The sequence below is a fragment of the Zootoca vivipara genome, chromosome 1, assembly GCF_963506605.1.
Source record: "Zootoca vivipara chromosome 1, rZooViv1.1, whole genome shotgun sequence".
Classification (NCBI taxonomy): domain Eukaryota; kingdom Metazoa; phylum Chordata; class Lepidosauria; order Squamata; family Lacertidae; genus Zootoca; species Zootoca vivipara.
Window position 1 is genome coordinate 135,598,198 of NC_083276.1, and position 108,933 is coordinate 135,707,130.

Here is a 108,933-nt window from a genome sequence, read left to right on the forward strand (position 1 = left end):
TGGAATGTGTGCAGAGGAGGACAACCCAGATGATCAAGGATCAAAAAACCAAGCCTTATGAGGTGCGGCTGAAGGAGCTGGGTATGTTTAGCCTGGAAAAGTAGAGACTGAGAGGCGTTATGATAGCCATCTTCAAATATCTCAAGGGCTGTCACAACGAAGAGGGAACATTCTTGTTTTCCCATGCTCTTGAGGGTAAGACTCAAGGCAATGGCTTCAAGTCACAAGAAAGGAGATTCCGACTAAGCATTCAGAAAAACTTTCTGTCACTAAGAGCTGATCAGCAATGGAACAGACTCCCATGAGAGGTGGTGGACAAGGGGTCAGTAAGGTTTACCTCGCCTGGGCCGGTTCACTCCAGCGGAGATCCCTCAGTGGGCCGGCTCACACGTGCACCCACAACCTTCGGCTGCCTACCCCTGTGGTGGACTCTCCCTCCTTGGAGGTTTTTAAGCAGTGGTTGGATGGGCATCTATCATAGATGCTTTAGCTGAGATTTCTGCATTGCAGGGGGTTGGACTAGATGATCCTCAGGGTACCTTCCAACTTTAAGATCTATGAGTTGGGAGAGATTGGAAGGTTTTGAGACTGTGAGAAAACTTCTGTTCAGTGATTGCATGATGAGTACTGCACAGTGGTACCTTGGTTCTCAAACTTAATCCGTTCCAGAAGTCTGTTCCAAAACCAAGGTGCGCTTTCCCATAGAAAGTAATGCAAAACGGATTAATCTGTTCCAGACTTTTTTTAAAACAACCCCTAAAACAGCAATTTAACATGAATTTTACTATCTAACGAGACCATTGATCCATAAAATGAAAGCAATAATCAATGTAATAAATAAAACAGTACTGTAGATGAGAAAAGTTAAAATTTTCTTAACTGCATTGATTATAGTCATCGTTTGGATGGGGGGGGCATTTATCCATTTCCACAGTTACACAATCAATCAATCAACCAATCAATAGCTGAACTGGGATCCACACAGTTGCAAAAAACAAATTAACTGAAAAAGCCTCAAAACAAAAAACCGCAAATTAAATAGGAAAAAGAAAACACTAAATATAAGCTCCAAATATCATCTCAGAACACTGCAATCGGAAACTGAAGGCTTGAATTACAATGGGGAAACAAAAATGAACAGCACAACAGGAAACACAGGGGGAGCACAAAACGAAGCACTTCGACTTCCAAATAAAAGTTCGAAAACCGGAACACCTACTTCCGGTTTTGTAGCATTTGTGTTCCAAGTTGTTTGTGAACTAAGCTGTTTGAAAACCAAGGTACCTCTGTACTGTATAAAAAGAAATGTTGCTAGCCTGTCTTTTTTTAGCAGAGCCGAGTATAAGTTGACTGATAGTACACACAGATGTATGTACTGTATGAATGCACGAAGAAATGTAGTACCGCCACCTTAATGTATTAAAGGAATAGCTTTGTTTTTATGGAAAGAGTTTGCATATCAGACCAGTGCACTGCAGATTTTGTGTGCTGAGTTGATTCCTCTGCACAGCTCATGTACTAGCTAAGCAGAGCTACCATTTTCTCAACAGAATGAAAAAAAAAGGGTAACTAAGCATCAACTTCTTCCTAGGAATGTTATAAAGCACTGAGAACACACAAAAATCTGGGGAAAGGAAAGAGAGCTAAAACCTTCATAATTTAATTCTGAAATGTGATGCAAGGCAGAAGACGCTTGGGATTGACTGATAGCCTTGATACACAAGGAGGTGGCAGGTTTAAAAGACTCTCTGAACCACATAACTTCTTCCCTGGAACCAGAGGAGCCATCTTGGGGCCCAGGTGATGGGTGACCCCAGCCTCGGAACCTGACTTCCATTGCCCCCTGAAGTTGGGTTCCGAGGTCCCTCCAGGCCTTGGAGATGCTGTCCAAGGCCTTGCGAGACCTCGAAGGTTGTGTTGTGAGCCCTGCTGAGCACCCACAACAATCTTTTATGGGTGCTCAGGCACCCAGAGCCCCCTATAGTTGGCGCCCCTGCCTGGAACTAGAATAGGTTTCCACTTAATGCTGGCAGTAAATGATGAGGAGCCCATTTCTAATGGCTGGAAATCTATGCTTTTAAAAGCCTGCCTGGAGGGAAAATGAACATGTTTCACTGCCGCCTCCTCCTCCTCCTCCTGCTTCCTAGGATGCCCGTCCAACACCATGCTGCTGCTTGACTGGGCGTATAAGACGACCCCCAACTTTTCCAGTTAAAATATAGAATTTGGGATATACTCGCTGTATAAGAAATACGACCCAGCGTATAAGACGACCCCCGACTTTTGAGAAGATTTTCCTGGGTTAAAAAGTAGTCTTATATGCAGGAATATACAGTAACTGCAGCTATTTCTTCCTAGACTTAACTGCTTGCTTCTTTCAATTGGTGCTCATCTTCTGTTCTTAGAATACTTCAGCCCCTGGCTGGACATCCAGCTGTACACAAATAGACTTGGCTCCTGCTTTTCAGAGCTATAAAGGAGGCTATGATTTCAGCACTCACACCAGTGGAAGACAACTGTTCTTAGCTTCAGCAAAGCACAACAATTTCGTTGGTGGTTTTATTCCAGGTCGTATTTAGGATCATCCTTCCCTTCCCTGATGACTGGCAATGACAATTTCTAGACAGATGTCAGGTTCAAAACCTGCAATGATAAATATGTTGTAGTTCTAGCCATTCCTGGGCAGGACCAGCCCAACCACTGTAGTCCATGTGCTGGTAACCTTGAGGCTGGATTGCTCAATGCGCTCTATCTGGGGCTGGCATTTGGTCTGGTTCGGAAACTCCACCTGCTACAAAATGCTGCAGCCTGACTGCTGATGGGAGATTATGGTTGAGAACATGTGACACCACTGTAGAAACAGCTGCACTGGCTGCCTATCTCCTACTGAGCCAGGTTCAAGGTTCTTTGATTGATTTACAAAGCTCTGAACAACTTGGTTTCCCAGATATCTCAGGGTTCACCTGAACCCGTCTACCCCAGCTCTGTCACAGAGATCAGGGAATTAGGCAAAAGAAAAATCACTAAGTTTTTGCCACCCACTCCTTTTTTTTACCCTGCATCTACATGACATCACCATATTGCTTTTGTCCTGTGTCTCCCTTGTGGCTCTGCTATAGCATTTGTACCCCTCTCTTAAGTAAAAAAAAAAAAGGCTCCAAGAGAGCCTTCCATGAAATCAAATGCAAGAAACTCCCTAATGGCAGGCTTCTATTGTAATAAACAATCTGACAAACAGAAATACAACACACAAGGAAAGGGGGCTCAGGAGATGCTGAGAATGCAGGAAGCTCTGTTCAAACGGTCATAAGCTCCGTTGTTAGGCGGAGAACATGGAATTCCCAGCCTCAGTGCCAAGGTTGTAGGAGAGTCCGTATGGCCTAGTGATGTTAGAACAATGTTAATGCCATGCAACGCTGGGTGTGGTGTGGTGTGGTGTGGTGTGGTGTGGTGTGGTGTGGTGTGGTGTGGTGTGTGTGTGTGTGTGTGTGTGTGTGTTTTCTTTGAAATATAAAGTTTAATACTTCTATTATTTGTATCCTGCTTTGCAGACTCTTGTTGTCTCCTACAGCAGCTGACATTGATTTAAAATCAGGTGAGACAAGTCCTGTCCTCAGGTTTGGTAAGTCCAAAGACAAGACACCCAATGGAAGGGATGTGGAGGAACAAGGCAGAGGAAGAACCCCTTTCCCAAGGCCCAAGGAGAGGCCTGAGATGTCCCCAGGCAAGTCCTGTCCTGCTGGGGCCAAGCTGCCCTTCCCCACCCACAGCTCTTCTTGGACAGAGACGCAGCAACTGACCCTGTAGGCCTTCATGCCCAACTTCAAGGGGGCTGTGGGGCTCAAGGCCCTCTCAGATTCCCCTGGGGGGCTTATCTGGCTCCACAGGCAGCAGCAGGCAGTGGCTGACAAATGTTCCCCACCTGCTGAATTTCTGCCTGCCAGAATAATCATAAATGTGGAATGTGGAAACCAGTCCAAAATAGAAGGAAGGAAGAACACACGCATGAGCATGCAGAGAAATGTGTGTTCATATCAGTCTTTATTTAAGCTAAATGCTGTATTGCCTGCATTTCTTTTTTTAAAAACAACAACATAACCACAGTGCTTAAGTAAAAGAAGTGTCTGACTGCAATCACTAGAATGGCGCATAAGGTTAAATTGAGGCAAGATAGAAGTTCTGTGAGATCACCTGCTTCAGAAGCTGGTTTGTGGTGATCTGTGATGGCACCTCCTCCTCTCCCACCTCTAGGTTCACAGTGTGGGGCAGGGTTTGGCTCTGCACTAACTTGGGAGGTCTTGGCAGGGGCAGGCAGAAGCATGTTCCACCAGCTTGGGCGGTATATCAGGTGTAACCCTATTCACAGATCATTTGAGCACTATACAGAGATTGCTTGATCATTTATCTGTGGCTTTCCATTTTTCCTATGGGAGCTGCTCCTGCATCCCTTGCCGACATGTGCTGGTTATGCAATCCGTTGCACAGCCTTTGGGTTGCATCAGGGCAGGCCACAATGTTGTGTCTTGTCAAGTTCATTTTCAGTCTCCATCTGTTTAAAGAATGTTCATCCACATGGAATATCCTGTGCACCTAGGAATGCTGCTGTCTCATTACAAACTAATTGAGGTCAGGTCTCTGGGTTCATTAAGCACCAATGGCTTTCAAACTGCACGGATGATTAATTATTGCCTGCAAGGGACACAATGAAGAGTATCAGACTGAGTCATGCTTGCAGTTCAATTGAGGGAAGGACGCACAGTGAGGTGCAGCTTGTAGTCAGAGTTTAAGGGGTTCTGCTCCTCTGCCAACTTTTCAATCCTTTTCTTTTTTCCAGATAGGCTCTTCCTATACTGGAAGGAACTCAGCTGCCAAGAAGGATCAATGGTGGAAGCATAAACTGCCTGTGTGGCAGAGACTCAAGCACTATCAGTGGCCCCAGGTGGCCTTGCTATAGCTGGTAGAATGAACGGCATTACCTCAGACTGCAGGTAGAAAATAGTAGTATTCTTTTAATACTCCCCAATTCTCCCTGCAGGTAGAAGGATAGCACATCAGGGGAAAATATTCTACCCAATCCCACCCCCTGCGCTGCTAGTATTCTTTCTGCCACTTCAGTATTCTGTCACCACATCCTCATATCATTGTGTTGCAGGTATAGAATTGTCTGAATATTTGTGCAGAGGTTTTTTTATATAAAGAAAAGCTATAGAAGCTGTAGAAGTCATAGCTCAGTTGGTAGAGCATGAGACGCTTCATCTCAGGGTCATGGGTTTGAGCCACATGTTGTGTACCGGATTCCTGGATAGCAGGGGGTTGGACTAAATGATCCTTGTGGACCTCCCAACTCTACAATACTATGATTCTATGTCAGCCCCCACCTGCAGCCTGAAGTAGTTCCCTCCAAACACATGTTTACCTCCTCAGCAAGCACTTGAGACCTGCACCATCGGATTAAAATACTAGATAATTATCAGTCTCTTGTAGTGCAAAACACATTTGGGGTGCACTGTGTATTGTGCGGTGGTTGCCAAACATGCCCTGATGTCATGGCATGCATTCCCTGCTCCCATTAGCAATGTGGGCCAGGGAGTTAAGGAAGACCATTATATCAGGCCCCATGTCGGTTGTCCTATAAAACGGAGAATTGCAGTTCAGGCCATTGTTCTCCTTGTGAGGCAATGGCTGGGTATGTTATTCACAACCAAGTGTGCAACTAGCTGTCTTATGAAGCTCATACAGTGCAATATTATATTCCGAATTTGATATGAAGGCAAGCAATGCAGGTATCCAGAGCCCCTGAAGGATTTCTTTGTGTAAGTAAACACCATAAAGAGCAGGATGCCTGCAAATAAATAAAGCTCCTACCTGAGCTAGTAAGATTTAGCACAATATTTTGCAAATGTTTTGCTGGTGATGGTTTGCTGCTGAGGCAGAGAGTGATGCAGCTTGATTTTAGAAACCCTACTGACTACTGTGGCTGTAGGCCATAGCAAGGTCCCTGCTTGGCCAGCTGCTGAACACCAGAAGCCCACAAGGGCTCCTTTATCAAGTTCATGAGCTCTCTCAGTCCAGACTCCAAAGTCATTTTGGGAACAGCGTTTTATAGATAATAATTTGTTCCTGTTCTTGTTATTTCATGAGCTCTCTCAGTCCAGACTCCAAAGTCAAGTCATTTTGGGAACAGCATTTTATAGATAATAATTTGTTCCTGTTCTTGTTCTTGTTATTTCAGGAAGTTTTTAATGTTTGACATTTTACTATGTTTCTATATGTGCTGAAAGGCGCCCGGAGTGGCTGGGGAAACCCAGCCAGATGGATGGAGTATAAATAATAAAATGATTATTATTCTCTTGAGAGCAGAGTTTCAGAGCTTTGTTCAGAAACCAGAGAGAGTGTGTTACAGAAATCACCGGGGGGGGGGGGGACATCTTTGAAGTTGTTAAATGTTATAAATATTATGCATAAATGTATCATTTTGACTTGACAGCTCAGGGAAGTTACCTAGCTTAAAAATCATATAAAGTCAACTCCAACCCTATTTTGCCCTTGAAAATAATAGCTGGGCCAAATGCTTCCCTCTGGAATTGCCCAGGTGAAAGACCATCAGGTCCAGTCGTGTCCGACTCTGGGGTTGCGGCACTCATCTCACTCTATAGGCCGAGGGAGCCGGTGTTTGTCCGCAGACAGCTTCCGGGTCATGTGGCCAGCATGACAAAGCTGCTTCTGGCGAACCAGAGCAGCGCACGGAAACACCGTTTACCTTCCTGCCGAAGCGGTCCCTATTTATCTACTTGCACTTTGATGTGCTTTCGAACTGCTAGGTTGGCAGGAGCTGGGACCGAGCAACAGGAGCTCACCCCATCGCGGGGATTCGAACTGCCGACCTTCTGATCAGCAAGCCCTAGACTCTGTGGTTTAACCCACAGCGCCACCTGGGTCCCAGGTGAAAGACTACTGGTATGTAAACCTTATTGTTCTTTCTCTGAGGGTGCTCAAGAAGTTCCTCCTGGTGCTTATCACACATCTTGCTTCTGCCCTGAGCCATTATCTTATGTTAATCTTGTTTACTCTTATGTTAATGTTGTGTAGACCTCCCCTTTTCTGATGGTTTAGCTATGTAACAGTGATGTAGTGATGATGCTTTCGAACTGTATTATGGGATTGAGGTGGGAAGTTTTAAAAGTTCTTCTCACCCAACTCTTGGTGTTCAGTCTTGGCTTGAACCTGCTGCGCAGTAATAAATTTTGCTATTTTGCTCCGGTTGGTGGCTGGACTCCTTCATTTCATTCCGCAGTGGACCGTCGGCTCGTGGACGAGCTGGGTGGCGGTGTAACCTCACACCCGGAATTTTCCTTAACAGAGGGTAAATGTTTCTTAACATTAAAAAGTCAAAATGGGCCAAACTAGAAATGGTGAGGGCAGCCATGTTTGTTGCTTATGGGTCTGCCCCATTCACACATTATGAAAGGAACTGCATGTCCTTTTAAATTACCCTATTTACAATTTGTGTGAGTTCAAAAGTCTAATATTTACCACAAAAAGTGCAAGCTGGTAAGGGGAGCTGAACTCTACAATAATTTTCTGTGTTCCATTATGTGAGGGACAGGGGATATCGCGAAGTCCCTCCCCTCCTGAGTTCAAGCCCATCCCCGAGCACAGGGGAAAGCAGAGAGAGTTCCGATTCCAATGGGGAAGCAGGAAGTCGTGTCCGAGGCTCAGGCAAGGTAGAGGAGCCAGGGTCCCAGGTGGGACAGGAAGGGGCGAATAAGGGGGGAGACCCATCCCCCCAACTCCGGAATTACGCAGAAAGAGGAGGGGAAAGAGGATGGGTCTGCCAAAGCTTTTGTGTTGGAGAAAGACGCGCCAAAAGCCATTCGGAGGTTCTGGAACCGACTGACCACATCACTCCGTGTAAATAGCAATGACTTCAGCACTGTAAATACGCAGCACCAATAAAAGAATAAAATGCAGAGCTGCGTAGCGTCGTTACTCTGAAGTAGCCCACTCCGGCCACTGTGACAGCAACCTCCGAATCCTTTTTGGGGCTACTTTGGAGTTGCCGGGATGAGCGTGTCAGAGGCGGAGAGATGGCGGCAGATCGCGGAGCAAGCCCAGCAAGAACTGCAGCAGCTGTCGCTGCAGGCGCAGGGGGAATTGAAGGCAGCTAAAGAAGAGACTAAGAAGGTCCAGGACGACCGGCTACAACTTGCGGAACAGGTGAGAGCGCTACAGGAAAGAGAGCAGGAATTAAGGGCGGTGGCGGTAGACCTCCAAAACAAGCTGGATGCAGAGAAAAACAAGGCGGGAGGGGCACCCCAAGTCCAAGTGCTGCCAGGAAGGAGAGCCGGGACCCTAGTAAGCAAGTTCAATGGAGACCCGAGGGAATATCAGGGCTTTGAGACTGAGATTGTGTATGCTCTTGAGCTGCACCACGATGAGTTCCCTGATGATGAGCACAGGGTAGCGTTTATTGTGGAGCACCTTACCGGGGCAGCCAGGGAGTGGCTAAGACCGTTAATCGCAACAAAGAATCCTTGCATGAAGAATGTCAAACTATTTCTAGAAGGTTTGAAAACGATGTATTCGTCCGATAGTCATATGGACCAGACTAAGGAGGAACTTCATAATTTACGCCAAGGAAATATGACAGTTCGCGCGTATTGGGCGAAATTCACCATGCTGGTGCACAGATTGGGGTGGGAACTGGAGTCACCCCCAATGCAAGCGGCGTTCTACTTGGGGTTGCATGAGGAGGTGAAGGATGAGCTCTCGAGAGGTCCAAAGCCCAGTAATATGGATCAGCTGAGCAAAGCGGCTCTGGCGGTGGGGGTGAGACAGGAATCCCGGTGGAGCGACAAGCAAGCAACGCGCGCAAAGCGGGCTTGGTTCCCACGGTCGCAGGAGAAGCCACTCCCCCAACAACCCTTTCAAGCCACGCCTGGGGCCAGCCAGGACCAGGAACCCATGCAGATTGATAGCGCGCGCGCGCGGGCTTTTCAAACCCCAGCGGCGCCAAGACGCAAGGAGGGAAGGGGTGGGAATTGCTTTCTCTGCAACTCCTCCCAGCATCTCGTCAGAGACTGCCCACATCGCAGGGAGTGGCAAGGAAAGGCGGGAACGGTTGTGCCCTCCCCCACTGACGCAGCACCACAGCAGGGAAACGGGAAAGCCTGGCTGCAGGAGACAAGGGGCAGCAGCCAGGCACAGTCAGCAGACAACAGCCCCAGCCCACCCACCCGCACAGAGAGGAGCAGAGCCAGCCCACCCCTCCCAGAGCAGGAGTGGTTCTAGAAGTGACGCTCACGCTCCCAAATGGCTATCCCCTGACGGTCCTCGCCCTAATTGACAGTGGGGCGTCAGCGAACTTCTTCTCGAGAAACTTTGCAGAAGAGCACCAGATCCAGCTTCTGCAGCTGGATTTTCCTCTGCACGTGGCGACCATTGACGGCAGAGAGCTGCTGGGAGGGGCCATCACTCATCAACCCCCCCCCCCATGAAAATGACGGTGGGAAGGCACTCAGAGACACTGGCATGCAACGTCACCACCATCTCAGACCCCCCCATCGTCTTGGGCATGAGCTGGCTGGCGCGCCACGACCCCTCCATCAGTTGGCACCAGAGATGCATCACTTTTGGATCGGACTTTTGCCTGGAACATTGCATGCAGCACCAACCAGGGGAGGGGCCTCCGATAGCCACAGTGGCCACCATGCACGTCAAAGGGGGTGAGGCGATACCCAAGCCGTACTGGGACCTGCAGGAGGTCTTCAGCGAAGCGGAGTCCGACCACCTACCCCCACACAGGCCTTTTGACTGCCAGATCAACCTGGTGCCAGGGGCAACTATACCCCCAGCCAAGCTGTACGCCATGTCAGACCAGGAACTGGAGGATCTGCGCGCTTTCATCGACAAGAACCTCAAGCGGGGGTTCATCAGAGAAAGCAAGGCAGCAGGGGGCAGCCCAGTCTTCTGGGTGGACAAGAAAGACACGCAACAGCGCCGTCTTGTGGTGGATTTTAGACGGCTGAATTCAGTGACAGAGCCAGTGGCTTTCCCCATGCCCAGAGTGGACGATCTGTTGACAGCAGCGCGCAGGGCAAGATTTTCACCAAGCTAGACCTGAGGGGGGCGTACAACTTAATCAGGATCCGGGAAGGCGATGAATGGAAAACCACGATGTTCACGCCTCTGGGCTCTTTTGAATATCTGGTGATGCCCTTCGGGTTGCAAGGGGGCTCAGCATGCTTCCAGGCCTTCATGCACCACGTCCTGGGGTCCCTCCTCTTCAGGAAATGCTTGGTCTTCCTGGATGACATCCTTATCTATTCCGATGACCCAGTGCAGCATGTGAAAGATGTCAGGGAGGTGTTGCAGCGCCTGAAGGAGAACCACCTGTATGTGAAGCTGGAGAAGTGCAAGTTTCACACCAAGGAGGTGGACTTCCTGGGCTACAAGCTGTCAGACAAGGGGCTGGCGATGGACAAGGACAAGGTGCAGGCCATCCTGGACTGGCACAGCCCCAGGACGCGCAAAGATGCCCAACGCCTACTAGGCTTCGCCAACTTCTACAGGAAGTTCATCAAGAACTTCTCTCGCGTTACGGCTCCCATCACTGACTGCCTGAGAGGCAAGCAGAAGTTCAGGTGGACACCAGAGGCGCAAGCAGCTTAGAGAACACTTGGAGAGAGCCAAGGAAGCGTACAAGAAGGGGGCAGATCGCCACAGGCGACCGGGGGAGGTCATTAGGGTGGGGGACAAAGTTTGGTTGTCCTCGGAGGGCCTTCCCATCAGAGGGAGGTGCAAAAAGCTGGCGCCCAGAAGGTTGGGCCCCTTCACGGTCACGCAACAGGTCAACCCGGTGGCATACAGGCTGGCACTGCCAGAGGACATGAGGGTGCACCCAGTGTTTCATAGATCGCTGCTGTCGCCGTACAGGGAAAGCAGCAGGCTCCGAGGCAGCGAACAAACCCCTGAGGGAGGAGGGGAGAGAGAAGGCAGGGAGCAACTCAATGAGGCCACGGCCATCCTGGACTCAAGGAGGGGGGTGGGGGGCCTGGAGTACCTCATGGCATGGGAGGATGCTCCACCGTCCCAGAATGAATGGGTCCCAGCCACTCAGATACAGGAGGAATTCCTGGTAGAAGAATTTCACGCCCTCTTTCCCCATAGACCCAAGCCCTGGCACATGGAAAGGGAGGGGGAGGGGGAGGAAGCACGGGAGAGCAGTTCACCATGGCGCTGGGAAGCGGAGTTTGAGGAACCAGAGGATGAGGTATGGGTATCACCGAGATCCACCCAGTCAGAGGAAGGAGCAGATTGGCAGAACATTTTTACCCCTACCAGCTCTGACGCCACGGACTTTTTGGGATTCCCGTCCTCCCAGGCGGAAGGGGGGGGCTCGCAGGACTGGGGGGAGGTGTTCACACCAACGGGCTCGGAAAGCACTGAGTTCTTAGGCTTCCAGTCGTCACCGACACCTGGGGGGGACCTGGGGAGGGGTGAAGGAGAGCTTGGGAGGGGGGTGGATGTGAGGGACAGGGGATATCGCGAAGTCCCTCCCCTCCTGAGTTCAAGCCCATCCCCGAGCACAGGGGAAAGCAGAGAGAGTTCCGATTCCAATGGGGAAGCAGGAAGTCGTGTCTGAGGCTCAGGCAAGGTAGAGGAGCCAGGGTCCCAGGTGGGACAGGAAGGGGCGAATAAGGGGGGGAGACCCATCCCCCCAACTCCGGAATTACGCAGAAAGAGGAGGGGAAAGAGGATGGGTCTGCCAAAGCTTTTGTGTTGGAGAAAGACGCGCCAAAAGCCATTCGGAGGTTCTGGAACCGACTGACCACATCACTCCGTGTAAATAGCAATGACTTCAGCACTGTAAATACGCAGCACCAATAAAAGAATAAAATGCAGAGCTGCGTAGCGTCGTTACTCTGAAGTAGCCCACTCCGGCCACTGTGACACATTAGGACAGACACTTTCCTTCCATCCTAGTGCAAATCAGATGCTAGGCTGCTTGTTCCACATGGTCATTGGCTGAGCTGCTGTTACAAATACATCAGTTGCTCTCAGCAAAAAAATCATGAAAATTCAAGAAGTCTGGCAGGCTGCGGAACGGACATATAAATAGAATTTGTCAGCAGTGCTCCATCCTGGCTGTTTACATTAAATGGCAGGCTTAGGTGTTTTCTTACAGTTATATTGATGCCCGAGTAACCACTACATTTCAAACAGCAGACTTGAAGAGAACATGGCAAAGAGGCATCCCTAAGAAAAAAAGTCTGCTAGCCTAACCCACTTACTTGGGAGTAAGCGCCATTGACCTCTGTAGGACTTACCTCTGAGTAGACATGGTGAGGATTGTGCTGTTCATAATTCAGAGACACTGAGTCCTCCTGAGCAAAAGTTATTTGGACACAATGAACAGTGACATGTTTCTGACATTTACTGCAAACTTTCCTCTTTCCTCAGGCACTTCCTGATCATTAATGCTGGATTCTAAAGCCCTCGATTTCTTGATCATCTGATATTTTCACTTTTTAAAATCAATTTAATTTTTCATCATTATGAACTGCTTCAAGACTTTCTAAATGGTAAGTGGCATACAAATAATTTTAAAGAATCATAAAAGATGGAAACACCCCCTTTCACCCCTCCCTCTCTTCTTCATAATTGTTTAAACCAATTCATAAACCAATAATTTTTACATTGACCACTCATAATGAAACATATGTTGTAGATACGTTTCAACATTTATTATGCTATTTTTGTGATTTACAAGTGACATTAAAAAGTTGGTATACTTATTTGTATACCAGGGACATAATACTTGTTTATAATGTTATACAAATAAGTATACCAAGTTTTAATGGGTTTATAAAACCCACTAAAATAAAATAAAAACAAAAGAATAAAAGATGAAAACAAAACTTTAACCATGAAAACATCCAGGCCAAATGTGGACTGAATTCCTATTTTGGGTATGTCCTCCTAAGACATACCCCAAGACACAACAGCAGCTGCTCATGTATGCTAAAAGACTGAGTGGCTAAAAGAACAGCTGTCTTGAGTCCAAATATGCAGGCAGTTGAGGCTTCACCCAGGGGTGTCTGGGTGGCGCGGGGTGGCAGGGCGCCGGCCCAGTATGGGGGAGCCACGCAGAAACCGTGCTGCACGCTGTACCCGCCCACCAGCCGTGGCAAGAATCGGAGCGGGGCGGGGGTGCCGGAGCGATCTCCGCGCCAGGGCACCCGACGTGCTTGAGATGGCCCTGGTCCAGATGCTGTAAACAAGTATGGGAAGAGGATGTTCAACTTATTTTTTACCTTTCGTTTGGAATGTTTAAATCTATTCTTGGGCAGGAGGCTGGAAAGTAGGAAGAAAAGCAGGCACACAAAGTTCACAAAATGAGGAACCAAAGAGACAATGGGGATGGACTAAATCTCATGTGAGATCTGCTAACAGAAGGATTTTGAGATGCATAGCCGAAAGTTCTGGGACTTCTGGGGAGGCATCATGGCCCTGGTCAGTCATCTCGGTTGACCGAAATAATTGTGGTGATTAACGATAGATACCGTCTGAGGAACAGAGATAACAGGGAATAACTTCCAAATGCCCTGGAAGGATTGCTCCCTGCTGTGGGAGAGAGCCTCTGCCAGTCAGTGTTGATGATACGGTAGAGGGTTAGATTAACAAAAATACTGTCTTAGCAGGCAGCTTCCTGAGTTTCCTAATGCAGGAAGGATCACTCTGCCTCCCTTTGTTTATTTGGAGCATGTTTTCCAGGTGCAATTCTACCCTATGTATATTTATTTACTCAGGTGAAAGTCCTACTACCCTCAGTGAAGCTTACCTTCAGGTAAGAGTGCACAGGATTGCAGCCCTCAAGCAATCAGGAGAGGGAAGTAAAAAAGAAACAGTCCCAGTTTGGGTACAGGCAAGCTGTGAACTAAATGCACGCTTCAGATATATTATTGCAGTAAAAGAGCTGCCCAAGGCCTCATGCTGAAGGCAGCCTAGTTAGCTGAAGAGGCAGCCTAGTTAGCTGGCAACAGCGATTAAATTCTGATTTTTAATAAGTGCAGGCAACAGAAAATTTACTGCAGAACCTTCTATTTATGGAACCTTTCAAATTCTAGCAACAAAGGATGGAACAGTTGTGAATTCAGGGAAGCTGGAATGTAAATGAGAAATTAGCATAACAGAGGACGGATACAGGTCTAACAGAAAGTTCCTGAAAGGAACTGCATGTCCTTTTAAATTACCCTATTTACAATTTGTTTAACTGATTTAAAAAAGACTTGCATGGAAACATAGCCTAAGATAGGTTTTATTTCCTGCCTCAGGTACACTGAGGCATAATGTTAAGGCTACAATCCTATATTTGTGCTTACCTGGGAATTTCTGCCCTTCGTTCCCCACGGGTGGGCGACACCGAGCGGGCCTTACCTGGGCAGGTGCCTCCCACCAGCTCAGGTTGGCCTTTGACCTGTCCCTGGCCAGGTAGGCCAATGGATGGCCGGCTGGGGGTGGGGCTGAGGCAAAAAGAAGAGAGACCTCGCTTGGATTTTTCTCTCAGGCTCACCCACCCACCCTCCCTCAAATTATTACTTTCTTGCCTCCACATAATTTCATCCTAGGTCAGCAGTCATCAAGTTAACAATTTTCCTTACAGACTAATATTTTGCGTTCCAGGTCAGTGGGCACTGCTGCGGTCGCAAGATGGTTGCTGTATTCAGAACCGAGAAGGAATTTTCCCTGCATTGGCAGGTTTCGCCTTCCCCACAGCATTTCGTCACAACTTTGGCGGTTTTAGGTCTTAGCAAGGTATCCTTTAGTGTATCATCAAGGTGGGGGGGGTGCATTCATGCTCCCTTCCCATGCGGAGGCACTTGCAGGGCTGGCCCGTTAAAGGGCAAAAACTGGGAGTCCCTGGCCCTAGAGCGGCGGCATGTAAGTCAACCCCCCCCCCCGAGCCGAGGTTAGTGGAAGGGCATGCTGTGTAAGTTTGTGCTTTACAGTTCCCTCCCACTGCACCTCCTCAGCCTGCATATCCTCAGCCAGACGGGCTGAGGGGGTTACCTGCCAAGGCCATGAGGCTCAATAAAGTTGTGGCCAATTTGAACCCATACCTAGGTCTCTTGTCTCATTCTTTGGGGCAAGGGGTAGGCACCACAGACAGGGTTTAGTGTGTGTGCCCCCTCACCTCACGGATAACTTACCTTTGTTTGAGTGGACATATATAGGATCTTCGCAGGAAGATCAGCTTCTAACAGAAGAGGAGGGGGATATTCGACACCCCCACCCCACCCCGTTTTCAGAGTCTCATGAAGCAGACAGACAGGCAGATTCCGAGAATGCACAGTTGAGACAGGAACTGCCCAGCTTTGAGATACCATAGTAGCAAAGCAACAGGAAGGGGGGAGGCAGCTGGCCGATACATCAACTTTTCGGGGGGGGGGGGCGAGCGAGGAGGTATGAACATGTCAGAGAACAAAAGAGACGCAGGGGAGGCGGGACATCCTGTTGGAAGTCTAAAAAAGATGCCAGCATACAGTAGTCAATTTTTCCCAATTTTTTGGAAACAAAAAAGCTTCAGGTGAAAATGTTATCTCCCCCAAAGGAGTCCCCTGCCAGAGGTTATCTTCAGGTTCTCCCTATGAACGCCACAGGGTGGGGGCAAAATCCCTGCATCAGCCCCTATCCTCTATGGGTAGGCATAGCAGTCCTGGGCTTAGGGCAGGCCAACAGCACATGAGACAGGCACCCCAGGAGGAGAAGCCCACTGAAAGATCTTACATATTGGTGAAAACAACCTGGGGCATGGGTGGAAGTAGGCCTGTGAAGCAGCAGATACAGACGAAATAAAACTGCACTTCCAGCATCCCAGATGTGGACCTCTGCCTTCTTGGACTGTGGTGTCAGATGTGGGCCCATGGAAAATATAAAACCTTTGAGGTTCCCTTCCCTTCCCCTGACATACAGCACAGGGGTATGTTAAAAGATCAAGATTGGAACTGTGATTGTGTGGAGTTGGCATTCTAATAACTCTTAAGATGTGGTAAAGGTTGAGAGGATAAAGTTCAGCAATGCACAGATTACATTGGAAGGTAACCCTGCCCTAAACTTCATTTCAGTATGGAAGTTTCCTTCTCCCACTCTTTGTACTATTGATAGATGGGGTAAGTATGTCACCCAAGGCTAACCTGTTGAGTGCTATCCAGGGTTGCCATATGTCCAGTTTTCTCCAGACATGTATGAAATTCAAAGGGTGAAATCACCTTCTGGGGGATTTTTTTTTAATCGGCAAAATGTCTGGCGTTTTGCAAACAGAACCAGGAAGTGTGTTGAAAGCCCCCCCCCTCCTGGTTTCATTTCATTACTTTTGGCCATTGCATGATTTTAAAGTGGAGGAAAGGCAGGAGGTCTCCCTGGTGAATTGCATCTGGGGCAGGAAAAGATTCTGCAGCTGTTTTGGAGGCAGCGCTTCAGGATGAGTGGTGGGAAATCCCCCCCCGCCGCCGCCTGTTTAGAACAAGGTTCTCCCCTCCCCCTCTCCACTTAATGACGTTTTACAGTGAAGTTTTGCAGTCTCACTTTCAATTATTGTGCTGCTGTTATTGTTGCTGATCTTTCCGGCTCTGGCAGATCAGGGCTTGATACCCCAATTGGCAGGAAGAAGCATTTTTAAGGGGGAGACATCAAGGAGTGCAAGTAGGCCGTAAAGACCTCCCACCCACGTGGCCAATGTTTATGTACCGTAACCGTGAAATAGCAGACCGTTTCACGGGGCGGGGTGTGTGTGTCTGCGCATGAGCTGTACTCTTTTTTTTGCTCTTCAAAATATGGCAACCCCAGCTGCTACCCACATGCACACCAAAGCACGCACACCCAAAGAGCAACTCGTCTTCGCATCAGGCGGAGGGGGAGGGATGCACCGCCCAGCATTCTTGCAGAGCAACCATGGGATGGGTAAAAAAAGGAGAAAATTGGAGTGGGGGCTCAGACTCCGGTAACAGAATAGGAGGGAAAAGAGCCCTTGTGAGCAGAGAAACTACCTGCTCTTTATTATTTTACTGTAGTGCCTGTATTGCAGGGGGTTGGACTAGAAAGATAATGCTTACTGAACTTAACTTGACGTTTTTGGTTAACCCCTTCTCTTTAAATTGATTGCTAGCTGTTAAAAGTTTGAACCTAGTGCAACTTCGCCTGACTCTGCTGCTGCTTGTATTCTCACCCTCCTCTTGTATTCTGCCTTCTGCTAACCTGCATTTGCTGACAATTTCATGCTGCTGCAGACCTGGCACTGTTGCTACGTGATGCTGTTGTTGACATGGTCCTCTCCTCCAGACTGTCATTTTGTGTGTGGAAGGGATTCATAGGCATACTGGAAGTATGCCATTTTGTGCCATTTAAGTGGATGAAAACACTATCTCGCTCTAGTGCAACAAATCTACTTTTTAAAAAATCCCAAGATTTTTTTGCAGTTCAGAAAGTGAGGGTAAATGCGTTGAAAAGTGCAGGATGGCTAATGGGAAAATGAATAAGCCCTGCACAAGCAAATCGGGATGAATGCTCATTGTTCCTGAAAATTTAGCAGGAGAAATGCTCCATACTGGGCATAGCCTAGTATAGTTGTTCTCAAAGGGTTTGGCAGGAGAGGATGGCAAGTGTGGTGGGAAGATTCAAGGGCAATCAATATTATATTTTGGGAATGATCCATGTTCTTATGTCACTGCCTTGTTTTATACTTTCTGGATGTCCAGTAATCTATATTAGATTAACACCCGGAGGTTAACACCCTTGCACCATAACCGCTGAACCGAATTGCATCAAATTAGGGCAAAGCGTATTTTGCCCATCAGGGAGGGATCTGGCGTAAAAAATTTTTTTTTTTCAAAAAACCACACCATTCACACCTAAAATAATGATTAAACACAAAAAGTGGCGCCCAAATTAGACATCACCAGTAGAAGCTCTGAAGACTCCAACAGCATCCAATAGAAAGACAGATCGCACGCTGCTGCCTCCAAAGCTGCGCCACCAGATGACATCACAAAATTCCACAGCAACCAACTGAAAACAGGCCTCTTGCAGCAATAAGGCCCAACATTGCCCAGCAGACCGAATAGGCCACAGCAGACTAGGCCACTTTCCAGACTAGGCCAAGTGGAGGTAGGGGCCTGCCTGGGGGTGGGGTGGGCGAATAGGGGGCAGGGATAGGTAATGGGTCAGAACAGGGTGAGGGAAGACAGAGGGATGAAACCTGCCTTCTCCACAGTATCTCGCCTTGGCTTTGCAGACTTGACCACTTTCCATACTAGGCCAAGTGGAAGTAGGGGCCTGCCTGGGTGGGGGGGTGGCGGAGGGGGTGAATAGCTCATAGGTTGGGACAGGGTGGGCCAAATCACAGGGATGATCCGGGGGATGGGGGGAGGAGGGACAGAACAGGAATGGGGGGGGGAGACACAGGGATGCGCCTATGTAAACATAACACATGAAAAACGGGGACTCTGAAGGTGAGGGGAGTCTGAAGTGGGACCCTGAGGCTCCATTCACCAAACTGAGCCACCGCAACGTGTGGCAGGGCCAACTAGTCATATTATAAAGTAGTTGTGTTCTTTTATAAATCAAGCACTGCTAGTTGTTGTCGTTTTTGTTTTCCAATGTATTTCTTATCAGTAAAAAAATTGATGTGGCACAAGCAAATTTTTATTCTGAAAATGTGGCTCAGAGAAAAAGTTTGAGAACCACTTCATAAGCTTTTGTGTGAGTAAATCAGGATGAATGATTAATAGATTGTCTGGAGGACCCTCGTGTCACTTTGATCCCACTGAACTGAGCTTGTGAAATATGTTGCAGTTGAGCTTGAATGGATTATTTTACTCCTCAAATGTCTTTTCTGTCTTGCTGTCTGCACTGATCTTGCTATTAGTACTCCTCTGTCAACTGGATCTCTCTCTCTCTCTCAAAACTATTAAGAATCTTACTCTTTTGTTTTCTTTTCCTAACGGGTACTGTTAGCCATATTTAAGTCCACTGATTGCAATTCTAATTATGACATACCGGTAGTTGGATATAACCCATTGATTCTGAGAGTATGGATTCCAGTCCATTGACCAGCAAAATTAGGTTTAATTTAGTATGTTTTTATTTTGATACATGTCAAAAAGGGAGAAAAAGATATGGAAGAGGATGGATGTTTGTCAGCAGAAGGGGTAAGAGCTTTATTTTCAAATGTTAAAACTATGAAATCTGAAAAATGCAGTGGAACCTCGGTTTACGAACGCTATCCGTTCCATGGAGGCATTCGTAAACGGAGGCAATCGCTCCCCGAAGGCATGCTTTTGCACGTGTGCGAAGCGCCGATAGAGCGCTTCTGCGCTACGCTGCGCAGATCGCTCTGCACATGCGTGAGCTGCGCAGAAGTGATCTGCGCATCCAACGCCGCAGAACCCATTTGTAAATGGAGGCGTTCATAAACAGAGGTAGTATATTAAAAAGCTGAAACCAAGTGAGGAAATGTTGGGGAAAAAAATAAGAAGTTTAAAAGTTAAGTTCATTAATGGAACTTGTGAGTTTTGTTAATAGTGTTTTATAGAGGTGGTTGTTTTACTGATTATTATTATTCCTTCTTTGCAGGAGGTTGGAATAGATGGCCCTTGGGGTTCCTTCCAACTCTACAATTCTATGATTCTAATTATTCTAAGTGATTTATGTTTTAATTGTGATGTTCTAGTATGTTAGTTATGTATTGTTCATAAGCAGCTTTATGACTGAGTGAAAAGCAGCATTGAAATAAGATTATTTCAAAGTTCTTGCTCTCTATAGTATTTTGCAATTCCCCCCCCCAAAAAAAATTCTCACCAGTTCAGAAACCCCCCCAAGTCTATAGAACGAATGCAAGATCTCTGAAAATTGAAGTGTGGTGGTTTTGCACACAACTGTCAGTTTTCATTTTTTTAAAGTTCCAATTGTAACCATAAGCACAAGATGTGAATTTTATTGGTTTCAAATTATACAGATTGACATGATTATAATCACTGATATTTTATGCTAGCTGCTCATTACACATTACAAGGATTCACAAGCAGTGCAATAAGTTTTTTAAAACAAAAAATAAGGCTCTAATTTTGTGCCCATGTGCTTGAAAGTCCACTGAATGCAGTGGATATTTTATTTCTGAGGAAATATGCATAGAATCAGGCTGCACATTCAGCTTAATAGTCAAATAGATCAAAGTGATATAAAACTAAAAAAATGTACTTGATTGTGTATCTACTCTACAGGATATGAAATTCTGTTCTGGAACACGTATTGCTGTTTCTCTGTGTTGGTTGATTGAATCTCCCTTTGGCTCACTCAGGCTTTTAAGTGCACCTTACCTTTTATAAAAGCACTTCAGGACCATCTTCCTTGTAATTTCCTCTTCTTTGAAATCAGACCCCACATCTTCATTTCTTAATAACTACTAAGATGATGGTCATCTGTTCACACACCCTTATTTCCCTTGCACTTATGTTTTCAGTCTTTGTAGTCCACAACTATGTCATTTCATTTACAGACATGCATGCTATGTTCTTCTCTGCTCAGGGCAAGACAAAATGTTACAGACACCATAACTACAAAGCCATTCCAAATTTTGTAAAGATAGAATTACTGGTTAGTAGGGGGGTGCATTGGCCACAACTGTAGGCTTTTATCTGTACATTTAGAAAGCAGCCTAATTTTTTGAGCTGTTCTGTGTCCTTCCAGTTTGGCTTGTTATTTGGGACTAGATTAGATCCATCAAAAACAAAGCTTATTCCCTTGGATCTCAAATGCCTTGGCTCCCGAACAAATCGTTTCCCAAATGATTGAAACCCGGAAGTGAGTGTTCCGTTTATCGAACGATTTTCGGAAGCCGAACGTCTGGCGCTTCCTGCAGCCAATCAGAAGCTTTGGAAGTTGAACGGACCTCTGGAATGGATTCTGTTTGACTTCCAAGGTACAACTGTAATGGGGAATCTAAAAATGGCTATAGCCCCATCCACATTTTCACAGAATTGAATGAAATTGGCAGGCATGCAGTCGCCTCTTCTAAGGGACTGAAGCATGACAAATTTTGGAATGAGAACGATAGTGAATCTGCCACAAGGGCTGGCATTACCTCTCTCTCTCTCTCTCTCTCTCTCTGTGTGTGTGTGTGTGTGAGAGAGAGAGAGAGAGAGAGAGAGAGAGAGATGGAAAATAACACAAGTCTGGAATGGAGAAAATGGTCACTGGTAGGGGATGTGCTCTGTGCCTCGCAATAGATTTTTGGGATAAAGCCTCTTTTCTCATTGACTTATAGGGAAAGGGGTGGAGGAGAAATAGAATAGGCCACCCCCCGCCATTATTTATTTATTTATTTGATCCTGCCTTTTTCCCTGACAGGGATTCTAGGCAGCTTACATATAAACTAAGGTAAAGGTAAAGGTACCTCTGACCATTAGATCCAGTCATGACCAACTCTGGGGTTGCAACGCTCATCTCGTTTATTGGCCAAGGGAACCAGCGTATAGCTTCCAGGTCATGTGGCCAGCATGACAAAGCCGCTTCTGGTGAACCAGAGCAGCGCACGGAAACGCCGTTTACCTTCCCACTGTAGCGGTACCTATTTATCTACTTGAACTTTGACGTGCTTTCGAACTGGTAGGTTGGCAGGAGCAGGGACCAAGCAACGGGAGCTCACCCCGTCGCGGGGATTCGAACCGCCAACCTTTTGATCAGCAAGCCCTAGGCTCTGTGGTTTAACCCACAGAAGAGTTAAAAACATGGAAAAATAATAATTAAAAAACTATCAAACATTAATAGAATTAAAACACACACACATGTATGTATGTATGTATGTATGTATGTATGTATGTATGTATGTATAAATCTATTTACAGATGTATAAATCTATACAGATAATTACCATAAAAACAGCATGGGACCAGCCCTTTCATTAAAAGCAGTTGGTTCCCAAAAGCCTGTTGGAACAAGAAAGTCTTCACTTGCCGACTGAGAGACAACAAGGAGGGAGCCAGTCTAACTTCTCTAGAAAAGGTTTTTCAAAGTTTGGGAGCAGCCACCACCAAGAAGGACCTTTCTTGTTATCCTAATGGTCATTTTGTCAGGGTGGGATCGGCCTTTGTCCCTCCCTCCCAGTATTTTTGCAGATACAATGGAGATCTCTCAATTTCTTGCATTGAGGAGGGCAAAGATCTGCATGGGAAAGTTGTTAATTTTTCCTGCAAATTGCTGTGACAAAATAATTGACTATGATTAAAAAAAAAAACTAGACCTGTCTGCCATAATAAAAGATCCCCATCTCTCCCCTCTTGAATTCTGGGCTTCACCATCACTCAGCTTTTTTCTCAGAAAACATAATTGTGCGGAGTTTCCGAACCATCTTCAAAGGCAGCCCCACGTTTAACATGTTTCGGCAATCTAACCTGGAGGTTACCAGAGCAGAAGACTACAGAAATTAGGCTGTCCCTGTTCAGATTGTGGCACAGGTTGGGCCTCCCTGTGGCAGCAGTGTCCCGCCATAGTTCCCTGCAGCGGCAGAGGGTGTGCTGTGCTTCCCCTCTGCAGCAGAGGCCTTGCTCAGCCACCCCACAGTACCAGAGGGTCCTGCTGTACCTCCCCGTGGCAGTAGAGGGTGTGCTGGGCTTCCTGCAGCAGCACAGGGTCCTGCCGTACATCCCCGCAGAGGTGCAGGGGGGACCGCGCTTCACCCCAGTTGCAGAGGGCCTTACTGTGCCTCCTCATGGGTGGCCGAGGGTGTGCAGCAAGGGCCTTGATAAGGTTCCCTGCGGTGGCGGTGGGCCTTAAAATGTAAGGAAGTAGCAGATTTAAGGAAAACAATAAACTTCCATATAGTATATTTAATATATTTTCAACTTATTTAACAGTAGTTTATGTGATTTACCAATCAAGTTGCACCTGCTTCCCCACTCAGAGGTCTAAGCGGAATCTGTGCATGCAAAAGCCCCAATGAGTTCAACTAAGCTTACTTCTTCTTTCCTGGGAGTAAACCTCATTGAATTCAGTAGGGCTTGCTTGTGAGCAGACACGCAAAAAACCCTCTTCACACCAATCCCTTGATATGTAAACACCACCAGAAAACAAAAACAAAAAATCTCTCCCCTCTTTTTTCACTGGTGGGGGGTGAGTGTGAGAGAAGAAGGAAGTGCTTTCCAGTTCTTTGCCCAGTTATTTATTTACTTTGCCTTGTTTACTTTGCTGCTGGATTTTTTCTTATTGGTTAGGAGGGAGAGAGCAAACATAGCAGGAGGCAGGGTGCCTGCAAATTATGTGCAAAGTACAGTATCTGTAAAGTATCAGTTCAGCTGAGCTACTCCCTGGGAAGCTGTCATGTTTCCACCTTTTGTTCAACTGTATATTGCCTTTTTGAAACACTTATCACAATGTTATATCAATACAATATATGGTGGCAAAGCCCTATTGCTGACAAAATATTCCAAGACCCCACTCAGAGGTTTCAGGTAAATGTTAAGCAGCATGAGGGATAAAACTGAACCCTGGGGTTCACTGAAGGCTCCACAGAGACGAAGAGTGCTCCCCAAGTATCACCCTCTGGATTGGAGACAACCATCCCAGTATGACTGCTACCACCACACAACAGTGCCTCCCACCCAGAACTTGGATAGCTGCTCCAGAAGAATACCATGGTTGATGGTGACCAAAGCAGTTTCTGTGCCAAAACTGAACACAAAACTCAATTAAAATGGATCTACTGGTAGAAAATCAGTTTCCTCCAAGAGCACCTGGATCTGGTCCACAACCACCAACTCAAGAACCTTACCCAAGGAGAGATTAGCAATTGGCTGGTAATTTACTTAGATTTTCCAAAAAGGCAAGGACCATCCCCTCTCCTAGGGAGACATTAATCACCTTCCTGGCCCAGCCAGCTGCCCCCCTCCCTGCTAGTTTTTATCAGCCAAGAGAAGCAAGGGTCCAGAGCACGGGGTCACGCTGGCTTACCCAAGGACCCTGTCCACACCTTCAATCCTTACTAACTTAAACTCATCTAACATAACATGCCTAGACAGTGCTGTGAACGCCTCTCAAGATTCATCCGCTGTAACTGGAGTCATGGTCCTGGCAGATGCAAATGATTTTATCCTCAAAATGCTTTGCAAAGAAGTCACAGCGAACTACTGTCAGTTCTCTCACCTCCTTTATGCCAGACTGTAACAGGCTCCACACTACCCAGAAAAGCTCTGCTGGATGGCACAATGAGGGTGCAATGGAGGCAGCAAAGTCAGCCTTCTTTACTGCCGCTAGGTAAGCTTGATAAGGAGCCCTCACCAGTTTTCAATTGCCCTGGAGTTTTCTTAGACTTGTGTTCCAACCGTCTCCCATCTTGTTTCCTTGGCCTAAGCTGGGATATACCAGGGAGCCAAAAGAACTCCATGAAGTGGAAGAGGGTGCTCTGGAGCGATTGTGTCAGCAGCCCACATCATTTGGATATTCCAGAGGTGAGCTAGGGATTCGACAGGAGTGCATCATATCAGATGGAAAAAACTCCAGAGCCACCTAGAAACCCATTGGATTCACCAGCCTCTTAAAGGTAAAGGTACCCCTGAGCGTTAGGTCCAGTCACGGACGACTCTGGGGTTGCGGCGCTTATCTCACCCTATAAGCCGAGGGAGCCGGCGTTTGTCTGCAGACGGCTTCCAGGTCATGTGGCCAGCATGACTAAGCCGCTTCTGGCGAACCAGAGCAGCGCACGGAAACTCCGTTTACCTTCCCGCCGGAGCGGTACCTATTTATCTACTTGCACTTTGACGTGCTTGCGAACTGCTAGGTTGGCAGGAGCTGGGACTGAGCAACGGGAGCTCACCCTGTTGCGGGGATTCGGACCGCCAACCTTCTGATTGACAAGCCCTAGGCTCTGTGGTTTAGACCACAGCACCACCCGCGTCCTCATCAGCCTCTTAGGGTGGCCCATTCTCCTAGGTTCCCCACCTGTGTGGAGGGAGAAAGGTGCTGAAAGCCTGAATCTCAACAGGAAGTGATGTGACCATCACAAGGGACTGATGTCAAAATCCCCCTACTTTCAGATCAATCCTTTTGCTGCCCAGTTGAGAAAACAAGGTCCAGAGTATGGCCTGGGTTTTTTGTTTTGCAAAACTAGTATCTGACACCAACACAATATCAAAGAGCATGAATTACTGAGCACCCATTTTAGGATATTTTTTTAAGGAGAAATGTTCCTCCGAGATACATGATTGGATGGTCACTTATTGGACAAATCAGCAGATGGTAAAACTATGGATAACTTTAATCATACCTAAAGAAATGTATTTCCACATTATACATGTTTAACAGGGGAAACAGTCCTTCAGGCTATATTCATGTTACTGATTACAAAGGTGAACGTTCAGTGGCTCTTATCTTTCCTGCTGTTTCAGTATTTTCTTTTTAAGAAAGGGGGAAATGCTTCTCATGAAAACTGCCCTGATTGGGAATAATCTCTTTCATACTTTTCAATAAAATTACACATTGCTTTATAGATTCAGAAGAACATTTTTGAATAATTTCTCAGAGGCCCAACTCTGCACACCAACATCAGTGGCTAGAAAAAGTCATTTACCCAAGTTCTGAGTAGCAGCATTACAAGTTTAAGGAACTATATGTTTTGCAACAGATCTTTAAGATATACTAGGTACAATCCCGCCAAAGGTTAAGTACTTTTAAAGTATCATTGATGGCAAAAGGAAAGTTAAACTTATGTTTACTGTATATTCCTGCGTATAATACTACTTTTTAACCCAGGAAAATCTTCTCAAAAGTCGGGGGTCGTCTTATACGCCGGGTCGTATTTCTTACACGGCGAGTATATCCCAAACTCTATATTTTAACTGGAAAAGTTGGGGGTCGTCTTATACGCCCAGTCGTCTTGTACGCTGGAATATACGGGTAAATATTTCCCATTCAAATCGATGCGACCTAAAAGCATATAACTTTGGCTAGATCGTAACAATTGCACAGCCAAATGTCTTACACTGATAAAATCTATGAAAATTATGGTGCAATTTCAGGGCTTTCATTATCAAAGTTTACTGTACAGTTTTTACCATAATGGCAAATCACAAGCCATTGTAGATTCTTTCATATGGCACAGGTAACTGTTGAGGCAGGAAATGTTTTGCACAACATATGCATGAAACTACACAAACATTTATTCATATTCTGGCTTTAGCGGTAATTTATCACAGTAACCCAAAATACATTTCACTTTTATGTATGAAACCTAAATAAAATTTGATGACTATGGCTCTCTCAATTGATTCCCAGGCCAGTTACAGTATCAGCTGTGATCAACATGTCAGGAAGAAGTAGGCTAAAATAATAAACACACACTGTGTGTGGCATTTGCTTTGAACTAGTTCCTGAGGTACATGCACCCTCCCACCCAAAAGGCATGCTGCAATCTGATATATACATTCTTTGATATAGAGCTAGCTAGCTAAGTGGGCTTTAAAAGCATTCTTCATAAACTATGCCTTTATCCCAGAAGAGTTGGTTTCCAAGAGTGTGATAATGGAATTGCAGCATTAAGTAAGTTGCTCTCATGGATTAGGTGCTAGAGCTTTGGGTAGTTCTCCCAAGTTATTACTTGAAACTTCATGTTACTTTACTATATAATAGTCTGAAATATCAACTTTCCACAGCAAAATCTAAAATTTAAAAAGATAGTTTAAAAAACACTTCCCTTTCATTGCACCTCCGTGTAAAATATTGAGTTTTAAAAATAATACACTGCATTTATATGTAGGCCATAGAATCAGCCTTGGTTTCAGTAAGTGCTTTGCACAATAAATGCAAACTCAAAACACTGTAGGCAAAAAAGGAAGAGAAAGCAGCAATTTTAAAAAGTTAAATATAAGAACTTCAACAGTAGGTATAAACTGGCTTTATGCAATTACCTTTGCTCAAGTGCAGGACTTTTTTTCAGTTCCAGCAAAGGCAAATATTTATGCATCTTAAAAGTTCTATAAAGACCAATTTTATTGCCAATTTTTAAGTGTTCCAGTAAACATACCATTAATTTTTACTAGACATGAATAATTTTTTAAGTGAAAATAATCTTAATAGTGATTTCTTTTATGTTTCAAGCACATCTCAATTCCAGATATACAGTACAATTTCAGAAAAGAAAACATTGTCAAGAGTTAAGCAAACAACCTTTTCTCCAACCAACATACACAATTTTCTTGTTGTATTGACGGTGAACTCACCATTTACATGAAGTATTTTGAAGCTTGTTATCTTCTTCAGAACAACATGGATACAGAACAAGCACATTCCAGGTTTTTTGATGTTTTATCAAGTTACCAATCAACATTGCATTCACAATCCATGGTCCTGCCTTCTCCCTTCATCATCTTGCATAGCGCTTAATGTAATCTTCCACTTTAGATCGGAAATCCTCCTACACCAGTTGGGGGGGGGGAGGAATAGAGAAAGATTTGTCTGCAGAAATATTGGTAACATTATTGCTGAAAGAAAGCATCTTTGCTTGGAAATATATGCATTTCAGCCTCCCAATACATGTAAAGAAATGGAATGATGGTATCAGTCACTACATTGGATTGTGCAGAGATATGAAACTTTAAACATCTGAAGCTTGTGTTTCCATATTTCATGTAGAGTTAGGAGGTTTTTTTTGGAGGGGGGGTGAAGACTGAATGCCCGGGCCCCCGTCTAATTCTTGTAATAGCCAGGTGAGCTTCCTGGTGAGGTGATGGCCTGGGTGATGGGCCACTAAGGAACAGGGGACAAAGGAAGGTGCTCTGTGCAAGATGGCAAATGGGTAGGGCCCCCTCCCTCAACTCATGGGTAGTTAAGGCAAAAGGCCAGAGTTGAGTGATGTGAGCTAGAAGCTAGCTGTAGATTAGGAAGCCAGAGAGAGTGATGTTTGACTTCTGTTTGAATCAAAGGTTGCGGCTATGGGGGAAGCAAGGCCGTCTTGGGATACTGATGCTGTAGGCTCAGGTTGTATATATGTGTAAATAAACCATATACCATTAAGAAACCACAGGCTCCACTGTGTCTCATTCTGAATGAAACACGAACCCTGGGTGTCGCAGACTGGTTTGACGCATACGAATGGTAGTAAGAACCAGCTGGGGAACCCCCAAGGGAAGAAGGCTCAGAGCCCAAGTACTGGTGGTGGGAGAATACTGGGAGGTGTTGAAAGCTGAAGAGTTAACAGGGTTTAGTGAGCAGGGAGAGTCTGTGGCAGAGAGAAGTCCAGAATCAGAACCAGAAGCTGAAGCAGGAGAAGAAGGAGGCCAAGAGGTAGAGAGGAGTCCAGCTGGTGAAGAGGTGTGGTTGTCTGCCCCTCCTGCTACAACAAGTTCCCCTCTCCCTGGTCTCCCAGAAGCAGAAGAGGCATGAAGTGGAAGGAGCAAAAACTGCAGGCACAGTCAGAGATTGCTTGGGAAAAGCCCTGGAGAGGAGGGGACTCAAACAGCTGTGGGAAGGTGGAAACCTTCAGTTTCTGCTACTGAAGATGAGTTGCTCTGCAAATTAGGCTTGGCACTCCTGTGCAGATCCTGTTTTTTCCTAATAAAGAATTAATCCCACTTGCTTTGTGTGACTAACAGCTGGCTTGCTTCTGGTGGTAAGTGCATGGAACCCCTGGAATCTCATACCACACAGAATTAGGTGCTGTGCAAATAGTATGTTCCAGTGGTCTTCAACGGGTCCAGACCCAAGATGCACCAGACTCCCAAATTGTGCTATGGGACCCAATTTCACATATTCATTTTTGATTTATAACTTCAATAGCACTAATAAGACACTTCATTAATATTGAAATGGTAATTCACAAAGTAACATACATGGTGTTACTTTGGCATTACTGTGAAATGAAAATCCGAGATTTTTACATTTTTTCTTAGCCAAAAGGCTGAGAAGCTATTGAAAACCAATGATTGATTGACTGATTTAAAGACTCACCATTTCAATGAGACATCTGAGCAAACGTCATTTCAGATTTCATTCCAGTGAGGGGTGAGAAGCGAAAAGCTAACTCACAGCTCACCTTGTACAACCAAATTGGGGTTTTGTTTTTGTTTAGAGCAGGGGTGTCAAACTCAAATTCATCGGGGGCCGCATCAGTAGTTTGGTCACCCTCAAAGGGCTGGTTGTATCTGTAGGACTATGTGTCCACTCTTTATTATCATAAATTATTGTCACTGCATTCAATTATTACTGTTTTTTGTAATAATGTAAGTAATAACTAGCTCTGAAAGCAGAAACATAGTCAGAATAATGGCAAGTAGATATTCAAATGTACAATTATTGTACAATTTATTGAAAAATGATTTTTGGTAACTGCACTGGGTGGTGGAGGCTCGCTAGGGTTTCATGCAGGAGCTTTGCAGAGCTACTGGTATCTGGAGATGCTGGGGTCCTTCTGCATGCAGGACAGATGTTCTGCTAGTGAGCCACTACCCTTCACCAAAGGGACTGGCTGAGGTTGACTCACTGGAGCTGCTCTCCTGGTTCCAGGGTTTAAGGGCCAGAAGTATAAAGCAGCATCCTATGTTTCTGAGGAGAGGGAGAGGGAGAGGGAGGGGAGGGGAGGGGAGGGGAGAGGAGGGAGGGAGGGAGGAAGGAAGGAAGAAAAGAGGGAGTGGGAGGGAGAGAGGAAGGAAGGAAAGAAAGAGGGGAGAGAAAGAAGAGTAGGAAATAAGGAAGGGAATAAAGAAGGAAAGAAAAAGAAAGAGGGAGAGAAGACAGAAAGGGAGAAAGAAGGAAGGAAGTAGAGAGGGAAAGAAAGAATAAGAATGAGGGAGAGGAAGAAAGATGGGAAGGACGGAAGGAAGAAAGGAAGAAAGTAAGGAAGAAAGAAAGAAAGAAAAGAGGGAGCAGGAGGGAGAGAGGAAGGAAAGAGGGGAGAGAAAGAAGAGTAGGAAAGAAGGAAGGGAATAAAGAAGGAAAGAAAAAGAAAGACGGAGAGAAGACAGAGATAAAGAAGGAAGGAAGGAGAGGGAAAGAAAGAATAAGAACGAGAGAGAGGAAGAAAGAAAGGGAAGGGGGGGTCGCCGCCTTAATTCAACGCCAGAAAAGAGCGCGAAGGGACCTAGGGGCAAAAAGCATTTCCCGTGCAGCGTGAGGCAGCGGGTGTCTGTTTTAGCAGACGTGCGTAAAACCTCAGAGTTGCATGTTCATGAGGCTGAGCCGCGGCAGGAGGAGGAGGAGGTGAGGCAAGAGGCGGCGGCGGCGGCGGCTTGTTGGGTCGGTGCCCGGCAGCACCGTACGGAGAGTGCCGAGCCTCTGGGACGCAGCAGTGCTCTGTAGCACTTTGAATCCTCCTCCTCCTCCACGTGGCGCTGCTGGGTGCTTTGTCTGTGTTTCAGCAGCAGCAGCAGCAGCAGCAGCAGCAGCAGCAGCAGCAGCAGCCGTTTCCAGGCGCCGAGCCGTGGCAGGAGGAGGAGGATTCAAAGTGCTACAGAGCACTGCTGTGTCGCAGAGGCTCGGGACTCTCCGTGCGGCGCTGCCGGGCGCTGACCCGACAAGCTGCCTCTTCCTTCTTCTGCTGTGGCTCGGGGCGCTCCACGCAGCGCTGCTCCGGCCGCCTTTCTACCCCCCCAGGCCCCAGCTGTTTGTTGGCGCTTTGTCGGCGCGGCGCTTCAGCAGCAAGGTCCCGCTGCTGGGTCCCGCTGGCTGGGGCGCTCGGCGGGCCACATGATGAGGTCTGGCGGGCCGGATTTGGCCCGCGGACCTTGAGTTTGACACCCGTGGCTCATGAAGACAGGTGCTACCAAATGGCACAGGGTGAATGATTGCTTTACTTGCCAATTCTAAGTACACTTCACTAACTGATATCCAAAACTTTGGTAATATTAGTTGCTAAAATTTCCCTTTTAAGGTTGTGCCACAACAGAGATCAAGGATTATTTTCTGCAACTCCTTGTCCTAATTCCTGGCGGCTCTGTGTCCACAGCGGATGCTTGTCTTCACTAGATACCTCCCACAAATTAGTTTTTTAGCTTGTGTGGTACAAGGGAAGAATGTTGTGCTGAGTTCTGAGTGGTGGGGTAGATTTTAGCGTGTGGAGGAAGGGATTATTGCTGCTTCTCTTCTGAAGAAGACACTTCCTTCTTCTTCCCACTACCAAGCATACTTCTGCATTATAGTCCCAGTATACTTCCAGTTGTGGAAGAAGTCTAGAAAGCCAGAGAAACAGACCAGAAAGTGAACAGAGCGTCCTTACTCCATAGAAAGCTATAGGAAGGTTGGCCAGAAAAGTCTTTCTTGTAAAAGAAAATTCCATTCCTTTTTCTTCTGCCTGCATCTCTCTCTGTTTGCCTCTCTCCTCCCTTCTGCAGGCAATGGAGGCTGGGTTTCTTCTTCCTCTGCCTGCCTCTGTTGCTTCCCCACTTGTTTTGTAGCTGATGGAACTAGGGTTTCTTCTTCTCCAGCTGTCTCTGCTTCCCCGCTCGTCTTGCAGCTGAGAGAGACAGGCTTCTTAGTACTCTCCTGCCTTAATACCTCCCCCTCCTCTGCTGCAACTGTGCCAGGAAAGCCGTTGCCACCAGTGGAGTCGAGCATGTGTAATTGAATTCGCTCAAGTAAAATGTGTGTGTGATGTGATTACACTGTACTGTGAAGTTACTGAAAGGCCTTAGAGATGTGGAAAGTGAATTACAGAAAAGTCTTTTTTGCTTTTCATCAATTGGCAATTCTTAAGTTCTGCACCTGAATTTCTGGTAGAAAAACAATACAGCAGATACAGCAGAAACCTTCATGAAGATGCTGGTGCTGCTTGTGCATAACTTCCTGAAAAGGTGACTAGTTCTAAGTGAGTGAATCAAAAGCAGGTACTGATTCATACAGCTACTGGACAGATGGTCCCTTTGTGCTCGACTATCAGGTATGTAGTGCAACCTAATTCGTTCATTAGCACTGAGTAACTGTGATTTGTAATGAACTGAATATTCTGCCTTCTTCCCCACCCCAAAAATATTAATTGCCAAAGAGTAGTACACTTTGCATCACACACAAAATACTGAAGCTGAGATCCAACAAGATATACCCTGGGTGTTCCTAGAGACGTAGGCACAAGCCGCGTTTTTCAGGTTGTCTTAAAATAGGAGACCCCCACATTCCCCTTAGTGCCAAAAGCAACATGCCGCACAGCCTGGTATCTCAGTCTGATTCAAGGTATTCATCACAATGATCACAAAAAGTATTAAGAAGGACAAAAGCAAACAAATAAGAGAGGAGGGAAGCTACACTTGAGCCCCAATTTCCCTTCCCCTCTGTTCAGCTATCTGCGGTATTCATATTATACACACAATAGCAGCACCTTCTTCTGAAGTGTTTTTGCTTTCCTGCCATGAGATATGTATTGCTTATGAAGAAACTTATTCATTGGTAAATGCTAGTCTAAGAATTGTTGATACACCCTTAACAAATAATATTCTTTTGTGGCTAAACGCTTCAGTGTGTTGAGCCTAGCCACAGAGGACTGTCTGCTCTCACTAGTCAGTAAGCCTTACTGTTCAGGTTTGCATGGTGGTGGCTAGACAGCAAACCTTTATAGTTGCAGAACTGAATTTGTGGGCCCTCCTTCCTGAACAGTTGAGCAAAGAGGTTTGTTTGTTGTTTTGGAAAAGATGTAAGACACATCTTGCTTGCACTTTTGTTTTCAATATTGTTTTCTATTATGCTGGTTATATTGTTGGTCTGCTAATGGAAATGGCTTTGATTGTCCCAGGAAAGTAATATACAGTGGTACCTTGGTTCTTGAACGGCTTAGTTGTCAAACAAATCGGCTCATGAATGCCGCAAACCTGGAAATAAGTGTTCCGGTTTGCAAACGTTTTTCGGAACTGAGATATTTCAAAACTAAAAATACCAATCTCTTCAGACCTTCATGGGATTTAATATGATATGCGACATCATGGGCTTACATTAACTTTTGAAGTTACTTTTTTTAAAAAAAGTGAAAAAAAAATATGATTAAAAATTTCCCCCAAAAATATCTTTCACCATTTTCCAAAAATCTCTTTCCCCAGCATAGGCCAACAGCATTGTTCTAGAATTGTTTGTGCAATCAAATTCCACCTATGGCCCTTTGGCTCTAACTCATTACTGTTCTTATTGTATGACACAATAAACTTTATATAGTCATATGATTTTGGAGTTCACAGTATAATCACGGTGGCTTGGATAGAAAGACACAAGTTGAATATACTTCTGCTTGTAGGGCGTTCCCTTCCCTCCCCCAATTCTTCCCACCCAATGCACCTTGCTCTTGCCCCCAGTTACTGTGGAGGGTCACCGAACACTGGCACTATTGGGGGGGTGGGGTGGGGAACAGGGGCTTGCAGGCAGAAAGAGAAGACCCAGCACCCTGCACAAACATTAATGCCATATCATTTTGCAGTATAGAAGGTAGATCCAAGATCCTTAGAATAAATTGAATACTGTACTTTTTAAAATGATGCTTGTTAAATATTGATGCACAGAAATCATTCCCTGTCAAAGGCTACAAAACAGATTAGAAAACTGAGCCATATTCTTATAGTACATTGCTATTCACCTTGTCGCGTAAATGATGCTCTGCAGCTTCAATATTCAAAGGATCATCAAAATTCAAGAGATCCTGAAGAGAAAAAACCAGACATTTAAGAAAATGGTTGGCTGTAACTATCACAAAAATGAACTTTGAAACTAACCCTTTCTACCACACGACAAACTGTTTATGATGTGGTATAATGGTTTGATAAAAAAGAGTCAGATGTCTTATATAGAATGTACAAGCTCTTGGACTGAGTCAATGAGATCTTTGTTAACTCCAAATTGAAAATCTAAACATTCAGAGGCTGTTTTACTATTAGGGTGTCTGCAAAGACCTGGTTCAGATGTTACAACCAAGTTAACAGGCTGTGCCTTGGGTTCTTTCCATTCCATTTACACTCATTAATTTCCCCCTCACTTGTTTATTTTAAATACTTTCACTTTCTTACCACTTTCACTAGTGGTTTAAAGTAGCTGGTCACAACAGCAGAAATATATATTTAAAATCCCACAAAGCTGTGCCAGTAGCCTCAGAGAAAAAGCCAAATCACATGAAAGATAAGATCTCTTACCCTCTGAAAGCTCAGTAAACAGGTTTTCAATCTCTTTCAAGATTCTATAGTATTGGAATCATAACTGAGAAGGTTTGGGCGACGGCTGTTGCTGTTCTAATGTTACAAGGTTGGAATGGACAACAAAATTTATTGACCAGATTTCCGGGAATTGTAAAAACAATGGACTAACCACACTAACATTGCCTCCAAAATAGCACTGGAAACCCGATTCAAACAAGTTTCAAACTCTGCTTTGGAGGTGAATTATGGTTTGCAACAACCATTGTTTGCTCAAATCATATACTCTGGCAAACTATGGTTAACATAAACCAGAAAGTGAGGAAAAGAATTGAAGTGTACAAGGGGAGGAAGGAGTGCAATAAGTCCAAAGCCCATTTATTATGACCAAACAAAGATGATCTGTGACACTTAACTGAGCCAAAGAGATTGAATTTAGCGCAGAGCAACAGCTGGATAAGAATTAGATAAATAAATCTGGAACCTAAAGGCAAATCAAAACCCTTAGGGAGGCCTACTGCAATTTTTTACTTTAAGACTTTAAGAATCAGGTTGGTATGCCTTATCACAAACAGCTTATGAACACCCACTCCTCCATTTCAACAAAGGTTCACCATTCAGCAGGTTGCGTGTGCATGTGCACACATGCTGTTATCCAAGAACTGGGTGAGCAATACTTCAGTTCCAAGCAAGCAACCACGTCAACATTATGTCTCCACAAAATGTGTCCATAAATCCATTAACTTGGCACTCAATAAAAACAATGATCAAGTTACCCTATAGGAGAAAACAACACTTCCAATCTAGCTAAAATTAGTTAAAATAAGGCTGCAGTTCTATAAATTTGTACCTGAATGTATTCATTCAGAATAGATATGTATACAAGTGAACTTTAAATCCTATGAAAGCAACAGGACTTAAGTGGTTTCAGTGGGATTTCCACTATTTCCATGAGGCTTAATTCCAAGTGTGTGTAGGATTGCAGTCTCAGATATGACTAATTTTATCTAGTTTTACTAGATAAAAAGGTCCAAAGTTCCAAAATCCTCTCTGCAACAAACACTGCTACTCTTTTGCATGAAGGCTAAAATTTAACCTTGTTCAAATCAAAGCAGCCTGAGAGTTGACAATCTCATGCATTAATTAAGTCACTGTGAGGAGGGGAAAGAAATGATCACTATGGAAACAGAAGATTGTCTGGCAATTATTTTTGCAGTGGTTGGTGCTGAAAGTGGTATAAAATTGCACCTACCATATTCTGCTTTTCTTGCTATCACGGTCACTTATTATGGGTATTTTTTTTTAATCCCCAAAACAAAAATCCCCAAAATGTGGTGTCTTTTAAACAAAAAGGTAAATACATAAAGGTAAAGGGATCCCTGACCATTAGGTCCAGTCGTGACCGACTCTGGGGTTGCGGCGCTCATCTCGCGTTATTGGCCGAGGGAGCCGGCGTACAGCTTCCAGGTCATGTGGCCAGCATGACAAAGCCGCTTCTGGCGAACCAGAACAGCACATGGAAACACTGTTTACCTTCCCGCTGTAGCGGTACCTATTTATCTACTTGCACTTTGACGTGCTTTCGAATTGGTAGGTTGGCAGGAGTTGGGAGCGAGCAATGGGAGCTCACCCCGTCACAGGGTTTCGAACAGCCAACCTTCTGATCGGCAAGCCCTAGGCTATGTGGTTTAACCCACAGCGCCACCCGTGTCCCCTTTTAAAAACATAGCTCAGGCCTAAATTGCACATGCTATATGTGATCAGGTCAACTAATATTTTTATTTTTACATAAAAGTTGCCCAAGGCATCCCAAGTTAATTGGACCAGCAGTCCTGAGGAAAGAGGTCATTGGCCTATAGGCCCTATTCAATCTGAGCAGTATTCAGAACCTGTGATATGAAACAATCTGTTGTTTACACTCTGGGGGGAAAGATGTGGATATTTCTTGAAATATAAATCCTCGTAAAGCACATACACAGCCAATACCAAGAGTTCAGAGTATCCAGATTCTACAGCTTGTCAGGCATTACATTTTCCAATGTCTCATGGTTCTTCTGAGTTTATACTGTAGAATGTCCTTAAATTGGGGCAGGACACACACAATTCAATTAATTCACAAAGTCTGCCTTTGAAGTAGAAGGAAAACTTTGACGTAGAAAAGATGGTCCTGGGTGCATAATTATTTACAAAGGAGCTTTTAAAAAGGATGCTGTTTCAGACTTCTGGTGGAGCACAGCAAGCTAAAGGGAATCCACTGCTAGCTTGTCTGCCATCAGGGATAATTATTTGTTAATAATAGGTGCTCAGAATACCCGAGAAGCCAGCCTCAGAAGTTCTGAAGAGACACTCATTGGTTGTTATGGGGAGGAAGGTTAAACTTCTGGGGAAGGGGCATTTAGAACAAGGAGTTACAGCAGCTCATACACCGAATAATCGCCCTGAAATGAGGGCCTCAGGTTTGCACCTCCATTGTGTTAATTGTTAGTTCCGGAGGTCCAGTCGGATCCCGAGGTTTTTGCAACTTGAAAACCTGCGCACGCAGCGAAACCTGGTCAAATACTTCCGGGTTTGCTGCTTTCGCATCCTGAAGTTTATGTAACCAGAGGGTTACGTAACTGGAGATACTACTGTATCTGCTTCAGATTGCAAATTGGACAACAGAGCAGAAATATAATCTATCTGATGCTGTAATTACATAACTTCAAAGGGGAAAGGCAATTAAGACTTATTCATCCTTCCTTTTACTTTCCAGAAAAATAGCACGAATGTTTGATCACATAAATGTTAATTTAAAGAAGCAACAGAAAAGTACATAGATTCAGATTTATATCTTATCATCTCAGAGGTTTAACACTAGTTATCATAAGGTAACATCCATAGAAGGTAACTGAGAGCCCAATAAAACCACAACATAAACTTAAAATGCCAAATTTACAGGGTCAGCCCAGGATCCTCCGGGACAGAAGATCCCAATGTGGATCATTATTCCCCCCTTCTTTAACAGGGAGGAAGGCGCCATTTTGTAGTTTGGCACCTTAGGTGCCAAAATGCCTGAGAAGAGTACATACTTTCTTGTCAATGTGATTTGCTAGGGGAAGTAGGTTCCTGATGTTTATAAGGACTACAAAGAGTCTTGTAACACTCTGAAGAGAAATAATTTCATTAGGGCATAAGCTTTAGTGCAGTACAGTCTACTTAATCAAGTGCATTCAATGGGACTCTACTTCACTGAAGCTTATGCAATCATAAATAAGATGATGATATTTCAGGCCCTACAACAATTTTGATGCAACAAATTCACACGGTAACTCTTCTAGAAGCTGTAAGCACTATTTTCTTTTGCAAAGGGCAAGTCTTAGAATGATAAGGTCAACTGAAAAAGACCTCAGCCAGTGCACTTGTTACTTACAGTAAATAAAGAATTTAATCCCCAAACAACATCCTGAAAAGAAAAAGAAGTAGATTCAGTCAAAGAATTGATCAACTCAAATGTCTACACATCAGAGAAGCATTCTTATTTATTTTTTTACCAAAGGCAAAATGCAAAGATATTGAATTCTTGCACAAAATGTTCAGTAAATGTTGAACTTTCCATAAAGAATATAAACAAACAAACAAACAAACACTCCCACCCTTATCTAAAGCATTTAATTTCAAGGTATCAGCATTGATTCCAGAGACATGCTCGCCCATTTAAATTCTTTGAAAATTTTAAATGGAACCAAAGGAATAACCATGCTTGATGATTTAAGAGATTTTAAAATATTTTCATTTTAGGAAGAAAAAGAAGTGACTCACATTTTTTTAGGTAAAAAAAAGTGTGTGAACCTTTCTTTGCACTGATTTCAGAATGCATTTTCTTCAATCATGACCCCAACTGAAAGATTTTGAGTTTTATGACCTATTATATTTGGGGTTTTATTCTATTTTCACAAATGTACCTAGATAGATGAATATTATCTAAATTATGGCAATAAAAGTATATTGTGAATGGCTCTTCAGCAAAACTGAATTTGAAACAGATTTTTTTCTGAACTATTTGTAGTTATTAGAGAGCAATACCTAAAGCAGGATATAATACAAGAAATATCAAATCTAAGAATGTTGCATAGAGTACCAGATAAAATCTCCTTGGACCTTACTTGCTTGGTGCCATCTCAAAGAGTCATATTAAGGAACAGCAAGCTCAACAAAATAAAAAAAATTCCTTCCAGTAGCACCTTAGAGACTGTCAGAGGGTCGTTGTGGCTACTCTAGAGTAACTCTGCTTGAGTCCAGTTAGGATGATGGGGGCTGGCTCCCTGTAGGGAGTCACCCTTACAGAGACCAACTAAGTTTGTCATTGGTATGAGCTTTCGTGTGCATGCACACTTCTTCAGATCTGCACACGAAAGCTCATACCAATGACAAACTAAGTTGGTCTCTAAGGTGCTACTGGAAGGAATTTTTTTATTTTGTTTCGACTATGGCAGACCAACACGGCTACCTACCTGTAACAATAAGCTCAACAGTTTGCAAAAATAAACATTTATTTCTACCAAGAAAAATTAAGAGTAATGCCAACAGATTATAAAATGGATATGAAATAAACCTTTCCACAACCTTGGTACTCTACTTGCAGAGCCTGGCATAAGACTATACATTTAACAGGGAGTAGCATGATCTTGGTGGACTTGGTCCTGGAAGCCAGACTCAAGTCCCAATTTAACCATGATCTTAAGGGGAAGCTTTGAGGATATCACTTTGTCAATCTACTTTCATCTTTAAAAATGGAAGCCTTGGTCTGTCAGAAATTTATTCTACAGTACAGTCGTACCTCGTTTTGCGGCCGGGATCTGTTCCAGAGCCCCGGCCGCTAACTGAAAAGGACACAGGGCAAAGCGCTGCATCTGCACACATGCAGAGCAGTTTGTGCTTCTGCGTATGTGCGAGCAGCAAACCCAGAAGTAACCTGTTCCAGTACTTCTGAGTTTGCTGTGGACGTTCACCGTAATGGACGCTAGACAACGTGGATGTTCGCAGAGGTATTATTATACATAAAATACAGATTGTAAATATGGGCTATATTAATGACTGAATTTCTACCATCCACTTGCAGATATGTGCTTGCAACCTGTAGAGGTTTGTCTCACAGCAACCAGAGAGAAGGCCTTTCTAGTTGTTACGCCTTCGCTATGAAATCACCTCCCCTTTGAACTAAGGCACGCACCAACACTAATTTCATTTCACTGCTTCCTAAAAGCTAATTAATATTTTCCTGGTTTTGCTGCCCATTAGTACCAATTTATTGTATTTATTAATTTTATGTCTGCCCTGGCCTATTGACTTTGTTATTCTGAATTGTAATTTTAGTGTATTTTTAATTGTTCACTGTCTTCTGATTTCAAATGAAAAGGGGTATATAAGTACTTTAGATAAATAAAAAAATGGAACTGCAATAAGTAAATAAAGTAATTATCAATTGATGCAACCTCACACTTTAAGACACAATTTTCCAAATGACTTCCTTCGATACCTGTGGGATATCTGAAATTGGTAGTTCATAATTTATATTTTTAATTCATATTTTCACTAGCAAAAACTATGCTAGTTAATTGTTAACCCTTATCTGATTTTTTTTTAAAAAAACTCATTCAAAAAATTCTAAACAATTTTCCTTTGCAGAAACCAAGCTGATTTACATACAAAGTTTCCTTGGATTTACATAAAAGCTACCAAGAAAGTACAAAGGCTCCTATGTAAATTGTTGAGACTAAATACTACAAAGAGATTTATGGCACTTTAAAATCATAGGGCTATTCTGGGGTAAAAGATATGATGTCAGGCAATCTTAAGAATTTATTCTAAGCATGTGCTTGGAAAAAGGAATGTGGAGGGAAGGAGAGAGAATCTATATCCCCTGTCTTCCATTACCGTGATCCATTGATTTATGTAATACAGTCGTACCTCGGGTTACGTTTGCTTCGAGTTATGTACTTTTTGGGTTGCGTATTCCGCAAACCCGGAAGTATTTTTCGCCGCCCGCGCATTCTGCGCAGGTCACGCATGCACAGAAGTGCACTATCGCAGCCGTCCAAGTTACGAAGTGCACCCCGGAACGAATCAGGTACATAACCCAAGGTACCACTGTATTCTCTCTGCTTAGCTCACAGTTGACATTGGAAGCTGCTTAAAGTCTATGGAGCAAAGCCTATGGCAGGGAAAGCAAACCATTTCCAGCATTCCTGTACTGTGGAATAGGCTTTATCCCACTTCCCCCAATACTCCCTTCTGCCCAATACAACCTCTCACATCCACTTCATAGGTGAACAGGGGCATATGCCTCAGAGAAATCAAAACTTTCACAGAACACAAAAATACAGCTGAGCTTAGGTTAAAAAAATAAACAATGAAACCACATTTAGGTCCCATTTATTTATTGGAAGAGGCAAGAAACTAATCTTATTAGAGAGCATGTGCTTAATTCACCATTCAAATCAAGATAACAATTTTTTTCTTAAAAAATTCCCTAAAGATTTACACAAATGTTATAGAAGTTTTCACCTGATCAAGATTATCACATTTATACGTTTAAGATAATACTACCTTTAATGTTCTAGTGGGAGCCCAGCCAGTGCCATCAATTGAATGTTCTCTCAATAAACTGAAATAAAGATGCAAATACATATTATACACTGAATTCCTATGTGCTTTGCTTACTCTAGGATTTAAGGGACAAATTAAATGCCCAGCCAGCTGCCAAGGAATGACAGAAAATTTGATATTAATAGCTGAAAAAGAGTTTGTGTGTATGTGTACCCCTACATATAGGTGACTGCACACAAACGTGGCTAACAGTGTAAGCAGGTGGTCTTGTCCCACCTCATATCACTTGGAGATATATTCTGACTAATCAATCTTTCACCAAGGTTCTCAATTCAATCAGTCCATTTTGCTCCCACAATTTTGTATCAACTGGTTGTGATTGCAATTTGTTTTAATCTGTTTTTAATGTTGCATTTTACATTGCAGTAACCAGCCCTGGGCCTTTGTGGTAAAAGGTGGGTAATGGAGCTAACTAATATAAAACTGTAAGATGTCGTCACGGTGCAGTTCACTTGGCCACAGACAGGTGATGCTACAAACCATAGTGTGACTAAGAGGTGGTGGATGGACAGCCCAAGCAAAGCCTCCAGACTGGGCTACAGCAGCCATCCTGCTCCGCTGTCAACCCTGGGGCTCCTGCCTTCAGGATCCACATCTCCCAACTGGTTGGGCTCTGCTACTGGTCACTTTGGAGAAGAGAAGCAAATATTATCCCCGCCCACCGATTCATTGCAAAAGGAGAGTGCTTGCATTGCCCCAAAGGGCTTTTGTCACAGCTGTGTGTGGAAGTTGGAGAAAGTGATGGGGATGAGTTCCCTGGTCATTTTCTGCCTGCCTTTGTCCTGCTTCAGGCTGTTGTGGGTTTGCAAAACCCCAAAAAAGTTTTTTCTCTTAGCGTTGGAGAAGCAATTGGGATGTTTATTCTGATTGCTTCTTTGCCTAACTGGTAATAATAATATAATAATAATTTATTATTTATACCCCGCCCATCTGGCTGGGTTTCCCCAGCCACTCTGGGCGGCTTCCAACTGAATATTAAAAACAGTACAGCATCAAACATTAAAAACTTCCCTAAACAGGGCCGTCTTCAGTTATTGCCTTGATATCAGATAGGAGGGTGTGCCACTACCGAGAAGGCCCTCTGTCTGGTTCCCTGTAACCTCACTTCTCGCAATGAGGGAACCGTCAGAAGGCCCTCGGTGCTGGATCTCAGTGTCCAGGCTGAATGGTGGGGGTGGAGATGCTCCTTCAGGTATACTGGACCGAGGCCATTTAGGGCTTTAAAGGTCAGTACCAACACTTTGAATTGTGCTCGGAAACGTACTGGGAGCCAGTGTAGATCTTTCAAGACCGGTGTTATGTGGTCCCGGCGGCCACTCCCAGTCACTAGTCTAGCTGCCGCATTCTGGATTAATTGCAGTTTCCGGGTCACCTTCAAAGGTAGCCCCATGTAGAGCGCATTGCAGTAGTCCAAGTGGGAGATAACCAGAGCATGCACCACTCTGGCACTCAGTCTGCAGGCAGGTAGGGTCTCAGCCTGCGTACCAGATGGAGCTGGTAGACAGCCGCCCTGAACACAGAATTAACCTGTGCCTCCATGGACAGCTGTGAGTACAAAATGACTCCCAGGCTGCGCACCTGGTCCTTCAGGGGCACAGTTACCCCATTCAAGACCAGGGAGTCCTCCTGTCCCCCACAAACAGTACTTCTGTCTTGTCAGGATTCAACCTCAATCCGTTAGCCGCCATCCATCCTCCAACCGCCTCCAGGCATTCACACAGGACCTTCACCGCCTTCACTGGTTCTGATTTAAAAGAGAGGTAGAGCTGGGTATCATCCGCATACTGATGAACACCCAGCCCAAACCCCCTGATGATCTCTCCCAGCAGCTTCATATAGATATTAAAAAGCATGGGGGAGAGAACGGAATCCTGAGGCACCCCACAAGTGAGTGCCCAGGGGTCTGAACACTCAGGCCCCAACAGAGATGTTATTTAAGAAGCAGTTTAATGACCGCCTCTTTCAGTGGGTCTGAGAAGGCTCCCTCGTAGAGGGAAGCATTCACTACCCCGCGCAGCCCATCGCCCAGCCCCTCCCGGCTCGCTTTTATTAGCCAGGATGGGCAAGGATCAAGGAGACAGGTGGTCGGTTTCACTCGTCCAAGCAGCCTGTCCACATCCTCGGAGGTAACAGATTGGAATTGATCCCATATAACATGACTAGACAGGGCTCTAGCACTCTCCCGCCCTGGCCCTGCTCCCACGGTGGAGTCTACCTCCTTCCGAATCTGAGCAACTTTATCTGCAAAAAACTTTGCAAAAGCATTGCAGGAGATCTTGGTAGCCTAGACATGCATTTTTAAGGTAGAGAAAGGTGACCAAGCAATGCATTTGGGGAGATCGAGAGAGGAAGGGAGGTTTGTGTTTGTCTGTATGTGGTGAGTGCATGTGTGACCAACAGAAGGTGAGTTGTGGGTGCAAGTCATTTGAATCCCCTCTCTGATTCTTTCTTCATTGTTTGTTTAGTCTGGCTTGCATGTTCTTTTCTTTTCTTCCTCAGTGAGATTCCCTGCTCACTTTCAATCTTGGTAGCAGCAAATGCAATGCAGCTGCTAGCCTAAGCCCAGTCCCACTTATTCTTCTGCTGGGCCTTTTCAGTTGATTGAGACCCATCAACCTTTGCTGGCTGCAATATGGTGTGTATCAGTGTCTCACATGTACATAAAAAAATTCCTTCAGTAGCACCTTAAAGACCAACTAAGTTTTTATTTTGGTATGAGCTTTCGTGTGCATGCCGAGACCACATAACACCGGTCCTGAAAGACCTACATTGGCTCCCAGTACGTTTCCGAGCACAATTCAAAGTGTTGGTATTGACCTTTAAAGCCCTAAACAGCCTTGGTCCAGTATACCTGAAGGAGCGTCTCTACCCCCATCGTTCTGCCCAGACACTGAGGTCCAGCACCGAGGGCCTTCTGGCAGTTCCCTCGCTACGAGAAGCCAAGTTACAGGGAACCAGGCAGAGGGCCTTCTCGGTAGTGGCACCCACCTTGTGGAATGCCCTCCCACCAGAGGTCAAAGAGAACAACAATTACCAGACCTTTAGAAGGCATCTCAAGGCAGCCCTGTTTAGGGAAGCTTTTAATGTTTGATTTCTGTATTTTAATGTTTTGTTGGAAGCCGCCCAAAGTGGCTGGGGGAACCCGGCCAGATGGGCGGGGTATAAATAATAAATTATTATTATTATTATTATTATTATTATTATTATTATTATTATTATTATTATTGGTTAGGGGAGGAAAGTGAAATGGCACCTCTCCTGTGGGATATGCCTATGTGTACATTCAGCTTTCATAGTTAGCAAGATCCAAATAACACAGCATTTAAAGCAGGAATCCCCAAACTTCGGCCCTCCAGATGTTTTGGACTACACTTCCCATCTTCCCCGACCACTGGCCCTGTTAGCTGGGGATCATGGAAGTTGTAGGCCAAAACATCTGGAGGGCCGCAGTTTGGGGATGCCTGATTTAAAGCAAACAAAGCACTTGGCAGAGAGGTGGCTGTGTTAGCCAGGTTGGTTCAGCTACAGACAAACATAAAACAGGCTTCTGTGTGGGTGGTTTGTTTGTTTGTTGTTTTACAAACATTGCTGCCTGGTGTGGAGTTTGAGCAAACTTATGCTGAAGTAATTCCTATTTGGGGAGGAGCCATTTGACAGTGATATGTGCTCTTTCTTTCTCTTCTACCCACATACTCACAAGAAATAGCCATTTAATCTACTGGCATTTAACTCTGACAATAGAATAAGAGAAGTGAGCTATAAAAATTATTTATTACCTTAAACAGATTTCCCCTGTTTCCGTGATGTTGGGATGCCAGATTCTAGTCAAACATTTCACTTTGGGAGGCTGCCAGAAAAATAAAACATAAGATTACAAAGCTGCCCAAGCTGAAGGACAAAACAGATCACATTGCTCTGGACATCCGCTCTCCAGAAATCTGCATTGTGTGCCACCTCACAGCCCACCCACCCCAGTTACTTATCCAGAGAATAGACAACACCCATCCTCAGTTTTGTAGCTGATGTCTTTTCCTATCAAATACTCATATCTTCTAGCAAGGTTTGTGGTGCAGGAATAAGTTCAAAATGAGATGACAACATAATTAATTGCACCAGGTGTGCTTGAGCTGGAACATAGGAAATACCTGAGCTGGCTAGGGATTTGCTGACTGTCAAATTTGGCTGCATGCTAGAAATATGGCTAAGTCAAGAGAATGGTCCAAGAAGGTAAGAGAAAAGATCACCCTTCACAAAGGAGTAGGGTACAAAAAGATAGTGAAGGCACTGAATATTCCTAGAGACACCATTGGAAGCATAGTTCACAAGTTCAAAGTTAAAGGAACAGTGGCCATCACAGTTACCTGACTTGAACCCCATAGAAAATCTCTGGTGGTATTTGCAGCACGCAAACCCCAATATTACTGAACTAGAGGCCATTGCTCGAGGAATGGCCTCAGATTCCTCAGGATCACTGCCAGAAGCTGCTGTCTGGCTATGCATCTCACTTGCAGCAGGTTATAGCAGCAAAAGGTTGCTCTACTACAGGGGTCCCCAGACTTACCGGCGTTTGGGCCGGTTGGCCTCTAGTTCAGTAATGACCTCTTCCGGGTCGGGAGAGGCCCATACGCATGCGCACAAAGGATTTCCGGAAGAGCGCTGCCGCGCTGCGCGCCGTAAGAGCGGGCGGCGGTGGCGGGTGTCGTCGCGGGCCGGATTGGCAGGCCAATTGGGCCGCATCCAGCCCCCGGGCCGTAGTCTGGGGACCCCTGCTCTACTAAATACTAAAGAAGGGGCTGAATAATAGTGAGACTGGAGAAGCCAGTAAAAGTTGCAATTTCAGTTGAATTTGGGGGACCTACTTGAAGCATCCATTGTGTTGAGCGATTTCAATTGCTTTTGTTTGATTTGCTCATTGCAAACAGCTGAAAGTCTTATTTTTTTTTATAATAAACCAAATTGGCAATGGGGGTTAAATAATTTCAATTGCAACTGTAAATCCCCATTGCATAGGGAATATTCACTGCTGTTGGGCTTTACTTGCTGGTTAGCATTCAAGGAGGCAATTTGCAAGTAGCAGAGGCAAAAGTTTAAGTTGCTCTATTGCCAGAGGAAAAGTCAGTACAGTGGTACCTCAGAAGTCAAACGGAATCCGTTCCAGAACTCCATTCAACTTCCAAAACGTTTGGAAACCAAGGCACGGCTTCCAATTGGAAGGCATGTCGGACTTTTGGGTTCCAAAGAACGTTCACAAACTGGAACACTCACTTCCGGGTTTGTGACGTTCGGGAGCCAAAACGTTCGACTTGCAAGGCGCTCAGGATCCAAGGTATGATTGTATAGCTAAACAATTTAGCCATAGGCTCTAGATTAGAAAGATGCAAAGCTTTCAATTTTGAGATCAAGGTGGAGAAGATAAGACTCAACTTGGCATAGTTCTATAATGCACACAAAAGGACAAATGTATCTTGCCAAACATCACAATGTAATTATAAACAGGAAGTTTATGTGGGATCTTTTATTTACTAAACAAGATAAAAAGGGGGGGCAACAGGGGTGCTATGATTAGTAGCAGCATCTTACATTCTACAAAGTCTCCAAAAATGCAGGGTTGGTTTGTTTGTTTTTTAAATTGATCTCTTTATGTTATTATGAAGTGACTCAACACAAACTGTATTTCCCACATTTTGTGAAATTATGCTTTTTATTTGCACATCTATTTTCCTTGGCAACAATAACCATCTAACATTAATCAGTCTGGTTAGATTCTAAAGTCAATCCAATATTTCTATTTTCTCTCTCTTTCATCCTCATGAATCTTTGTATCATATACTTAAACTGATTAAACAAACGGATTCTTTATAAACACTGGAAAATTAAATTATAATATGCAGCTCCAAAATAATCCTTATTGGTAAAAACAGCAGCTAACTCTTTCTGAAATTAATTTCATAGCTCTGCCAATCATATTCTCACATTCAGACTTCAGCTGCTGTTGTGTATTGACTGCAATTACCAGGCTTATTTTTTATCCAGAAAAGGTGTGGGAAACATGAACAAGAATACTCATTTTTCTATAAAAGTTGATTATGTGAGGCAAATAGTACAAGAGCCTGATGATAACATTGTAGCAGCTGCTTTTTATATATTCCTATTCTCAGAAACCTTAAACCACAAACACATATGTGTAAATCCAAGGGAGGCTATTTTTTTTATTTCAGATTTTATTAATAATTTTATTTCTGCTTTCAAAATAATGATTAAAACAAAAACTGTCTAATGATTCACAATGGGCAGAGCTGCTCCCTAATCAATAAGAAGCAGACACTATCTAGTACAGGCACCCCCAAACTCAGCCCTCCAGATGTTTTGGGACTATTATTCCCATCATTCCTGACCACTGGTCCTGTTAGCTAGGGATGATGGGAGTTGTAGTCCCAAAACATCTGGAGGGTCGAGTTTGGGGATACCTGATCTAGTATCTCACGATTCTGACCTTCACATATTTCCAGCATAAGAAGAAATGCTTTGCCTCTACCATTCTCCTTTCAGCACCTCCTGCTCGCTACAGTTACCGGATCTTACATAAAGGATCTGCTATATTAAATAGCTCTTAACGTTCAATTCAGAATGGTATCTTGCATACTCTTCAGAAATAGAACCTTCTCTAAGTTGGGTATAAGTACACTCTATGCAAAATTGTTTTCTCTTGGTAACTGCAGAATTATACCTATATCTGGTGAGATTTAATTAAAGAGAATTGCTTTTCAGTACTGAAAATTTCCCAAGTATCATACAAAACTCATTCACACTTTTACAAATTCCTAATGGATGAAGAATATGAATAACCTGGGAGTTCCAGGTCTACTGCAGGCTATGGTGGACTGCAGGCTATGGTGGATCCTGAGCAACGCGATTGCTGCGAGGAGGCGGGAAGGAAGGCAAAGCACATTCTCTTAAAAGCCCCAAAATAACATTTGGGTTCTGAAGGGTCCAGCGGTGTTGGAGAACACTCTCTAGGAGCCCCCAAAGCTCTGGAGGGAGCTGTGAGAGCGCCAAGACTGAACACACACACACGGCACAATTGAGACCTCACAGCAAAATGCCTCAAGTGCCGCCATTAAAGCAGCAACTTCTCTAAAAAGTAAAAGGAAATTGGACCAATTTGGACAAGATAATTTTTAAAAATATATATTTAATAAGAATTAAATATACCAGGGAGGTAAAGAGGATGCCCCAACCCCCTGGAAGCGGGTATCAATCTTCATGGAATAAAATCTGCAGGGGCTAAGAAAAGAATAAATAAAATATCCGCTAATGATTTTCAAGCATTCCATTGGATGAATCGAATTAACATTGTGATTTTAGCTAATATTGGATGCATAAGTTTAAGACTTTATAGTGCTTTTCCAGCAAGCTTGCCAAACTAGAAATGAATTTTAGACATTGGGGTGATAAGAGAAGAAAGCAGAATGTGAACTTTCTGAATTATTGATCTTAATATTTTAAGAAACCTATTTATTTCCTTTGCTCCTTTTTATGAACTAAAAGAGACAGACATTGAATGTATGGATTTAAAATTTTAAATCAGGACTGGTTTGGAAATATTTTTAGAGCATGTCAAAATTGGACAGTTATTATTATTATTATTTTTTGGGTCTGATAGAGACCAGAAACAATTTGGAGATGGGACAATTATTATTTTTTAAATGAACCTTGTCTGTGTAATTGGTGGGCTTTTTGAAGAAGCTGAAGAAAAGGGAAAAGGAGACTTGGTACAAAAATATCTTAAACTTTCTCTCTCAAGTAGATATTATGAGGGCTTTTTGAAGATGCTGAAGAAAGAGACACACTGTGGAACAATATGGTTTTAGTGAATGGAAAAGGAGATTTTTAAAACTTTCACATGAGCTAAAGAAAGTTTGGATTAAAGGTTGTTGTTTCCCCCCCCTTATATCCTGGGAAATCTTGTGAATATGCTGCAGTAAAGGAGGGAAAACAGGAAATAAGAAACCAAAACAATAGATAAGAGGGAAAGCAGAGTGGGAAAGCAGGGAGAGAACAAGGATAGAAATGACACAGTGTGGCTGGAAAAATACCGGTAATTACAGGGGGTTTTTATTTGGCTTTTAATATTTTTTTAAGTACGTTCTCATAAGGAGAGCTCACCACCTACTGGTATTTTGATATAACTACAAGTATTGATTTTCTTTATATATAGAAATTGAGAGCTGAAGTTTAAAATATTATTTAAACTTATTTAAAACTATTTAGTTATTATTTAAAATAATAAAAATTTATTTTGCATTTTGTACCTTTTTTAAAAAGGGGGAAAAAAACTTTGTTGATAAAATCATGGCTAATACAGCAAAAAAAACCACCATGAGGCCCAACTACAACATCAGGTCAAAGAAAAGGTTCAATTACAGAAGGGGACACAAAGTCTGATGTAATGACAATTTTATTAGAAATGAGGGAAGAAATGAAGGAAGGAATACAGAGACTGGAACAGAAAACAGATAATAACACCGCTGAGGTCGCAAATTTGACAACAGAAATTAAAGAAATGTCACATAAAACTTTAGAATTGGGAAAAAGTGAAAGAATTTAAGCTTTAAACCTCCAATTTGGATGAATTTTCCAAGAAAGTACAAGTAGAGGCAAGAGACAAAAAGGGAGCAAGAAAGGTTGAAGAAAAAGATGTTTAAAACAGCATTTGTTTTTCAAAAAAGCTTTTCTTCTGGGAATTATAGGGGTAGACCTACATAAACATTACAGAAATTTATTCATGTATGAAACTACAGTAGCAAGAATGTTATTTGCCCCAAAATGGAAAGAAGTCCCGATTAAAGAAGAATGGATACAAAAACTTATGGACTATTCAGAAATGGAAAAACTTACTGGAAAAATAAGAAATCAAGATAACAAACCTTTTACAAAAGTATGGAAATTGTTTATTGAATATTTACAAATAAACTGTAAACAGGTAAGAACATTGGCAGGATTATTGTAATAACCCGGTTTCATAAGAATACATGAATAAAAGAATAAGTTAAGTTAATTTAGAATATGCAGGAAATGATAAAAATAAATTTAAGGAATTGCAGAAAGAGAAAGAAGGAAGTCTAGTTTTGAAATGTTAAAATGACCGTAAAACTATTGAAATGTATATAACTGAAACTCATATAATTTTTTTTAAAAAAAGAATATGAATAACGTGGACGATATGGCCATAATCAAGTACAGTGCCATACAGTTAAAACCAACTGCTTTTTGAAGTCTATTGTAAAAGGAAACTCAGTAAGTATTAAACTGTTCTAATTACTTACCACCATATTATAGGCATCAGGAACTTCAATTTCAAACTGAAATGTTCCATTTTGATAATAACCTTCATCTGTTAAAGGAAAAACAGAAGCTTAAAGGAAATATGCAACAGTACAGAAAAGATAGTGATCTAGGGAAGTTACAGGTAAAATCCAATGGTGGCTCTCCCTCCTCTATACAGCACCTCTCATGTGCCTCCCAAACCTACTCCAGTGGGTTGGGGGACACTCTGGAGCAGATGTAGAGGGTCGGGGTTGGGGGAGAGAGAGGAAGGGAAAGCCCTGTTGGTACAAGCAAAAGTCTGCTTGCATGGTGTTGGATGTCACCCTCTGCTCACAATTTTTTTCTTAACAAAGATGGTGAAAGATTGCGGCAACTGGCTTTAGCACCCTATGTTCTTAAGCATCTTTCAGCTAGATGAGGCTTATGGTCAAAGTAGATGTGATCAGCAGAACACAAGGAAAGTCCTGCTAGATCAGGCTCAGGGCCATCCAGTACAACATCCTGATCTCATAGCAGCCAACCAGATGGCTATGGAAAGCCCAAAAGGCAGGGCTGGGGAGGGAGGGAGTTCAAAGGAGGACTAAGGAAAATGCCTCGTCCATGGGGCAGACTAGAGTCAACTGGGATCATAGAACCTTAGAAGAATTGTGTGTTCTGCCTCCAAACTTTCATGACTTGAGATGGGGGAAAGACTAAAGAATTGAGAGATCTACCACCAACAACCACACATCACCAATACAACAGTTATTCTACCAGTGCCATCTAGTGCCTACATCTATGAAGTTCAATAATTCCCAACTTGTCAAAACTTGTCATAATTGTATAATAGTACAATAGTAATGTATATCATCCATGACAAAAGATACCAGATTTTTTGGAAAACAGCTTGCCGTAAGATCAGGAACATTATCTTTTCTTGTAATGTGGTGTAATGGTTAGAGTGTTGGACTATGACCTGGGAGACCAGGGTTTGAATCCCCACCCAACTGTGAAGCTCACTGGGTCACTATCACTTAGCCTAACCTACAGCTCACAGGGTTGTTGTAAGGATAAACTCCCTTGAGCTCTTTGGAAGAAAAGGTGGCATATAAACCATAGAATCATAGAATTGTAGAGTTTGATGGAATTTAAAAAAGAACATTTGCTCTAATTTATTAATTTATTGTTTAACTAAACCGTGTTTCTCCTAAAATAAGACGTGCCTCTAAAATAAGCCATGGCACGATCTTTTACAAGCAAAAAAATATAAGACATCCCCCGAAAATAAGACGTCTTGGGGGGGGTACCTACCAGACCCAGCAGGAGCCGGCAAACGCAGCAGCACGCGCCGCGCCCCAGCCTAGCGGGAGCCCCAGCACAGCGACGCACCGAGCTCCGGCTGAACGGGCCCCAGGACCCGGCAGCGGGCGGTGCGCGAAGCCGCAGGAGCCGGCAGCAGACCCAGCCGCGCCGCGCCGCGTCAAGCCCAGGGACCCAGCAGTGGGCTCAGCGGGCGGCGCGCGAAGCCGCAGCAGCCGGCAGGAGCCGGCAGCAGCCCCAGTCGCGCCGCGCCGCACCGCGTCAAGCCCAGGGACCCAGCAGTGGGCTCAGCGGGCGGCGCGCGAAGCCGCAGCAGCCCCAGTCGCGCCGCGCCGCGTCAAGCCCAGGGCCCCAGCAGTGGGTTCAACGGGCGGCGCGCTGCGCCGCAACAGCCGGCAGGAGCCGGAAGCAGCCCCAGCCGCGCCGCACCGCGTCAAGCCCAGGGACCCAGCAGTGGGCTCAGCGGGCGGCGCGCGAAGCCGCAGCAGCCGGCAGGAGCCGGCAGCAGCCCCAGTCGCGCCGCACCGCGTCAAGCCCAGGGACCCAGCAGTGGGCTCAGCGGGTGGGCTCAGCGGGCGGCGCAAGAAAGCCCCGTACCATACTTACCGGAAACAATGCTGTACCATGCTTAATAAAAAATAAGACATCCCCCGAAAATAAGCCGCAATGTGTTTTTTTTATAGGAAAAATAAATATAAGACGTGTCTTATTTTAGGAGAAACACGGTAAGTTATTTTGATGGTTAACTTACAGCCATACTTGACGTATCTAAGCTATGCAATGCAAAAAAAAAGAACTACACTAATCAAGAATAAAAGCAAGTGGCAAAACAAAAAGGTACCTTTTTTTAAATAAAAAAACCTTATGTTTTAAAATCAAATGTAATAGACTAGGTATTATATACCTACCTAGTCTATTACATTTGATTTTAAAACATAAGTATTTTTAATGGTACCTTTAAATATCTATCCACTTACCCTACATTTCTTTTCCAATAACAAATGTTCACCTTCAGTTTCCCCAAATATGTTCAAAAGAGAAGATTGGTTCTGAAAAGTGTGTGTGCGCATTCACAAACGGATTTGAGTGTTTATAGAACACTCTGCACTTAACATTAACAGTTTCAAAATACATTCTTAAAAAATTACCTGGGTTTACAGTTAGGAGAAAATAATGGAGTTTATTTGGGTCAGGAAAGTTTACTTCACATGTACCTGAAAAACAAAATGTTAAAATCTGAAAATAACCAACTGTGACATTTTTGACAAGCTGTGGACGGGAAGGCAACAAACATAGGAACGAAAGAGAAAGAGGCCTCACAAAGGAATTTATTGTCCAGTTAATATTTACAAAAGATAGCTACAATCTGAGCTGAGTTCATGCATAAATCTATTTATTTATTAAATAAATGTATATCCCACCATTCCTCCCAAAGGAGTCCCAGGCTGCAATATCTGCAGGTATCTGAAAATGATATACATTGGAAAAGAAGAGTTTGTACACTTCTCAGAAAACTTTCTGAACACTATACTTACAAGGTAAATTTACTTCAAGTTCTGCAACTTCTGTTAAAAATGAAATAAAAATGTGAGTCAATGCAACCTTATTTATATAGCCTCTTTCTATGTAGAATACTCAAGGTAATTTTGGTTTACATCTAAACTGACAAAGCAATAAAAGTCACAGCAAAAACAGTATCTTAATATAAAGGATAATACATTATACATGTTACATTATACATGTAAGGTACAATAAACAATAACAAGGCTATAATTAAACAACTGAATTACAACTACACAAAAAGATACATAACTGCTAAATTATAATATTGAAATAAACAACACTACCGTAAGCTTATTCACAATGCAATCCTACATATGTATACGCAGAAGTAAGCCCCAGAGTTCAGTGGGGCTTACTCCCAGGTAAGTAAGTGTAGGACTGGGGTCTAAAGCATTAAATCACCTTAAGACAAAAATACCAAGTTAATCAGAGCAATTTTTTTAAAAAATCAAGAAATAATTTACCTGTATTAATATTCAACTTTATATTTTACAAGAGTCAGTACAGAGCAATGACTTCCATATGGAAACCGTCTAAACAGTTGTTTGTATAAAAGCCAATTACCCAACTGAGCCAAAGGCCAGCAGCAACTTAAACGGTATGACACCCTCTGCAATTCAGACAGTCATTATTACCCAGGTCCCATAAAAATTAATGAAACCAGATGGTCACAATCCCACTGTTTTCAGAGGGGTTTATTGGTGACGATTTTCCCCTGGATTGGACCCTAGGTATAATTTTGCCCATTTTAATTTACAGAACTTCTCAGTTGGGGTTGGAAACTCTGTTAGGGCCAAATGCCAATGTCAGGTGCGTAAGTGGGCAGAGCACCCCATTCTTCCCTCTCCCTCTCTGCCACCCCCTTTCCTTGCTGATCAGCATGAAATTAAGCCAGGGTGACATGCTACAGGTTCTTCCTACCCCTGCTCTAAACGTGTCACTACAATTCTGCTCTTTAAATTGTGTCAAGTGATCCACCTTACCGTTTTATATTGCTTTCAGTTTCAGTTTCCTAAAAGTAGGACAGTGGTACCTTGGTTTACGAACTTAATCTGTTCCAGAACTCCATTCCGGAAGTCCGTTCTTAAACCAAGGTGTGCTTTCCCATAGCAGCGGGGGACTTAATTTGCAAATGGAACACACTCAACAGGAAGTGGAACATGTTCTGCTTCCAAGGCAAAGTTCACATACCAAAACATCTACTTCCGGGTTTGCAGCGTTCTTAATCCAAGTTGTTCATAAACTAAGCTGTTCTTAAACAAAGGTACCACTGTATAAGAGAAGGTCCCAGATCTCAGTTTTTATTTTTTTATCTCATCCTCTATTTGTGTTAGGAGGATTTGCAATTTCAAAAAAATGACAATTTTGGCCTTGCTCAGCCCATAATTGAGATCTTTCAAAACTAAAAATAACAATCTTCAGAACTTCATGGGCTTTAATGTGATATGGCACATGATGGGCTAAATTTTAAAGTTAAGTTACATTATTTAAACATTGAAAATATTTTTTTTAATTACAGCAATAGGATTTTAAATGTCCAAAAAAATGTATTCCCTCCCCCCAAAAAAGAGTGTTTAGGGTTTTTGTGTAGTCCAGCAAACCCAAAATTTTCAATATTCTGGAATTTCAAACTCAAAAACAGGATGAGATAAAATTAATAAAATATATATTTAAACTTAGTTCTGCTCATTGAACAAGTGTACAAAATATTAAGAAAATTGGACATGAGGTTAAAAAAAAGTCATCAAAAATTGGACTACTTGATCTGGAATGACGGTGTATGTTGTAAAGCATATTTTCAAGCCTCAAATAAAGGAAAGCGGTCTGCTTTAAAAAACCTAGTCAACTCAACACAAAACTGACAGCACACTTTAAAGCAGGCATCCCCAACCTTCAGCCCTCCAGATGTTTTGGACTACAATTCCAAGCTAAAGCCAACTATTCTCTGTATCTTTTCCATAATTTGTATTCTCTTCAGCTTATCATTATTCTTGCCGCAGAGCTGATTGTGCTTAAGTGAATGAATCTTAAATTTTACATTCCCACATTTTTATTTCATCTTATTAAAGAAGCCCGGTCTCTCTTGCTCCCTGAGCAATACTAGCAACAACCCCCCTCCCATTATCAATGTAGAAAAATGGATTTAGAATTCCTAGTATTTGGCATATGAACCACACTTATTCAGCCAACTGACCACTTTTCCTGTTCAAGAACACGCAATTATTTGTAAATGCTCACAAATTCACAAGGCACTATTTTAAAGTGAACTACAGCCACAGCTCTTCCTTAATAGGATTCAGATAAGCATTTTAGGTACAGCACTGACAAAAATGCAGTGAGGCAGACGTGCAAACAGCAGCATGCCCTACAGCCACTTGAACACACTCTCATGTGCTATGATATACTATGATGTGGGTCAATCATTAGCCATGGAGAAAAAAAATAGACTTATTACAGCAGTCATAGTCTGGTGTAATTCATCAGAAAAGCCAATTTTCTTTCCAATGCCCTAGAATACCTGGCAGCTGGTTTGAAGCTTCCTCTATGCTTAAAAATATAAATTGGCTGGTTTGACCTGGATGCAATTTCTCATGAGACTCATTCAGTTCATATCTGAGGATGAATTCCATTTCCTTGGAACTTTTGCTGTTAAATAGCTGTTCAGCACAGATTTGATATGCATGTGATACAGTCCTTTCTAGAGATATGAAGACTTATCAAAGTTCAGAAATAAAGTAGTTTCCACCCTGAGGACTTTTTGTTCTTCCTCTGCAGACTGGGGGAAACAGTATTTTATATATAAGGGACACATTTTAAATTCTAACAGTGTAATAAAAAGTCTATTTTAAGCCACAGAGGGCAATTTTGTGCATGTTCAATAAAAAATAAAACAAACCAAGTAACTATTCAAGTTTTATTAGAACATCAGATAATTTAATTCACTCAATTTAAATAGTGCCAGTCAATTCCAAAGCCCAATCCCATGCATGTTTAGTCATATAAACAGGACTTACCTTCTGTGTTCTTTCATCAACATGTTTTGCCACATAGTAATACAGGCATGTACCACAGTCTCTGTCTCCATTCTTCTACACTTTGTAGTCTTTCATTAATCATCTGCCCACCCCAATATGCAACCTATCCTTAGTAATATATGCCATTCTTTCTGAACCAATGCAAAGCATACAGAGAAAACAAGAATGTCAGTGTTTAAGCAGCCAACCGATACCACAATATTGTTAGTTCAGTTGTCCCCCAGCCTGAATAAGAGGACTGGGGCCAAAAGACTGAAGGTGCATGGAGGCTAAATTGTACGTGAGCAAAATGATGTAAGATTGTGCAATCCTATGCAGTTATCTGGAAGTAAACTCTATGGAATACAGTGGTACTTACTCCTAGGTAAACATGTACATGATTGCTTTGCACTAATTGATTATATGATCTGGAAGTTAATGTGGATCCTTAACTTACAGTTTCCATGCTTATTGGTGTGTTCATGAATTTGTATGCATCTTAACTTTTCTCTTTAAAAGGGTTTTTTATGCTCTGTTAACCTCTGCACACGGGACGCGGGTGGCACTGTGGGTTAAACCACAGAGCCTAGGGCTTGCCAATCAGAAGGTCAGCGGTTCGAATCCCCGTGATGGGGTGAGCTCCTGTTGCTCGGTCCCAGCTCCTGCCAACCTACCAGTTCGAAAGCACATCAAAGGGCAAGTAGATAAATAGGTACCACTCAAAGCAGGAAGGTAAACGCCGTTTCCGTGTGCTGCTCTGGTTCGCCAGAAGCGGCTTAGTCATGCTGGCCACATGACCTGGAAGCTGTACGCCGGCTCCCTCGGCCAATAACATGAGATGAGCACCGCAACCCCAGAGTCGGTCACGACTGGACCTAATGGTCAGGGGTCCCTTTACCTTTACCTAACCTCTGCACCTTTAGTTCAATTATCAGACAGTGTATTAAATTTTAGGAGAACAGTGATATTTTATATAGAAAGCAGCATTACCTTTAACAAGTAACTTATCTCTAACAGACACTCTTCGAGTTGAATCAGAACCTGGGTTGGATGAACGGGGCCCCTTGACACCATCATCCCGTTTTAGCTTGCTTGCCAATGTTAGCATTACTGCTATCTTCTGTCTAAAGCATATATGAAATAAAAGTAAATTAGTCTTTTTTAAAAAAACCTTGTTTTATTTTCTTCCAAATTTAAGGTTCAGTTACATGAAAGTATAGTTATCCTTGTATAACCTAAGCACAGCAATAGGCTCAATACCTGTGAAGTACATAATTCTTTACATAAAATTACAGTATCTGTTTTCATTAGTCAGCCTTGCAAACATAGAAATGTGCATTCTGGTAAGTGAGACTATTGCTCCATCAGCCCAGTACTATCTACTTTAGCTGGGACCAGGTGTCCAAGGTTTCAGGCAGGAGGCTTTTCCAATCCGTACACCCAAGACTCTAGTAGAGATTGAACCTGGGGCCTTCTGCAGGCAAAAGCATGTGCTCACTGAACTATGGTCCCTTACCATAATCATTATGGACACTGCTGTCAAAGCAGTCTTCTTATTGGCTAGTAAGAAGTACAAAGGTGTAGCATCTCAAAAAAGAACAGTTAGAACGTTCAAACAACTACCTAATAAGATTACAGAAGAATAAAAGTCAGGATACCTCGGTTTAGGCAGAATGCCGTTAACCCATGGTTAAGCATGAACGCACAGGTACGCAATAAAAAAAAAAGTGTCTGCTTTGCTAGTCCTTGGTCACCCTGCTGCCATGCTACCAAAAGGTAAGCCAAGATTTGCCAGAACACGAGCTCATGGTTTGTTTCGCTCCAGACAAACCACTGGCTGCAGCCAAGGTTTGCTCTTGGCTTACCACTTGTCTGGGGGGGGAGACAACCCATGAGTCCAGGAAAGCTGTTCCAAGACAGAACACTGCTCCCCCCAATAACTACACAATGCACTTACAGAATTCACTGGGATGTGATGTAGTGGCAACTTAAATGTCTTTAAAAAAATAAAAAAGTTTGGCAAATCTAAAGCTAGACCTATTAGATGATCTCCACCACAGTTGCTCTCCACCCATTGCTTTCATGCCCTGCTTGTGGAGCTTCCCAACTAGTTGCAGGCAGAAAACAGGATGCTGTACCGGCATTTGGTCCGATGCAGCTGGGCTCCTTGGGGTGGGCAGACACAGAAGAGAGTCCTTGGAGGAGGATCGGACCACCTAAGCCAGCAGAAATTTCCCAGGGGTGGCCAGCCAGGTGTTCCTCATGATGCCGCCAGCCAGGGCATGAGGAGAACCATCCCACCAACACCATCGTTTACACCCCCAACAGCTAGTCTACGGAGACGCCTCCATGGAGCTGCCCTGCACAGAAATCAAATCACTGGGAGTGGGATGGGGAGAGGCACCCCACCAATCCCCCCGACCCGTTTTCTGAGGCGTCCAAATCCAGCGTCAGATCCTGCGGCAGTGAATCCCGCAGGTTAACCGCGCGCGCCTGCTCTCCGTTTGCACTGCCTTCCTCGGCCCTGACCGAAAAGGTGTGTGTGTGGCCCGGGGGGGGGGGATTGGGAGCCTCGTGCCTGCGGTTTGAGGGAGTCAAGGGCGGCCGGGGTCGGGCCGGTCGCTGAACGGGGCTCTCCTGAGGGAAGGAGGGAGGTCGGCGCTGAGGAAACATCCCGTCGCGGGCGGCGCTGCTCACCTGGAAACGCCGTCGAGCCGCCCGGAGAAGCCAGCGCCGCCAGAAGCACCATCCCCGGCGAGGCTCCCGCTCCTCCGGCAGCTGCGGCGGCGGCGGCGGCGGCAGCAACACCGCCCCCTTCACCCCCCCCCCCTCGGTGAACCGGAAGTGGAAGGAACGGGGGCGGTGCTCCCGGGCTGAATGCTTGACAGCTGCGCAACAATAACTTTATTGAGCCGCAGGGAGCGCAGCGAGGGAAACACACAAGCACCCGCGAGGACAAAAAAAACCCGAGTGTGCGCGTGCGCACTACAAAGGAGCGAGCGGGCTCTTTTAACCCTTCGCTTTGGCTGCCGCCGTTGCCCTCTGGCCCCCAAGCGGCGTTTAGAGCGAGGTTGCAGCAGACCCTCCAACATTTCTCCGGTGGAAATAGGGACGTGCCGTTCTGCAATGATAATGTTACTATTTATACCCCACACATCTGACTGGGTTTCCCCGGACAGTCTGGGCAGCTTCCAACATATATAAAGACATAATAAAACATGGGTCAGGGTAAAACGCGGATCCAGATGATTTTAAACGGATCCTCATGAATTCATATGATTTTTTCATTCAAATAAAAAAACAACACCATGATATTGTAGAGTATGTCTTAGTCTGTAGGCAGCACCAAAAAAATCACGCATCCACTGTTTCGTGCGGCCACAATGACACAAAAACGTGGTTAAAAACCACGGATCCTCATGGATCCTCATGATTTCTGCATTGGGCCACCGCGAACTCACTGTCATATCATATATCATGCCCAGGGGCACAGCCTGCACCACAAAAATCAAGGATCCACAGCTTCCTGGCGACACCGTGGCCCAAAAACGTGGTTTTGAAGCACGGATCCTCACGAATCTTCACCTTTTTGCATGCCCCCCCCCCAAATTCACCCTGAAATCACATATCATGGCCAGGGGTACAGCCTGCACCACAAAAATCAAGGATCCACAGCTTCCTGGCGACACCGTGGCCCAAAAACGTGGTTTTGAAGCACGGATCCTCACGAATCTTCACCTTTTTGCATGCCCCCCCCAAATTCACCCTCAAATCACATATCATGCCCAGGGGTACAGCCTGCACCACAAAAATCAAGGTTCCACAGCTTCCTGGCGACACCGTGGCTCAAAAACGTGGTTTTGAAGCACGGATCCTCACGGATACTAACCTTTTTGCATGCCCCCCCCAAATTCACCCTCAAATCACATATCATGGCCAGGGGTACAGCCTGCACCACAAAAATCAAGGATCCACAGCTTCCTGGCGACACCGTGGCCCAAAAACCTGGCTTTGAAGCACGGATCCTAACGGATCCTCGCGAATCTTCACCTATTTGCATGGAGCCCCCCCAAATTCACCCTCAAATCACATATCATGGCCAGGGGTACAGCCTGCACCACAAAAATCAAGAATCCACAGCGTCCTGGCGACACCGTGGCCCAAAAACGTGGTTTTGAAGCACGGATCCTCGCAAATCTTCACCAATTTGCATGGAGCCCCCCCAAATTCACCCTCAAATCACATATCATGGCCAGGGGTACAGCCTGCACCACAAAAATCAAGGATCCACAGCGTCCTGGCGACACCGGGGCCCAAAAACCTGGCTTTGAAGCACGGATCCTCACGGATCCTCCCGAATCTTCACCTATTTGCATGCAGCCCCCCCAAATTCACCCTCAAATCATATATCATGGCCAGGGGTACAGCCTGCACCACAAAAATCAAGGATCCACAGCGTCCTGGCGACACCGTGGCCCAAAAACCTGGCTTTGAAGCACGGATCCTCGCGAATCTTCACCTTTTTGCATGCAGCCCCCCCAAATTCACCCTCAAATCACATATCATGGCCAGGGGTACAGCCTGCACCACAAAAATCAAGGATCCACAGCTTCCTGGCGACACCGTGGCCCAAAAACGTGGTTTTGAAGCACGGATCCTCACGAATCTTCACCTTTTTGCATGGCCCCCCCCCAAATTCACCCTCAAATCACATATCATGGCCAGGGGTACAGCCTGCACCACAAAAATCAAGGTTCCACAGCTTCCTGGCGACACCGTGGCTCAAAAACGTGGTTTTGAAGCACGGATCCTCACGGATACTAACCTTTTTGCACGCCCCCCCCCAAATTCACCCTCAAATCACATATCATGGCCAAGGGTACAGCCTGCACCACAAAAATCAAGGATCCACAGCTTCCTGGCGACACCGTGGCCCAAAAACGTGGTTTTGAAGCACGGATCCTCACGAATCTTCACCTTGTTGCATGCCCCCCCCCCAAATTCACCCTCAAATCACATATCATGGCCAGGGGTACAGCCTGCACCACAAAAATCAAGGATCCACAGCTTCCTGGCGACACCGTGGCCCAAAAACGTGGCTTTGAAGCACGGATCCTCACGGATCCTCGCGAATCTTCACCTATTTGCATGGAGCCCCCCCAAATTCACCCTCAAATCACATATCATGGCCAGGGGTACAGCCTGCACCACAAAAATCAAGGATCCACAGCTTCCTGGCGACACCGTGGCCCAAAAACGTGGTTGTGAAGCACGGATCCTCACGAATCTTCACCTTTTTGCATGCCCCCCCCAATTCACCCTCAAATCACATATCATGGCCAGGGGTACAGCCTGCACCACAAAAATCAAGGATCCACAGCTTCCTGGCGACACCGTGGCCCAAAAACGTGGTTTTGAAGCACGGATCCTCGCGAATCTTCACCTTTTTGCATGGGCCCCCGCCAAATTCACCCTCAAATCACATATCATGGCCAGGGGTACAGCCTGCACCACAAAAATCAAGGATCAACAACTTCCCGGCAACACCGTGGCCCAAAAACGTGGCTTAGAAGCACGGATCCTCACGGATCCTTGAGAATCTTCACCTATTTGCATGGAGCCCCCCCCCCCCCAATTCACCCTCAAATCACATATCATGCCCAGGGGTACAGCCTGCACCACAAAAATCAAGGATCCACAGCTTCCTGGCGACACCAAGGTTAAAAAACGCAAACGGCAGAAGATGAAAATATTGACAGATTAAGTACCATGTTTCTCACATTTTAAGACACTGCCTTAAATTTATTTTACTGAAGAAAATAAGCCTATGGCTTATTTTTTGGGGTGTCTTATTTTAAAAAATTACCTCCTCTTCCTGCTGCGGCTTGGCGCCCGGAACTTGCTGCTGTTGCTGCTGCAGCTGCACCTCTGGGTGCTTTGTTGGCGCTTCAGCAGGGCACGCTGCTGGGTCCTGGTGGGTCGGGGCTCTAAGTGGTGCACGCTGTGGCTTTTGCCAGGTCCCGCCCCCGGGGTCGGGGCGCGGCGCGTGCTGCAGCTCTTGCCACGTCCCGCCGCCGGGTTGGAGCTCGACAAAGCACGCACTGCTGCCTTTGCAGGCTCCCGCTCCGTCGGGGCTCAGCAAAGCGCTCGCTGCTGCCTTTGCTGGATCCCGCTCCATCGGCTCCCGACCCAGCGGGACCTGGCAAGGGTAGCAGCGCGCACAGCGCCGCGCCCCGACCCAGCAGGAGCCGGCAGAAACAGCAGCACGCGCTTTGCCGGCTCCCACTCAGTCGGGGCTCAGCAAAGCGCGTGCTGCTGCTCTTGCCAGGTCCCGCTGGGTCAGGATTTGGCGTGGGGCACGCTGCGGGTCACGCAGGGTCCTGCTGGGTCGGGGCTCAGCGCGGGGCATGCTGCAGCTTCTGCCGGCTCCCGCTGCATCTGAGCATGCGGCGCACGTTGCGCATCCGCTTCCGACAAGGACTGGCATCTTCCTTTTCCTGTTCCTTACGGAAGCGCCACCTGGACCTGCTCCCAGCACAGTATAGTACCGGTACCCCAGCATGTCTTATTTTGGGGGGATGCCTTATATTTTATTGCCTTGAGAAAATCGCGCCATGGCTTATTTTATAGGCACGTCTTAAAATGTGAGAAACACAGTATGGATGTTGGTGATCTGACACTAAGTAAAAGCGAAACTAAAGAAGTGCCATGGTCATTGGTCACATGTAATGTCTCCGGGAAACCTTGGACCTCAGCAATGAGGAGGCACCGCTGCTAAGACAGTCTTTACTGAGCTGTAGACATGGTTTATTGAAGAATAACACACAGCGACAACATCCACCCGGCAAGGGAGGAAAAGCACAAGACGAGTGAATGGGTGGGGAACAGGTTACCACTAAAATACCTGTATCCCAGTTAATAGGATTCAGGTGCACATAATAAGATTCCACACTTAAAGTCACATACATCACAGTCAGATCACTACCTGGTGCAACTGGACTTCTCCACAACTCTTCCCCTCTCTATGGAGGTGGACCAATTCGGATGGTCCGCCCCCGCCACTTAATGGATCCAAATGGTTTCCAGAGAGTGGTAGGGGATGTTTTATCCCATGTTGATGGCCTTTCAGCCGATTCCCTGGTGGCCCGATGGAATGTAGGGCTATTGACTGTTTGGCTCCGAAGCGCCCTCTCCAATTGCATGGAGCCTGGACAGCCCCGTGGTTCTCCATGGATCTGAGGGCAATGAAACAATCGTTGAGACGGTTAGAGCGCCGGTGGCGGATAACTCATTCTGAAGCTGACCGGACACAGGTTAGAGCTCAATGTCGAGCCTACTAAGTGCCGGTAGCGATGGCGAAGAAGACTTTCTTCACCGCCTCTATTACACCTGCAGAAAACAGCAGCAGGAGACTTTTTCAGGTGGTTCGCAGTTTAGTGGAACCACCTGCTCCATCGGGGCCCAGTACGGGCCCCATGATCTCCTGCACTGGACTGTCTAGTCCACTTGCGTGGGATCAATTCCATTCTGTTACCTCCAAGGATGTGGACAGGCTGCTTGGACGAGTGAAACCAACCACCTGTTTCCTTGATCCTTGCCCATCCTGGCTTATAAAAGCTAGCCGGGAAGGGCTGGGCGATGGGCTTTGCGGGTTGGTGAATGCTTTTCTTTGTGAGGCAGCCTTCCCAGACCCGCTGAAAGAGGCAGTTATTAAACCACTTCTTTAAAAACCATCTTTAGATGCGGCCAATATGGCCAACTATCGCCCAGTCTCAAATCTTCCATTCTTGGGCAAGGTGATTGAGCGAGTGGTTGCTGAACAATTCCAGGCACACCTGGAAGAAGCGGACCATTTGGATCCCTTCCAGTCGGGATTCAGGCCTCATCATGGGACTGAAACTGACTTGGTCGCACTGGTTGATGATCTCCAGCGGGCTGGGGACAAAGCTGAGAGCTGTTTCCTAGTTCTGCTGGATCTCTCAGCGGCTTTTGACACCATCAACCATAACATCCTTCTGGACTGTCTAGAGGGGTTGGGAGCTGGGGGCACTGTCATACAGTGGTTCCGCTCCTTCCTCCTGGGCCGTGTTCAGAGAGTGGTGGTGGGGGATGAGTGTTTGGACCCCTGGGCTCTCACTTGTGGGGTCCCTCAGTGCTCTGTCGTCTCCCCCATGCTTTTTAACATCTACATGCAGCCGCTGGGAGAGATCATCAGGGGGTTTGGGCTGGGTGTTCATCAGTATGCGGATGATACCCAGCTCTACCTCTCTTTCAAATCAGAACCAGTGAAGGCGGTGAAGGTCCTGTGTGAGTGCTTGGAGGCGGTTGGAGGATGGATGGCGGCTAACAGATTGAGGTTGAATCCTGACAACACAGAAGTACTGGTTGTGGGGGACAGGAGTCGGGCAGGTGTGGAGGACTCCCTGGTCCTGAATGGGGTAATCGTTCTGCCCGGACACTGAGGGCCAGTACCGAGGGCCTTCTGGCGGTTCCCTCGTTGCAAGAAGCCAAGTTGCAGGGAACCAGGCAGAGGGCCTTCTCGGTGGTGGCGCCCACCCTGTGGAACGCCCCCCCATCAGATGTCAAAGAGAAAAACAGCTACCAGAAGACATCTGAAGGAGGCCCTGTTTAGGGAGGCTTTTAATGTTTAATTGATTGTTTTATTTCATTTTTCTGTTGGAAGTCGCCTAGAGTGGCTGGGGAAACCCAGCCAGATAGGCGGGGTATAAATAATAAATTATTATTATTATTATTATTATTATTATTATTATTATTATTATTATTATTTTAAGTACAGTGGTACCTCGCAAGACAAATGCCTCGTGCAACAAAAAACTCACAAGACGAAAGCGTTTTGCTTTGCACGAGGGACTCGCAAGACAACGAGGTTTTCTATGAACGCCGCTTCATCTTGCGAAGCGCAGCCATAGAAAGACGAAGCGGCGGCGAGTGGCAAAAAAAGGGAAACCAGCTGTAGCGCAGGAAGAAGGCGAAGATCAGCTGTCAGTGGGTTCTCCTTTGTGTTCCGCTGGTCTCTGCCAGTTGCCGTGAGCGGTGAGGGGCAACCAGCGGAGACCATCATAACGCAAACGGGAACCAGCTGTAGCTCGGCAAGAAGGCTGACAGCTGATCTTCTTTGCCTTTTTTGCCGCGCTACAGCTGTCAAATCACTTATAATGCCCAGGGGCACAGCCAATGTAGGTCTTTCAAGACCGGTGGTCCGTGGTCTCAATGGCCACTCCCAGTCACCAGTTTAGCCAGGGCTGTCTTAAGCATATCCAGCGCTGTAGTGCAAAGATCCCTCCAGCCCCCCACCCCCTCTGTTTCCCAGAGTTGTCGACCCAGCAAGGTCAGGTGGTACCCGGTGCAGATTTTTTTGGTCACACCCCCATTGAAATTATTAAAATAAGGAAAAATAAGATACTTACAGTTGCAAGTGTTATTTTCTTTTTCTTTTTCTTTACATTGTGAGCCTGAGCACTTAAAACCCCCTTTTCCTAAAATCAAGATACATATATTTTTAAGTTCTACTTATTATGAACATGTAAGAAATGGTGCTGAATTTCTAAAGCGACCTCTTTCGGTTTAAGCGCACCTATACATGCCTCTCCCAAAAGCCGTTCCCTTTAAGCTCAGATGTGCAGAGGCTGGTTGTAGCCGTTCAGCACTCTGTCCATGCACAAAGAAACTCTCATTCCTCATTCCTTCACATGTCCCAGGGTCAAACCCTGACACTGAAAAAAATGGTTCTGGCTGAGTCCTGAAGTCACATTAAATCCCAGTTCAAAGCCATGCCATTTGTCCATAGGCGAGCACGTCCATTTTGCCTTCCTCTTGATTATCAGCCAATATTTAGTGTATGAATTGAGTTACCAAAGGACTAACCTGCATGTGGATTTTCAATGATTTGTCAGGAGTTGGTGTCAGTTGAAGGAAAGCTGAACAGAGATGGAGGGGTAGGTATAAATCCCATCCATAGGGCCAGAGCTTGAGAGAGCTGCTGTCCTTTGACGATGGACATGGAAGAAGCCAGGCCATTAGGTGTACAGTGGAACCTCGGTTTACGAATTTTCAGTTTACGAATGCCGCAGACCCATCTGGAACGGATTGATTCACTTTCCATTACTTTTGATGGGAAAGTTCGCTTCAGTTTATGAACAGACTTCCGGAACCAATTGTGTTCATAAACCGAGGTACCACTGTAACTTCTTCCATGAGTATAGCACTCTTCTGGGAAAAGTCTCACGTATCCCAGAAAAAGAAAACTTCCTTCCATAGAACTCTTAAAAGGGCAAGAACACTCTCAAGGACTGACAAGGTAGTCAAGGGATCAAAGAACAGCAAGCAAGAGAAAACCCCACAAGGGCACCCCTTAATAAAATGATGAAATCCACCAAGAACATCCCTGAACTCAGGTATGGGGAACCTCCTCATGTTACTGCACTACAACTCCCATCATCCCGTCATCCCTGGTCACTGGCTCTGCTTGCTCGGTGGGGCTGATGGTAGTTGTGGTTCATCAATGTCTGGCGGGCTAAAGGTTCACCACATTGGTGCTAACAAAATGGTTCCTTGACAGCCAAGTGCCAATGTCACAATAAATAAATGTTGTTATTTTGGTTCGGTGGGTGCCTGACTTCATTATAATGACCAGATTCACACAAACAGTACTGGCCTCCCTTCAAGTACAGCTTTCCTCAACCTCGTTGCCTTCCAGATGTTTGGGATTGCAACTCCCACCATCCCTGAACTTTGGGAAGAAGATGGGAGCTGGAGTCTGGAGGGCACCAAGTTGGGGGAAACTGACATAGGTAATCAAGACTGGTGGACTGCCAGCTCCAAAATTACAGCCTCTGTTGCTGGATAGCTCAGTTGGTAGAGCATGAGACCCTTAATCTCAGGGTCATGGGTTCGAGCCTCAGGTTGGGCAAGATTCCGGGTTGGATTAGATGACTCTAATAGTCCCCTCCAATTCTACAATTTTATGTTTCGAAACAGAGACCACCGTGCCTTCCGACTCATCTCTGCTCAATGGCCCAGTTGGGCAACCCTTGAAAATGGCGGCCCCCATAGGCAAAGTTAGGGAAGTGAAGGATGCGGGCAGGTTGTGCTTTGCACAGTGGATATTTCTCCCCCAAATTTTTCTATATCACATGATTCATTTTCTTGCATACAAGGGCTGTGGGTGGATGGGTATGTCCTCGACACCCAGGCAAACCAATGGCATATGACACTGGCTCTGACAGGCGGGCCCTGACCAGAACATGCTGTGGTCCATAGTCTTGGTTTCCCCAGGCTGGTGGGTGGGTGGGTGGGTGGTTGTCCCTGCCTCGCAGGGGCATTTGGAAAAGTGGAGCCTCACTTTGAGAGAACGGTTTAAAATGAAAATGCTGCAATTGACGTGTCCTTGCGAATCAAGTGGCATTCCGACAGAGCGTTACCAAATAAACCTTTTGCTATTTCACCTTCCAAAGCCTGCCTCGTGTGGAGTTGCTTCTCTGTTTATGGTACTTTCTCTTTAAACAACAGCCTTACTGCGTCTGCCAAAGTTGATTGATCAGGCCTGAGACACGCAGTGCAGGATCTTTTCTTTGCATGAGCGATGTACCAGAATTTTAAAAAAACAGACCAAAAACTATGGTTCCAGGTGCCCCTCCCCGCCTTCGAGGTGGCTTTGTCGGAGGCACGGCAATCTGCACCCCAAGGAGCGTGCAGCGTCGGGCGTCTGGGCTGGGCTGAGCAGGTGGGGGCACAGCCCCTTGACGGAGGCAGCTCCGCCACCACCACCGCCACCGGGAAAGGAGTGAAGCGGGGGAAGCGGACACACGGGTGGTTCCGTGTGCCTCCTCAATGCGCCCCTGCTGGGCAGGCAACATGGCCGAGGGTGCCACTCAGCCCAAGGGGAAAGACGCCCCTGAGTCTAGCTGCCACTGTCGCGGTCACTCTGACCTGCACATCACCCCCGGACGTTTGACGGTCTATTGGTGATGTGCCTACGACAAACAAATACTTTCAGTCACTCACACACCTCAGACCAGGATATCGTAAAATAAAACAAGATAGTTTATTTGAATGTTCTTATGCGTATTGGTTACTGTACAAAGCTTAAACGGTTTCAAATAACAGATGGTTCCTATACCGGCCTAATACCTCTAAATCTGAATTACCGGCCTATTACCTCTAAACGTAACTAATAATATTTATCACTAATCTCATAACATTGTATCCTGTCTGTCTATCTCCCTGTTTAACATCCACCTCAATATTAACCAGCTCTTATCTTCACACCAACTCTAACCTGACTGACTTCAACCAACAACTCCCTTCAACCACCTCACTGACTCCAGGGGTGGGGTTTTTATACTCCCCCAGAGCCCTCCCCCCTGGGTTCTTAGGGTTCTAACAGGGTTAACCCTCTACAGCCTGGCTAATTTTTAAACTGATCGCTACAGCCACATTCTGGATTAGTTGTAGTTTCCGGGTGACCTTCAAAGGTAGCCCCACATAGAGTGCATTGCAGTATTCCAAGCGAGAGATAAGTAGAGCATGCACCACTCTGGTGAGGCAGTCTGCAGGCAGGTAGGGTCTCAGCCTGCGTACCAGATGGAGCTGGTAGACAGCTGCCCTGGACACAGAATTAAACTGAGCCTCCATGGACAGCTGTGGGTCCAAAATGATTCCCAGACTGCGCCCCTGGTCCTTCAGGGGCACAGTTGCCCCATTCAGGACCAGGGAGTCCTCCACACCTGCCTGCCTCCTGTCCCCCCAACACAGTACTTCTGTCTTGTCAGGATTCAACCTCAATCTGTTAGCCACCATCCATCCTCCAACCGCCTCCAAGCACTCACACAGGACCTTCACTGCCTTCACTGGTTCTGATTTGAAAGAGAGGTAGAGCTGGGTATCATCTGCATACTCATGCTCTGGTCAGACCTCACCTGGGGTACTGTGTCCAGTTCTGGGCACCACAGTTCAAGAAGGATACTGACAAGCTGGAACACGTCCAGAGGAGGGCAACCAAAAATGGTCAAAGGCCTGGAAACGATGCCTTATGAGGAACGGCTTAGGGAGCTGGGTATGTTTAGCCTGGAGAAGAGAAGGTTAAGGGGTGATATGATAGCCATGTCCAAATAAATAAAAGGATGTCATATAGGGGAGGGAGAAAGGTTGTTTTCTGCTGCTCTAGAGAAGCGGACATGGAGCAATGGATTCAAACTACAAGAAAGAAGATTCCACCTAAACATTAGGAAGAACTTCCTGACAGTAAGAGCTGTTCGGCAGTGGAATTTGCTGCCAAGGAGTGTGTTGGAGTCTCCTTCTTTGGAGGTCTTTAAGCGGAGGCTTGACAGGCATGTGTCAAGAATGCTTTGATGGTGTTTCCTGCTTGGCAGGAGGTTGGACTGGATGGCCCTTGTGGTCTCTTCCAACTCTATGATTCTATGATGAACACCCAGCCCAAACCCCCTGATGATCTCTCCCAGCAGCTTCATGTAGATGTTGAAAAGCATGGGGGAGAGGCTTTTCGCTGAATCACCACTGATTCCTGTAATGTTCATGATACATGACAGCAGGCGAGAGGACAATCACAGGAGATTTTTTGAAACCTTTCAAAACATTGTCCATTGCTCAATTCAGATAAAGTTGTCATAGTGTCTGACAGAGAAAAAGGAATTTAAAATGCTTTGGAGCATCTTTTGCTCAAGAGCCACAGAGCGGTATGCTGGAATCACATCCGCAGAGACATGTTTTGGTTGAAAAAAACATGGGGCCAGTTCAGAAGATACCAAGCTATACCTTGCTGACTTTTTTGATCTTCTCAGGTCAAATTCTGAGCAAGACTACAGATTCAAATTTGATAAACTCAGTACAAATTGGAGCAAAGCGTTCTTAGACTACTTTAAGGCAGACCTGCACCAAACAATAATAAAGCATGCTGGGGCCTGGATTCTAAAGAGACTGGACATATATAATGAAAAAAGTGGAATTACCACAAATGTCTCTGAGAGTTTTCATGCAGTTCTAAAAAGACTTTGACAATGGAAAGAATTGACGGTGGAAGCAATGGTGTTATCCTTACATGCAATGCAAAAATTTTACTGGAGAGAAACTTTGCGTGGACTGTGTAACACTGGAAACTTTCATTTGCGGTCTCAGTTTTTCAGACACTCAAGATCACCCAGGGCAGTCTCGAGCAGGTCAGGCGCCCTGGCACTGAGTAGCGGAGATCGCTCCGGCGCTCCCGCCCTCGCAGGGCGCAGCATGGTTTCCGCGCAGCTTCGTCGTGCAGCGCCCCACCTACCAGCCCGGCGCCCTGGCACACCACGCCACCGGGAGTCTACCTAGAGCCGGCCCTGAAATAACCAGAAGATACAGTCTTTCCTCATATAGCTTGTGATCCATCACAAATCATGGATAACTTCTGTGGCCTAAGAAAGATGAAAGCTATGAGAAGGCACCATCAGTTTGTCAAATGGTACCATGATCCTTCATGGTAATGAACAATTTAATAGATGTTTGTCCACAGTTTGGTGTATTTGTGGTAAGGGTTAGTAAAGAAAAGCATTATGTTGTCTGCCTTTTCCCCAAAGAGAACTGCTCTTGCCCATCATCCAGGACTTGCTACCATATTATAGCTGCCAAAAAAATCTATTGGCATGCCACCAGAACCAGGGAAGCCTCACCGGTTGCAGCTCACACAGTTGAAGCGAAATAAAAGGCAGAAGAGTAGATCGGGAAGAAAGTTCCTCAGACTGAAGGAAAATATAACAGTAGCTCCAGCATCTGATTCAGTGCAGGCTGCTGAGAAGTTGGACTCCTAAAAAACAGATCACCAACGGACTATGAGACAGGGAAGGTAAATGGTGTTTCCATGTGCTGCTCTGGTTTGCCAGAAGCGGCTTAGTCATCAGGGGCGTAGCCAGGATGAAAATTAGGGGGGCAAGGGGCGGTGCCAAGGGGCAGGGTCTCCCTTGCTGGCTGTGGGGCGGGTGGAGGGAAAGCCAGGTTTCCCTCCACCCGCCCCGGCGATCGCGGAGGGGGAGGAGGGGATCAGAGCAGCCCCATTTCGGGTTGCTCCGACCCCCTCCTCCCCCTCCTCAACCAGCAAGGGCGAGGGGGCGCCAGGATCAGCCCGAAATCGGGCTGCTCTGACTCCCTCCTCCCCCTCCGTGACCGGCAGGGGTGAGGGGGCACCGGGGCGGGTGGAGGGGAAGCCCCAGAGCCGCGCAAAGCGGTTGCCTGGCTTTCCCTCCGCCCGCCCCACAGCCAGCCGGCTAGAAGGGACGTCTCCCTTCTCCCTGGCTGGCTGTGGGGCGGGCGGAGGGAAAGCCAGGCAACCACTTTGTGCGGTTTGCTAGAAGGGACGTCTCCCTTCTCCCTGGCTGGCTGTGGGGCGGGCAGAGGGAAAGCCAGGCAACCGCTTTGCACGGCTGTGGGGCTTTTCCTCCTCCCGCCCCACAGCCAGCCAGGGAGAAGGGAGATGGCACCGGGCGGGCAGCAGGGCAGGCTGGCCAGCGGCCCTGCTTCTAGGGGGGGCAACTGCCCCCTCCTGCCCCCTGCCTACGCCCATGTTAGTCATGCTGGCCACATGACCAGGAAGCTGTCCAGACAAACGCAGGCTCTCTCAGCCTATAGAGCGAGATGAGAGTGCAACCCCAGAGTTGTCCACGACTGGACCTAACTGTCAGGGCTACTGTGAGGGACGAGGGATACAGGGAAGTCCCTCCCATCTTAAGTTCCAGCCCATCCCCAAGCGCGGGAGAGAGTAAGGAGAGCTCTGCCTCCAGCGGAGAGTCAGGAAGTGGTGTCCGAGGCTCAGGCAAGGTTGTGGAGCCCAGGCCGCAGGTGGGACAGGAAGTTGGACGCACAGGGGGGAGGCCAATTCCCCCAACTCCCGAATTGCGACGCAAACGTAGGGGGAAGAGGTTGGGTCTGCCAAAGCTGTGGTGCTGGAAGAAAACGCGCCAATCGCCATTCGGGAGTTCAGACACCTCACCTTAAGGATGCATTTTTACTGCTCTGAACACTGTAAATAATCAGCACTTAATAAAAACCTTAAAAGACCATGCTGGAGTCGTTACTCTAGAGTAGCCATACCAGGCCCTCTGACAGCAACTCCCGAATCTTTTTTTGGCTACTTTGGAGTGCAGCGATGAGCGCTCAAGAGGCTGAGCATTGGAGGCTGGAGGCCGAAGCAGCGAAGCAGGAGCTGCAGAACCTCACAGCGCACGCACAGCAGCAATTGCATGCCGCTCAGGAGGAAGCGCGAGGGGCGCAGGAGGAGCTGAACAAGCTGGTGGACCAGGTGAGGACAAAAGAGGAGACTGAGAAACAGCTAAGGGTGATGGTTTTGGACCTACAGAAAAAGTTGGAAGAGGAGAAAGCCGCTAGAGGTGGGGGGGTGCCCCAGCCGCAGCTAGTCCAAGTGAGAAGGGGACAGAGCCTAGTCACCAAGTTTAGCGGCGACCCTAGGGAGTACCTAGGATTCGAGACAGAAATAAATTATGCGCTGGAATTGCATGCAGCAGAATTCCCAGATGACGCGCACAGAGTCTCCTTTATCATAGAGCATTTGACGGGGGCCGCCCGAGAATGGGTAAGACCGCTCATCGCGCAAAAAAATCCTTGCATGAAGAACGCAAAATTATTTCTAGAAGCTTTAAAAATAATGTACGCTAGTGACAGTGAAATGGAGGCCACTAAAGAGGAGCTTCATAACTTAACACAAGGAAAATCGACAGTTAGGGACTACTGGGCGAGATTCACCATGCTGGTGCACAAACTGGGGTGGGATCTGCAAAGTGAGCCAGTGAAATCAGCCTTCTACATGGGTTTGCACGCAGACGTTAAGGATGAGCTGGCAAGAGGTCCCAAACCGCGAACGATGGATGAGTTAAGCAAAGCGGCGCTAGCGGTGGGGGTGAGACAGGAATCCAGATGGAATGACAAACAAGCGACGCGCGCAGCAAAACCTTGGTTCCCACGCTCCCAGGACAGACCACATCACCAAACCCCACCCCAGGGCCCGCCCCCACACCCGCCCAGGCCAAGCCCAGAGCCGGAACCGATGGAGATCGGAGGAGCGCGCGCGCGGGCTTTTCAAACCCCGGCGGCGCCAAGACGCAAGGAGGGAAGAGGCGGGAATTGCTTTCTCTGCAACTCCCCCCGGCATCGCGTCAGAGACTGCCCTCATCGCAGAGAGTGGCAAGGAAAGGCGGGAACGGTTGTACCTTCCCCAGCTGACGCAGCACCACAGCAGGGAAACGAGACAGCCTGGCTGCAGGAGACAAGGGGGAGCGGCCAGGCACAGTCAGCAGACAACAGCCCCCGCCCGCCCACCCGCACAGAGAGGAGCACAGCCAGCCCACCCCTCCCAGAGCAGGAGTGGTTCTAGAAGTCACGCTCACGCTCCCAAATGGCTATCCCCTGACAGTCCTCGCCTTAATTGACAGTGGTGCCTCAGCCAACTTCTTCTCGAGAAACTTTGCGGAAGAGCACCAGATCCAACTTCTGCAGCTGGATTTTCCCCTGCACGTGGCCACCATTGACGGCAGAGAGCTGCTGGGAGGGGCCATCACGCATCAAACCCCCCCCCATGAGAATGACGGTGGGAAGGCACTCAGAGACACTGGCTTTCAACGTCACAACCATCTCAGACCCCCCCATCGTCTTGGGCATGAGCTGGCTGACGCGCCACGACCCCTCCATAAGTTGGCACCAGAGATGCATCACTTTTGGATCGGACTTTTGTCTGGAACATTGCATGCAGCACCAACCAGGGGAGGGGCCTCCGATAGCCACGGTGGCCACCATGCACGTCAAGGGGGGTGAGGCAATACCCAAGCCGTACTGGGACCTGCAGGAGGTCTTCAGCGAAGCGGAGTCCGACCACCTACCCCCACACAGGCCTTTTGACTGCCAGATCAACCTGGTGCCAGGGGCAACTATACCCCCAGCCAAGCTGTACGCCATGTCAGATCAGGAACTGGAGGATCTGCGCGCTTTCATCGACAAGAACCTCAAGCGGGGGTTCATCAGAGAAAGCAAGGCAGCAGGGGGCAGCCCGGTCTTCTGGGTGGACAAGAAAGACACGCAACAGCGCCGTCTGGTGGTGGATTTTAGACGGCTGAATTCGGTGACAGAGCCAGTGGCTTTCCCCATGCCCAGAGTGGATGATCTCCTGACAGCGGCACGCAGGGGCAAGATCTTCACCAAGCTCGACCTAAGAGGGGCGTACAACTTGATTAGGATCCGGGAGGGTGATGAATGGAAAACCACGATGTTCACGCCTCTGGGCTCTTTTGAATATCTGGTGATGCCCTTCGGGTTGCAAGGGGGCTCAGCATGCTTCCAGGCCTTCATGCACCACGTCCTGGGGTCCCTCCTCTTCAAGAACTGCTTGGTCTTTCTGGATGACATCCTTATCTACTCCAATGACCCAGTGCAGCAGGTGAAGGATGTCAGGGAGGTGTTGCAGCGCCTGAAGGACAACCACCTGTATGTGAAGCTGGAGAAGTGCAAGTTTCACACCAAAGAAGTGGACTTCCTAGGCTACAAGCTGTCAGACAAGGGGCTGGCGATGGACAAGGACAAGGTGCAGGCCATCCTGGACTGGCACAGCCCCAGGACGCGCAAAGATGCCCAACGCCTACTAGGCTTCGCGAACTTCTACAGGAAGTTCATCAAGAACTTCTCTCGCGTCACGGCTCCTATCACCGACTGCCTGAGAGGCAAGCAGAAGTTCCGGTGGACACCAGAGGCGCAAGCAGCGTTCGAAAGCCTCAAGAGGGTATTCGCTTCAGACCAGCACCTGTTCCACGTGGTGCAGGATGCGCCCCTACGCCTGGAGACAGATGCTTCGGACAAGGCTCTGGGAGCGATTCTGTTGCAACTGGACGCCAACAGAGAGTGGAGACCCTGTGCCTTCTTCTCCAGGAAGCTGACCCAGCCGGAACGCAACTACACAGTGTTTGACAGGGAACTTCTCGCGATCCACGCTGCGTTCCAGCACTGGCGACACTTCCTGGTGGGCGCCAAGCACCCCATCCAGGTGTGCACAGACCACAAGAACCTGGAGTTCTGGAGAACTGCCAGGGTGCTCAACCAGCGGCAGATACGGTGGGCAGAGTTCTTCTCGAACTTCAACTTCTCCATCCACTACATCCCGGGAGAGCAGAATGTCAGGGCGGATGCCCTCTCCCGCAAGCCAGAGTACATGGAGGAGGAGTTGCCACCGGCACCCAGGCATATTTTCCCCCCATCAGCATGGTCCTGCGGAGCAGCAGTGGTGAGCGAGGCAGAACTCACAGCACTGACAGCAGCTGATGAATTTGCCACCCGCATCTTCAGAGAACTGAGAGGGGGGGGGAGCAGGCCAAAGACTTTGAGGAAAGGAGGGGTTTGCTTTTTTACAAGGGAGCCCTGTACCTGCCAACCAAACAGCTGAGAGGTAAGGCCCTCAAGCAGATGCACGACAACCCAACGGCGGGTCATTTTGGAAGGGACAAAACCACTCACCTAGTCATGAGACACTTCTGGTGGCCAGGGGTGCGGGAGGATGTTCGGGATTATGTAAGGGGATGTGACACCTGCCAGCGAGCAAAGGTGGTCAGAGCGCCACCAGCAGGTTTGCTGGAGCCCTTAGCCACACCGCACAGGCCGTGGGAAGTAGTGTCCATGGACTTCATCACAGACCTGCCGTCGTCCAGGGGCAAGACCGCAGTGTTGGTGGTGGTGGACCTCATGTCCAAAATGTGCCATTTTATACCGTGTGCCAGGGCGGTCTCGGCAGAAGAGACGGCCAAACTGTTTGTTGACCACGTATTCAGACTGCATGGATTGCCTTTAAGGGTTATTTCGGATCGTGGCCGCCAATTTGTTTCCAGGTTCTGGCGGCGGCTCATGAACCTCCTGCAGGTGGAGGTCAGCTTGTCGACGGCTAGGCACCCGCAAACCAATGGACAGGCGGAGCGGGTCAACGCCATTCTGCAGCAGTACCTGAGATGTTACGTCAGCCAGAGGCAAACGGACTGGGTGGATCGCCTGCCACTGGCAGAATTTGCCTACAACAATGCGGTGCACGTCTCCACAGGGGTGTCGCCCTTTAAGGCCAACTACGGGCGCGACCTCAGATCTTTCCCGGAGAGGGAGGGGGAGGAGGAGGAAGAGGGCCCACAGGCAGAGGATTGGGCAGAGGACCTGGAGACGGTGCACCAGCAGCTCAGAGAACACTTGGAGAGGGCCAAGGAAGTGTACAAGAAGGGGGCAGATCGCCACAGGCGACCGGGAGAGGTCATCAGGGTGGGGGACAAGGTTTGGTTATCCTCGGAAGGTCTTCCCACCAGGGGGCGATGCAAGAAGTTAGCACCCAGGAGGCTGGGCCCCTTCACGGTCACGCAACAGGTCAACCCCGTAGCCTTCAGGCTAGCACTGCCGGAGGACATGAGAGTGCACCCAGTGTTTCATAGATCGCTGCTGTCGCCGTACAGGGAAAGTACCAGGTTCAGGGACAGCGATCAGCCTCCAGAGGGAGGGGGGGAGACGGGAGACGCCCGACAGCTCAATGAGGCAACTGAGATTTTAGACTCAAGGAGAGGGGTGAGAGGACTGGAGTACCTGATAGCATGGGAGGACACTCCGCCGTCCCACAATGAGTGGATACCGGCCACAGAAGTACCTGAGGAATTTTTAGTGGAAGAGTTCCACGCCCTGTTCCCCCACAGGCCCAAGCCCTGGCACATGGAAAGGGAGGGAGAGGGGGAGGGGCAGGAGGAAGGGATAGCAGGCAGCAGCTCTCCATGGAGATGGGAAGCGGAATTTGAGGACACGGAAGAAGAGGTGTGGGTTTCACCGAGGTCAACGACGTCAGAGGCAGGAGAGGACTGGCAGAACATTTTTACTCCCACCAGCTCTGACGCCACTGACTTCTTGGGATTCCCGTCTTCTCAGGGGGAAGGAGAAAGATCGCAGGATTGGGGGGAAATTTTTACACCCACAGGCTCGGATGCCACAGACTTCTTGGGGTTTCACTCGTCCCCAGCAAGCGGAGAGCCACTAGGAAGGGGGGGAGAGGAGCCTGGGAGGGGGATGGATGTGAGGGACGAGGGATACAGGGAAGTCCCTCCCATCTTAAGTTCCAGCCCATCCCCAAGCGCGGGAGAGAGTAAGGAGAGCTCTGCCTCCAGCGGAGAGTCAGGAAGTGGTGTCCGAGGCTCAGGCAAGGTTGTGGAGCCCAGGCCGCAGGTGGGACAGGAAGTTGGACGCACAGGGGGGAGGCCAATTCCCCCAACTCCCGAATTGCGACGCAAACGTAGGGGGAAGAGGTTGGGTCTGCCAAAGCTGTGGTGCTGGAAGAAAACGCGCCAATCGCCATTCGGGAGTTCAGACACCTCACCTTAAGGATGCATTTTTACTGCTCTGAACACTGTAAATAATCAGCACTTAATAAAAACCTTAAAAGACCATGCTGGAGTCATTACTCTAGAGTAGCCATACCAGGCCCTCTGACAGCTACCTTTGTTGTTGTTTAGTCGTTTAGTCGTGTCCGACTCTTCGTGACCCCATGGACCAGAGCACGCCAGGCACTCCTGTCTTGCACTGCCTCCCGCAGTTTGGTCAAACTCATGTTGGTAGCTTCGAGAACACTGTCCAACCATCTCCTCCTCTGTCGTCCCCTTCTCCTAGTGCCCTCAATCTTTCCCAACATCAGGGTCTTTTCCAAGGATTCTTCTCTTCTCATGAGGTGGCCAAAGTATTGGAGCCTCAGCTTCACGATCTGTCCTTCCAGTGAGCACTGATGGCTGACTTCCTTCAGAATGGATAGGTTTGATCTTCTTGCAGCCCATGGGACTCTCAAGAGTCTCCTCCAGCACCATAATTCAAAAGCATCAATTCTTCGGCGATCAGCCTTCTTTATGGTTCAGCTCTCACTTCCATACATCACTACTGGGAAAACCATAGCTTTAACTATACGGACCTGTCACAGGCAATGGGTTGCGACTACTCTAGAGTAATGACTCTCCAGTCCTTTGCCTTTTCATGCTTTTATTAATTGCAGGCTATTTACAGTGCTAGAGCTATACAGGATACATCCACTCAGTCTGACCCAGAACCCTGGAATGGCGCTGTGAGGGACAGGGGATATCGCGAAGTCCCTCCCCTCCTGAGTTCAAGCCAATCACCGAGCACAGGGGAAAGCAGAGAGAGTTCCGATTCCAGTAGGGAAGCAGGAAGTCGGGTCCGAGGCTCAGGCAAGGTAGAGGAGCCAGGGTCCCAGGCGGGACAGGAAGGGGCGAATAAGGGAGGGAGACCCATCCCCCCAACGCCAGAACTACGCAGAAAGAGGAGGGGAAAGAGGATGGGTCTGCCAAAGCTTTTGTGTTGGCGAAAGACGCACCAAAAGCCATTAGGAGGTTCTGAAACCGACTGATCACATCACTCCGTGTAAATAGCATGACTTCAGCACTGTAAATACGCAGCACCAATAAAAGAATAAAATGCAGAGCTGCGTAGCGTCGTTACTCTGAAGTAGTCCACTCCGGCCACTGTGACAGCAACCTCCTAATCCTTTTTTGGGCTACTTTGGAGTTGCCGGGATGAGCGTGTCAGAGGCGGAGAAATGGCGGCAGATCGCGGAGCAAGCCCAGCAAGAACTGCAGCAGCTGTCGCTGCAGGCGCAGGGGGAATTGAAGGCAGCTAAAGAAGAGACTAGGAAGGGCCAGGACGACCGGCTACAACTTGCGGAACAGGTGAGAGCGCTACAGGAAAGAGAGCAGGAATTAAGGGCGGTGGCGGTAGAACTCCAAAACAAGCTGGATGCAGAGAAAAACAAGGTGGGAGGGGCACCCCAAGTCCAAGTGCTGCCAGGAAGGAGAGCCGGGACGCTAGTAAGCAAGTTCAATGGAGACCCGAGGGAATATCAGGGCTTTGAGACTGAGATTGTGTATGCTCTTGAGCTGCACCACGCTGAGTTCCCTGATGATGAGCACAGGGTAGCGTTTATTGTGGAGCACCTTACCGGGGCAGCCAGGGAGTGGCTAAGACCGTTAATCGCAACAAAGAATCCTTGCATGAAGAATGTCAAACTATTTCTAGAAGGTTTGAAAACGATGTATTCGTCCGATAGTCATATGGACCAGACTAAGGAGGAACTTCATAATTTACGCCAAGGAAATATGACAGTTCGCGCGTATTGGGCGAAATTCACCATGCTGGTGCACAGATTGGGGTGGGAACTCGAGTCACCCCCAATGCAAGCGGCGTTCTACTTGGGGTTGCATGAGGAGGTGAAGGATGAGCTCTCGAGAGGTCCAAAGCCCAGTAATATGGATCAGCTGAGCAAAGCGGCTCTGGCGGTGGGGGTGAGACAGGAATCCCGGTGGAGCGACAAGCAAGCAACGCGCGCAAAGCGGGCTTGGTTCCCACGGTCGCAGGAAAAGCCACTCCCCCAACAACCCTTTCAAGCCACGCCTGGGGCCAGTCAGGACCAGGAACCCATGCAGATTGATAGCGCGCGCGCGCGGGCTTTTCAAACCCCAGCGGCGCCAAGACGCAAGGAGGGAAGGGGTGGGAATTGCTTTCTCTGCAACTCCCCCCAGCATCTCGTCAGAGACTGCCCACATCGCAGGGAGTGGCAAGGAAAGGCGGGAACGGTTGTGCCCTCCCCCACTGACGCAGCACCACAGCAGGGAAACGGGAAAGCCTGGCTGCAGGAGACAAGGGGCAGCAGCCAGGCACAGTCAGCAGACAACAGCCCCAGCCCACCCACCCGCACAGAGAGGAGCAGAGCCAGCCCACCCCTCCCAGAGCAGGAGTGGTTCTAGAAGTGACGCGCACGCTCCCAAATGGCTATCCCCTGACGGTCCTCGCCTTAATTGACAGTGGGGCGTCAGCGAACTTCTTCTCGAGAAACTTTGCAGAAGAGCACCAGATCCAGCTTCTGCAGCTGGATTTTCCTCTGCACGTGGCAACCATTGACGGCAGAGAGCTGCTGGGAGGGGCCATCACGCATCAAACCCCCCCCCATGAGAATGACGGTGGGAAGGCACTCAGAGACACTGGCTTTCAACGTCACCACCATCTCAGACCCCCCCATCGTCTTGGGCATGAGCTGGCTGGCGCGCCACGACCCCTCCATCAGTTGGCACCAGAGATGCATCACTTTTGGATCGGACTTTTGCCTGGAACATTGCATGCAGCACCAACCAGGGGAGGGGCCTCCGATAGCCACGGTGGCCACCATGCACATCAAAGGGGGTGAGGCGATACCCAAGCCGTACTGGGACCTGCAGGAGGTCTTCAGCGAAGCGGAGTCCGACCACCTACCCCCACACAGGCCTTTTGACTGCCAGATCAACCTGGTGCCAGGGGCAACTATACCCCCAGCCAAGCTGTACGCCATGTCAGACCAGGAACTAGAGGATCTGCGCGCTTTCATCGACAAGAACCTCAAGCGGGGGTTCATCAGAGAAAGCAAGGCAGCAGGGGGCAGCCCGGTCTTCTGGGTGGACAAGAAAGACACGCAACAGCGCCGTCTGGTGGTGGATTTTAGACGACTGAATTCAGTGACAGAGCCAGTGGCTTTCCCCATGCCCAGAGTGGATGATCTCCTGACAGCGGCACGCAGGGGCAAGATTTTCACCAAGCTAGACCTGAGGGGGGCGTACAACTTGATCAGGATCCGGGAAGGCGATGAATGGAAAACCACGATGTTCACGCCTCTGGGCTCTTTTGAATATCTGGTGATGCCCTTCGGGTTGCAAGGGGGCTCAGCATGCTTCCAGGCATTCATGCACCACGTCCTGGGGTCCCTCCTTTTCAGGAAATGCTTGGTCTTCCTGGATGACATCCTTATCTACTCCGATGACCCAGTGCAGCATGTGAAGGATGTCAGGGAGGTGTTGCAGCGCCTGAAGGAGAACCACCTGTATGTGAAGCTGGAGAAGTGCAAGTTTCACACCAAGGAGGTGGACTTCCTAGGCTACAAGCTGTCAGACAAGGGGCTGGCGATGGACAAGGACAAGGTGCAGGCCATCCTGGACTGGCACAGCCCCAGGACGCGCAAAGATGCCCAACGCCTACTAGGCTTCACCAACTTCTACAGGAAGTTCATCAAGAACTTCTCTCGCGTTACGGCTCCCATCACTGACTGCCTGAGAGGCAAGCAGAAGTTCAGGTGGACACCAGAGGCGCAAGCAGCGTTTGAAAGCCTCAAGAGGGTGTTCGCCTCAGACCAGAACCTGTTCCACGTGGTTCAGGACGCGCCCCTACGCGTGGAGACAGATGCTTCTGATAAAGCTGTGGGCGCCATTTTGTTGCAACTGGACGCCAACAGAGAGTGGAGACCCTGTGCCTTCTTCTCCAGGAAGTTGACCCAGCCAGAGCGAAACTACACGGTGTTTGATCGGGAACTTCTTGCGATCCACGCTGCGTTCCAGCACTGGAGACACTTCCTGGTGGGCGCCAAGCACCCCATCCAGGTGTGCACAGACCACAAGAACCTGGAGTTCTGGAGAACTGCCAGGGTGCTCAACCAGCGGCAGATACGGTGGGCAGAGTTCTTCTCGAACTTCAACTTCTCCATACACTACATCCCGGGAGAGCAGAATGTCAGGGCGGATGCCCTCTCCCGCAAGCCAGAGTACATGGAGGAGGAGGCGCCACCGGCACCCAGGCACATCTTCCCCCCGTCAGCTTGGTCCTGCGGAGCAGCAGTGGTAAGCGAGGCAGAACTCACAGCACTGACGGCAGCGGATGAATTTGCCAACCGCATCTTCAGAGAACTGAGAGGGGGGGGAGAGCAGGCAAACGACTTTGCAGAACGCAGGGGGCTGCTTTTCTACAAGGGTGCACTGTACCTGCCCACCACCCAGCTTAGACGTACGGTCCTCAAGCAGATGCACGACAACCCAACGGCGGGTCATTTTGGGAGGGACAAAACCGCTCACCTAGTCATGAGACACTTCTGGTGGCCAGGGGTGCGGGAGGATGTGAGGGATTATGTAAGGGGCTGTGACACCTGCCAGCGGGCAAAGGTGGTCAGAGCGCCACCAGCAGGTTTGCTGGAGCCCTTAGCCACACCGCACAGGCCGTGGGAAGTAGTGTCCATGGACTTCATCACAGACCTGCCGTCGTCCAGGGGCAAGACCGCAGTGTTGGTGGTGGTGGACCTCATGTCCAAAATGTGCCACTTTATACCGTGTGCCAGGGCGGTCTCTGCAGAAGAGACAGCCAGACTGTTTGTGGATCACGTATTCAGACTGCATGGATTACCTTTAAGGGTTATTTCGGATCGTGGCCGCCAATTTGTTTCCAGGTTCTGGCGGCGGCTCATGAACCTCCTGCAGGTGGAGGTCAGCTTGTCGACGGCTAGACACCCGCAGACCAATGGACAGGCGGAGAGGGTCAACGCCATTCTGCAGCAGTACCTGAGATGCTACGTCAGCCAGCGGCAAACGGACTGGGTGGAGCGCCTGCCACTGGCAGAATTTGCCTACAACAATGCGGTGCACGTCTCCACAGGGGTGTCGCCCTTTAAGGCCAATTACGGGCGTGACCTCAGATCTTTCCCAGAGAGGGAGGGGGAGGAGGAGGAGGAGGGCCCACAGGCTGAGGATTGGGCAGAGGAACTGGAGACGGTGCACCAGCAGCTCAGAGAACACTTGGAGAGAGCCAAGGAAGCGTACAAGAAGGGGGCAGATCGCCACAGGCGACCGGGGGAGGTCATTAGGGTGGGGGACAAAGTGTGGTTGTCCTCGGAGGGCCTTCCCATCAGAGGGCGATGCAAAAAGCTGGCGCCCAGAAGGTTGGGCCCCTTCACGGTCACGCAACAGGTCAACCCGGTGGCATACAGGCTGGCACTGCCAGAGGACATGAGGGTGCACCTTGTGTTTCATAGATCGCTGCTGTCGCCGTACAGGGAAAGCAGCAGGCTCCGAGACAGCGAACAAACCCCTGAGGGAGGGGGGGAGAGGGAAGGCAGGGAGCAACTCAATGAGGCCACGGCCATCCTGGATTCAAGGTGGGGGGTGGGGGGACTGGAGTACCTCATGGCATGGGAGGATGCTCCACCGTCCCAGAATGAATGGGTCCCAGCCACTCAGATACAGGAGGAATTCCTGGTAGAAGAATTTCACGCCCTCTTTCCCCATAGACCCAAGCCCTGGCACATGGAAAGGGAGGGGGAGGGGGAGGAAGCACGGGAGAGCAGTTCACCATGGCGCTGGGAAGCGGAGTTTGAGGAACCAGAGGATGAGGTATGGGTGTCACCGAGATCCACCCAGTCAGAGGAAGGAGCAGATTGGCAGAACATTTTTACCCCCACCAGCTCTGACGCCACGGACTTTTTGGGATTCCCATCCTCCCAGGCGGAAGGGGGGGGCTTGCAGGACTGGGGGGAGGTGTTCACACCAACGGGCTCGGAAAGCACTGAGTTCTTAGGCTTCCAGTCGTCACCGACACCTGGGGGGGACCTGGGGAGGGGTGAAGGAGAGCTTGGGAGGGGGGTGGATGTGAGGGACAGGGGATATCGCGAAGTCCCTCCCCTCCTGAGTTCAAGCCAATCACCGAGCACAGGGGAAAGCAGAGAGAGTTCCGATTCCATTAGGGAAGCAGGAAGTCGGGTCCGAGGCTCAGGCAAGGTAGAGGAGCCAGGGTCCCAGGCGGGACAGGAAGGGGCGAATAAGGGAGGGAGACCCATCCCCCCAACGCCAGAACTACGCAGAAAGAGGAGGGGAAAGAGGATGGGTCTGCCAAAGCTTTTGTGTTGGAGAAAGACGCGCCAAAAGCCATTAGGAGGTTCTGAAACCGACTGATCACATCACTCCGTGTAAATAGCATGACTTCAGCACTGTAAATACGCAGCACCAATAAAAGAATAAAATGCAGAGCTGCGTAGCGTCGTTACTCTGAAGTAGTCCACTCCGGCCACTGTGACAGGCGCGCTCCGCGTCCTCTTCCAACATAAGAGTCGGGGCACCCCATATCTCCTCCCGCGTTTCCTTCTGCGTAAGTCCGTAACCGGAGGGGAAAAGGGTCTATTTTCCATGTTTTCCTTCTCCCCCTCTTCCCCCTCTCTCTCTTCCTGTCCCATGTGCAGCAGGGGCTCTCCTATGCTGCTAGAGCCCCGTCTCCTCCTTCCTCCTTCCTCACTGGACTCTTCCCCCTCCCCACTGACGCTACTGCTGGTGGAAGAGCTACTCCTCAGGATGGGGGGGGGACCTCTGTACCCTTTCCCCCTCACAGGACCTTTGTAGGAAAACCATACTGGGAAAACCATAGCTTTAACTATATGGACCTTTGTTGGCAAGGTGATGTCTCTGCTTTTTAAGATGCTGTCTAGGTTTGTCATTGCTTTTCTCCCAAGAAGCAGGCGTCTTTTAATATCGTGAGTGCTGTCACCATCTGCAGTGATTAAGGAGCCCAATAAAGTAAAATCTCTCACTGCCTCCATTTCTTCCCCTTCTATTTGCCAGGAGGTGATGGGACCAGTGGCCATGATCTTGGTTTTTTTGATGTTGAGCTTCAGACCATATTTTGCGCTCTCCTCTTTCACCCTCATTAAAAGGTTCTTTAATTCTTCCTCACTTTCTGCCATCAAGGTTGTGTCATCTGCATATCTAAGGTTGTTGATATTTCTTCCAGCAATCTTAATTCCGGCTTGGGATTCATCTAGTCCAGCCTTTCGCATGATGAATTCTGCATATAAGTTAAATAAGCAGGGAGACAATATACAACCTTGTCGTACTCCTTTCCCAATTTTGAACCAATCAGTTGTTCCATATCCAGTTCTAACTGTAGCTTCTTGTCCCACATAGAGATTTCTCAGGAGACAGATGAGGTGATCAGGCACTCCCATTTCTTTAAGAACTTGCCATAGTTTGCTGTGGTCGACACAGTCAAAGGCTTTTGCATAGTCAATGAAGCAGAAGTAGACGTTTTTCTGGAACTCTCTAGCTTTCTCCATAATCCAGTGCATGTTTGCTATTTGGTCTCTGGTTCCTCTGCCCTTTCGAAATCCTTTTCCTTGGGATGGTTTTCGTATAATGCTACGAGCCTCCATCCATAGTTCTTCAGGCACTCTGTCCACCAAATCTAAATACTTAAACCTGTTCCTCACTTCCACTGTGTATTCATGAGGGATTTGATTTAGATTGTATCTTACTGGCCCAGTGGTTTTTCCTACTTTCTTCAGTTTAAGCTGGAATTTTGCTATAAGAAGCTGATGATCTGAGTTACAGTCAGCTCCAGGTCTTGTTTTCGCTGACTGTATAGAGCTTCTCCATCTTTGGCTGCAGAGAATATAATCAATCTGATTTTGATGCTGCCCATTTGGTGATATCCATGTGTAGAGTCGTCCCTTCATGGATCAATGCCTTGTCGTGACGAAGGGGCTTGAATAACTCATAGAAGCTATGAGCTATGCCATGCAGGGCCACCCAAGATGGACAGGTCATAGTGGAGAGTTTTGACTAAACGTGATCCACCTGGAGAAGGAACTGGCAAGCCACTCCAGTATCCCTGCCAAGAAAACTCCATGGACAAAGACAACAGGCATATAAAAGTTATGACGCTGGAAGTTGAGCCCCTCAGGTCGGAAGGCATCCAACATGCTACTGAGGAAGAGCGGAGGACAAGTACAAGTAGATTCAGAGCTGATGAAGCGGCTGGGCCAAAGCCGAAAGGTCGCTCAGTTGCGGATATGCCTGGAAGCGAAAGGAAAGTCTGATGCTGTAAAGAAAAATATTGCATAGGAACCTGGAATGTAAGAACCATGGATAATGGTAAGCTGGATGTGGTCAAAAATGAGATGGCAAGAATAAATATCGACATCCTGGGCATCAGTGAACTAAAATGGAAGGGAATGGGCGAATTCAGTTCGGATGACTATCATATCTACTACTGTGGGCAAGAATCCCGTAGAAGAAATGGAGTGGCCCTCATAGTCAACAAAAGAGTGGCAAAAGCTGTAATGGGATGCAATCTCAAAAATGACAGAATGATCTCGATACGAATCCAAGGCAGACCTTTTAATATCACAGTAATCCATGTTTATGCACCAACTACTGGTGCTGAAGAAAGTGAAATTGACCAATTCTATGAAGACTTACAACACCTTCTAGAAATGACACCAAAGAAGGATGTTCTTCTCATTACAGAAGATTGGAATGCTAAAGTAGGGAATCAAGAGATAAAAGGAACAACTGGCAAGTTTGGCCTTGGAGTTCAAAATGAAGCAGGGCAAAGGCTAATAGAGTTCTGTCAAGAGAACAGGCTGGTCATCACAAACACTCTTTTCCAACAATACAAGAGATGACTCTACACATGGATATCACCAAATGGGCATTCATACACTAGTTATTCATACACTAAATATTGGATGATAATCAAGAGGAAGGCAAAACGGACTTGCTCGCCTCTTGACTGTTAGGACTTTAAACCTAAGACGCTGGCAAATTAGCAAGGTCATGTGATTTAAGTTGTTAAGTCGTTAAGTTATTAAGATGCTCAGTATATATAGAGTGTTTGTTTTGTTTGCTTGTGTGGAGCAGTCATGTCTGAAAGCTCTGGAGATGTTTCTGTTATCTGTCTGCAATAAAACTGTCTTTGAAAGTTGGGCTTCCGTGGGTCATTTCTGCTGCAAAGCTGCAAGGATTTTACCGCAACAAGAATCCAGCCGCTGTGCTTAATGCTCTGCAAAGAGAACTGTTTCTGGTCTGTGCAGCGCAGCAGAAGCGTTTTACTGGACCAGTACAGGAAAACCTCTTATGGACAAATGACATTGCTTTGAACTGGGATTTAATGTGACTTCAGGACTCAGCCAGAACCATTTTTTTCAGTGTCAGGGTTTGACCCTGGGACATGTGAAGGAATGAGGAATGAGAGTTTCTTTGTGCATGGACAGAGTGCTGAACGGCTACAACCAGCCTCTGCACATCTGAGCTTAAAGGGAACGGCTTTTGGGAGAGGCATGTATAGGTGCGCTTAAACCGAAAGAGGTCACTTTAGAAATTCAGCACCATTTCTTACATGTTCATAATAAGTAGAACTTAAAAATATATGCATCTTGATTTTAGGAAAAGGGGGTTTTAAGTGCTCAGGCTCACAATGTAAAAAAAAGAAAAAGAAAATAACACTTGCAACTGTAAGTATCTTATTTTTCCTTATTTTAATAATTTCAATGGGGGGTGTGACCAAAAAAATCTGCACCGGGTACCACCTGACCTTGCTGGGTCGACAACTCTGGGAAACAGAGGGGGTGGGGGGCTGGAGGGATCTTTGCACTACAGCGCTGAATATGCTTAAGACAGCCCTGGCTAAACTGGTGACTGGGAGTGGCCACTGAGACCACAAACCACCGGTCCTGAAAGACCTACATTGGCTGTGCCCCTGGGCATTATAAGTGATTTGACAGCTGTAGCGCGGCAAAAAAAAAAAGGCAAAGAAGATCAGCTGTCAGCCTTTTTGTCGCGCTACAGCTGGTTCCCCTTTGCGTTACGCTGGTCTCCGCCGGTTGCCGCTCACCGCTTGTGGCAACTGGCAGAGACCAGCAGAACACAAAGGAGAACCAGCTGTAGCGCAGAAAGAAGGCAAAGGAAGATCAGCTTCCCGCGCTGACAGCTGATCTTCCTTTGCCATCTTTCTGCGCTACAGCTGGTTCCCCTGTTGTTGCCGCTCGCCGCCGCTTTGTCTTTCTATGGCTGCACTTCGCAAGATGAAGCGGCGGTCATAGAAAACCTCGTTGTCTTGCGAGTCCCTCGTGCAAAGCAAAACGCTTTCGTCTTGCGGGTTTTTTGTTGCGCGAGGCATTCGTCTTGTGAGGTACCACTGTAAATAATAATAATAATAATAATAATAATAAATAAATAAATAAATAATTTATTATTTATACCCCGCCCATCTGGCTGGGTTTCCCCAGCCACTCTGGGCGGCTTCCAACAGAAAAATTAAATAAAACAATCAAATAAACATTAAAAGCCTCCCTAAACAGGGCTGCCTTCAGATGTCTTCTGGTAGCTGTTTTTCTCTTTGACATCTGATGGGAGGGCGTTCCACAGGGTGGGCGCCACCACCGAGAAGGCCCTCTGCCTGGTTCCCTGCAACTTGGCTTCTCGCAACGAGGGAACTGCCAGAAGGCCCTCGGTACTGGACCTCAATGTCTGGGCAGAACCATGGGGGTGGAGACACTCCTTCAGGTATACTGGACCGAGGCAATTTAGGGCTTAAAAAGTCAGCACCAACACTTTGAATTGTGCTCAGGAACGTACTGGGAGCCAATGTAGATCTATCAAGACCAGTGTTATGTGGTCTCAGCGGCCGCTTCCACTCACCAGTCTAGCTGCCGCATTCTGGATTAGTTGTAGTTTCCGGGTCACCTTCATAGGTAGCCCCACGTAGAGCGCATTGCAGTAGTCCAAGCGGGAGATAACTAGAGCATGTACCACTCTGGCGAGACAGTCTGCAGGCAGGTAGGGTTTCAGCCTGCGTACCAGATGGAGCTGATAGACAGCTGCCCTGGACACAGAATTGACCTGTGCCTCCATGGACAGCTGTGAGTCCAAAATGACTCCCAGGCTGCGCCCCTGGTCCTTCAGGGGCACAGTTGCCCCATTCAGGACCAGGGAGTCCTCCACACCTGCCCACCTCCTGTCCCCCACAAACAGTACTTCTGTCTTGTCAGGATTCAACCTCAATCTGTTAGCCACCATCCATCCTCCAACCGCCTCCAGGCACTCACACAGGACCTTCACTGCCATCACTGGTTCTGATTTGAAAGAGAGGTAGAGCTGGGTATCAACCGCATACTGATGAACACCCAGCCCAAACCCCCTGATGATCTCTCCCAGCGGCTGCATGTAGATGTTAAAAAGCATGGGGGAGAGGACAGAGCCCTGAGGCACCCCACAAGTGAGAGCCCAGGGGTCCAAACACTCATTCCCCACCTCCACTCTCTGAACATGGCCCAGGAGGAAGGAGCGGAACCACTGTATGACAGTGCCCCCAGCTCCCAACCCCTCTAGACGGTCCAGAAGGATGTTATGGTCGATGCTGTCAAAAGCCACTGAGAGATCCAGCAGAACTAGGAAACAGCTCTCACCTTTGTCCCTAGCCCGCTGGAGATCATCAACCAGTGCAACCAAGGCAGTTTCGGTCCCATGATGAGGCCTGAATCCCGACTGGAAGGGAACCAAATTGTCCGCTTCTTCCAGGTGTGCCTGGAATTGTTCAGCAACCACTCGCTCAATCGCCTTGCCCAAGAATGGAAGATTTGAGACTGGGCGATAGTTGGCCATATTGGCCGCATCTAAAGGTGGTTTTTTAAGAAGCGGTTTAATAACCGCCTCTTTCAGCGGGTCTCGGAAGGCTGCCTCACAGAGAGAAGCATTCACCAACCCGCAAAGCTTTTATAAGCCAGGATGGGCAAGGATCAAGGAGACAGGTGGCTGGTTTCACTCGTCCAAGCAGCCTGTCCACATCCTTGGAGGTAACAGATTGGAATTGATCCCACGCAACTGGACTAGACAGACCTCCAGTGCTCCCCCGCCCCGGTCCTGCTCCCACAGTGGAGTTTACCTCTTCCCGAATCTGAGCGACTTTATCTGCAAAAAAACTTTGCAAAATCATTGCAAGAGATCATGGGGCCCGTACTGGGCCCCGATGGAGCAGGTGGTTTCACTAAACTGCGAACCACCTGAAAAAGTCTCCTGCTGCTGTTTTCCGCAGATGCAATAGAGGCGGTGAAGAAAGTCTTCTTCGCGGTCGCTACCACCACTTGGTAGGCTTGACATTGAGCTCTAACCCATGTCTGGTCAGCTTCAGAATGAGTTATCCGCCACCGGCGCTCTAGCCATCTCAACGATTGTTTCATTGCCCTCAGATCCATGGAGAACCACGGGGCTGTCCAGGCTCCATGCAATTGGAGAGGGCGCTTCGGAGCCAAACAGTCAACAGCCCTGGTCAACTCGACATTCCAGCGGGCCACCAGGGAATCGGCTGTTGAGATTAATAGCCTGTAATTGGCTAATTATCGATAACACAGCTTTGTGAGAAAGAAAGATAGCAGAGAAATCTATCTGCCTACGAACAAATTCTTAGCTGTGTTGCAGACGTACAAAAAATACTTGCCCAGTATGCTCCGTCAAAAATGCCCAGCCTCTGTTTCTAAAAACCGCAGAAACATAACCCCCAAGTCTGAATTGGTCCCACCTCCCTGGAGAGGGGAAGAGTCGTGGAGAAGTCAAGTTGCACCAGGTAGTGATCTGACCATGGCACATCTTTCGGTTCGCTTTTACTTAAGTGTCAGATCACCAACATCCATACTTGATCTGTCAATATTTTCATCTTCTGCCGTTCATGTTTTTGCGCCCGGGTATCACCAGGAAGCTGTGGATCCTTGATTTTTGTGTTGCAGGCTGTGCCCTGGGCATGATATGAGATTTGAGGCTGAATTTGGGGGGCCCCCATGCAAATAGGTGAAGATTCGTGAGGATCCGTGCTTCACAACCACGTTTTTGGGCCACGGTGTCGCCAGGAAGCTGTGGATCCTTGATTTCTGTGGTGCAGGCTGTACCCCTGGGCATGATATGTGATTTGAGGGTGAATTTGGGCGGGTCCCATGCAAATAGGTGAAGATTCGCAAGGATCCGTGCTTCAAAACCAGGTTTTTGGGCCACGGTGTCGCCAGGACGCTGTGAATCCTTGATTTCTGTGGTGCAGGCTGTACCCCTGGCCATGATATGTGATTTGAGGGTGAATTTGGGCGGGTCCCATGCAAATAGGGGAAGATTCTTGAGGATCCGTGCTTCAAAACCACGTTTTTGGGCCACGGTGTCGCCAGGACGCTGTGAATCCCTGATTTTTTGTGGTGCAGGCTGTACCCCTGGGCATGATATGTGATTTGAGGGTGAATTTGGGGGGGCTCCATGCAAATAGGTGAAGATTCTTGAGGATCCGTGCTTCAAAACCACATTTTTGGGCCACAGTGTCGCCAGGACGCTGTGGATCCTTGATTTTTGTGGTGCAGGCTGTACCCCTGGGCATGATATGTGATTTGAGGGTGAATTGGGGGGGGGCTCCATGCAAATAGGTGAAGATTCGCGAGGATCCGTGAGGATCCGTGCTTCAAAACCACGTTTTTGAGCCACGGTGTCGCCAGGACGCTGTGAATCCTTGATTTCTGTGGTGCAGGCTGTACCCCTGGCCATGATATGTGATTTGAGGGTGAATTTGGGCGGGTCCCATGCAAATAGGGGAAGATTCTTGAGGATCCGTGCTTCAAAACCACGTTTTTGGGCCACGGTGTCGCCAGGACGCTGTGAATCCCTGATTTTTTGTGGTGCAGGCTGTACCCCTGGGCATGATATGTGATCTGAGGGTGAATTTGGGGGGGCTCCATGCAAATAGGTGAAGATTCGCAAGGATCCGTGCTTCAAAACCACGTTTTTGGGCCACGGTGTCACCAGGAAGCTGTGGATCCTTGATTTTTGTGGTGCAGGATGTACCCCTGGGCATGATATGTGATTTGAGGGTGAATTAGGGGGGGTCCCATGCAAAAAGCGTGGGGTTCCATGAGGATCCGTGCTTCAAAACCACGTTTTTGTGCCATTGAGACCACACGAAACAGTGGGTGCGTGATTTTTTTGGTGGTACCTATAGACTAAGATGTGGTCTAGAGTATCATGGTGGTTTTATTTTGTTTCTATATAAAAATCATATGAATTCATGAGGATCCGTGCCTCGGAATCACGTTTTTGTGGTGCTGCAGGGCAGCAAAGTTTTGGATCCACGTTTTTTATAGTCCAGTCGGTAGTCGTGGCTTCCAGATGTGATATGACACTGGATTTGTTGGAGTTGTTTTTTAAAAAGTGGAGGATCCATGAGGATCCGTGTAGATCCGCGTTTTACCTTCTTCCGTTCTAGGCTACTTCTTCCGCACCAAGTCCGCCGCGGAGCCCGCCAACGTCTTTTTGGTGAACCTGGCCGCCATCGACCTGCTCTTCGTGCTAACGCTGCCCTTCCGCATTGCCTACCACGCGCTGCGCAATGACTGGGTCTTCGGCGAGGCGCTGTGCAAGATCACTGGCTGCCTCTTCTTCGCCAACCTGTACGGCAGCTCCCTCTTCCTGGCCTGTATCTGCCTGGAGCGCTACGTGGCCGTCGTGCACCCGCTGCGCCACCTCCGGCTCCGGCAGCTGCGCTACCGGGTGACGGCCGCCGTCGGGGTTTGGGCGGTGCTAGCCGCCGCCGTCCTGTACCTGGCGCTCCGCGGCCCGCTGACCAGCCGCTTCCCCGACGGCCGCACCGCTTGCTTGGAGAACTTCTCCTCCAGCTCCTGGCGGGGACGCATCTCCTCCGTCAGTCTCTTCGCCGCTGCCGTGGGCTTCCTGCTGCCGCTCTTCCTCATCGGAATGCAGCCTGGCTCACGAGCGGTGCGGCGCAAGGCGCTGCGCACGGTGCTAGTGGTGCTGGGCGTCTTTCTGGTTTGCTTCGCGCCGTATCACCTGGTGCAAATGGTGCACACGTTGGGGCGCGCAGGCGTGCTGGGCGGCTGCCCGCTCATTCGCGCCACCTACGTGGCCCGCCGGCTCACCATGGCCCTCACCAGCCTCAACGCCTGCCTCGACCCGCTCGTCTACTACTTCGCCGCCGAGCGCTTTGCCTGGAAGCCCGGTTGGTGGAAATGCTGCTGCTGCTGCTGCCGGCTAGAAACCGCCCAGCCGTCCCTGCTGAGACTCCGCGGGTTTGTGGCCAGTAAGCAGGGGTCATCCTCGGGGGGAGAAAGCGCTCCCGGGACGGCGCAGTGAGCTCTCCAGCAGATCGGTGATCGTCGGAGGTGCGCCCGCATGCTCCTCGGGCATTCTGGCTGCGCGTTCGTGCGAGCGAAGTAGTTCCTCAGCCTTCGACAAGCATCCCATTTCTGACAAGCGTCCAGCATATTGATGACCAGTTAAACTGCCCTGGAGGAGGTCCCTTCGCCCTCTTCACGTTAAAGTGCTCATTTACACCCACAGCCCGTTCGTCGCAAGCACAGTGTGAGATGGGAATGTGGAAGGCAGAGAGAGGGAGAAGGAGAGGGGGGGGGAGAGTTCCCCTCCCTTGAAGGGGTTTCTAGAGCTGCTGCTGCGGGAGTTGGGGTTTCGCAGTTGGGACCTCTTCCGAAGTCTTTGTGGCAGGCAGACTTTAACAAGGTGCAGGTACTCCCTGCTTTCTATACACCAATTAGAGTAAAGGTAGGGAGGGGCTTCCACACCCAGGCAGAAGAAGGAGAAGAGAGCATCTTTTGCACGCAGAGGGGTCCAGCTTCAATTCCTGACGTTTCCAGGAAGGGCTGAGAGAGACCGTAGGCTGAAATCTGGAGTGCTGCTGCCAGTCAGCGCAGACAGCATTGAGCTAGATGGTCTGTCGAAAAATAAGGCAACCTTCTATCTTGCTAATGGATCGAAAAAAGAAGGAGTGCTGTATGGGCCTATGTACCCCTTTGCCTCACACCCTCCTCAGCATCTGATGCGGCCATTCTGCACATGCACAAACACACACAAATATGATGTCTGAATGGCCAAGTTTGCCAGGGAACATCCCAACAGCCCTCATTGCCACTTGGCTGTGAGTGCAGGGGTAATAAGTGGAGGGGGGAGCCTCATCTTGGCCAGCAAAATGGGCGGGTGCTTCTAGGAAACAGTGTTAGTGTCAGAGTAATGCAGTTCAGGTAAGACACAGTATTCACATATTGCAAAGAAGATGGGGAGAGGGTTACAACATACAATATAGTTGTGTTTACAGGTAGGTAGCCGTGTTGGTCTGAGTCGAAGCAAAATAAGAAAATTCCTTCAGTAGCACCTTAAAGACCAACTAAGTTTATATTTTGGTATGAGCTTTCGTGTGCATGCACACTTCTTCAGATAGTGTATCTGAAGAAGTGTGCATGCACACGAAAGCTGTATCTGAAGAAGTGTGCATGCACACGAAAGCTCATACCAAAATATAAACTTAGTTGGTCTTTAAGGTGCTACTGAAGGAATTTTCTTAACATACAATATAGGTTGCTATAGGCATTGATTCTCTTGCTCCTGCCCAAATCTCTGTTTTTATTCTAGAGCCTTTCCATTACAATACCAAAACAACAACTAGCTAAACAGCAAAAGATGTTAAATAACTTTATTTTGCCTGGGGGGGGGGGGACAGAGTAAGTGGCAACACATTCTACAGAGTGGAACAGGTTGGTCTGGGAATCCCAAACCTGAAACTGTATTACAAGGCATTTTGGTTGAGACATGTTATACAGATAATTAGAGATGCAAAAGACCTTCCTTTGTGTTCAGCTTGATTCACTTCTTTGTGCTCCAGCATCAAGGCATTACTGCTTCTGAGCCCATCAAGGTCATTGATTTGGAAAAGTAGCCACCTTTTCCTCCACTCTGGTGTTATGGGGGGAAATGGAATGCAGGCCTGTCCCTGGCTCCCTTCCAAAATTGTATTGTCCAGATAAATACAAACAATGTGACAGATGGTCTAAGGTACATAAAATATTTATTTGCTACCGTAGAATGTTTTACATTTCTCTTTAAACCCTACAGGTGTGGGATAAATGGCAATATACCCCTATCAATTGGTTTCAGCATTGCATTGGAGGGGCTGCAGTTCTGTGGTGACTGGGCTGCACATGTGGTGGGACTGCCCATCAGCAAAAGAATGTTGGGGAACGCTTCCCAAGAGTTGGGGAAACTACCCGTGTCCCCCCCCCCCAGTTTTTGTTCTTGTTTGATCTTTAACCTAAGAAATCATAACAAGCTAGCATTATAATTTCATGGTGGCAGCTGGTTGGGGGCAAGACACTCCTAAAATGTCTAAATTGGCCAGCATGACTAAGGCACTTCTGGCAAACCAGAGCTACAAACAGAAACACTGTTTACCTTCCTGCCAGAGTGGTACCTATTTATCCACTTGCACTTTGAAGTGCTTTCGAACTGCTAGGTTGTCTAGGGTAGGCTTGTCTAAAAAGGAAGTTTTCAGCAGTCACCAAAAAGAGCACAGTGGCAGGGTCTGCTTGACATCAAGAGGCAGGGAGTTCGTAAGGGCAGGTGCTGCTGCACTAAACCATCAGCACCCATGAAAAACCCATCGCCCTGGAGGGAGCTCATCCTATTGCGGGGATTCAAACCGCCAACCTTCTGATTGGCAAGCCCTAGGCCTAAAGAATATGGAGCTGATGTGGACACAGAGCAATGGATTCAAACTACAAGAAAGAAGATTCCACCTAAACATTAGGAAGAACTTCCTGACAGTAAGAGCTGTTCAACAGTGGAATTTGCTGCCAATAAGTGTGGTGGAGTCTCCTTCTTTGGAGGACTTTAAGCAGAGGCTTGACAGGCATATGTCAAGAATGCTTTGATGGTGTTTCCTGCTTGGCAGAGGGTTGGACTGGATGGCCCTTGTGGTCTCTTCCAACTCTATGATTCTATGATTCAGCAGGGGAAACACAGCCCAGAATAAGTAAGGAGGTAATACAAGAATGCTTGGCTAATTTAGATGTATTCAAGTCTCCAGGGCCAGATGAACTACATCCAAGAGTATTAAAAGAACTAGCAGAGGTGATTTCAGAACCACTGGCAATAATCTTTGAGAATTCCTGGAGAACAGGTGAAGTCCCAGCAGACTGGAGGAGGGAAAATGTTGTCCCTATTTTCAAAAAGGGGGAAAGAGAGGACCCAAACAATTACCGCCCAGTCAGCCTGACATCAATACCAGGAAAGATTCTAGAGCAGATCATTAAGCAAACAGTCTGTGGGCACCTAGAAAGGAACACTGTGATCACTAAAAGTCAGCATGGGTTTCTGAAAAACAAGTCATGTCAGACTAATCTGATCACATTTTTTGACAGAATTACAAGCCTAGTAGATGAAGGGGATCCTGTGGATATAGCCTATCTTGATTTCAGCAAGGCCTTTGACAAGGTGCCCCATGATATTCTTGTAAAGAAGCTGGTAAAATGTGGGCTAGACAATGCTACCATTCAGTGGATTTGTAACAGGCTGACTGACCGAACCCAAAGGGTGCTCATCAATGGCTCCTCTTCATCCTGGAGAGTAGTGACTAGTGGGGTGCCACAGGATCCTGTCTTCGGCCCAGTCTTATTAAACATCTTTATCAATGACTCAGATGATGGGCTTGAGGGCATCCTGAGCAAGTTTGCAGACGACACCAAATTGGGAGGGGTGGCTAATACCCCAGAGGACAGAATCACACTTCAGAATGACCTTAACAGATTAGACAACTGGGCCAAAGCAAAGAAGATGAATTTTAACAAGGAGAAATGTAAAGTACTACACTTGGGCAAAAAAAATGAAAGTCACAAATACAGGATGGGAGACACCCGGCTTGAGAGCAGTACATGTGAAAAGGATCTAGGAGTCCTGGTAGACCACAAACTTGACATGAGTCAACAGTATGATGCAGCAGCTAAAAAAGCCAATGCAATTCTGGGTGAAAGGTTGTTTTCTGCTGCTCCAGAGAAGCGGACACGGAGCAATGGATTCAAACTACAAGAAAGAAGATTCCACCTAAACATTAGGAAGAACTTCCTGACAGTAAGAGCTGTTTGACAGTGGAATTTGCTGCCAAGAAGTGTGGTGGTCTCCTTCTTTGGAGGTCTTTAAGCAGAGGCTTGACAGGCATATGTCAAGAATGCTTTGATGGTGTTTCCTGCTTGGCAGGGGGTTGGACTGGATGGCCCTTGTAGTCTCTTCCAACTCTATGATTCTATGATTCTAGGGTCTCAGCCTGCGTAGCAGATGGAGCTGGTAGACAGTCGTCCTGGACACAGAATTGACCTGCACCTCCATGGACAGCTGTGAGTCCAAAATGAGTCCTAGACTGCGCATCTGGTCCTTCAGGGGCACAGTTACCCCATTCATTAGCCGCCATCCATCTTCCAACCGCCTCCAGGCACTCACACAAGGGTAAGGGACCTCTTGTACTGTAATTCTTTGAACTCTTCCATCATAGGCTCAGGTTTTTATGAAAATAAAACAAGTGTGTGCATACAGAGTGAATGAGAGAGAAGCATATTAAAAAACAACAACAATTGAATTCCTCCAGTATTCCATTCCAAAATAATTTAACTTTGTCGCAGTGCCACCATATATGCACAAATGTCCCCACTTCTTTCTTGCACCTCCAACAGAGGTTGTCTTTAATTCTGTACATTTTATTTATTTTTACCAGTGTGAGGTACCACTTGTAAAACATTTTAACCATGTTTTCCTTAATCCCCTCTGACGCCGTGAATCTCTACGAGATTTTCCATAACCTTTCCCAGCTCTCCATTTGTATGGGCCAGGGGTCTGCAACCTGCGGCTCCGGAGCCGCATGTGGCTCTTTTACACCTTTGCAGTGGCTCCAGAGCGGATACGAGGGGAGGAGGCGTCCGAGCCATGCGCCGCCTGAGCCATGTGGCGGCGCATGTCACGCCCGCCAGACACTCACGCAGTGCCCACCGCTGCCGGAGCACACAGCTGCGGCGGCGCGCTGTGCGCCCCGCATGGCGCCCGTCGGAGTCCACAACTCTGCTGTGCGCGTGCGCTGTGCAAAAAGGACACAAGGTGATGTTAGCAGCCCGGGGAGCGTGATCGGCCCCCTCCCTGCATCAGCCCCTCCCTGCCGCATTTCTGCAGCCAATAGGCTCACGGGGGGGCGGGGGCGGAGTTATTTATTTTTTTAAACGGGTGCGCTTCTTCCCGCCCAGCAGCAGAAAAGGCTTGCGGGCTCAGAGCGCGTGTTTGCTGCTGCTGCTGCTGCTGCTGCTGCTGCCTGCAGCCTGCCTGTGGCCTCCTGCCGGCCTGGTCAGGAGATTGAGGTAGATGTATTAATCAATGGGTTGATTCAATATGAGGAAATTTTATAAGTTCACTTGATGGGAGCAACACACATGAAACCATACAGGTGTCCTAATAAGGGAGTCAGAGTTTTGCCCATTCCCAGTAATCAAGGCAGCCCAAACTCATAAGGCAGTGGTTGCTGGTGCCCATTCCCAGTCATAGCTGCCAAGTTTTCCCTTTTCTCACGAGGAAGCCTATTCAGCATAAGGGAATTTCCCTTAAAAAAAGGGAGAACTTGGCAGCTATGTTCCCAGTAATCAAGGCAGCCCAAACTCAAAGTTATTTTTATAATAACGAGGATGACATTGGGCCCTCATTATTAATTATTATTTTCATCAGGCACTGATTATGATTTATGGTACACTGGGGCCCTGATTAATTTTCTATGGCATTTTGGGGCATTGATTATTGGGCATAGCAAATTTTGCTATGGGGCCCTCTGATTTCTAATTACGTCCCTGTTTTGCGGCTCCCAGTTTATTTTTTTTCTTCGGAAACGGGTCCAAGTGGCTCTTTTTGTCTTAAAGGTTGCAGACCCCTGGTATGGGCTTTCCCAGATCTATTGTCCATTTAGTCATTGTCTCCTTTACTGTTTCATCCTTTAATTCCCATTCCAATAGCACCTTGTACATCTTGGTTATAATTTTCTGATCACCTTGCAGCAAATTAATTTCTAATAAAGAGGGTTCAGTCTGGAAGCCATTTTTAGAATAGTCCTAATTGAACCTGCTATTTATGATATTGCAACCACCCTGTTAAATATTGTTTTATTTCTTCATACTTTTTGAGCTTAAATTTGCCTTCCTTTACTTCCAATAAATCTATATACTTTCCCCATTTTCCTTCTGAATTTATTTTTTTTATTGTAATTATTTCTATTGGCGATGCCCATTTCGGTGTTTTTGGTTCCAGCAATCGTCTGTAGTTTCCCCAAGTTTTTAATAGGGACTTCTTGATTAAATGGTTGTTGAACCCTTTGCTCATCATCACCATTCTTATTCTTCAAAATTCCTTCCAATAGCACCTTAGAGACCAACTAAGTTTGTTACTGGAAGGATTTTTTTAAAATTTTGTTTCAACTACGGCATACCAAACTCGTGCCCACCTAGCAGTTCGAAAGCACATCAAATTGCAAGTACTGTAGATAAATAGAAGCAGCTTTGTCATGCTGCCCACATGACCCGGAAGCTGTCTGCGGACAAACGCTGGCACCCTCGGCCTATAGAGCGAGATGAGCGCCGCAACCCCAGAGTCGGACATGACTGGACCTGATGGTCAGGGGCCCCTTTACCTTTACCTTTACGGCATACCAACACGGCTACTTACCTGTAACTATTCTATTCTTATTCTTATTACCGCTAATAGGAAGAAGGTAAAATGCGAAAACAACTCCAACAAATCCAGTGTCAAATCACATCTGGAAGCCACGCCTACAGACTGGACTATAAAAAACGTGGATCCAAGACTTTGCTGCCCTGCAGCACCTCAAAAACATGGATCCGAGGCACGGATCCTCATGAATTCATATGATTTTTATATTGAAACAAAATAAAACCACCATGATACTCTAGACCACATCTTAGTCTGTAGGCACCACCAAAAAAATCACGCATCCACTGTTTGGTGGGGCTGCAATGGCGCAAAAACGTGGTTACAAAGCACGGATCCACATGGATCCTCACGTTTATTGCATTTTGCCACCCTAACTCACCATCAAATAACACATCATAGACCGGGGCACAGACTGCACCACAAAAACCACGGATCCACGACTTCCTGGCGACACCACGGCCCAAAAACGTGGTTTTGAAGCACGGATCCACATGGATCCCTCAAATCACACATCATAGCCAGGGGCACAGCCTGACCACAAAAAACACGGATCCACGGCTTCCTGGAGACGCCAGGGTCCAAAAACGTGGTTACAAAGGATGAATCTTCATGAATTCATATGGTTTTTATATTGAAACAAAATAAAAGTATCATGATGCTCTAGACCACATCTTAGTCTATAGGCACCAACAACAAAAAATCACGCACCCACTGTTTCCTGGGGCCGCAATGGCGCAAAAATCACATATCATGGCCAGGGGCACAGCCTGCACCAAAAAGATCAAGGATCCACAGTTTCCTGGCGACGCAGTGGCCCAAAAAAGTGGTTTTGACGCATGGATCATCACGGATCCTAATGCTTTTTGCATGGGGCCACCCCTAACTGACTGTCAAATCACATATCATGCCCAGGGGCACAGCCTGCACCACAAAAATCAAGGACCCACAGCTTCCTGGCGACACCGTGGCCCAAAAACGTGGTTTTGAAGCACGGATCCCAACGGATCCTCACGCTTTTTGCATTGGGCCACCCTGAACTCACCCTCAAATCGCATATCATGCCCAGGGGCACAGCCTGCACCACAAAAATCACAGATCCACGACTTCCTGGCGACAATAGGGCGCAAAAACGTGGTTTTGAAGCACGGATCTTCATGGATCCTCATGCTTTTTGAACTGGGCCACCCCTAACTCACTGTCAAATCACATATCATGGCCAGCGGCACAGCCTGCACCACAAAAAAACACGGATCCACGGCTTCCTGGTGATACCAGGGTGAAAAAACGTGGTTTCAAAGCACGGATCCTGATGGATCCTCACACTTTTTGAATAGGGCCACCCCTAAAGGTAAAGGTAAAGGGACCCCTGACCATTAGGTCCAGTCGTGACCGACTCTGGGGTTGCGTGCTCATCTCGCATTATTGGCCGAGGGAGCCGGCGTATAGCTTCCAGGTCATGTGGCCAGCATGACAAAGCCACTTCTGGCAAACCAGAGCAGCACATGGAAACGCCGTTTACCTTCCCGCTGTAGCGGTTCCTATTTATCTACTTGCATTTTGACGAGCTTTCGAACTGCTAGGTTGGCAGGAGCTGGGACCAAGCAACGGGCGCTCACCCCGTCACAGGGATTCGAACCGCCGACCTTCTGATCAGCAAGTCCTAGGGTCTGTGGTTTAACCCACAGCGCAACCTGGGTCTTTGAAGGTGGTTTGGTAACTGCAACTAATTCAGAATGCTGTGGCTAGACTGGTGACTGGGAGTGGCCGCCAAAACCATATAACACCGGTCCTGAAAGACCTATATTGGCTCGCATAACATTTCCGAGACTATGCAAAAGCTTTGACTGTGTCGACCACAGCAAACTATGGCAAGTTCTCAAAGAAATGGGAGTGCCTGATCACCTCATCCGTCTCCTGAGAAATCTCTATGTGGGACAAGAAGCTACAGTTAGCACTGGATATGGAACAACTGATTGGTTCAAAATTGGGAAAGGAGTACGACAAGGTTGTATATTGTCTCCCTGCTTATTTAACTTATATGCAGAATTCATCATGCGAAAGGCTGGACTAGATGAATCCCAAGCCGGAATTAAGATTGCCGGAAGAAATATCAACAACCTCAGATATGCAGATGACACAACCTTGATGGCAGAGTGCCTGATCACCTCATCTGCCTCCTGAGAAATCTCTATGTGGGACAAGAAGCTACAGTTAGAACTGGATATGGTTTAACCACAGCGCCACCTGGGTCCCTGGGCCACCCCGAACTCACCATCAAATCACATATCATGCCCAGGGGCACAGCCTGCACCACAAAAATCATGGATCCACGACTTCCTGGTGACACCACAGTGACAAAACGTGGTTTTGAAGCACGGATCCTGATGGATCCTCATGCTTTTTTAATTGGGCCACCCCGAACTCACCCTCAAATCACATATCATGCCCAGGGGCACAGCCTGCACCACAAAAAACACGGATTCACGGCTTCCTGGCGATACCAGGGTGAAAAAACGTGGTTTTGAAGAACGGGTCCTAACGGATCCTCACGCTTTTTGCATGCCCCCCCTAACTCACCGTCAAATGACATATCATGCCCAGGGGCACAGCCTGCACCACAAAAATCACGGAGCCACTACTTCCTGGTGACAATAGGGCGGAAAAACATGGTTTTGAGGTACAGATCCTCATGGATCCTCACACTTTTTGCATGGGGCCACCCCTAACTCACTGTCAAATCACATATCATGCCCAGGGGCACGGTCTGCACCACAAAAATCAAGGATCTACAGCTTCCTGGCGACACCATGGCCCAAAAACGTGGTTATTGATGCATGGATCCTCACGGATTCTAATGCTTTTTGCTTGGGGCCACACCTAACTCACCGTCAATAATAATAATAATAATAATAATAATAATAATAATTTATTTATACCCCGCCGCTGATTACTGCAATAGGTCCTGCGGGGAAAAAACAAGGGCTGTGGCCACCTGGGATGAATAAGGACATAGGATTCTTATCTCATTATGCATGATCAAGCTTTCTTTAGCCTCAGCCCTTGTTAACAGCCATCAACAGGTTTACCACTCTTACAGCCCATCACCCATTCCCATCACCCCCCCCACCCTCTGAATATATATAAGGGTCTGGTTGCTTCTGTTTCAAGTGTATCTGAAGAAGTGTGCATGCACACAAAAGCTCATACCAAAATAAAAACTTAGTTGGTCTTTAAGGTGCTACTGAAGGAATTTTTTATTTTGCTTCAACTCAGACCAACACGGCTACCTACCTGAAACTAGATCAAGGGAAGTAATAGTACCACTGTATGCTGCTCTGGTCAGACCTCACCTGGAGTACTGTGTCCAGTTCTGGGCACCACAGTTCAAGAAGGATACTGACAAGCTGAAACCAGGGCCGGTGCACCCATCAAGGCAAATTAGGCCACTGCCTAGAGCGCCAGAATGGAGGGGGTGCTGAACAGCTCGCCCCCCGCCCGCCAGCTCGCCCCCTGTCGCCGGGTGCTGCCTGGGGCCGCCTCCCGGAGGCGCGCGGGGAATGCGAGCCTGGGGCTACCTCGCTGCGCCTCTCCTCTCAGCTATTCAGCGGAGGTGGCCCCAGGCTCCCACTCCCCGCGCGAAGCCCCAGAGGCGCGTGGGGAGTATGTTTCTAATGTTTCCCGCCTCCTGGTCGCCGGAGCGCACACCAGAGAGGGAGGGAGGGAGGCTGATCGCTGCACGCCCGGCTCGATCGCCTCCTCCTCCTGCTGCCTCTGAGCGTCATCAGGGAGGCTTCGCCGGCCGGAATGGCTCTGCTGCTGCGCCCTACGACCCTCGAGCGGCGCCGTCAGCAAACCGCCCCGGGATCCCTCTGCCACTGGGAGCGGAAAATCCCGCCGCCCCTGCTGCAGCCAGGAGCAGAGAATCCCTCCGCTCGCTGCAAAGCGGCTTCCTGTCCCTCTCCCTCCCTGGCTCAGTTCCACCGCGGGCAGGCGCTGCAGAGGTGCTGGCAGCTCCATCCTCAACCCCATGGTCGGCTCCAGCACCCTGTGCGCTCCCGTTAAAAAAAAACAGGAGCTAAAAAACAACAACAACAACCCACCCAAACCCACAACCCAGCAGCAATCTCCTTCCTCCTCCTCCACTCCTGTGTATCGGTACTGTGTCTCCCCCTTGCAAGAGATGGAGGGGCTGTGCAGAGAATGGATTAAAAAATAATCATCACAAAACCACATTGCTATTTATTCTGGGGCGGGGTGTGTGTGTTGGTGTTATGAAGAGCACTACTCCCTGTGCCCGAGCAGCCTGGGCAGTCTCGAGCTACTGTGTCTAAGGGCCTCCGCTGGGCAGCCAATGGGTTTACACGTTGTGGGGGGAAATAAGAGGAAATAGTAAAGTGGCCCGCCCCTCAAATCTTGCTTTGCACAGGGGGAGCGCCGTGTGCTCTTTGTCGAAAGGTAAGCCTTTTCTCCCCCTTCATGGATCAATGCCTTGTCGTGGCGAAGGGGCTTGAATAACTCAGAGAAGCTATGAGCTATGCCATGCAGGGCCACCCAAGATGGACAGGTCATAGTGGAGAGTTTTGACTAAACGTGATCCACCTGGAGAAGGAACTGGCAAGCCACTCCAGTATCCCTGCCAAGAAAACTCCATGGACAAAGACAACAGGCATATAAAAGTTATGACGCTGGAAGATGAGCCCCTCAGGTCGGAAGGCGTCCAACATGCTACTGAGGAAGAGCGGAGGACAAGTACAAGTAGATTCAGAGCTGATGAAGCGGCTGGGCCAAAGCCGAAAGGACACTCAGTTGCGGATATGCCTGGAAGCGAAAGGAAAGTCCGATGCTGTAAAGAAAAATATTGCATAGGAACCTGGAATGTAAGAACCATGAGTGGAGGTAAGCTGGATGTGGTCAAAAATGAGATGACAAGAATAAATATCGACATCCTGGGCATCAGTGAACTAAAATGGAAGGGAATGGGTGAATTCAGTTCGGGTGACTATCATATCTACTACTGTGGGCAAGAATCCTGTAGCAGAAATGGAGTGGCCCTCATAGTCAACAAAAGAGTGGCAAAAGCTGTAATGGGATGCAATCTCAAAAATGACAGAATGATCTCGATACGAATCCAAGGCAGACCTTTTAACATCACAGTAATCCAAGTTTATGCACCAACTACCGGTGCTGAAGAAAGTGAAATTGACCAATTCTATGAAGACCTACAACAACTTCTAGAAATGACACCAAAGAAGGATGTTCTTCTCATTACAGGGGATTGGAATGCTAAAGTAGGGAATCAAGAGATAAAAGGAACAACTGGCAAGTTTGGCCTTGGAGTTCAAAATGAAGCAGGGCAAAGGCTAATAGAGTTCTGTCAAGAGAACAAGCTGGTCATCACAAACACTCTCTTCCAACAACACAAGAGACGACTCTACACATGGATATCACCAAATGGGCAGCATCGAAATCAGATTGATTATATTCTCTGCAGCCAAAGATGGAGAAGCTCTATACAGTCAGCAAAAACAAGACCTGGAGCTGACTGTAACTCAGATCATCAGCTTCTTATAGCAAAATTCCAGCTTAAACTGAAGAAAGTAGGAAAAACCACTGGGCCAGTAAGATACAATCTGAATCAAATCCCTTATGAATACACACTGGAAGTGAGGAACAGGTTTAAGTATTTAGATTTGGTGGACAGAGTGCCTGAAGAACTGTGGATGGAGGCTCGTAACATTATACAGGAGGCAGCAACGAAAACCATCCCAAGGAAAAGGAAATGCAAGAAAGCAAAATGGCTATCCAACGAGGCCTTACAAATAGCGGAGGAGAGGAGGCAAGCAAAATGCAAGGGAGATAGGGAAAGATACAGGAAACTGAATGCAGATTTCCAAAAAATAGCAAGGAGAGACAAGAGGGTCTTCTTAAATGAGCAATGCAAAGAAATAGAGGAAAACAATAGAATGGGGAAAACCAGAGATCTGTTCAAGAAAATTGGAGATATGAAAGGAACATTTCGTACAAAGATTACCATAATCAAGGACAAAAGTGGTAAGGACCTAACAGAAGCAGAAGACATCAAGAAGAGGTGGCAAGAATACACAGAGGAATTATACCAGAAAGATATGAAGGTCTCGTACACCCCAGGTAGTGTGGTTCCTGACCTTGAGCCAGACATCTTGGAGAGTGAAGTCAAATGGGCCTTAGAAAGCACTGCTAATAACAAGGCCAGTGGAAGTGATGATATTCCAGCTGAACTATTTAAAATTTTAAAAAATGATGCTGTTAAGGTGCTACACCCAATATGCCAGCAAGTTTGGAAAACTCAGCAATGGCCAGAGGATTGGAGAAGATCAGTCTACATCCCAATTCCAAAGAAGGGCAGTGCCAAAGAATGCTCCAACTACCGCACAATTGCGCTCATTTCACACGCTAGCAAGGTTATGCTTAAAATTCTACAAGGCAGGCTTAGGCAGTATGTGGACCGAGAACTCCCAGAAGTGCAAGCTGGATTTCGAAAGGGCAGAGGAACCAGAGACCAAATAGCAAACATGCACTGGATTATGGAGAAAGCTAGAGAGTTCCAGAAAAACGTCTACTTCTGCTTCATTGACTATGCAAAAGCCTTTGACTGTGTCGACCACAGCAAACTATGGCAAGTTCTTAAAGAAATGGGAGTGCCTGATCACCTCATCTGTCTCCTGAGAAATCTCTATGTGGGACAAGAAGCTACAGTTAGAACTGGATATGGAACAACTGAGTGGTTCAAAATTGGGAAAGGAGTACGACAAGGTTGTATATTGTCTCCCTGCTTATTTAACTTATATGCAGAATTCATCATGCGAAAGGCTGGACTAGATGAATCCCAAGCCGGAATTAAGATTGCCGGAAGAAATATCAACAACCTCAGATATGCAGATGACACAACCTTGATGGCAGAAAGCGAGGAGGAATTAAAGAACCTTTTAATGAGGGTGAAAGCGGAGAGCGCAAAATATGGTCTGAAGCTCAACATCAAAAAAACCAAGATCATGGCCACTGGTCCCATCACCTCCTGGCAAATAGAAGGGGAAGAAATGGAGGCAGTGAGAGATTTTACTTTCTTGGGCTCCTTGATCACTGCAGATGGTGACAGCAGTCACGAAATTAAAAGACACCTGCTTCTTGGAAGAAAAGCAATGACAAACCTAGACAGCATCTTAAAAAGCAGAGACATCACTTTGCCGACAAAGGTCCGTATAGTTAAAGCTATGGTTTTCCCAGTAGTGATGTATGGAAGTGAGAGCTGGACCATAAAGAAGGCTGATCGTCGAAGAATTGATGCTTTTGAATTATGGTGCTGGAGGAGACTCTTGAGAGTCCCATGGACTGCTAGAAGATCAAACCTATCCATTCTTAAGGAAATCAGCCCTGAGTGCTCCTTGGAAGGACAGATCGTGAAGCTGAGGCTCCAATACTTTGGCCACCTCATGAGAAGAGAAGAATCCTTGGAAAAGACCCTGATGTTGGGAAAGATTGAGGGCACTAGGAGAAGGGGACGACAGAGGACAAGATGGTTGGACAGTGTTCTCGAAGCTACGAACATGAGTTTGACCAAACTGCGGGAGGCAGTGCAAGACAGGAGTGCCTGGCGTGCTATGGTCCATGGGGTCACGAAGAGTCGGACACGACTAAACGACTAAACAACAACAACAAGCCTTTTCTCAGAGGAAAAACTCCCTAGGAACAGATCCTACCCTCCCACCCACCCCAAAATCTGCCTTTCCAATTTAAATATCAAATGCTTGCTTCTGGAGCGTGGTCTTGGTCGTCTGTGTGGGGTGTGGAATAAAGGAGTTCTAAAAAGGCAGGAAAATGTGCTGAATTATGCAGGGAGGCTCCCCTCTCTTGGGGAGGAGGTGTTTGAGCAGCTTCTATAATTGTTTTTACTCTATTAAGGGGTCAGATGGTGTGTGTGTGTGTGTGTGTGTGTGTGTGTGTGTGTGTGTGTGTGTGTGTGTGTAGAGGTCGCCCCAGCACATGGCGTTTCATATCTTTCTGACCATGCCGCTTCCAGTCTTTCTATCTCAGCAGGAATATCTGTCCCCTAAGGCTCATAACTACCTCCCATAACATTTATATTAACCCCCACCTCTAACCCATGAAGCTTTTATCAACTTAAACTCTTAGTTTTCATCTCTTCCTGAGTTTTGTTGATGTGACGTTGAGACTAAAAATTAACTCTGAAACTCATTCTTTATTACCTTCAACTGGATTCTTAATTGTGGATTATGAATGCACCTTGGCTGGAGTGGTTTAAAGAAGTTTGAGTTTGTTTTCAAAGTATGTATAGAATACATACAGGCTAGAGAAGCTGAAACATTGATAAGGACTGGATATGCCCATGTCTTTTTGAAAGGAGAAACTATTTATACAAAGATCGCTGGGAAGGTGGTGCCAGCATCTCAGAGCCCCCACACCACCTTCTTAAAGTTGGAAGCTGGGTGTGCTTATAAAAATGCTTGGAGAGATAAACTGAAACTTTAAAGTTTGGAATAGGTCAGAGAGGTTGAAATATCAAAAGGACTGCATATGTCTATATTTTGCTGAAAAGAGAAATTATAAGGATCTTCAATTGTTTGCAACTCCTCATAGACATTTCAAGAGAATTGGATGAGTGAGAACTAACTACTTCCCTGGGGAAATAAGTCATTACTTACACTTTCTGGACATTCTGTTGTTGTGTGTGTTCTTTTTAATGTAAATATTTGTGTATTTTGAATGTTAATTGGAAATTTTGATTTTATTTTAAATTGTATACGTGTAATGGGTAGCTGGGCTGGAGGGAAAGTACAGCAAGTGGTGTTTCCTGGGAAAGTGGCCTTGACAAAGTGATAAGGTACTGTTGTAAAACTGACTGTTTTGAGAACCAGGGAAGGCAGAGTGAATTGCATTAATTTCACTCGGTCCTGAGTATTCTGAGTAGTTTAAAACACCACAAGAGGCAAGGTTTGCTTGGAATTGGTGGGACTTTTCTCTGTGTGGAAAGAATTGATTAAAGAGATGAAGGAAATTTGGGATAATTTAGCAGACAAGATTTGAGCCCAAATGGATGAAAATATTGAAATCGTGTCAGAATCGACTACTAAGATAGCAAGGAAGGGAGGAAAAATTAGGAAAAATGGATGAGACTAATATGAAAAAAATTCAGGAGACATGGATGGTAGGGGTGGAAACCACAGGATTCAAGTTACAAGAAAGGCAACTCCGACTAAATGTCAGGAAGAACTTTCTGGCATTTAAGAGCACTTTGACAGTGGAATGGTCTCCATCAGGAGGTGGTGGACTCCTTCCTTGGAGGCTTTTAAGCAGAGGTTGGAGGGCCATCTGTCTTAGATGTTTGAGTTGAAATTCCTGCATTGCAGGGGGTTGAACTAGATGACCCTTGGGTGTAGCTTCCAACTCTACAATCTTTGGCCATTTCCTACAGATCCTTAGGTAGGAAGCTGCCTGTTACTGAGCCCTACCCAGACATGTTGGTGGGTGTCATGGACTGGCTGGACTCAGAGGACTGGTGGGAGGCACCAGCTGGGGAACCCCCAAGGGAAGAAGGCTCAGAGCCCAGGGAAGGGTAGCAGATGATGAATGGTCAGAGGGAGAAGAGGGAGCAGACAGGGAAGAGGAAATGTTGGAAGCTGGAGAGGTAACAGGCTTTTCATTCTTCCAACTAGTGGCATTCAGCCCGTTCAGTAAACGGGCGCTAGAACG

General features: G+C 47.1%; 2 protein-coding genes and 2 long non-coding RNA genes across 4 annotated transcripts; 3 read left to right on the top strand and 1 right to left on the bottom strand.

The window, feature by feature from the left end:
• Window positions 1-6,447: 6,447 nt before the first annotated feature.
• Window positions 6,448-15,339, top strand: LOC132593199 (uncharacterized). The gene is made up of 3 exons (XR_009558566.1): window positions 6,448-6,957; window positions 12,463-12,584; window positions 14,686-15,339. It is a non-coding gene; the product is annotated as an uncharacterized LOC132593199 (long non-coding RNA).
• Window positions 15,340-18,553: 3,214 nt separating this feature from the next.
• On the top strand, window positions 18,554-25,593 carry LOC132593200 (uncharacterized). The gene is made up of 2 exons (XR_009558567.1): window positions 18,554-19,208; window positions 19,633-25,593. It is a non-coding gene; the product is annotated as an uncharacterized LOC132593200 (long non-coding RNA).
• On the bottom strand, window positions 25,289-58,816 carry UBE2F (ubiquitin conjugating enzyme E2 F (putative)). The gene is made up of 10 exons (XM_035140724.2): window positions 58,685-58,816; window positions 56,978-57,111; window positions 52,946-52,975; window positions 52,559-52,624; window positions 50,111-50,178; window positions 44,561-44,631; window positions 40,725-40,782; window positions 37,549-37,581; window positions 33,590-33,652; window positions 25,289-27,460 (listed from the first exon to the last, which is right to left on the bottom strand). The coding sequence occupies exons 2-10, from the start codon at window positions 57,093-57,095 to the stop codon at window positions 27,410-27,412; spliced, it is 558 nt and encodes a 185-aa protein (XP_034996615.1). The 5' UTR covers window positions 57,096-57,111; window positions 58,685-58,816; the 3' UTR covers window positions 25,289-27,409.
• A 32,674-nt stretch (window positions 58,817-91,490) lies between these two features.
• Window positions 91,491-92,784, top strand: LOC132591987 (lysophosphatidic acid receptor 4-like). Its single transcript, XM_060273540.1, has 2 exons — window positions 91,491-91,508; window positions 91,873-92,784. The coding sequence occupies exons 1-2, from the start codon at window positions 91,491-91,493 to the stop codon at window positions 92,782-92,784; spliced, it is 930 nt and encodes a 309-aa protein (XP_060129523.1).
• Window positions 92,785-108,933: the final 16,149 nt, after the last annotated feature.

Excerpts from the sequence above, each read along its gene's own strand:
- UBE2F (XM_035140724.2), bottom strand. The coding sequence starts at position 57,095 with ATGCTAACATTGGCAAGCAAGCTAAAACGGGATGATGGTGTCAAGGGG. Across the intron at positions 52,625-52,945 it reads ACTTGAAGTAAATTTACCTT|GTACATGTGAAGTAAACTTT; the intron begins GTAAGTATAGTG and ends TTTGTTTTTCAG. Across the intron at positions 50,179-52,558 it reads TCTCCTAACTGTAAACCCAG|ATGAAGGTTATTATCAAAAT; the intron begins GTAATTTTTTAA and ends TTCCTTTAACAG.